General features: G+C 38.4%; 3 protein-coding genes across 6 annotated transcripts; 1 reads left to right on the top strand and 2 right to left on the bottom strand.

Moving 5' to 3' along the window:
• Positions 1-35,692: 35,692 nt before the first annotated feature.
• On the bottom strand, positions 35,693-56,322 carry TMEM19 (transmembrane protein 19). 2 transcript variants are annotated; one of them, XM_019960181.2, is made up of 6 exons: positions 55,644-56,318; positions 53,369-53,482; positions 44,235-44,372; positions 43,591-43,845; positions 41,806-42,015; positions 35,693-39,991 (listed from the first exon to the last, which is right to left on the bottom strand). In XM_019960181.2, exons 1-6 carry the CDS (start codon positions 55,771-55,773, stop codon positions 39,828-39,830), a joined length of 1,011 nt encoding a protein of 336 aa, XP_019815740.1. In that variant the 5' UTR covers positions 55,774-56,318; the 3' UTR covers positions 35,693-39,827. The 2 variants fall into 2 exon arrangements, with proteins under 2 accessions (XP_019815740.1, XP_070644919.1); XM_070788818.1 differs by lacking the exon at positions 53,369-53,482 and having other exon boundaries at positions 55,644-56,322.
• Positions 56,323-64,519: 8,197 nt separating this feature from the next.
• Positions 64,520-80,706, bottom strand: THAP2 (THAP domain containing 2). The gene is made up of 3 exons (XM_019960178.2): positions 80,570-80,706; positions 73,108-73,303; positions 64,520-68,494 (listed from the first exon to the last, which is right to left on the bottom strand). Exons 1-3 carry the CDS (start codon positions 80,638-80,640, stop codon positions 68,111-68,113), a joined length of 651 nt encoding a protein of 216 aa, XP_019815737.2. The 5' UTR covers positions 80,641-80,706; the 3' UTR covers positions 64,520-68,110.
• An 837-nt stretch (positions 80,707-81,543) lies between these two features.
• ZFC3H1 (zinc finger C3H1-type containing) lies at positions 81,544-131,782 on the top strand. Of its 3 annotated transcripts, none has more exons than XM_070788816.1 (35): positions 81,544-82,138; positions 86,896-87,312; positions 96,982-97,046; positions 99,486-99,681; positions 99,906-100,129; positions 101,478-101,601; positions 103,411-103,508; positions 104,846-105,055; positions 105,247-105,411; positions 106,608-106,745; positions 107,348-107,469; positions 107,861-108,010; positions 109,386-109,560; positions 109,795-109,926; positions 110,288-110,830; positions 110,916-111,025; positions 111,920-112,051; positions 112,158-112,279; positions 113,175-113,276; positions 113,472-113,591; positions 114,410-114,593; positions 115,883-116,069; positions 117,349-117,537; positions 118,113-118,350; positions 121,036-121,141; positions 121,223-121,421; positions 121,976-122,070; positions 126,224-126,334; positions 126,596-126,700; positions 126,817-126,982; positions 128,105-128,205; positions 129,769-129,870; positions 130,410-130,449; positions 130,711-130,773; positions 130,903-131,782. In XM_070788816.1, the coding sequence occupies exons 1-35, from the start codon at positions 81,544-81,546 to the stop codon at positions 131,038-131,040; spliced, it is 5,964 nt and encodes a 1,987-aa protein (XP_070644917.1). In that variant the 3' UTR covers positions 131,041-131,782. The 3 variants fall into 3 exon arrangements, with proteins under 3 accessions (XP_070644917.1, XP_070644916.1, XP_070644918.1); XM_070788815.1 differs by having other exon boundaries at positions 99,483-99,681; XM_070788817.1 differs by lacking the exon at positions 126,596-126,700 and having other exon boundaries at positions 99,483-99,681.
• Positions 131,783-138,379: the final 6,597 nt, after the last annotated feature.

Below are 138,379 nucleotides of genomic sequence, written 5' to 3'. Positions count from 1 at the left end.
TGTATCTAATCTGTATTCTCTGTGAAACATCTTTATATTAATACATGTGAAGAAAGCTGTATGATCTTCCTTTAAGCCTTCTCTTTTCAGTATAGCCAATCATTTCAACCACTGTTCAAATAATATGGATCCTAGATCATTTAATAGCTTAACCATCTTGGAATCTAAACACAGTAGTATTCATCACTGAAAAACAATGAAAACTTTATTGTGAAATAATCTGTCTAAAATTAAAATAATTTTCCAGTTTTAGCTTACAGTGGGGTTTAAGGAATGTTCACAGATTTCAATAAGTCAGTTTGGCACAATTTTGAGCACAGAGTAGGGAAATATAGATGTAAATTGTGGCAGGTTGGTCATGGCCCTTCAAAGATATCAGGTTTGAATACCTTGTGCCTGAAAATGTTACCTTGTTTGGACAACAGATATTGTGCTGCAAATGTAATCCAGTAAGACATGGATTACATGTTTACATGTAATCCTCATCAAGTTTACAGTCTAATGGAACCACAAATAACTGAAACAGTTACAGTAAACTTTGGTAAGTGCTCTATAGGACATGTACATGGAGCTATGGAACCGTAGGAACATCAACTAACCCAGCTGTTCCACAAGATAAGTCAGATCAAATGGGCACATCCTTTATCCTCAATTTTATCAATATTTTGGTAGGTTTGACTCAGCTGGCCATTCTCTTTTTTGTGGCATTTGTGCCCCCTGTGTCTTCCAGGCTATCACAGTCTTCCAGTCTCCCCCTACTTTATTAGCCACATCTTTTCTATCCTTTTGCTTGCTTCTCCACCTATGCACGAGGGCATGCTCTGTCACTTCAGTGTGGCCGACTCTCTGTGCCAGTCTCTAAATGTTAGTGGGCTTCCAGACTCAGTTCTCTCCAATAAAACCCTCTCTCTAGTGACCTCACCCAGTCCTTTGGCTTGAAATATCTACTACATATTCATTACTCTTCCATGTACATCTATCACTCCTGATCACTCCCTTGTGCGCTTGACATGTATATAGGCAACTCCCATTTAACATCATCACTCAAATGTCAAATAGACATATCAAACACCATATGTTTAAAAGAGATCCCTTAATTTCTCTCCAAAAGTTGTTTCTTCCCTGGTTTTTCCTGTCTTGGTAAATAATTTTATTATGCGTCTATTTACTACAGCTAAAAGCTAGCTAATATCTTTCTGTTTTCTCTTAATCTTCACATCCATCCACTATAGCTCAAAAAACAGATTTTTTGCTTCTTTTTTTTTAATTGGAGGATAATTTCTTTATAATGTTGTATTGGTTTCTGCCATACAACAACATGAATCAGCCTATATGTATATAGGCTTCCTCTAGAGCCTCCCTCCCCATCCCACCCCTCTAGGTCATCACAGAGCATCTGCTTGGCTCCCTGTATGAAACAGATCTTGTATTCATCAGTTCTCCATCTCTACCACCCTAGTGAAACCAACAATCAACTTTTTGTGTGTGTGTGTGACTACTACAATAGCCCTCTAACATGTCTCCCTGCTTCTTCTTGTTGTTTAGTGTGTTCGACCTCATGGACTATAGCACACCAGCCTCCTCTGTCCATGAGATTTCCCAAGCAGGAATACTGGAGCGGGTTGACATTTCCTTCTTCAGGGGATCTTCCCACCATAGGGATCGAACCCTCAGCTCCTGCGTTGGCAGGTGGTTTCTTTACCACTGAGCCACCAAGGAAGCCCCTCCCTGCCTCTGCTTTTTGCCCTGTTACCCACTGCAATATATTCTTCAAACAGCTGCCAGAGTAATCTAAAAAATAAACTCAGACTTCCCTAATGGCACAGTGGATAAGAGTCCGCCTGACAATTCAGGGGACAAGGGTTCAGTGCCTGGTCTGGGAAGACTCCATAGCCCTGTGCAACTAAGCCTGTGTGCCACACTACAGAGTCTGTGCTCTAGAGCCCACGTGTTGCAACTACTAAACCCCATGCCCTTAGAGCCCGTGCTCCACAAGAGAAGCCACTGCGATGAGAAGTCCTCATACTGCAACTAGCGTGTAGCCCCACTCGCCACAACTGGAGAGAGCCTGCGTGCAGCAATAGAGACCCGGTGCAGCAAAAATACGTACACAAAAATAAAAACTGCCCTTGACCAAAAAATAAAACTTACAAAACTTAAAAATAAACAGACTCAAATTCTTTACCATGACCTATAAAGTCCTCACGTGATCAGGATGTTGCCTGACTTTCCACCCTCATCTCATACCATCTTCTCTTCCTATCATTATGGTAGGAGGGTCTCATGTGCTTCCATTCTGATCTTCTTACAGGCCTAGTCCTCATCTGCCTCCATGTTCTTGTTTGGAGCAGAGAAAGATTTATTGCAGGGCTGAGCAAGGAGAATGGTTGGCTCATGCTCAAAACCCCCCAAACTCCCCACTGGTTTTCAGGGAAGTGTTTATAGGCAAATTTGGGGTAAGAGCTGCAGGATGTGTGACTTTCTTCTGATTGGTTGACGAGGTAACAGGGCACTACTCTAGGAATCTTGTCCTAAGCCGAAAGTTGCCATCCTCCACCTGGGTGGGAGCCTTAGTTCCTGGTTCTTTACCAGTAGCGCCACCTGGGAGGCACTTAGTTCTGGCAGAAGAACTCAGAAATATTATATACATGCATGGCACCCCACTCCATTACTCTTGCCTGGAAAATCCCATGGATGGAGGAGCCTGGTAGGCTGCAGTCCATGGGGTCGCTAAGAGTCGGACACGACTGAGTGACTTCACTTTCCCTTTTCACTTTCATGCATTGGAAAAGGAAATGGCAACCCACTCCAGTGTTCTTGCCTGGAGAATCCCAGGGACGGGGGAGCCTGGTGGCCTGCCGTCTATGGGGTTCGCACAGAGTCAGACACAACTGAAGTGACTTAGCAGTATGTGTGTGTGTGTGTGTGTGTGTGTGTGTGTATACCTTGATGAGGAACCAGGACCCTGATCATCCTGCATTTTTTTTTTTTTTTTGGTTGACTGCTTCTTTTTTGCTTCTGCGTTCCCACACTTCTCTGATCAGTAACTGTTTGAATCTGCTTTGGAACTCAAGGAAGTTCTAGGAGGCTGAAGCCTTTTTTCCTGCAAACAAGAAACAGGGGACACAGAAAGGATTTGTACCCAAGAGGACCACACTGCTCAGCTTCAGTACTTTTGTCACACTCCTAACATTTATTTGTGTCCATGTGTATAAGCTCCATGAGAACAGATACCTTGATGATTGGCACACCACTGAGTCTCTAGGGCCTAGCACTGTGCCCAGGACATAACGGTCACTCAATAAACATTCGCTGCATGAATTGAGGTAGGATAAAGTTGTGATACTTTGTGGGTATTTCCCCCTAGTATTTCCATGAGCCATGAGGCATCCTATGTACCAAGGAAAGATAGGGACAGCAGAACATAGTACAACAAAGATTTTAATTTTAAAAATCATTTATTTATTTGATTATTTTTGGCTGTGTTGAGTCTTCATTGCTGCATGCAGGCTTTCTCTAGTTGCGGTGGGTGGGGGCTACTCTTCTTTGTGTGTGAGGGCTTCTCATTGTAGTGGCCTCTCTTGCTGTAAAGCATAGACATGTGTGCCCTGCATTACGGGTGGATTCTTATCTACCATATAATCAGGGAAGACTGATTTTCATTTTTAGATTTTGATTTTCAGAAGACTAAGCCACTGTTATGTAAAGAGGTTTTTTTTAGTAGAATATATAAGCAACTAGAGTAACTGCTTGCGTTTGTTGCTCAGTTGTGTCCAACTATTTGTAACCCCACGGATTCCAGCCCACCAGCTCCTCTGTCCATGGGGATTGTCCAGGCAAGAATACTGGAATGGGGAAAAAAAAGAATACTAGAATGGGTCACCATGTCTTCCTCCAGGGGATCTTCCCAACCCAGGGACTGAACCCCGGTCTCCCACACTGCAGGCAGATTCTTTACTATCCAAGCCACCAGTGAAAGCCAGGAATATTGGAGAGGATAGCCTATCCCTTCTCCAGGAGATCAACCCAGGAATCAAACCGGAGTCTCCTGCATTGCAGGTGGATTCTTTACTAGCTGAGCCACCAGGGAAGCCCAGAGTTGTTATAATCCCCAGGGACAAGCCATTGTGGAAAGAGCACATCAAACATTAAAGCTTCAAATTCAAAAATTAAAAGAAGGGGAGTTTAAGTATAGCTCTCCCCATCACTCTTGCAACATGCTCTTTTTGTAATAAGTATTTTAAATGCCGATTCCGCCGGAACTACTGCAATGCTTCGCCATCGGTACCCGGAGCAATTGAATGCAAAGCCATTAGTCAAATGGAAGGACCTCCTCTCCGAACAATGGAAAGGTCCCAACCCGTTGTTAACCAGCGGTCTAGGATATGCTTGTGTTTTTCCACAGGACGCAGATTCTCCAATTTGGGTTCCGGACAGATTGATTCGTCATGTCTCAGCCCCTCCGATACCGGATTCCACGGCTGCCGCGACCCCGAAAGAGGAAGGGGCCTCCTCTACCTCCGCTTCCCCCACCAGCCCGGGAGATGCCACCGACATCGAGACAACTGACTTCAGAGAGCTCGGATGAGCAAGGAACGGATCTGCCCACCAAACAGGTGTCTCAGCTTCACATACGGGACACTACTCCCCCTGATTCCCTGCGCCGCAGAAACATCCCAGGCAGCCTAACTCAGGCGACCTGGAATGCCCCCATACCCACTTGGGGACAAATAAAAACACTCTGCCACCAGGCACGGGAAATGACTTCCTTGCAGGGATCTCCAGCTTCTCTTGAGAAAATGTTTATTGCCATGCTTGCTTTGCTTTTCTGCCAGGTAAGCGCCTCCCCTATTCCAGCTAAATATTGGGCATATCTCCCAGATCCTCCAACTTTCCAGGTTGTTTCCTGGAATAATGAGCCTATATGGGTCAACACAGACCAACCTCAGCTTTTGGGAGGATTCTATACTTCTTACACTAAAGATAAATATCCTATTAATTTTAATTATACCTTCAGGGGATTAATAGACGATCTTCCTGTTTGCTTTAACTTCCCCAGTAATCCAAAGAGTTTTATTACACCCACTAAAGAAGGGTGTATTGGGGCCTCTACAAAAAATAAATATAATAGATTCCTCAAAAATAGATTCCCAGTCTTTACATCATTGGGTAGTTTGGGTATTAGTGGCCCACTTGCCCGGGATCCTTGACCCTTATGTTACCCTGCGTTTTACACCCCCTCCTGGTTATTCAAAGTGCTATAATGTTGCTCCTTCAGATGAAGTGTGGAAGACCATAGATGGTCATACTGGGTATCCGACTTGGACAACTTGTACTTATAGTTCAAGGATTGATTATAGGATACCAGGCGGTGGGAATTATACTATTCAGGACTGGAGCAACCTGAATACGGGTGAGGATCCATTGATCAAGAAAACATTTGAAGGCAGATTTGAGAATTGGAATAGGATCCCTCTTCCTTGGACTACATAAGCCACTAGATGGCATACTAACCAATTTGTTCCTCCTGTGCTGTCTTATACAGCTAAAAGCAAAACCTATTGGCAACCTGAGATTTGGAGAGCCCTTGCTGCTACTGCCCCCGTTTCTTTATCTCGCCCAGATAACGATTCCACTTATTCTGTTTTAGCTTGTTTACTCTCGCCTTGTTTTCCTTTTTACTAATGACTCCAACAAACTTAATGTATGCATGAATTATTCAGGTGGACCTAACGTGGTAACTTGTGAACAATGTATGCTTTCATCCTGTTTGACCCCTCAATATAATGTTTGCTCTTTTGTGGTGTTACAATGCCCACCCTATCTCATGATACCCATGACTGTGACCTCCCACTGGTATGACAATTACGGTCTCACCGTGTTACAACAACTGCAAGATTTAATGAGACAACGGCAGTTTGTGGGTCTACTTATTTTGGGAATATCAGCTTTAATAGCAGCAATTACTTCTGTTACTATGGCAACATTATCATTGATGCAACAGGTGCATACTGCCCAATATGTTGATGCCATGTCTAAAAATGTTTCTTTAACTCTAGCAACACAGGAAGCTATAGACAGAAAGTTGGAGATGAGGACTGACGCCTTGGAAGAGGCAATTATGCATATTGGAACTGAGTTACAGGCTTTAAAGGTGAAGATGGCTTTGACATGCCACGCTGATTACAGGTGGATATGCATGACATCTTTGAAGGTAAATGAGACAGATTATGAATGGGAAAAGATTAAAAATCATGTCTCAGGTGTTTGGAATAGTTCTGATATTGGCCTGGACTTAGGGAAACTTCATAATCAAATACAGACCTTGGAACACTCTTGACTGGATTTTACCGCCACTGGAGCAGCTAATGACTTTTTTTCACACCTTCTGTAACTTTATTTCTGGAAAAAATATTCTGTCTAATATCCTTAGTTATGCTGCCATTGGTGCTCTAATCCTACATCTCATAATCATTCTCCCTTGTATTGTCAGGATTCTTCGGCAGAGCATTCAGAAGCTCGCGACTGAGCTGCATCTGGCTGTTTTAAGAAATAAAAAAGGGGGAGATGTTGGGGGCCAGTGTGAGGCGCTCCACCTGTGGCAAAGGTCATGAGGAAGGAGGCTCGACATACGCAAAGGTGGGATCGAGCCTCAGGAGTCCCCCTGGAAATTCTCGAGCATCTACCCCCATAACCAGAGCCTGCCTACTTTACTACTTTGTGCTCTCACCTACACCTCTGACTTTACAGGGGGCTGTCCCCCACCACCTCTTTCAGAGAAGGAGTTAACTTAGAGCTCCAGTTAATAATAATTCCTGGGCGTGACAGGAGTATTTTAACCTACAAACTCCTCTGAAGGTTCTCTAGCCTGCCTGACAGGCTTGTCTGGCCACATGTGATTGCTCACAGCCTCCCAACCGTGAGAGGCACGAGATGCTTTAAACCTTCTAAAAACAGGTTCCTTAGAGAAGTTAGAAAACTACTAGTATAAGTATAGTGGGCTGATTAGAAATTGTATTGGTGAAGGATTTCTCATGTGTTGAGCCAATGTTTGCTGCTAAGTCTCCACATCCCCTGCCCTTATACACATTAATGAATATATAGAAGAAATAAGTATTAACCTTTGATATTAATCATGTTAGACCTTAGGCTAAGCAAATTCTTTCCTTAATTAAAACCCACTACACCCTCACCCTATAGGAATGTAACTTTATCTGGTACCTTCGGAAGGTGGCGTCTGTTTTAAGAATAGTCACCCCTGGAGAAATAAGTGTTCTGGTTGACTGACCACTGTCACAAGAAGAGGGTCATAAATTGTCAGCAGGCAGCCTGGCCAGAAAGATGATGTAACACCCCTAAGACCTCTGTATACATCTGTATGAAGCACATGACTTTAATAAAAGTCAGGACTGCTGACCCCGCGTGACTTTTGTATAACATCTCAGTGTATAAAAACAGACCCTGGAAAAATAAAAAATGGGATCAGTTCCTCGAAATACTGGTCTCCCCATGTCGTTCTCTCTCTCAAACTCTGGCTGAGTTTCCATCTGGAGCGCGGAGCCCGCCAAGCTTTCTAATTTTGCCTGGGCTTCTAAGATCCGACTGGGGCGGCCTCAGTGTCTCCTCTCCTTTGGGAGAATGGAAGGACGCCTGCAGCCTACGTAAGTGGCGCAAGCTTCTTGTCTTGAAGTTTTATTGGTTTCCCACGTAAACCAAGCTACTCAGCCTCTTTTCTCCACTGAATTTTCCTGCTGAGCTATCCTCATTCTATTACTCTTTATATCTCTAATTAATATCTAATTAAAGCCAGTGTATTCACCGACGCCATCTCTCCTTCGAATTTCCCTGAATCAACCGGGGCTGGACCCCGGCACAGAGTAACAGCTTGATTAGTAATTATTAGTCAAGGAGAATCAGGAAAAGCAAGGGAGTTAGACATTGGTAAGTATTCCTGTGACAGATTCCTATGTTTCTCAAATATCCCAACCCCTTTTGTCTTGCCTTCCTCTACTATAGATATAAAAAGAGAAACACTTGAATGAATAGTCTTTGAGTTATAATAGTTATACTACACCTATGAGACTCAAAATCATATACTAAAAAGTTCACTTTTCACTTTCATGCATTGGAGAAGGAAATGGCACTCCACTCCAGTGTTCTTGCCTGGAGAATCCCAGGGACGGGGGAGCCTGGTGGGCTGCCGTCTATGGGGTCATACAGAGTCAGGCTGCTGTCTATGGGGTCGCACAGAGTTGGACATGACTGAAGCGACTTAGCAGCAGCAGCAGCAGCAAGTTAGAAAGAGTCTTGAATAAGCATTCTGATCCTGAATTTCCTATCTCTGGACTTCTTCTTGAAGAAGACAAATACCTAATTTATATAATCCACTGTAGTATGATTATTATTTGTGGCTCAATATATTCATAAGGATAGCATCCCAAAGAGTTTTGGGAAATCCAAGAGCAAGGAAAACAAATTTCTCCCTTCCTAAAAAAAAGCCAAGAAGGTAACAAGCTTTTTAAAGTTCACCTGTGTCTAGGATGGACCAGGAGCTGTAGAGTAGAGGTGGCTGCATCCAGTGTCTAGACAGAAAGCCTGAAATAGACTTACAGAGTTTCATTAATGCCAGTGTTAAGAGAGTCTTCAAATGTTTCTATGAGCTACAGAGAAAAATTGACAAAGAACTGGACTTGGAGACAGGGCGATTGGTCATCCCAGTTTGCCCCAGATTCTCCTGATTTGAGCACCGAGAGTCCCACATCCTGGGAAACCCCTCATTCCTGGACCAACTGGAATGGTTGGTCACCCTACTAGAAAAGACCCTGTGGCTAAGACAAGGAGGGCACAGCAGCACTTGAGGGCCAAGTGGCTATGAGAATGCGGATGGATGACAAATGGCTGCATGTCTGGCTGATGATAACTGAGACCCTGATGCCCAGCATCTCCAGAGTTCATAGTGTTACCGAAGCTGTTGCCCCAGAACCATACCCTGCCCCTCCCTTGAGTGGAAACCAATTACTCTTACCTAAATTTCAGGAGGAGCCTACAAAAAGAAAAACAAGGATTGGTTACAACCAATGACAGAAGATTTGACTTCCGGTAGGCCTTGATCTTCATTATACACTCACTGTAATAGCATGCTAAATGACACACCCACCAGCACCATGACAGTTGACAATTGTCATAACAATAACCAGAAAAGTCCAAACAAAGACTGAAAAGGAGTGTTGCACCAGTTCCAGATTCAAACCACACCTGTGTTCTCGGATAAGTCATGAATATTCCTCCCTCTCTTTCCAATACACTCCCTTTTACCTCAACTCTCCTGTACAGATGGTGCCTCCACCCACATTGGGTTGAGAAGTTGATTTGCAAACTAAGTTCCTGCTTCTCCATTCTTTGGCTATTGCATAAAGCTTCTGCTGCTCCAGTCTCAGCATCAGTTTTTCTTTTTTTTTGGCTGGACTGGGTCTTTGTTGCTATGCACAGGCTTTCTGTATTTCAGCATCAGTTTCTTTCTTGGCTATGCAAACCTGAGCAGAAAAAAGAAGCCGACAGTGGCTCTCAGCTTGGGCTTGTTGTTGTTCAGTCACTCAGTCGAGTCCAACTCTTTGCGACCCCATGGACTACAGCATGCCAGGCCTCCTCGTCCAGCACGAACTCCCAGAACTTGCTCAAACTCATGTCCATTGAGTCACTGATGCCATCCAACCATCTCATCCTCTGTTGTCCCCTTCTCCCACCTTCAATCTTTCCCAGCATCAGGGTCTTTTCAAATGAGTCTGTTCTTTGCATAAGGTAGCCAAAGTATTGGAGTTTCAGCTTCAGCATTAGTCCTGCCAATGAATATTCAGGACTGATTTCTTTTAGGATGGACTGGTTGGATCTCTTTGCAGTCCAAGGGACTCTCAAGAGTCTTCTCCAACACCTCAGTTCAAAAGCATCAATTCTTTGGCATTCAGCCTTCTTTATGGTCCAACTCTCACATCCATACATGACTACTGGAAAAACCATAGCTTTGACTATATGGACCTTTGTTGGCAAAGTAATGTTTCTGCTTTTTTTTTTGGTTTGTTTGTTTCTGCTTTTTAACATGCTGTCCAGGTTTGTCAAAGATTTTCTTCCAAGGAGCAAGTGCCTTTTAATTTCATGGCTGCAGTCACTATCTGATTTGATTTTGAAGCCCAAGAAAATAAAGTCTGTCACTGTTTCCATTGTTTTCCCAACTATTTGCAATGAAGTGATCAGTGTCATGATCTTCGTTTTCTTAATGTTGAGTTTTAAGCCAGTCTTTTCATTCTACTCTTTCACTTTCATCAAGAGGCCCTTCAGTTCCTCTTTGCTTTCTGCCATGAGGGTGGTGTAATCTGTATATCTTAGGTTATTGATATATATCTCCCTGCAATCTTGATTACAGCTTGTATTTCATTCAGCCTAGAACTTCACATGATGTATTCTGCAAATAAGTTAAATAAACAGGGTGACAATATACAGCCTTGATGCACTCCTTTCCCTATTTGGAACCATCTGTTGCTTCATGTCCAATTCTAACTGCTGCTTCTTGACGTGAATAAAAGTTTCACAGGAGGCAGGTCGAGTGGTCTGGTATTCCCATCTCTAAGAATTTTTCACAGTTTGCTGTGATCTACATGGCCAAAGGCTTTAGTGTAGTCAGTGAAGCAGAAGTAGATGTTTTTCTGGAATTCTCTTGCTTTTTCTATGATCCAACAGATGTTGGCAATTTGAATTCTGGTTCCTCTGCCTTTTCTAAAACCAGCTTGAACATCTGGAAGTTCACAGTTCACATACTGTTGAAGTCTGGCTTGGAGAATTTTGAGCATTACTTTACTAGCGTGTGAGATGAGTGCAGCCATGTGGTAGTTTGAGCATTCTTTGGCATTGCCTTTCTTTGGGATTGGAAAGAAAACTAACCTTTTCCAGTCCTGTGGCCACTGCTGAGTTTTCCAAATTTGCTGGCATATTGAGTGCAGCACTTTCACAGCATCATCTTTTAGGATTTGAAATAACTCAGCTAGAATTCCATTACCTCCACTAGCTTTGTTCGTAGTGATGCTTCCTAAGGCCCCTTGACTTCTCACTCCAGGATGTCTGGCTCTAGGTGAGTGATCACACCATTGTGGTTATCTGGGTTATTCAGATCTTTTTGTACAGTTCTTCTGTGTGTTCTTGCCACCTCTTCTTAATATCTTCTTCTTCTGTTAGGTCCACACCGTTTCAGTCCTTTATTGTGCCCATCTTTGCATGAAATGTTCCTTTGGTATCTCTAATTTTCTTGAAAACATCTCTAATCTTTCCCATCCTATTATTTTCCTCTATTTCTTTGAACTGATCACTTAGGAAGGCTTTCTTATCTCTCCTTTCTATTCTTTGGAACTCTGCATTCAGATGGGTACATCTTTCCTTTTCTTCTTTGCCTTTAGCTTCTCTTCTCAGGTATTTGTAAGGCCTTCTCAGACAACCATTTTATCTTTTTGCATTTCTTTTTCTTGGGGATGGTTTTGATCCACCTCCTATACAGTGTTATGAATTTCTATCCATAGTTCTTCAGGCACTCTATCAAATCTAGTTCTTTGAATGTATTTGTCACTTGAATCTATTTGTCAATCCCTGTATAATTGTAAGGGATTTGATTTAGGCCATACCTTAATAGCCTAGTGATTTTCCCTACTTTCTTCAATTTAAGTCTGAATTTGGCAATAATGAGTTCATGACCTGAGCCACAGTCAAATCTGACTACAAATCTGAGTGGAAAAAGAAGCTGAGACAATGGGTCTCAACCTGGGCCAGGGCCCCAGTGTTGGTCCAATCAATGAATTTGGTAAAAATAGGTCCCCTCAAATACTGATACAATCCAGGCAACCCAGACAGAATGTGAAGGACATTCTGAACTGACTAAGATTACTAACACTGATATTCCATTTCTATTATCTAGAAGTCAAACAAGTAAGTTCAATTTTAGAAAAATAAAATTTCTTGTTTGTGGGCAAAAACTTTGTACCCTCTGTAGAATAAATGAGTAATCTGAATACTGAGAGAGGAGTAAGAATCAGCCAAGGAATGAGATAAATATTCAGATTTCAAGACACAGCATGCCATTAAACAAGCACCAGGAATCAGATGAGCATAGTAAGAAATGAATGTAAAGAACTAAATAAAATCATGTGGAACCTGGAACGTCATGCTAAAAATTTGGGGCTTTATCATAAAAAACAGTGAGAAGTCCTTTAGGACGATGTGACACAAAATGTAGTCTGCAGACCATCAGGGTCATCTGGAAGCCTGTTAGAAATGCAGATTCTCAGATTTTCAGTCCCCACTTTTGTGACCCCATGGACTGTACAGTCCATGGAATCCTCCAGGCCAGAATACTGGAGTGGGTAGCCTTTCCCTTCTCCAGGGGATCTTCCCAACCCAAGGATCAAATCCAGCTCTTCTGCATTGCAGGCGAATTCTTTACCAGCTAAGCCACAAGGGAAGCCCAAGAATACTGGAGTGGGTAGCCTATCCCTTCTCCAAGGGATCTTCCCGACCCAGGAATTGAACCAGGGTCTCCTGCTTTGCAGGCGGATTCTTTACCAACTGAGCTATCAGGGAAGCCCATAGCATGCTAAACCATTGCTCCCTCCCACCCCCAATCCCCATTAAATCAGAATTTCTGGGGGAATCTGAGTTTTAACAAATTCTCCTTGTGATTCTTATTCATACTAAAGTTTATACAGCACTGATTTTAGGAGACAGGGTTAAGCAAAGTGAGAGAGATAAGAAGGGATTGAAGTCTTGTATTTCTGGCTTAGGCAATTGGAAAATGGTGATGCCTTTCACTGGAATAAGGAACATACTAGAAGGAAAAAATGTCATATTCTTTTGGTTTGGGGCATTTTTGTTTTGAAGGCTTGAGAAGTTCCCAAATAGAAATACCCCTACCTGCTAGTATAGGAGAGAGATCTGGGCCTGAGGCAAGGATGAGAGAGTCATCAATACAAACAGAGAAATTGACCACGGAAGTGAATGAGATCCTGCAGGGGGAGTGTGTAAAAATCAGCAGCCCCAGGGCCTAGGACCAAATCCTGAAATCACAGACTTTTTTTTTTTTGGCTGTACTGGCTCTTCATTGCTGCGCACACACTGTCTCTAGTTACAACAAATGGAGGTTACTCTCTAGTTGCAGTGCTCAGGCCTCTCAATGCAGTGGCTTCTCATGGTACAGAGCATGAGCTTTGGGGCACACAGACTTCAGCAGGTGTGGCGCATAGGGCTTAGCTGCATGTGGAATCTTCCTGGACCGGGGGTTGAACCCATGTCCCCTGCATTGGCCGGAAGATTCTGAACCACTGGATCACTGGGAAACTCCTGAAAGTATTGACTTTTAAGGGGTGGGCGAAGGGCTTCCCAGGTGGCTGAGTGGTAATGAATCAGCCTGCAGTTCAGGAGACACAGGTTTGATCCCTGGGTTGGGAAGATCTCCTGGAGAAAGAAATGGCTACCCACTGCAGTATTCTTGCCTGGAGAATCCCATGGACAGAGGAGCCTGACGGGCTACAGACCAGGGGGTCTCAAAGAGTTGGACACGACTGAGCAACTAAACAACAACAAATAGGAGCTTCGAGGGACCAAAGGAGTAAAAGGCAAACTAGGAGTCAACGTGAAGGAGAAGAGAATGTCTTAAGAAAGAAAGAATCTTGAAATGCTTTGGAGAATTCAAGTTAAATAAGGACCTGCGAATGTCTACTGGTTTCTGTGTGTGTGCATGCGTGTGTGTGTGTGTGCTCTCTCAGTCACTAGCTCCAAGGTAGCAATTAGAGATCTTGGTTTAATAGTTTCAGTAGAATGGTAGGGGTTGCATTAAACTTGTAATGCTCAGGAACGAACTAAAAATGGTGGACGTAGATCAGCAGTTCTCAACCAGAGGTAATTATGCTCTCCAGGGGACATTGGCAACATCTGGTGACATTTTCGCTACTGGCATTTAGTGAGAAGAGGCTGGAAATGAGACTAAACTTTCTACAATGCACAGCACAACTCCCCTCCCCTGCCCCAGTGAAGAATTATCCTGCCAAGGTTAATTGGCAAGATAATTAAAATAATGCCAAAGGTCGAAAAACCCTGCTTTAGCCTAATGAAGTCTGTACACTTTTGGGGCCTATCATAATTAGAAATCTCCTGGGTGTATCAGGGACTTCCTAGGTGGCGCTAGTCATAAAGAATCCACCTGCCAATGTAGGAGATGCAGGTTTATTCCCTGGGTCTGGAAGGTCCTCTGGAGTAGGAAATGGCAACCCACTCCAGTATCCTTGCCCAGAAAATACCATGGACAGAGGAGCCTGGTGGGCTACGGTGCTCGGGGTCACAGACAGTCGGACGCAACTGAGCACACACACATCCATGAACGCTGGGTGTATTAATATTATTGAGGCAAACACAGTATTCCTGAACAAGCAGTAAAAGCATGAGAAACTGGGGACGTCCCTAGTGATCCAGTGGTTAAGACTGTGCTTCCAGTGCAGGGGGCAAGGGTTCAATCCCTGGTCAGCAAACAGTTCCCAAATGCCTTGTGGCCGAAAAAAAAAAGAAGAGAGAGAGAGAAACTCAAGAGTTCAGAAAACTCTTTCCAATGTTGCCACTATTATCTATGTATGTCTTTTAAATTGTCATTTAAGTGTTTTCTCAGCTCCATTTCTTCATGTAGAATCATCTTGTATTCCCAAGGTATTTATAATCCTCCATGAACATATTTTCCTTTAAGCAAGTGTTACAGGGAGTACATTCTTATTCTAATGAGGTTTCTCCTTAGGGACAAAAAGGGAATTCAAACACACCTTTGATTCTGGTATAGATGCATGTTTCTGTATAGCTGAATTTCTACAAGTGCAAAAAATCTGAGTTTATTGTGCAATCATTTGACAAAGAATAAGTTCAGTATGAGGAGATAAAGTGGAGACAAAACAGGAATACAATTAGAAAATAAAGGAAATGGAGGAAACAAAGTAGAGATATTATTCCTGCAGCTGCCAGAGCTGAGGGAGGTGAAATTTGGAGCATGGCAGCAAGATAGGGATTTTCAATATAACCGTCTGATGTGCTGTCCTCTAGGGGCTAGAATTGTGTTTGTCATATTTTTTATCTCCAGATCCTGGAATGTAGTGCTCAATTCATATTTGTTAATTAAAACAAGTGAATAAAAAAAGCTAAGCCTATAAAATACTGAGGTTGGGAAATGCTCTTGGACATATGGAGATTTGTTAAATAAAACTGTCAAAAATTTTTTCATTTTAAGAATCTGTTAAGAATAATCAGGGCTTACCTGATGGCTCAGCAATTAAAGAATCTACCTTCCATGCAGGAGATACCAGTTCAATGCCTGGGTCAGGAAGATCCTCTGGAGAAGAAAATGGCAAATCACTCTAGTATTCTTGGCTGGGAAATCCCATGGACAGAGGAGCCTGGCGGGCTACAGTCCATGAGGTCACAAAGAGTCGGACAGGGACTTAGCGACTAAATGAAAACAACAAAGAATAATCATACAAAGAAAAATAGCTATCATCTATTGCGAACTTTCTGTGAATTAAACCCTTTTGTTTCTCTCCTTGCTCAGTCATTAAACAGCCTTCGTTGAATGCCAGGCAAGTATTTTTGCCTTTGTAGCGCTTATATGTGTGGCAGGCAACACAGAAAACAACTACCATAAGGTAAGGGGTAGCGGCCAACTCGGCATTCACACTTCCTTCTCCTTTTCATGAGAGTCTGTTCCTTGCTCTTGTATCCACTCTCTCCTGTGCAGCCCATGTGCCTCTAGCTTCCAGTTGGTCCTCATCTCATTTCTCTATGGTTCTTTCTAGCTGTTAGAGGCCATAGTTCATGCATGTGAAGCAGCAGTTCACATACCTCTTTCTAGCAAACAGAAACTGAGCTGAAATTGTAAGCACTGGGCACCAGGGGGCACTAGCAGCTCAGTGAGGTTTACCAGGTTGGCTGAGTACGGTCAAGTCTGATTTTGAAGTCAATTTTCTCCTGAGTTGTAGAAAACAAGAAAATTCCAAGGGACATACGGGCTAGAGGAGGGAGAAGAAACAGTTTCCAAGCCATTTATCCCTCAGATGCCAATGGTGAGTAAAAGTGTCAAGAAATTTTACATATTCCTGTCAAAGAAGGAATTTAAACCAAAACTTGCAGATTCTCAGAACTTATCAATTTATAGTAAAAATATATAATCTCAAAAGTGAAAAAGGGAGGGCAAACAAAGAAGCCAAACAATTTAAAAGTAATGTCCTTTTTATTTTTCCATTTATAAATTCTACATGTATTTTGAAATAAACAGAGCATGCTGCTGCTAAGTCACTTCAGTCGTGTCCAACTCTGTGCAACCCCATAGACACCAGCCCACCAGCTCCCCGATCCCTGGGATTCTCCAGGCAAGAACACTGGAGTGGGTTGCCATTTCCTCCTCCAATGCATGAAAGTGAAAAGTGAAAGTGAAGTCGCTCAGTTGTGTCTGACTCTTAGCCACCCCACGGACTGCAGCCACCAGGCTCCTCCGTCCATGGGATTTTCCAGGCAAGAGTACTGGAGTGGGGTGCCATTGCCGTCTCCAAACAGAGCATGAGGTTGTATCAAATGGAAATGCATGTTCAACATACTTGGCAATAGAACTGTGTTCTAGCAATGCGTAGGAAGGTATCTAACTGAAAAGGTTCAGTTAGAATGGTTGCAGTTTGAGTCAGTCTCACTTTTTAAAACTAAATATCAGTAGTTAACTGGAACTGGAAATTCTAGAGATTTGTCCACTTGAACTAGGCCTGAATGACTATTCTATCTTGAGAAATAAATCAGTGTAGAGATAGAAAAGCTTCTTAGAAAAATTGTTTTGTCCTGGTGAAATAATTTGGCTGAGAGTTCTTACAGGAGATTTGTGATGTTGAGTTTGGAGAGCTTTTTGATAGCTGTGGACTGTCTAATAGAAAGTTTGTAAGTAGTACAGATGTATGCTGAGGATTATAGCACTCAGTACTACGTGCTTGAGTGTTTTCTCCTCTTGGCCATTCATTTCTGTCTTGTATGGTCTCATTTAAAATTTTATCATTCCTCCATACCATTTCTAGATGCTTCCTAGTGTGTATCATTGAATATCACAATTGCCCATTTACCTATCAGTACTTAAGCTGTAAGCTCTATGGTAGTCAATATCTCTACCTGTCTGCCTTGCTCTCCATTATCTTCTGTGACCATTAATGTCTGGAACATGAGAGATACAAAGAAAACCTGACCAAATCTCCCAAATACCAACTCTCTCAGGCCTTCCTTTTCAATATATATATTTTCTGCATTTGCACAAACCTCTAACTCCTTGAACTTCCGTCTGCTGCCAACCCCCTACCTCCATTTGCATAGAGGTCTCTCACTTAAATCTTTTAGATTAAATTCCAATCGTGTGGGTGAAGGGTGGAATTCCATGAGAGAGTGCAAAGAACAGCTGCTGAGGAGGGAACATTTCCAGAGAAGCTGTACTGTAGAAAACTCACCCTCATCCCCTAGTCCATCTCTCTGTCAGCCTGCTCTTGGCCTCTTCATCCCCCTACTTCTAGCTCCCTCATATCCCCAGACTCCTCCAATACATTTGGACTTCTCGTTGAGCATCTAGATTCTCTCTGACCAGCATTCTTGGTTCTATTATATCCTTATTTTGGGTTGGCAAAGAAATTTGTTCGAGTCTTCCATAACATCTTAAGAAAAACATGAAAGAACTTTTTGGCCAACTCAATATTTCCACTGCATCATCACAGAACACCAACCTTCAAGTTAACTTCTGGAAAAATTTTCTGAGCCACCTAGACTTTGTGCATCAATACAAAATCATAGTCATCAAGTTCATCTTGGGCTACCTGTCAGTTCCTTTACTTTTCTGGCTTCAGCTTCTTCCCATCCTTTTACTACTGTTGCAAACTCTCCTCAGGCTACCTCTGGCTTTAATTTAAATTGTCCATGGTATCTCCTTCATATCTTTTTTAGTATTAATGGATACATAGTGATCCCTCTTCTTTTATTCCTGATACTGGTTATTGTATATTCTGTTTTTTTTTCTTGGTCAGTCTGGCAAGAAATGTATTAATTATTTATCTTTCTAAGAATCAGTTTTGATTTCATTGATTTTCTCAGTTATTTTTCAGTTCTTAATTTTACTGAATTCTAATCTTTGTTATTTCCTGCCTTCTGCTTAATTTGCTCTTTTTCCTCCAGGTTCTCAAGGTAGAAGCTTAGATTACTGATTTAAGATCTTCATTTTTTTCTTTCTTTCTTTTTTAGAATTTTGGTTGCGCTAGGTCTTCTTTGTGGTATACGGACTTCTCTAGTTCAGGAGCTCGTGTTTACTTGTCCCAAAGCATGTGGGAACTTACTAGCTCCCTGACCAGGGATTGAACTCACATCCCCTGCACTGCAAGGTGGATTCTTAACCACTGGACCACCAGAAAAAAATCTCTTTATTGTTTTCTAAGTATTTGTTATAGCCACATTCACAAATTTTAACACCATATATTTTCACTTTCACTTTGTTAAAATACATGCTGTGCTGTGCTTAGTCGCTCAGGTGTGTCTGTCTCTTTTGTGACCTCATGCCCTGTAGCACGCCAGGCTCCTCTGTCCACGGGCATTCTCCAGGCAAGAATACTGGAGTGGGTTGCCATGCCCTCCTCCAGGGGATCTTCCCAACTCAGGGATTGAACCCAGGTCTCCCAAATTGCAGGCAGATTCTTTACCAGCTGAGCTACCAGGGAAGCCACATTAAAAAAAATATATATACACACACACATATATATATATATATATATATTTTTTTTTTTTTTCCTTGTGAGATTTCCTCTTTGACTCATAGGCTATTGTGGAAGGCAGAATAATGTCCCACCTCTCTCTGTCCCCAGCCTCCAAGATGTCTATATCCTAATTCTGGATACTGTGAATATGTTAGGTTACATGACAAAGGGGAATTAAAGTTGCAGATGGAACTAAGGTTGCTAAACATCTGACCTTAAAATAATGTTAAGTTTTAAGAACATCAGGGACTGTTACAAAGAATCTGGTTACTAAGTCAAGGCTGTCTTTCTGCTGTTCTGGGACTCCCCTTCCCCTAACTGAAACAACTAGAAAAAGTAGCGGGGGAAGTAGGGGAAATACGAAACAACTAGACAACAGTCAGCGCAGGACTGTGATCCTTCAGCAAAGGGAAACAAACTAAGTGAGCACAAGGAAGGCCCTGACTTTCTCCCTAAGGACGATTTTCGTCACAGTGCCAGAAAGCCTCATTAAGATGAGAAGACACAGATTAAAGTTCAGGGAGGCCAAGACAGCTAAAATATGTGGGACGGTGACTCAGAGAGGAAGGAACTAGAAAGAGAACCCCAGAAATGTTCACAGATGTCCCTCCCTTGATTCTTTTAGACTGAATTCTAGTCTTGTTGTGTGAAAAGGAAAACTCCATGAGATTGGGCAAAACACTGCTGAGGAGAGAATGTTTACAGAGGATCTAATGCAAGAAAATTCCTAGAGCTCGCCCAAGCCTTGAGATGATTCTAGTGCCCATCAGACAGAATGAAGAGACCTCATTGAATAAATGGGTCGTTAAGTAGAGATCTCAGAGGTTCCGTCTTAGCAGTGGAGCTAAACTGGTTCTAAATAAAGGCTTCAGTTCAGTTCAGTTGCCCAGTCGTGTCCGACTCTGCGACCCCACGAACCGCAGCACGCCAGGCCTCCCTGTCCATCGCCAAGTCCTGGAGTTCACCCAAACTCATGTCCATTGAGTTGGTGATGCCATCCAACCGTCTCATCCTCTGTCACTCCTCCTCCTGCCCTCAATCTTTCCCAGCATCAGGGTCTTTTCTAATGAGTCAGCTCTTCGCATCAGGTGGCCAAAGTATTGGAGAGGATACACATACACATACCTAAAACACACTTAAATTCAAACCTCAAAAAGATGAGGTTGGGGACGTCCCTGGTGGTCCAGTGGCTAAGAGTCCATGCTCCCAATGCAGGGGGCCAGGGTTCGATCCCTGGTCAGAAAACTAGATCCTCCATACGGTAACAAAGACTGCAGATCTTGTGTACGGCAAATAAGACATGGTGCAGCCAAATAAATAAATAAATATTTTTTTAAAAAAAAGATGAAGTTGACCTCAAAGTAACTTAACTTTCTGCCAGAACAAAATCTAATACTCATCAAGAAATACTGTAAAATTTTCAAAGGAATATAATTTTAAAAGTTGGGGAGGCAGATATGGGAGTTCAGGGAGGTGGAAGCTGCTAGAATTTCTGAGACAGAATTTGAGAGAAGGGCATGGCATAAAGACAGATGTCTGGAGAACTGTAGAGGGTTCTCCTCAAGTATCTGAGTACTGATATGCACACGAGTGAGAGGAATCTTAGAAACTGCCACGGAAAAGGAGTAAGCAAAACAATTCCTGGAGTTCACACAGGGCAGAGAATAGTTTGTGTTCACACCGGTCACAGACCTTGTCATATACAGGGCGTTAGGTATAGCCTTCAAGAGAGTCAGGCCTTAGGAGTAAGAATAAAAAGCCCAGAGTAAAGTCTTCTCTGAATCCCCTGTAGCAAAGCTTAATAATAAGCCTCACAAGGATCAAGTTGATCCTCAAGTAGATTGAACAAAATCAGTACTCTAAAAGGATAACTCTTGTGCACTTTTGGTGGGAATGTAAAACGGTGCAAAATCTATCCTCACTCCAGGTAATCTATCATCTTTGTGATTCTTAAATTCAATGTATATAAAGTATTTTCTTTATTTTAGTTCATCAAACTTTTTGTCTTTTCCTATTGCATCACATTGGTTTGACAGCATATTTATATTAAATATTCAAAATGTAATGACTTTATTGTTCTTATTTCTTACAATTTTCTTGGCTCCCCTATAGCATTTACTCTTTCATATAAACGTTAGGAGCATTTTATCCAGTTATATAATAAACATGGTTGGAATGATAATAATATATTAATTTGGGTAGAAATACTATTTTTACGCTAACTTTTGCCATCTACAAATATAGTATATTTTCCAGTTCTTTAGGTCTAATGTTTTTATATTATTTTATAAATTTCTTTTCATATTTTTGACCAACTTATTTCTAAGAATTCTATAGTTTTTCAACTATTATGAATAAAATGTGGAATATTTTTCTCATTCTTCATTCCTACATGCTTGTTACCAGAAATTAAAAACCTAATTAATTTAATATATTGTCTTGATATGTAGCCACCTTACTAATTTCTCTTACTAATAGTATAATTGATTAGTATTTTATTGGTTAACAAAATAAGTATTGTTTTATTACTTAAATAAATTAATTATTACTCAATTTTATTATTATTATTTTTGAATAAAATAAAATAATTTGTTACTTAAGTTAATATTTCACTGGATCTCTTCAGCACTCTTTAATTGTTCTAGGCACTCCTTAATTGTCATAGTAGTGAATTACATTGCTACATTTCCTGATGTTCAGACACATTGCATTCCTGAAACAAATCTTGTTTGAACCTAATTTTTATTTTTTTTATATATATATATGGATTCTATTTACTAAATTTTGGAAGAGAATTATACATTTGTAGTTGTGAGATAGGACTATAGTTTTTGCCTCCATAAAATAATATATTTAAAATTTATTCTCATGTCCTAAAATACATTGGAAAACTTTCTTATATAAACAATAACTTTAAAAAATGGAACAGAATTATCTGTTCTTAAAAGTTGTGAATCTATCTTGTACTGGAGTCTTTTTTAAGTGGCAAATTAAAAAAAAAATCATCTTTAATATCTCTTTTGTAAAGACTGTAATTTTATATAAAATACACATATTTGGTAATTTATATTTTGCTAGGAAATTATCCGTTTCATTCAAGGCTTTCAAATGTTTATTTTCAGATTTATTTAATTTACTTATGTGGCTGCACAAGGTCTCAGTTGCGGCATGTGGGATCTAGTTCCCTGGTCTAATTAACGGTGTCGTGATAGTGTGAACAGTGAAGGGACTCAGCCGTACATATGCACGTATCTTGTCATAGAATTGCTAGTAGTATTCTCATAATGGTTTTAGTCTCTGCTGCATACGTTGTATGCCTTTTTTCTCATACCTAACTGTTGCTCTCTCTCACTTAAGTAGACCTATAACTTTATCTAGTTTATTTTCAAAGAGCCAGCTTATTTGTTTCTTCTATTATTTTTGTTTCCTGTTTCCTCAATTTCAGCATTTTTTAAAAAAATTTTAATGTTATAGTACACTTTGTTAATTTTCTAATTTCTTAAGATAAAGACTTCGTTCCTTTATTTTTGTTTCTTATCTAGTAATAAATTTATTTAGAGAGAATGATTTCTTTCTACGTTCAGCTTTTGAATGTTCCCTACATTTTGGTGTGAAGTCTTCTCCTTTTCATTGCTTCATAGTTTATAAATTATCTTTGATTTACTCTTTGATCCAAAGGTACAGAAATTAGTGTATTTCTTAATTTCAGTGAAGTTACATTTTCTGTCATTTCTATATATTTTCCTCTAATTTTTATCGGGTTATGATTAGAAAAAAAGTAGGCAGTGATATCTCTATTTGTTTTTTTAATTTGTTAAACTTTTCTATGTGGACAAGTATGTGATAAATGTAAAATTTCCAAGGAAACAAAATGAATATTGTGTATTAGAGGAACCTAAGATCCTTTATATGGGCTCTCCAGTGGCTCAGTGGTAAAGAATCTGCTTGCAATGCAGGAGACACAGGAGATGCAGTTTTGATCCCGGGCTCAGGCAGATCCCCTGGAGGAGGAAATGGCAACCTCCTCCAGTATTCTTGCCTGAAAAATCCTGTGTGGACAGAGGAGGCGTGCTACAATCCAAGGGGTCAAAAAGAGTTAGACACTGAGCACTTAAGCATGAAGATCCTATATATAGCTATTTAATTAATTGATTTATTTAGCTTTCCTAGAATTGATTTCTAAGAGAGATATAGTTAAGTCTTTAACTAAATATCACATTTTTTATCATGCATTTCTAATAGTTTTGATTAACATATCTGATCGCTCTGATGCTAGGTGCATAACCATTTTTAATTATATCTTTTTCACAAACTGTGTCTTTAAAAATTACATAACGTCAATACTTTTAACTTCAAATTCCATTTAGTCTTGAGTCTTCCCCCGTGTTCCAGTGGTTAAGACTACACTTTCAACCAGGGGGCTGCAGGTTTGATCTCTGATCTAGGAACTAAGACACCATATGCCACGTAGCCAAAAAAAAAAAAAAAAGAAATTCCAGTCTGCTTTTTTTTTTTGGCCTTGCCACATGTGGGATCTTAATTCCCCACCCGGGGATCCACTTCCTTGGAGTGGAAGTGCTGTTAACCACTGGAACACTGAAGAAGTCTCCTCTGCTTTCTTTTTGTTTGAATTTTCTTGATATCTTTTGCCTATTCCCTTAATTGTCAGTTCTATCGTTTGATTATGCTTCTTTTAAACAGTTTTTTATCTTTTAATGTGAATGTTGTCTTTTTATTTATTTTTATTTGGCTGCACCAATCTTAGTTCCGCCACTCAGGATTTTTAGGTGGATCTAGTTCCCTGACCAGGGATCAAGGCTACCTGCAGTGGGAGTGTGCGGCCTTAGCCGCTGAACCACCAGGGAAGTCCCTGGGTATTGTCTTTTTAAAGTTAGTGTAATGATTGGGCTTCCCGGGTGGTGCTTGTAGTGAAGAACCCACCTGCCAATGTGGTAGGCTTAAGAGAAGAGACTTGGATTTGACCCCTGAGTTGGGAAGATACCCTGGAGAAAGAAAGTGAAATCTCTCAATCGTGTCCAACTCTTCGAGACCCCATGGACTATAACCTATCACGTTCCTCCGTCCATGGAATTTTCCAGGTAAGAATACTAGAGTGCGCTCCCATTTCCTTCTCCAGAGGATCTTCCCAACCCAGGGATCGAAGCCAGGTCTCCCACATTGTAGGCAGACGCTTTACCATCTGAGCCACCAGGGTGGTCACCCTGGAGAAGGCCATGGCAACCCACTCCAGTTTTCTTGCCTGGGAAATCAGAGGAGCCTGGCGGGCTATGGCCCACGGGGTTGCAGAGTTGGACATGATTGAGTTGGCACCTTGGATAATGATCTCTTTATTCCTTCCCTCATACTTTATATGTAACACTTATGTCTTACTTTTCTACATATACTTTTCCATATTTCAGCTGTTTCAATCATGTTAATATTTCACTCTCCCCTCTCTTCAACAGTTCTATTAAAACCTTCCATTACATTTCTTAATCAGACACACATTTTTCTACTATTATTTGAAAACAAAACACAAAAGATTGCCCTATCTAGACACACAATTTCCTCCACTGAGGAACTGTATTTCTCCTCCACTTCTCGTTACCAATATGTTAAGATCTTTAGAATAATTTTGCTTGCCTCCTTCTTCCCTCTATCCATGAGGTCTTAGAAACTTTTAATTCCTCTCTTCTTATACTGTCCCTCTGAGTTTCATACTTTCACTTCTAGACACTTAGATTTTCGTTTCAAGTTTTCCTATTTATATTATACACGTATTCTCCACATGCCCAGTCTATCCTCAGCTATTTATATGGAACTGTGCATTTGCCTAGCAACGTGTATTGCTCATTCTGTTTCTTCCGCTTCTGTTTTGAAGTATTTGTGCATATTAATTTGTTGTCTTTTCTTTAATATTTTTCTAGTCAAGGCATGGGAATGATCTTATCTCTGAATTATTGCACATTCTCAGATTAATTACATCATAGCTAACTTGCTTTCTCTCAAGCTACTAGTGTTACAGAGGTAATGCAAAGGTGCATCTTTTTTTTTTTTCCAGCAGCTTATTCTTTCTAAATGGTAGCGTTAATAATATTTCTTTAGAATTCAAGAATTTTACGAGGTTGTGCGCGTCAGTAATCTTTTAATGTATAACCACGTGTAACTAGCCAAAAAACTCCCATGTATACTGTGTCTTCCCCTACTTCTTTGGAGCAATTTCCTAAAGCTACTGAGAGAACGGGCTTCCCAGGTGCCACTAGTGGTAAAGAAACTGCCCGCCAGTGCAGGGTAGATGTAAGGGTCGATCCCTGGGTCCAGGAGATCCCCTGGAGAAGGGAATGGCAATCCACTCCAGTATTCTTGCCTGGGGAATCCCGTGAACAGAGGAGCCTGGTGGGCTACAGTGTATAATGTTGCACAGAGTCAGACATGACTGAAGTGACTTAGCACAGCACTGAGAGAATGTTTCCTGGGTTATAGTCCTCAGTATGATGTTGAATAAAACTTAACCCACTACTTTTATGTTGCGTGTTTTTCTTTCAGTTGACATTGGCAGTGTAGAAAGCATGCAAGCTGTCTCCTCTCTTCTGAATCCACAGAGGTCTTACAACAAAGCAGATAACAATATGTATTTTGGAGCCAGATGCCTCAGTTCAAATACTAGCTCTGCATTTACCAGTGATGTGGCCTTGGGCAAATCATTCACACTCTATGCTTCAATTTCCTTATTTAGCCAATGGGGAAATGGTGAGTATTATTATGGGTTGATTGTGAGAGTTATGAGTCTACTTTTGTGAAGTACTACTTTTTCAAAGTCTACGTTTGTGAGAATGGTGCCTGGCAAACATATGGGCTGTTTAAAAGAAAAAAAAAAAACTCGTGTTGAAATTAGATGCATATGTGGTGAACACAAATTGCTAAAACTGAGCTTTCTAGCTTTCCCTCCAAATTGTTCTTAATTTTGGCTGCACATTAGAATCACAGAGAATCTTTTAGAAACTCTCTTGCTATGTACTTCAGGCTGCTGCTGCTGCTGCTGCTAAGTCACTTCAGTCATGTTTGACTCTGTGTGATCCCATAGACGGCAGCCCACCAGGCTCCCCTATCCCTGGGATTCTCCAGGCAAGAACACTGAAGTGGGTAGCCATTTCCTTCTCCAATGCATGAAAGTGAAAAGTGAAAGTGAATCTGCTCAGTCATGTCCGACTCTCAGCGACCCCATGACTGCTGCTGCTGCTGCTAAGTTGCTTCAGTCGTGTCTGACTCTGTGTGACCCCATAGACGGCAGCCAACCAGGCTCCCCAGTCCCTGGGATTCTCCAGGCAGGAACACTGGAGTGGGTTGCCATTTCCTTCTCTAATGCAGGAAAGTGAAAAGTGAAAGTGAAGTTGCTCAGTCGTGTCGGACTCTTAGCAACCCCATGGCTAGTTAGATCAAATTTCCCCCAAGGAGAAACAAAGCAATGGAAATTATCAAAACTTCCCAGGTGATTTCATTCTGCAGCCAACACTGAAAACATTGCCTTAACTCCTTCATACACCAAAGAAAATTGAGCATTTGTAGATTGAGTTTCTTTTCTATTATTCTTTTGATTTGTAGAATGCAGATCTTACAGACAGGAATAGAGTGAGGCTAAATCTCAGATTCAAGGAAATTTGGAAAAACTTGGCAGTTGTTCTCTGTGGCACTGAGATAGAACCCGGAGTCTGAGAAGGCAAAGCTCTGTCAGGGGCTCCGTCCACACTCTTTGAATGACTCTCCCCCTTGTTCACTATGCTCCAGCCTGACAGCCACCTTTGCCTTCCTTTAACAGGCCAAGCTCTTTTCTGCTTCAAGGTTTTTCTGCTGACTGTTTCTTATTCCAGGAATGCTCTCTACTCCCTACCCACCCACCCCCCTTTTTAAAAACAAACAAACAAAACCTGGCCATTGCCTACTATTGTTTCCTCAGAAAAAAAATATTTCTTGACTTTCCAACACAATTAGCCCTTCCAGGTCCCACTATTGTAATCATCCACCAACATTATATTTGCCTTCACAAGTCCTATCATGTCCTTCACAATGTGTCATTATGTGTTTAGTCATGGGATCATTGGCTTAATGCCTAACTCTTGGCTAGAGTATAACATTTATGTTTATTTTGTCTGACTCCCAGTGTTTCATGCCTAATAGTGTATACTACAGATACTCCCTACTTATAGTGGTTTGCCTTATGATTTTTTGACTTTACAATGGTGTGAAAGTGAAACGCATTCAGTAGAAATCATACTTCAGATTTTGAGTTTTGATCCTTTCCCAGCCTAGTGATATTTACTGGGATGCTCTTTCATGTCGCCAGGCAGTAGCAGGGAGCTGGATTTCCCAGGGAGCTACGTGACTGTGAGTGTAAATAACTGATACACATCCTGCACCCAGATAACCATTCTGCTTTCACTTTCAGTATAGTATTCAATAAACTACATGAGCTATTCAACATTTTATTATAATATAGGCTTTGTGTTATATGATTTCGCCCAACTATAGGCAATGTTAGTCTTCTGAGACCTTTTAAGCTAGGCTAGGCTAAGCTATGATATTCAGTAGGTGTATTAAATGCATTTTAACTTAGGATATTTTCAGTTTTCAATGGGTTTATCAGGATGAACACCATCATAAGTCAAAGAAGATCTGTATATCCAATAGATCATAAATAAATATTGAAGAAATGAATAAATGAAATTTAGCCCTGAAAGGGGCTTTTGATTGTCTATTTCAAATAGGTTGTGGTTTGGATGAAGAAACTGATACTCAAGTATTACTGTGATTTGCCCAAAATCATTCAGCTAATTAGTGCTAGAATTAGGACTCAGTCTCATTTTTCCCATCTCTCAGTCCAGTGAACTTTCTAGTATAAATGATTTGCTGTACTGATATAAAACAAGAGGATCAAGAAAGTAATTTAGATATATGGAATGAATGAAAGTTTATCACAGTCATTACACACAAAAACAATTTTTACTATACAATAATGTAAAGTGAGTACTAGAAACACAGGAAACTGAACTGAGCTTCAGTTTCCAAGTGAAAGCAGAAGTGAATAAAGGCTTAGTTTAACTTTTTTGAAAGTTAATGTTTAGTTCAGATTGCATTACTATTTGGAACATATCCAGTTCCTTAGAAAGTGTGCCATCAATCAATAATAAACCTACCCGTCATTAAGTTCCCCTACAAGTGATTATTTTGGGCTCCAAAATCACTGCAGATGGTGACTGCAGCCATGAAATTAAAAGACACTTACTCCTTGGAAGGAAAGTTATGACCAACCTAGATAGCATATTCAAAAGCAGAGACATTACTTTGCCAACAAAGGTTTGTCTAGTCAAGGCTATGGTTTTTCCAGAGGTCATATATGGATGTGAGAGTTGGACTGTGAAGAAAGCTGAGCACCAAAGAATTGATGCTTTTGAAGTGTGGTGTTGGAGAAGACTCTTGAGAGTCCCTTGGACTGCAAGGAGATCCAACAAGTCCATTCTAAAGGAGATCAGCCTTGGGTGTTCTTTGGAAGGAATGATGCTAAAGCTGAAACTCCAGTACTTTGGCCACCTCATGCGAAGAGTTGACTCATTGGAAAAGACTTTGATGCTGGGAGGGATTGGGAGCAGGAGGAGAAGGGGATGACAGAGAATGAGATGGCTGGATGGCATCACCGACTCGAGGGACATGAGTTTGAGTGAACTCCGGGAGTTGGTGATGGACAGGGAGGCCTGGCGTGCTGCGATTCATGGGGTCGCAAAGAGTTGGACACGACTGAGCGACTGAACTGAAGTGAACTGACAAGTGATTTGCATACATAAACTCCAAATCTCTGTGCAACTTCACAAAGTATATATGACTATTCACTGATAAGAAAAATAGGCTTATTATTGCACAGTTTGTAATCAGTTAACATAAGGATTAAAATCACATTGGTGAATTCAAGTTTCTCACCTGACAACAAGGCAAAAGCTGAACACACAAAGTCAACGACTCTGCTTTCCCAGAGAACTGAGGTCACAGAGCAAACTGCTTCCCCCCAGACTGGAGAAAGACAGATGGATACAGAGAATCACAGCTATTGTAACAGGGAGCAGAAGCCCAGCAGCAAAATCCAGCAGCTGGAACCAGTATGGAGCCAGTATCAGTAGAAAGACTTTATAATTGAGGAATTGCTGGAAGCTCAGTATAGAACATCTTGAGAGTTAAAAACCACTACAGGACCCCAGATTAGAGAGGTTCCACAATTTCCTGAATTTTACCTCCAAGAGTCATACCACAGAGAAGTCTCCCTCCATGAGAGGAACAAAAATAATCATTTAAAATGTGCCCAGACGGCTTCCCTGTGGGTTCCCTAGGCTCATTGGTAAAGGATCAACCTGCTAATGCAGGAGACACAGGAAACTCGGGCTCAGTCCTTGGATCATGGAGAAAACGGCAACCCAATCTAGTATTCTTGCATGGAAAATTACATGAACAGAGTCCATGGGTTGCAAAAGTCAGACATGACTAAGCATGCACGCATGCATGCACTCAAGGAGAGGTCATCTTAACAACCCTGATCATAAGTGGGGAAACAAAAATCTGGTGGTGGGAGGTGAGGAAATCTTCCAGGAGCACCCACTAACCTGTCACTATGTAAAAATGGGTGAGACTCATTCAGCTCCTAGGGACAGTGGGACAGTGAGCGTGACACAGAGATGCCTCAAAGACATGTCCTCTCAAGCCAGATGATTTTTCTCTTCTTCCACCAGGCAGAAACCCAGTAGGGACCACGGTGATCGGGATATTTAGATAGTGCTTCCTACTTTTTGTAATGTCTCTTGTTTCTTCCCTCAAAGGCTCTAAAGATAGAGGCTTCTGTGGTAGGAATATGGGGTGGAAATTAAGTAAAAGAGTAAAGGAATTTGGAAAGTGGACACAGAAATTATTTTACTATATTCCTACCAGTCTAGGATCTAATCTATTGTGTGCAAGTACATACGTGTTCTCACAGATGCCAGTCAACTTCCTGCCAGAATAGAAGCAAAAGCCTTCTAGTAAGAATGTGTGGAATAACATGGAGATATCTGAAAGCATAGGAGATACCCTGAGAGTATTAATAGTCCAGATGGCCTGGATATGTGCAGCACGAGTAAGGAAATAACTGTTGATGAGTTTAAAGAGCATAGGGAGCCCTGTGATTACTATTCAGTTCAGTTGGTCAGTTGTGTCTGTTTGTGACCGCATGGATTGCAGCACGCCAGGCTTCCCTGTCCATCACCAACTCCCGAAGCTTGCTCAAACTCATGTCCATTGAGTTGGTGATGCCATCCAACCATCTCATCCTCTGCTGTCCCCTTCAAATCAGTGTTGTTTTAAGCCACTAAGTTTGTGATCATTTTTCCCTTTTTCAGCAGCCACAGAAAACTAATAGACCATGTGGGCTTTGAAAGGCAGCCGGATACAGCACAAGTCCTAGAGCTAGACTGCTTGGGTTCCAAGCCTAGCTCTGCCACTCATGAGCTGCATGACCCTGTTTACTTAGCCTCTCTGGCCTCAGGTTCTTCATCTGTAAAATCGGGCTATTAATAGCACCTAGCTCATGATGTTCCTGTGAGCACCACGTGAGTTCACCCTTCTAACCTACCTAGCACAGTCTCTAGTATTATAACATGCAGATAGTTAATGTTATCGTTGGACTTCCCAGGTGGCTCAGTGGTAAAGAATCTGCCTGCCAGTGTGGGAGACACAGGAGACTCAGATTCAATTTGGGTTGGGAAGATGCCCTGGAGAGGAAATGGCAACCCACTCCAGTATTCTTGCCTGGAGAATCCCATGGAGAGAGGAGTCTGGAGGGCTACAATCCATGTGGTCACAAAGAGTCAGACACGACTGAGCAAATGAGCATGCACACATACACATGTTATCATTGCTATTTGACACATCCAAAGTGCCATGCAAAAGCAAGTTATTTCTACTTTTTCTGAATTTTTATTGATTTTCAGCAGTGCAAGTTCTCCGGTGCTGCTCTCAGGCTTTCTCTAGTTTCCGCAAGCAGGGCTACTGCTAGTGCAGGCTCTGACGGCGGTGGCTTCCCGTTGCAGGCACGGGCTCTAGGTGCGCAGGCTTCAGTGGCTGTGGCACCCAGGCTTAGCTGCCCCGCATCATGTGGAATCTTCATGGACCAGAGATGGGACCTCAGGGAAGTCACTGTTATATTTGACATTATTGGTATTATTTTGTGAAAAAGATAACCTCCAATGTTACATGAATTAACTAGGTTCATGTAATTTATTTTTCCAGAGGGAAGAAAAATATATATTTTTTATATCAAACTATATTAACTAAGGCCTTCCCAGGTAATACAGCAGTGGCCACAGGACTGGAAAAGGTTAATTTTCATTCCAATCACAAAGAAAGGCACTGCTGAAGAATGTTCAAACTACCATACAATTGCACTCATCTCACACACTAGCAAAGTAACGCTCAAAATTCTCCAAGCCAGGCTTCAACAGTACATGAACCGAGAACTTCCAGATATTCAAGCTGGATTTAGAAATGGCAGAGGAACCAGAGATCAAATTGCAAACATCCGTTAGATCATCAAAAAAGCAAGAGAATTCCAGAAAAACATCTATTTTTGCTTTATTGACTATGCCAAAGGCCTTTGACTGTGTGGATAACAACAAACTGTGGAAAATTCTTTTTTGTGTGTGGAAAATTCTGAAAGAGATGGGAATACCAGACCACCTGACCTGCCTTCTGAGAAATCTGTATGCAGATCAAGAAGCAACAGTTAGAACTGGACATGGAACAACAAACTGGTTCCAAATAGGAAAAGGAGTACGTCAAGGCTGTATATTTTCACCCTGCTTATTTAACTTATATGCAGAGTACATCATGAGAAATGCTGGGCTGGATGAAGCACAAGCTGGAATCAAGACTGCCAGGAGAAACATCAATAACCTCAGATATGCAGATGACACCACCCTTATGGAGGAAAGCAAAGAGGAACTAAAGAGCCTCTTGATGAAAGTGAGAGACGAGAGTGAAAAAGTTGACTTAAAACTCAACATTCAGAAAACTGAGATCATGGCAGCCAGTCCCATCACTTCATGGCAAATAGATGGGGAAACAGTGGAAGCAGTGACAGACTTTATTTTCTTGGACTCCAAAATCACTGCAATAGCCTTACAGTTCTGCAGGTCAGAAGTCTTGAAGTCAAGGCATCGGTAGGGCTGCATTCTTCTGCAGACCACAGGGAAGAATGCATTTCCTCACTTCACCAGCTTCTAGAAGCTGCCCACATTCCTTGGCTCATGGCCCCCTTCAACCATCTGCAAAACCAGCATCTCTCTGACTCTTCTTCTGTTGTCACATCTCTTTCTTTGATCACAGCCTGGAACAGTTTTCCATTTTAAGGGATGCCTGTGAGGAAGTTGAATTCACCTGGGTAATCCAGGCTAATCTCCCCACCTCAAAGTTCTTAACCTTAATCTTTAAGTCTCCTTTCCCAGGTCTGGTTGTCATGGACTCCAAAGACTGGGACATGGACAGCTTCTGGGGACCATTATTCTGCCTAGAGCACATGGTTTTCCGAGAGGCATTTTACTTATATTGACTGATTTGATACCAACGATATGTTAAACTACGCATATTAACACCATTTTCCTCATAGAAAGACAACGTTTTGCCCCAAGGTCACAGGGTTAGTATTAGGGTCCTTTACAGATTCCAAACTACCAGGGCTTCCCTGATGGCTGAGATGGTAAAGAATCTGTCAGTGTAAGAGACCTGGGTTCCATCCCTGGCTGAGATGGTAAAGAAATCTGTCAATGCAAGAGACCTGGGTTCCATCCCTGGGTCAGAAAGACACCCTGGAGAAGAGAATGGCTACACACTCCAGTATTCTTGTCTGGAGAATCCCAGGGACAGAGGAACATGATAGGCTACACTCCATGGGGTGACAAAGAGTTGGACATGACTGAATGACTAATGCTTTCACTTTCAGTCTTTCGGTTCAGTTCAGCTCAGTTCAGTCGCTCAGTCGTGTCCGACTCTCTGTGATCCCATGAATTGCAGCACGCCAGGCCTCCCTGTCCATAACCAACTCCTAGAGTTCACTCAAATTCATGTCTATCGAGTCAGTGATGCCATTCAGCCATCTCATCCTCTGTCGTCCCCTTCTTCTCATGCCCCCAATCCCTCCCAGCATCAGAGTCTTTTCCAATGAGTCAACTCTTTGCATGAGGTGGCCAAAGTATTGGAGTTTCAGCTTCAGCATCATTCCTTCCAAAGAACACCCAGGACTGATCTCCTTTAGAATGGACTTGTTGGATCTCCTTGCAGTCCAAGGGACTCTCAAGAGTCTTCTCCAACACCACAGTTCAAAAGCATCAATTCTTTGGCGCTCAGGTTTATTCACAGTCCAGCTCTCACATCCATACATGACCACTGGAAAAACCATAGCCTTGACTAGATGGACTTTTGTTGGTAAAGTAATCTCTCTGCTTTTCAATATGCTATCTAGGTTGGTCATAACTTTCCTTCCAAGGAGTAAGTGTCTTTTAATTTCATGGCTGCAGTCACTATCTGCAGTGATTTTGGAGCCCCCCAAAATAAAGTCTGATACTGTTTCCATTGTTTCCTATCTATTTCCCATAAAGTGATGGGACTTTTTCACTCTCCTCTTTTCTTTCATCAAGAGGCTTTTTAGTTCCTCTTCACTTTCTGCCATAAGGGTGGTGTCATCTTCATATCTGAGGTTATTGATATTTCTCCCGGCAATCTTGATTCCAGCTTGTGCTTCTTCCAGCCCAGCGTTTCTCATGATGTACTCTGCATATAACTTAAATTAGCAGAGTGACAATATACAGCCTTGACATACTCCTTTTCCTGTTTGACAGTGAAGCCAGAGACTGCACTGAGACTGGGTACCACTTCCAGAGGAAGTGCTTCCAGGAAACCTCCAAATAGCCCACAAAAGCACCCCGAAAGGTAATACCAAGTCTAACCTCCTATACGAGACTCATCCAGTAACACCAGCTTTTGCCATCAGCCATGCCTCAGTTTAGTCGCTCAGTCCTGTCCAACTTTTTGCGACCCCATGGACTGCAGCACGCCAGGCCTCCCTGTCCATCACCAACTCCCGGAGTTTACTCAGACTCATGTCCATTGAGTCAGTGATGCCATCCAACCATCTCATCCTCTGTGGTCCCCTTCTCCTCCCGCCTTCAATCTTTCCCAGCATCAGGGTCTTTTCAAATGAGTCTGTTCTTTACATCAGGTGGCCAAAGTATTGGAGTTTCAGCTTCAGCATCAGTCCTTCCAATGAATATTCAGGACTGATTTCTTTTAGATGGACTGGTTGGATCTCCTTGCAGTCCAAGGGACTCTCAAGAGTCTTCTCCAACACCACAGTGCAAAAGCATCAATTTTTTGGTGCTCAGCTTTCTTTCTAGTCCAACTCTCACATCCATACATGACCACTGGAAAAACCATAGCCTTGACTAGATGGACCTTTGTTGGCAAAGTAACGTCTCTACTTTTTAATATGCTGTCGAGGTTGGTCTAACTTTTCTCCCAAGGAGTAAGCGTCTTTTAATTTCATGGCTGCAGTCATCATCTGCCATGCCTAGACAACCAAAACTGTCATTGCAGACTTATTTCTTCCTGCCTCTTATCTCCCTTCCCGCTTCTACACCAGTGTCTCAGTCTGTTCCAATGGCTGTAACAAAAGTACCAGAGACTGGGTGACCTACAAGGAACAGAAATTTACTTTTCACAGTTCTAGAGGCTAGAAGTCCAAGGTCAGGGTGGCAGCAAGGTCGGATTCTGTGAGGGCCCCCTTCTGGGTTGCAGATGGCCATTTTCTCAAGTGTTCTCATGTGGTGGAGAGGACAAGAAAGCTCTCTGGCGTCTGTTTTATAAGGCACTGATCCCATTCAGGAGGATCAATGATCCAATCAACTCCCAAAGCCCCACCTCCTACCACCATCACACTGGAGGTTACAATTTCAACATGTGGGGCCATACAAACATTCAGTCAACCAGATTCAGCAAACTTGAGTTCATCAGCAGTCTCAATTCAGGATTTAGAATAGACACACCTGGGTTAAAAAATAAAAGCCAAACATACAAACAAATCTTCCCCCACCAAATCCCCACTCTCAGCTCGAACCTGCTTCAGCTGGAAGCCTGCAGTGGGGAAGGGGAATGTGTTTTTCTGCTCTCTTAGAGTTCACCCATTCTCCCACCTGTTTCTAGGAACAATTAGGAGTGATCACAGCTCGCTATTCATATGGCAAATGTCCACGTTTCTATATATGGTTATGGGAAGTTTGAAGGGCCAATAGAAGACAAAAAGTGGACTGTGATTAACACAGTCCACGTGTCCCATTTATCCAACATGCTAGTTACACGTCTGTCTTCCCCACTCTTATCAGACCCGGAGGGCACCGTCCTTATCCCAGTCATCTCTGATTCACTGGATCCGGAAGACAGTGCCTGAGGCATAAAGACATCAGGTGAACATTGGGCGACTGGATTTATGTTGCTTGAAACCCCATTTTACTTTTCAAATTCATTGCTAATAAGGCTGTTGATAAAAAGAGGGAATACTATTTAAAATAACAATGGGGAAGGGTGGTAGGGAAGAGGGGTTATTCCCAGAGATTATTTTGGTTACTCTGAGCATTTTTTCATTTGCAGAAGAAACTTATTTGATTGCAGACTTTTAGAAAAGTATTTAGGGAATTCCCTGGGGGATTTGGTGCTTTCACTGCTGAGGCCCAGGTTCAATCCCTGGCCAGGGAACTGAAATCCCACAAGAAGCACGGCACAGCCAAAAACAAAAACCTCATAAAGACGTATTTAAAATTATTTTTGTATAAGTATTTTAACAGTAGCTTTATTGGTAAATAATTTATAGATCACAAACTTAAAAATTATCTCAAAAATAAACATAATCTATAACAGACAACACATTAGTATTTTGGTATATATCCTTCTAATCATTTTTCCTAAATAGTTTTTTCTTGGGTTTAAGTACCTGACTTGAAGCAGCAAAATGACAGTGCAAATTATAAGAAAATCTGACTGATTTATATATAATAAAACACATCCAAAACAAGTAATATCTAGAAAATATCTCAAATTTCTAGCAGTTGTTACCTTGAGGAAGGTGGGAGAAAGCTAGATTTGTTGAGGCGATAGTACAGGCAAGGATGTTTTAGTTTGCCTCTAGTGTTACAATTTTTTAAAAAGAAGGATAGATTCAGAGTATCAATTACGCATTAAAAAAATTGAAACATTAAAAAAAGAGTTGCCACATGTGTAAAATAAGTTTTGAAGGATGTGGTTATGATAAATGAATGGGAATTAAAATGTATTCTCAGAAAAAATAAATTCAGGAACTTTGCCCTTTTAACCCACCTCAACCCCACCCTTTCTACAATCACTTCCTGATTCATCAGTTCCAAAGCCATTAGAACTGTGTCACACGATTGAGAAACACTGGCATCACGGCAGTCCTGTAAAGTTCAGGTAACCAAACTGGTATTTTAATTTTCTTCCAGAAATATGTTCCTGATCATCAACTTTTTTTTTCCTGCCTTAAATGGGAAAGCTGATTAGGCTCAAACAACTTAACTAACATATACTGAACACTTATTTTTTATATGTTCAGAACCATTTGAAATTATAGCAATAATGCTCCATGGTGCAGTTGCACATTTGTGCATTCACGCTGAAAGCTCTTCCAAGTCCCCTGGGATCTGCTGGCCAAGCAGTCTCTCTCACTGTGGTGGCATCAGGAACACCAGAGGGTGGGGCTCCAGGACGCCCAGGTGCAGACAGGCAGCAGCTGTCTGCGCTGCAGGCACGTGGCAACGTTTACAACATGTCACCTCACATGATTTTTCTTTATACTAAGTCTATGCCTAATTGGGATGAAGTTGGCATTTCTGGACTCAGCATCCTACAGGTAAAGCAGCTAGAAAAAAGAAAGAGATACTGATTCCTGGGTCAGGAAGATCCCCTGGAGAAGGAAATGGCAACCCGCTCCAGTATTCTTGCCTGGAGAATCCCATGGACAGAGGAGCCTGGCAGGTTACAGTCCATGGGGTCACAAGAGCTGGACATGACTTAGTGACTAAACCACCACCATCCGCACTTGGGCCAAGGCATAGATAAGTTAGTGATGAGAAAAGCTACGAATGGAATGCCTTGTCTTATCAGTTCACTGTTCTCTTGATGGTTCCCTTTGATGAGTCTTCAAATACTCCTCCTTGAAGTCTTCAGATCTCCTTTTGGAGCTGCCCTGAGCCACATACCTTGCTCTTTTCTACTGTATGAGAGTATGGCAAGAAATAGAATGTATGCCTTTAGGCTGCCCAGGTAGGCAGCAGTACACGTATTACTTTAGTAAATGCCTCCATGGAGCTCTTCCCATGAAAGGTATTTTTTACATAAACTATTTATTGTTACAGTAAAATATCTAATACATGGAAAATTTTTTTTAAAAAAGCACATTTTTTAAAAGTCTACAATTATCATATCCAAATATGCTCTGCAAACAGAGAGTTTCTTCCTAAATTCTGTGACAAAAACTGATCTGACCTGATCTGAGGCTCTCGGCGTCTTTAGTTATCACATTTATTAGTGGTATTCATATATCCACCACAGAAATATCAATGTATTTGGTAATGGGTGCTCTTCTAGACTCTTTGCACAGTTTTAAGTAAAATATTTTATATTTACCCTATCACTTGTCTAAAATCTGAAAAATTTTGATTCCAAAACACAACTAGCCCTTGGTTTTCAAATAAAGGACTGTAAAGCATATGTCCCCAAACTGTTACCAATGTGGTGATTCCTCCAAACCACAAAATGGTTCCAATGAGTATGTCTGCCCCAAAGAATGTCATGAAGTTAAATCTCCAGGAGAAGAGAGAAGAGGAATGTTAGAACAGCTGTAGGAAAAACACAAGCTGCATATGAAAAAACAACAGAGAAATGATCTGGGAAGTCATGTAAGACTCCGTATTACCAGAAGCTATCCATCCATAAAGACAGTACCCAGTACTATTGCTAATAGCTGTCTACATAAAAATGAAAAGCCCCATTCTTTTGAGACTTTTAGGTATGGGGTATTTTTTTTTAATTTTTATTGAACTATAATTGATATATAACATTAATTTCAGGTATACAACATAATGATTTGACATTTGTATAAAGATATTCTTAATTCGGGGCTTCCCTAGTGGCTCAGTGGTAAAGAATCAGCCTGCCAATGCAGGAGACACAGAAGTGGGTTCGATCCCTGTGTTGGGAAGATCCTCTGGAGCAGGAAATGGCAACCCACTCCAGTATTCTTGCCTGGAAAAATCCCATGGACAGAGGAGGCTGGCAGGCTACAGTCCATCCACAGGGCTGTAAAGAGTCAAGCACCACTGAGTGACTGAGGACAGCATCTTCTTATTTCATAGTTCTCAAACTGTTTAAACATTGGACTCTCCTAGGGAGTTTTCTAAAAATAACCCATGCATGGATCTCACTTTCAGACATTCTGATTTACTTGGTCTAAAGAGCGGCCTTGACAACAGTGTTTTTAAAAACTCCCTATTAAAATTGTGTTTAAAAACAATTCTAAGGTGCGGCCAGAGCTTTTAAAAGTCCCAATACTCAGTCTGTGTCCCAGACCACATAAATCAGAATTTTGGGGAGAAGCGCAGACGTATTTCTTTAAAAAGATGTTCAGGTGATGTCAATGTATACACAAAGCCGATAGGTTGAGACCCACTGAGTTGCTTGGCTTAAGGCTTAAGTGTGTCAACTGTTTTTTAAAAAATTCTTCCTGAACCAAGTCATTTCTAGATAATTACTGAAGCAGTCACCAATAAAGAATTCTAAGCTTTCTCTACTCTGATAGTGGCTTATTCATGAATCTCTCCTCAATTTTTCTATGAATGCGCAAGCGGCAGGGGAAGAAAAATATTGAAATCACATGAGATATTTCAAAATACTTTTAGCACAACAATCCATACTATATTAAACTCCTTTAGCACTTCCATCAAACTGAAGAACGTAACTGAAAGTGGCATTCACTTTGGTTGAGGCTATAGTAGAGGAGAGCGTACCTTAACAGGAAGTCACAGCATCTTCCAGTGAATTCTAGGACAGCGAATGAAACAATAATTGCACTAATTTTCCAGTGACTCTCACTGGTCAAGATGCTAATGTAAACCACATTCATAGGCAAATTTCAAAGAAAGCTACAAAGTACGTTAAAGGTATTAAATTTAAGATAACTTCTGCTCAGAGACCAACTGAAATATATAGAGAGGTGCACATTTTTTAGATCTCAGGTATCTCTTTTGCTTTTACTTAAAAATAATCTTTTTTGTGTGCCTTCTAATGGTCACATGAAAAAGACATTTACTTTTTTTTTCCATCACTAACTCTGAGGAAGGAAGAACAAATGTGGAGAAGACCTTGCAGCTCACCAGGAACCAAGCTCCACACTTTTTACAGTACTAAGTGGCAGGTAACGGGAGAAGTCCAGGATACTACACTTACGCAGGCTTCCGCACACATTCGTTTAAATACAACATCAGGGTAACTGGCAGGGAGGCATTTCTCCATCACAACTCAACCATTTAAAAATGTTATCACTTTTAGTCCCTTTGCTGATTTAAATAAACAAAACAAAATTTATATCTACCATGCAGGAACTTTCAGTTCAATATATTGGGACACTGTAACTTCACTGTTCAAGTTCTATTCAGCAGAAGAAAAATAGCTAAATTGAGTCTTGTCTTTCACTGGGAAGATATTAGCTATCAGAAATGCATCACAGAGAGGAAAACTGGCATGCCATCATAATGGACTAGAGGAGGAATTGGCACTTCTGCTTTGTCATTACAGTTATTCTTCTTGGGATAAAACTTGGAATTGCAAGTTTAGCTAAATTCATCACAATTTTAACTGTGGTAAATGAAATAAAGTTCACTGTCTAGGCCAAAAACCCCAAGCAGCTGTTGGGAGCAAGAGGGCTACAAGGACAGAAGTAAACAGATTCACGGCATTGTTGTCGAGGATGGGTTTCCCGGCTATGTACTTCACCTCCTTCCCTGGGCTGTTGACCACCATGCCAGTGCTTTCATCCAAACCTGGAATGAAAAAGAAGCGAATGAAGTGGAAAATCCAAATGACTTGATTTAAAAAAAACAACAGCAAAAACCAAATTAGCTTTCTGCTCTAAAGAAGCTACCCTTGCGAAGATTCTTGGCCATTCAAAGAATGACTTTAGTGGATACCTACATGGTGAGCGACACGGAACCCACGGTTACAAAAGGCCTCCTTGAAGAAGTGGGTCTCAGTATGCCTCAATACTGGTCTCTCAACAATGCTGGAGTTCTTTCAGAAGGAGAAGGGAGGCCTTGAACAGCAGAGGTGGCAGGAAGGCTCCTGAAAGCAGGGGTCACCTTTGCAACCTCTACGATAGACACTAAGGCCCAGCAAGGTGCTCACACAAAGGAGGCACACAGAGATGAATCCAATTTGCCCCCCAGCCCACATTTTTTTCCCAACCCACTCAACATGATCAGAAATTTCCGAGTAAGAACTCAGTTTAGAATAAAACCTAGGCGCTTTAAAATAAAAAGTGTAATGCGTTGTGTGTATGGTTACTGACCCTTTAGTATAAATTAAAATCCAACTGCTTCCTCCCAGCATCTAGATAAGACTAATGAAGCTGAGAGAGCAGATGTTTTGTTGGTGGAACCAGATTATACGGGGGTGTGAAGACAGACTGGGAGCACTGTGTTTGGGGAACTGTCTGGAGACTTCCAGCCTCTTCACTGTATGAATCAAAGGAGAAGACGTGGTTGGTCAGAGGCTGGAGCAAAGACACACCAAAGAGAACAAGTCGGTACACTGACATGACAGGAGAGCCTTAGGTGCAAAGCACAGATAATGTTGGAGAAACGCTTATGTATCTTGATGCAGGACTAGCAGACATGACGTCACAGTAGAAAAGTACATCATCCGTGTGGCGTCAGGTTAGCAGAAGAATTATTTCTCAAATGGATTTGGAAAACAAATGGAAAGAGGGGCATAAGACTGGTCTGACTCCCAAATTCTGCTTCCCTGGGATTAAAATCCCATAAGCAAATGCATCTGTCGCCTGCATGGTCATTCCCTGTATAGCTTCTACTCATTGCTCTGCAGGAATAATTCTCTGTCAGTCAGTTTATCACAAAAGAATAAGAAATTCAAAACTGTATTACAGACTTTGCCCTATTATTCTGGCTCCCTGAACAACCTGTGTCTTTGGGATTGTTTTTATTATCTTATCTCTCTTTTTTTCTTTTCCGTATTTCTTCCCCATTTGTTTCTCTCTTTTTTTTAACATATTTATTTTGTTTTTGGCTGCACTGGGTCTCACTGTTTCGCATGGGCTCTCTCTAGCTGTGGAGAGTGGGAGCATCTCTTCGTTTCAGCGTGCGGGCTTCTCATCGTGCCGGCTCCTGTTGCAGAGCTTGGGCTCTAGCTCAGCGGGTTTCATGTGCTGGCACACAGGCCCAGCTGCTCCATGGCATGTGGAATCTTCAGACTCCTATCCACTGCACCACCAAGGAAGCCCCTGTCTCTTTTCTTTTGGTTTTAAGGACACATTTATTCAGTGTCATGATCAGACTACTACCTTTAGCAATCAACCAGCAGCATAGGTGAAAAAAAACCCTTACATTAAATATCTCTGTTGTAATGCTTTCCACTTTCCACAGAAAAGAAACTAAAATAACTTGTTTACAATTAGTCAAAAATACAGTCCTAGAATTTTTTGTCCATAAACATGACATATCTAAGATATGTCTAAAACATATCTTCTCTGAAGTGGCTAGGCACTGCTACCACTGTCTGTGGCTGAGTCCTCATTTCTTTAATACACCAATAAGTTGCAATAATAAGGTTATGTTCTTACCACTAAATTGCATGGTAGCTCCTAAATATGAATCCACAATTGATCCTAGTAATCCAGCCAGACCCCCAAATGCAATAATTGGCCACTGGGGAGCAGAAATGTCTAAATCGTTAACAAAAACCAACTGTGTGAGGAAGTAAGTGATGCCCACAAAGGTTCCACCAAGAAGACTGGAGGCCAGGCCCACCACCGTCACTCCACCGTTGGTCCCTAAAGAGAACGTGACAAAGTCAGCTGGTGAACAATCAGCCAACATATGAAGTCAAAAGAAGCAAAACATCTGGTACCTGTCTAATCAAAACCAACTCAAAGAAAGGGTTCACTCTGGTGCAATCCAAAGACCCTCCTACTTAGAAAGGAGGCTTTTCTCCTCAATAATTCCTGACATTTTCAGCAGTGAGTTTAGGAGAGCCAGGCTGCTTGGTTTCACTTTCAGTTCTGTCATTTCCAAACTTGGTGACTGTGATGAAGTTATGTAACTTCTCTATGCCTTAGTTTACTTGTTTGTGAGATATAAACAATAAAAGGACCAATTCACATGATTATTAAGACTGCTGCTGAGTTGCTTCAGTTGTGTCCGACTCTGCGCGACCCCATTGACGGCAGCCCGCCAGGCTCCCCCGTCCCTGGGATTCTCCAGGCAAGAACACTGGAGTGGGTTGCCATTTCCTTCTCCAATGCATGAAAGTGAAAAGTGAAAGTGAAGTTGCTCAGTGCTGTCCGACTCAGCAACTCCATGGACTGCAGCCCACCAGGCTCCTCCGTCCATGGGATTTTCCAGGCAAGAGTACTGGAGTGGGTCGCCATTGCCTTCTCAGATTATTAAGACTAAACAGTAATAATGGAGAGCAGTCAGAACACTGCTTTGCACATAGCAGGTACTCAAATATATTAATTGTTATGTTGCAGCTGCTGCTGATAATGAAGGGGACAAAAGGAAGGAAAAAGAAGAAGAAAGAGAGGAGGAGATGGTGATAAAGCAGCAGTAGTAGTAGTACTATTAACAGCAGTAGCAATAGTTGATAACAATAATGGGGAAATGAGATACACATTGAAGCACTAACCACGTAACAGGCTCCCAAGAGATACTTTACCATTTCTTTCCTTTTCCCTTCCTACTGATAAGCCTGCAGGTCAATCTCTCTGTTTGCATACAATTTATCTAGGAGTTATTGCTGCTGCTGCTAAGTCACTTCAGTCGTGTCCGACTCTGTGTGATCCCATAGACGGCAGCAACCAGGCTCCCCCATCCCTGGGATTCTCCAGGCAAGAACACAGGAGTGGGTTGCCATTTCCTTCTCCAATCTAGGAGTTACTAACACTTCCTCAAATATTACTTATTATCACCAGTTTAATAGCCTATAGTCATTTTCCAATTAAGGGGGAAAATTGAAATTCTCTCTTTTTAAAAAAATTATTTATTTGGCTTCGCTGGGTTTCAGTTTTGGCATGTGGGGTCCTCACTCTTCCTTGTGGCATGCAGGATCTAATTCCCTGACCAGAAATGGAACTCAGACCTCCTGCACTGGGAGCATGGAGCTTTAGCCACTGGACCACTAGGGGAGACCCCAAACTGAAATTCTTAAGAGGCTTTTAAGTAAGAAATACAATAAATCAAGAGGCTTTTTTTTTGGCCACACTGTGTGTCATGAGGGATCTTACATCCTGATCACGGATGAAACCCGGATCCCCTGCAGTGGAACCTCAGAGTCTTAACTACTGGATTGCCAGGGAAGTCCCTGTTCACTTTTTTTTAAAAAAAAAGAAACTTAAATAAAGACTCACCAACTGGAACTTTCTCCCAGGTTGTTATTAGCCTTGGCGTGCTTTTACTCAGAACAGGGCCAACTTCTGAAGCCCATGTGTCTCCAGCAGAGGAGGCCAGTGCAGCCAAGAGAGACAAACACATCCAGGAAGCAGTGTGCTGTCTGGAAAAATCTATTGGGATTTCCCCAGGGCCACTTTCTATCATGTACAGCAGGGCCAGCTCCGTGGGCACCGCGCCATTACAGAACACCTGAATCCAGTTTCTCTGCCCACCTAGGATCCAACAAGAAAATGAAGAGCACAAGGGTGTTTCCTCCTCAGGAGGAAAATCATGCAGGTACCTGTAACTGCTCCTAATTTACATTGTAGAGTTTAAGAAAAGAAAAATGACTATAATTTTTAAAATGACTACAAGTGGGATGATAACGCTGCCCACATTCTATATTGTTTCAGAATAATTAATGATAGACTTCAGTACTTCTAAAATTCTGCTGTTCTTGCTATCATGGTAAAGTAATAATAAACTATATCAGGCCACTACTTTAAGTAATTCTCATATAAAATTTATGTTTCATGAGTCTAAACAGGTTCTGATTAAAAGCTTATGTTAAGATGAAATAAAAGTTACTAATTTAAGTAACATTAAATATAATTCATTTTACCTTCCTTGTATTCTGAATCTAGATGCTTCTTTGCTTCTCCTTTCCATTTAGTAAGTTTTGAGGAAGAAAGAAAAAACGTCACCAAAGAGGTGAAAAAGCTGAAATTTGCAATGGTTAGGATAAATCCAACCACGAGCCCTGAAAGAAACACATATATACAAAATTACACTTAGTCCATACACTAATACTGTGAAAAAAAAGAATGAATTTTTTCAGTTATTTTCATATTAAAACCGGAAATGTTCATTTCTAATATATTGACATTTTTACCAACTAAGACATTACCAAACAGTATGCAATGGGAACCCACTCCAGTGCTCTTGCCTGGAAAATCCCATGGACAGAGGAGGCTGGTATGCTGCAGTCCATGGGGTAGTTAAGAGTCGGACACGACTGACTTCACTTTCACTTTTCACTCTCATGCATTGGAGAAGGAAATGGCAACCCACTCCAGTGTTCTTGCCTGGAGAATCCCAGGGACGGGGGAGCCTGGTGGGCTGCCATCTACGTGGTCGCCCAGAGTCGGACCTGACTGAAGCAACTTAGCAGCAGCACAGTCTTTCAAGTTTCTATTTTTTACATTTCCCATCCATACCTGGGATTTTTTTTCCACTTTACAAAAAATTCAGTAAATAGACCATCCAAGAGTGAATCTGGGAGAAAGAGGCACATAGAAAACAAATTCCAACATGACAGAAGTCTCTACTTATTAATAATTATTTTAAATGTAAATGCGTTAAGTGATCCACTCAAAAAAACAGAGACGGCAAAATGGATAAAAATACTGGTCCAACTATATGCTGACTACAAGAGACTTGCTTTAAATCTAAAAACACAATGGGTTGAAAGAACTGAAAAAGATAATCCATGCAAATAAGTGACCAAAAGAGAGCAGGGGTGGGTATACCAAAATCAGACAAAACACACAAAATAGACAAGCTCAAAACTGTATTCATATGACATGATCATCTCTTTCTATATATAAAGCATTTCTTTTCTTTCTGGCATAACAGAATACTTGAGGCTCATCTTAAACCTACTTTTGCCCCAACCCTGAAAGCAGCCATTTCTCTGAGGAGCTCTGGTTCATTCCAGTGGGGAATGGATATTAGAGGTCAAAATCTAGGCTCACGGTCTGTCCATGTCTACTGAGATATATTTGCTTTTTGTGGACAAAGCAAGTGAATACACACATAGAAATATACACTCATGCATATATATTCATGCACATACATGAGTACTTCCAGCCTGGCATTTTCCAAGAATGTGACGAGCACATCCAGGCACAGCTATCTTCTATGGCCCTATCCAGGCTACCTGCTAGTATAATATTACTAACTACAACCTCTTCCACCCCTAACTGCATGGTGGACAATCTCTGCTCTCTGTAACTCTTAAGATAAATATATTCAGTTTTGCTATATGAAGATTTTTATTAAATAACACAACAACAAAACACTACTAAGTAACAGAATAGATATTAAACAATTAAGTATGCTACCATGCATTTCATAATTTAAGTATTAAAGAACAGAACAAGGGCCCAGATTCCTATTTCTGAAGTAATTCCTTCCATTGGTTAGCTCAAGCTAGACTGATTCATCAGTCACTGAATTACTTGATTATTGGCATTTTACTTAAGTTCAGTACATTTTAATTGAGAGTGCAAGAAACAGGATAATGCTGTATAAAGTACTAATAAAGTAATAAAGTGCTGTACCTCTGGAGTTGAACATTCTGAAGTTAAAACCTCAACTGCTGCACTTACTATTGAATAACTAGATGTTACCTAACTTTAAGCTTCAGTTTCTCATTAGTGTATTAATAATAATAATAATTCCTACCTCACTGGCTTACTGTGGAAAGTTAAATGAGATAATTTTAATAATATGCTTACTATATAAGTCAGCACATAGGAGGTCCTTAATAAATGTTAACGAGGATCATTGGCAATAACATTAAATAGCAGTTACAGTGGCAAAACCTCAACAATCACATTATTGTTGCAATTATGATTATTATTGTAATAATAATAATAATGATGTTATTATGTTATCCAACCTTTAAGTCTTTTCAATTGTTTTTTTAATATATTACACAAGTAGTACACATGTGGGCCTCCCTGGTGGCTCAGTGATTAAGAATCCACCTGCCAATGTAGGTAACATGGCTTTGATTCCTGAGTCAGGAAGATCCCCTGGAGAAAAGAGAAAGTTGCTCAGTCATGTCCAACCCAGGCTACCCACTCCATGGCATTCTCCAGGCTACAATACTGGAGTGGGTAGTGTTCCCCATCTCCAGGGGATCTCCCCAACCCAGGGATCGAACCCAGGTATCCTGCATTGCAAGTGGATTCTTTACCAATTGAGCTATCAAGGAAGGCCTGCCCACCCCGGAGAAGGAAATAATAACCCACTCCAGTATTCTTGCCTGGAAAATCCCACTGACAGAGAAGCCTGGCGGGCTATAGTCCATGGGGTCGCAAAGAGTTGGGCACAGCTGAGCAAATGTGCACACATGCTCACAGTACACAAGCACTGGAGAGGAAAGCCAAAACATATGGAGGTATATGAAGCAACAGTCAGTGTCTTTCTCCCTCACCACCACCATGCCCCACCCTTCTCCAGGAGGCTGCCCTTTACTTCAGCCACCTCAAAATACCATGTGAAGCAATCAGTGTTTGAGTTGAGGAAAGGTTCAGAATGAGGAATAAATTGAAGGCAATGTGCTTCAAAGGAATGATTTCTTTGATGTAGTCTAAAAATCTTAGAATTTTTTGTATCTCCCAGTTATGTCTGAACTTTTAGATTAGTAACTGCTGTCTCCAGCGCATGTCTATTCCACCTCCTCAACCCACCTCTAACAACTCTAATGGTTCCTCAGTGCTAAGGACTTAATATGTGTAACAGTGGGAGGCTTTCAAAGAATGTGAAGACTCTAAGAATTACGGCTATCTTCTGAGTTTAAAACATGTTAATTCTGTAACTGGTGGATGAGATCTGGGGAAGTGAAACAACGCTGTCTATAAATAGCTCTGATAGAGGGAATCAGTCAGTTCAGTCGCTCAGTTGTGTCCAACTCTTTGCCACCCCATGGACTGCAGCACGCCAGGCCTCCCTGTCCATCACCAACTCCCGGAGTTTACTCAAACCCATGTCCATTGTGTCTGTGATGCCATCCAGCCATCTCATCCTCTGTTGTCCCTTCTCCTCCCACCTTGAATCTTTCCCAGCATCAGGGTCTTTTCAAATGAGTCAGCTCTTCACATCAAGTGGCCAAAGTATTGGAGTTTCAGCTTCAGCATCAGTCCTGCCAATGAATATTCAGGACTGATTTCTTTTAGTATGGACTGGTTGGATCTCCTTGCAGTCCAAGGGACTCTCAAGAGTCTTCTCCAACACCAGAGTTCAAAAGCATCAATTCTTTGGTGCTCAGCTTTCTTTATAGTCCAACTCTCACATCCATACATGACTACTGGAAAAACCATACCTTTGACTAGATGAATCTTTGTTGTCAAAGTAATGTCTCTGCTTTTTAATAAGCTGTCTCAGTTGGGCATAACTTTTCTTCCAAGGAGCAAGCATCTTTTAATTTCATGGCTACAGTCACCATCTGCAATGATTTTGGAGCCCCCCAAAATAAAGTCTGTCACTGTTTCCACTGTTTGTTTCCTTATCTATTTGCCATGAAGTGATGGGACCAGATGCCATGATCTTAGTTTTCCGAATGTTGAGCTTTAAGCCAACTTTTTCACTCTCCACTTTCACTTTCATCAAGAGGCTCTTTAGCTCTTCTTTGCTTTCTGCCATAGGCGTAGTGTCATCTGCATACCTGAGGTTATTGATATTTCTCCCGGCAATCTTGATCCTAGCTTGTGTTTCATCCAGCCCGGCATTTCGAATGATGTACTCTGCATATAAGTTAAATAAGCAGGCTGACAATATACAGCCTTGATGTACTCCTTTCCTAATTTGGAACCAGTCTGCTAGTCCATGTCCAGTTCTAACTGATGCTTCTTGACCTGCATACAGATTTCTCAGAAGGCAGGTCAGGTGGTCTGGTATTCCCATCTCTTGAAGAATTTTCCACAGTTTGTTGTGATGCACACAGTCAAAGGCTTTGGCATAGTATTTAATAAAGCAAAAATAGATGTTTTTCTGGAACTCTCTTGCTTTTTGATGATCCAACGGATGTTGGCAATTTGATTTCTGGTTCCTCTGAGATCTAAATCCAGCTTGAACATCTGGAAGTTTTCGGTTCACAAACTGCTGAAGCCTGGCTTGGAGAATTTTGAGCATTACTTTGCTAGCGTGTGAGATGAATGCAACTGTGTGGTTGTTTGAGCATTCTTTGGCATTGCCTTTCTTTGGGATTGGAATGAAAACTGACCTTTTCCAGTCCTGTGGCCACTGCTGAGTTTTCCAAATTTGCTGGCATATTGAGTGCAGCACTTCCACAGCATCACCTTTTAGGATTTGAAATAGCTCAACTGGAATGCCATCCTCTCCACTAGCATCCTCTCCATTTGTTCATAATGATGCTTCCGAAGGCCCAATTGACATTCCAGGATGTCTCGCTCTAGGTGAGTGATCACACCATCATGATTATCTGGGTCGTGAAGATCTTTTTTGTACAGTTCTTCTGTGTATTCTTGCCACCTCTTCTTAGTATCTTCTGCTTCTGTTAGGTCCATGCCATTTCTGTCCTTCACTGTGCCCATCTTTGCATGAAAAGTTACCTTGGTATCTCCAATTTTCTTGAAGAGATCTCTAGGCTGAAAGTTACCTAGAATTGCAACCAAAGGGGCCTGGGAATAATCTCTGGGAGGCAGAAAAGGGAAAGGTATGATTGTAATTTTTTAATCTAATAAACTTAAATCTAATCAATTATGTCATATATACTATTGCCTAGAGAAACACTGTGAGAATCAAAAGAAGGCTGGTTAGCCCAAAATATAGCATATGAAGGCCAAGAGAACCAGAGGTTGGCAGACTTGAATGCTGTATCAAGGCCAGGACTCTCTGAACTATGCATTCGCATCACTGACTGTTTCTCAGGAAGGTGTGTCTATGCCGTTGTGTCCGACTCTTTCCGACCCACGGACCACAGCCTGCCAGGCTCCTCTGTCGGTGGGATTTTTCCTGACAAGAATACTGGAGTGGGTCGCCATTTCCTCCTCCAGGGGATCTTCCTCATCCAGGGATTGAACCCATGTCTCCCAATTCTCCTGCACTGGCGGGCAGATTCTTATACCACTGAGCCCCCTGAAAAGCAACCTTCTAAATACAAGCTGACTTCTCAGCTGGCCTGACCTGAATAGTGATGTTTGCACCCAGTTGGCCCAGGACTTCTATATTTAATCAGATTAATAAAGTATCACTCTGGCTCACTGATTAGTCCTTTGTGGCAGTAGGCAACATAAACCAGTTTTCCTTGGCTCTGATCAATTCTGGGTACCTGACTGAATGAGATTTCTATTTGAAAAGACTGAAAACCGTACCTGAACTATGATAACCAAAGAGGTAAGGCCACTTTTGTGAGACCACATGAAGCACAACCACTGGCCTTTTCTGACAACACCCCAGTGGCTCTGCACTCCCATCACCTTTACAACATCTTCTTCCTGGGCTTAAATGCCTCAAACACCTCCTGCTTCTCATCTGCTTCCCCTGACTAGAAATGCAAGCTCTTTGACGATGGAATTTTTACCTATTTTCTTCACTTCTTAGTCTTCAGTGCCCCAAACAGTGTCTGGAAAACTAAATATTTATTGCAGGAATGAATTAAAAAAAGCAAAAATCACTAAACCCGAGAGTCTTGACAAGTGAGATTAAATTTAAACTTGTCAAGAGATTGATGACAAATTATTTACACAGACATGTTCAAAGGAACACACTGAATAACTAGACTGGAGCAGATCACTGGCACAGTGCTTTATAAGCCCTATGTGATCCTCTCCTTATTCTAGAAGTATTCTTTCTCTTGAGGGGACAAGAGCACTCCAAATACCCAGATCCTGAGGATGTTCTGAAACCCTTCTCAGTTCAAAGGACACTAAAGACATACTATGGCAAAACTGAGTAAAATCCCTATGACTATAATAGTAATTGTGGAAGGAAAACAATACTAACATTTATAGATACATATTTTAAGTGCCAGGTTCTATGCTAATCATCTTATATGTATGACTCCTCACGATGAGTCAGTGCTATAGACATTATTATTCCTTCTCATTTTACAGGTGGGTAGTCATTAAGACGAAGTTTAAGTGACTTGCAGTCACACGTTAGGACAGATTTCCCAAGTACGATGATATACTTTGAATCAACAGTACAGTTTTTTTATCCTTAAAGGGAAAAGAAGCTCCAAATAAAAAAGATACCAACTTTCTATAGAATGAGTGATTAGGTAGAGAGTGGAGGTTTTAAAATCCATCCACACGTATTTCCTAAGCACTGCTACAACAGTGCCCAGCACCATTCAAACAGCACGGGGCACAGAAGCGTATGGTGCGGTCTGTCTGGGGGGAGTTTACCGTGTAAGACTTCACAGACTAAAGAGATATGGTGTCCCACACATTTTGTTGTTTGAGCCTCACCAAGAAGCCCATAGGGACCTATTTTATGAAGAAAGTGAGGCTCGGAGGAGATAGGTGCCGTGGCCAAGTTCACAGAGAGAGAGGTGGCAATGCCAGGATTCAAATGTTTATCTTCTAATTCTAAATCAAGCCAAGTAGGAGAGGAATAGAGGCCAAAGGGCTAGAAGGCAGAAAAGGAAATGGTAGCAGGAAAGAAAAGAAAGTGGAGATCAGAAAAGTAAGAGGAGAAAACAGGATAATAAACAGCATGGAAGTCAAAGGAAGACAGCACTTCAAGAACTTGATGTTTCTTCCCACAGGTCAAGAATGATAAAACCCAAAGCAAGGCTGCCCAAGAAAAAACATTTTTAGCAAAGCCTAACTCTATATTACTATATTTAATCAGAAATTGTTCAAATTGTTTGGTATAGATGAGTTAGTACTGTCAAAGTGCTAACAATAAATTTCTCAATTTCTCAACAGAACTTGAAGAGTGTATCTCAGTTTTGAAGAACGAGAATGAGCATGATTCCCCGAGGACCTGTGCCTAATAATGGTAATCACCCTATACGTGCCGGCTATGTATCTAGGCACTGAGCCAAAAACTTCACAGAAGTTATTTCATTCCCGCTGCAACTCTAAGAATGAAATGAGGGGTAGATCAGAATTTTGTGGGTCTTGAAGCTTACAAATCGGGAGCCTGCTTTTTTTTTTTTTTTTTTTAAATCTTTTACCTCTGAAAAATTTACAAAACAAGAGGACCATGAGAGCACATTGCTAGGGCCCTTCCTAGGACTTTGAAAGGTACTACTGGAAATGAGGTGCCATGGAGTTTAAGCTGTTACTTTCATGGTGTTCTTCTCTAGATTGGATATTTGTAACTCACAGGAAGCACTTATTCATCTTCTGAGTCCTTAAAAAGTTGAAGTATAGTTGATTTACAAAGGCATGTTAATTTCTAGGTTAGATGTTAAAAACCCTCTTCTCTGAAGAGAAAACTGAGGTACAGGGAGGTTAAGTGACTTTCTCGAAGTCCCACGACTTTCCTAGCCTTATTCAGACCCATCTTGCCTGATTCTACTGCTTGTTCTTTTACCTATCAGACTATCTCGCCTCCGTGAAGGCCCACTCTAATTCATAAAAGTTTATAAAATCTCTGCTGTATGTGAACACAGAGGAGAGCACATTTACAATACATTAGGGCTAATGATGAGCAGCCACTTGAAGGCTGGGTAGGTGGCTTTGAGACCTGCCAGTTGTAAATATCAGCATCGTGTAGTGATCTCAGCCTACAGGACGTATTTGAGGGGAATCCTCATGTCTTGGGGCTTATACCATTGGCAGAATATGAAAATCCCAAAGTCATATCAGATCCCATCACTCCTCTGGTTTGAGACAGGGGGATTCTAGCTTGGGATAAAATCTTTTTTGTGCCCCACAGCCCTGTATTATCTGGCCATTGCATCTTTCTTTAATGTTTATCTCTCATGACTCTTCCAGTCGAATGAGTCTTATTCTCACTCCCAAATAAATCAGGCTTGAACATGTCAGGGCCTTTCTGCTTGTTTTGTCAAGCCTGGAACATGCTTCTTGCAGTTCTTCTCTTATCTGACTTTTTTAGGTCCCAGTTCAAAACTATCTCTTTAACACAAAAGTTAATCCTGAGCCTATTCACAGAAAAATGTCCCACATTCCCCAATATTCACACTTTATTATCTTTTTCTCATAAACTTTATCATTATATGTAAAGGTTTATGTATTTTATTATCTATCTGTACTAAAGAAAAGAAGTTCCATATAATCTGAAACCTGCCCTTGTTCACAGCTATTCCCCCAGTTTCTAGCAGAGTGGCACACAGTAAATGCTTAATAAGTATCTGCCAGAAGAATAAATCAATGGCCTGTCCTCATCGCAATTCTGAAGACTTGAGAATACTCAGCTGGGACTACTCCGCTTGAGGCTGCTAACAGTAATTTCCAAGTGCTATTCTTCCCAAAATGGGCTTCCCAGGTGGCTCAGTGGAAAATAATCTGCCTGCAGTGCAGGAGATGCAAGAGACGTGGGTTCAGTCCCTGCATAGGGAAGATCTCCTGGAGCAGGAAATGGCAACCGGCTCTAGTATGCTTGGCTGGAGAATCCCATGGACAGAGGAGCCTGGCAGGCTACAGTCCCTGGGGTCCCAAAGAGCTGGACATGACTGAGCACATTCTTCCCAATGGCTCTTCCATTTTACCTTGAGGTAAAATGCTCCAATGTGTCTGCCTGCAGAAAATTTAATCCAACTCAGGAGCTGAGTAATCAAGGTACTGAAAAGTCTATCCCACTAATTTACTTGTTATCAACTACAAAGTTCAATTTGTTAGGAAGGACATGTTAGTATCCGAAATTCTGGCAGAATAGGAATGGCAAACAATGCATAACTTTATCATTGTCTAAGTAATCACACTAAGTAACGTTGTGATTTATAGTTTCATATGTTCAGAATTTAGAAACCACATGTTTAAATTACATAAGCAAGCAATTATTATACGCCAAACGTTCAAAAGAAAAACATACCTCCTAACGCCCCACTGTGATCTAGACTTTTCTTCTTAAAGCCATTAGAGACGATCAAAACAGTAACAACAACAGAAAACAGCCAACGCCAGGGAGAAACAGGCTGAAAGTTACCTGGAAAATTATAGAAGTAGAGCATAAATTGTGTCAGGCCTACACAGGTTAGTCTTGGGTGCAAGCTTTGATAACTGTATTCTGGATTAAAATACTGTTGTAAGCAGAGAAACTGAGATGAAGCCACCAAAGTAAAATATTTACGTTGAAACTTGTTTAAGAGAGACAATCCTACTGGTGAGTGACAAAATAAGTCCTAAGTTTTAAGAACCATTTACAACTATTTATAATAATGGGTATTTGATACATATTTGAAGATGTGAAATGCATTTCTGGTTCTTTCTTTGGAAATCAGGCACGTATTCAACCTCAAGAACTGCACAGAACAAACAGGATCCAATTTTTTTTAACACGATCCAATTATTCCTCTCTCTGCCTTTCACAGAGATTTCTTAAAAAGGTAACATTCCCACAGGCTACATACACACCTCAGGATTCAAAGGTTAGCAACTGATTTTTCCAAAGGTGGCATCCTTTGTTTTGTTTCGGCTAGCATAATTTCTTTTCAGATAATTGAGTCAATAAAGATTAGGAGATTTAGTATAAAAAATCCAGACTCTTGTTTTCTGTTTTAAAACCTGGATGTTCAGGCTCACATGGCAGAACTGACTACAGGGGGAAGAGAAACCACCTCCTTTAGACCATTCGTGGCGTTACCATTTAAAGTCCCCCCTTTAATATAAAGTGATTATAAATGTGAACTATTGCTTGTGCCCACATTTCTACCAAAAATTGGAAAATGTTATAGTAACTATAAATAGAGCATAACTTTTAAAAATTATGACTCACTTTATCGCACACCTGTAACATAATATCGTACATCAACTAAAACAACAAAAATTTTAAAAAATGAAAAAAAAAAAAGGAAAATGGAAGACGAAGAGGGTAAAACATTAAAAAAAAAAACTGGGAAAATCCTATTTCTAGAAGTGCAAACTGTTCTCATGTGCTTAACATGCAAAGAAAAGCCTTGGACAGCTTCACTTACCTGCATTAGGTGCCTGGTCCCAAGGGGTCACTTACATTTACAAATCCTGGCTTATTCTATTTCGTTCAAGTCATAGTTAACACTGCCCCAAGAAAGGGCAGTGTTACTTATTTACCTCCCTCCCCAAGCCCTCATTCCCTACTGGGAACCATGAATGAACAGCCAGAAATCTGTATCTTGGAAAACATTCACTAGATTATTCACACATTTCTTTGCAAAACGACTAAGGTCTAAAATGGCAATCACTTATAACCATTTATTGGAGAGGGCAATGGCACCCCACTCCAGTACTCTTGCCTGGAAAATCCCATGGACAGAGGACCCTGGTGGGCCGCAGTCCATGGGGTCGCTAAGAGTCGGGCAGGACCAAGCAACTTCACTTTCACTTTTCACTTTTATGCATTGGAGAAGGAAATGGCAACCCACTCCAGTGTTCTTGCCTGGAGAATCCCAGGACAGGGGAGCCTGATGGGCTGCCGTCTATGGGGTCGCACAGAGTTGGACACGACTGAAGCGACTTAGCAGCAGCAGACTTAGCAGCATAAGCATTTATAAGTTTACTTTCTCTATTTTTCACTTTTCCTTTCAACTGAACAGTATTCTGTTTTTATAAAGGGGTATCAAGGAATCTGTACAAAAGCATACTTGTGCTCTACAGCAGCTTCAAAAACCTTCAAGTTCTGAGTTCAGAGTACCTCATATTTATGCAAATTGGCTTCAGGCTTTAAAACAATTTTGCTCTTCGGCAGTGACCAAACAGCAGGCAAATCTTCCAAATCTCCAAATGTGAACACTGTGTCGTTTATTTTCATTTTTTTTTTAAACAGGACACATGAAACTGATGAACTTTATGCATATTCTTATTAAAAGTATCACTGCAAATGCTTTGCAAAATTATGTTTCACTTCACTTGCTTTTCATCAAGATAGATGTAACAATTACATAAAATATAAAACATATTTTAGAACAGGTATAACTAGTATGACAAGCAATATTAAAGCTTTAAAACGTTCAAGGCACTGTATATTTCCATGTTAGTTAAATCCAAGTCAGGCCACAGAAGTTAAATAAACACAACAGTTTATAACCCTTCATAGGACACGAGTTTTGACCTTCAAAATGGGACATTCTAACTTTCACCAATTAAAGACAAATTAGAACATTCATACTCACCATAATAGGTGCTTGCAGTCATAGACATAATCCAGAAAGCTGAAGAAATGCAAATGATCAGGCTCAATATAACTATATTAGTTATCATCTTTATGTATTTTCTGTACGTACTGTCGTCAAGATCTCGCATGAAAAATAAGGATATAAACACCTGGGGAAGAAACTATCTCGCGTTTCGGAGAAAAATAAAGTCAGTTAAGTGGCCAGCAAAATATTCGTATAGAGGCGAACATAAATGCTAACATTTGTCACCAGTCGAGAAAACAGTATAAACCGACACTGTTTCTAGATACTGGGCTGAGCACTGCCGCGGAAGCTTAGGCGAGGAAATCAAGCCGCAACCGTGATGGGCGCCTGCTCGCAGAGCTCGGATACTTCACACCTGAACTTCACCGCCGCGAACAGGAAAGGGAAGCGGGGGCAGCCAAGCAGAGGCCTGGGGCGGCGAGCTCCGCCTTCCCCGCCCACCCGTGAGAGGGAGGCCGGGCGCCCGCGGCGCGAAGGGGCGGGACGCAGGACTAGGATGCGGGGTGTCCCGGCGGCGAGTCCCGCCAAACCGCGCGTGGTCGCTCCGCACGGCCGCCCCCGCGGTTCTAGAAGCCTGGTCCAGCCGGCCGGGCGCAAGGCCCCCGGCTCTCGGCCCGCGCCTGCCCTCTTCTACGCCCGAGACGTGCCTCCTGCGCGCATGCTCCGTGGCCACCGCGGGCGTGGCTTCGCTCACCAGAGCGTTTAAAGGGCGGCTCCAAGGGCAGGTAGGCCTGGAGAATCCCGCAAGCGAGTGCCGACGTTTGTGTCCTGTGCGTTTGTAGTGCTTCTTAGAATCTAGGCAGTTGGAACACCATATAAAGGTCTTGCGTTTGAGGTCATCCCCAAGCGCGGAAAAGTGAAACTGCCACCATGAGAGTAAGAGAAATGAAGGCAAGTGGATTGAGATCCAGTTAAGTCCATGTCAAGCATCAAATTCGGATGAATTGTTCATGCCATACAGTATTAACGGGCTTTTTAGGGGAAGGGGACATATTGGGCTGTAGAAAGGGAATTTTGACTGAGAACATCGTTTAAAAACAATGTCGTTCTGTAAGGTGCTGGACACTGTTGGCCACTGGAGATACACAGATAGCTCCACATAGCTCATGTTATTGAACTCTCAAACAGTTACTGTCTGGAACTGTGGGAAATCTGTTCCCATACCTCTCCAATTTGAGGTCTGAATTCAGTCAGTTCACTTAGAAAGCAGAACAGCTTGTCATCATTAAAAATCTGAATCTTGTGACTTCACATTTTATTTCAAATTAATTTTTGTTTGCTGAGTTATCAGTAATTGATAATTACATTATATTCTGAACTTTTCCCGCTAATTGCTGACAGTGTAAGCAGCAGCAGCAACTCATTTTCAGACGTAGTACCCAAATGTGTTTTAACCTGTTAAGAGTAATTACTTTTTGAAAACAGTGTTATATGCAAAGACTATTTAAAACGCTTTCCTTTGGAAAGTAAGTGAAAGTCGCTCAGTCCTCTCCTACTCTTGCGACCCCATGGACTATAGAGTCCATGGAATTCTCCAGGTCAGAATACTGGAGTGGGTAACCCTTCCCTTCTCCAGGGGATCTTCCCGACCCAGGTCTCCCGCATTGCAGGAGGGTTCTTTACCAGCTGAGCCATCAGGGAAGCCCAAGAGTATTGGAGTGGGTAGCCTATCCCTTCTCCAGTGGATGTTCCTGACCCAGGAATCCAAGCAGTCTCCTGAATTGTAGGCGGATTATTTGCCAGCTGAGCCACCAGGGAAGCATTTGATTAATTACCTGAGAACCACATTTGTGAAGTAGGACTAAATAGTAATGGACTTCTTTCACTACATGCATATATAGTCTTTATGCAGAGATGATGTTCCCACTTTAGTCTGGGTCTGTTCAGCACAGGTAAACAATTGGATTACTTCAGAAAGGATATTGGCCAATCATAGTGATACTAGACTACCTGGTAGTTATTATTAATAAGTGACCTTGTTTTTGTCTTTGCATAGACAAAGTTATGAACTGGTATTGCTTATGTATCCCCTTCACATCAGTATGGTTGCAGGGTCTTCTTGCCCGATCCTGTTCTATGAGATTTTTATGTGCAGTAGGAAACCTGTGTCTGACCATCTTTATACAACACTGAGTCCAGCTGTGTCAGGCTAGTTCCTGACTGTCAGGGATGATTTTCTCTCTCATGAATATGTTAGCTAAATTTGCAGATTAAATAACAGTATCTGTGATTGACTCTTCAAATGAATAGTGCTCTTCCATTTATTCCAGAAGTCCAATTATTGCTGTTGTTCTTCATAAAATAAGTTATTCTCTCTTAAAGCTGAAACAATTTGGGGGAATTGACATAATTAAAATATTCTTTAAAAAGAAACATCATTTTACAATCTGATAATGTTTATAGACTTTGATAATCTGAAAATATTTCAACAAAGTCTTTTTCTATTTGCTTTAAAAGCCATCTCTAGCAGAATTTCTGGGTAAGCATTTTCTAAATTATGCTCAAGATATTATTACATACGCGACCCCCCCACCTTCCCTCCAAAATATTCTTAGTATTAGTTGCTCAGTTGTGTCTGACTCTTTGTGGGACCCCATGGACTGTAGCCTGCCAGGCTTCTCTGTCCATGGAATTCTCCAGGGAAGAATACTGGAGTGGGTAGTCTTTCCCTTCTCTGAAGGAATCTTCTCGACCCAGGGATCGACTGGTCTCCTGCATTGCAGGCAGATTGTTTACTATCTGAGCCAGGAGGGAAGTCCTCCAAAATACCTCCGATAAAATTTAAGGTTCAGATATGAGGTTTGTTTCCTCAAAGGACTGGGAGAGTGCAGTAAAGGCTCTGAGAAGTTAAGAAACTGAACACTTTTGTTTAAATGTTTCCAACAGAGTTGTTTTACCACAGATTTCCTTCCCTCATAAACCCTCACAGTTTGATAATTGTTATAATAATCAGAGCAACAGCCTGAAAGTTGATTGTTGGACTAATAATCTTTAAATTTCACAATGTAAATACCTACTTATGTGGCTTTTGACATAAACATTTTCTGGGGTAAACATTTGATACATAGTACTCTAGTATTCTTGCCTGGGAAATCCCATGGACTTAGCAACTAAACAGCCACCACCAATTGTAAAAATCATCCTGCTGGCAAAAACCACTCAACTGATGCTAGGAAAATATCAGTGTGTTCTGTGTACAATCACTTTGAATCTAAGCCAAAGGAGTGTTTTAGATTTTGTGAAATCTAAATGTGCTAATGGCTAAAATATACATGTCAGGCCTAAACCATCACACACATACACATTTGACTGCAGTGCAGGAGACCTGGGTTCAATCCCTGGGTCTAGAAGATCCTCTGGTGGAGGGAATGGCTACCCACTCCATTATTCTTGCCTGGACAATCCCACAGACAGAGCAGCCTGGCGACATAGTCCATGAGGTTGCAAAGAGTTGGCCAAGACGGCGCAACTAACACTTTCACTTTCACATATACATGTCAGACCCTGAAGCCTAAAACAAAACACACACAGAGCCTTGAAGAAACACAGAAAATGAAAATAGATGTGTAGACAATAATAATGAGATGATGACTTTATCCAAGTTATGCATAAAACAGGACTTAAGGAGAGAAGTGCTTTATGTCACTTTGATATGTTATAGGAAAGTATCAGAGTGGGAGCATCAGAGCTAATACTTAAAAACATGATATCGAGTTTGCTAAATGACAAAGCTAAAGTACAGGCAATATATAAAGATTTGGTGGTTAAGAGCATGAAAATAAACATTCATGAGAATGGAGGATTTTGAGAACACAAGGTCTGAAATAACTAAAGAGCCTCTTGATGAAAGTGAAAGAGGAGAGTGAAAAATTTGGCTTAAAGCTCAACATTCAAAAAACTAAGATCATGGCATCTGGTCCCATCACTTCATGGCAAATAGATGGGGAAACAGCAGAAACAGTGACAGACTTTATTTTTGGGGGCTCAAGAATCACTGCAGATGGTGACTGCAGCCATGAAATTAAAAGACGCTTACTCCTTGGAACAAAAGTTATGACCAAGCTAGATAGCATATTCAAAAGCAGAGACATTACTTTGCCAACAAAGGTCTTTCTAGTCAAAGCTATGGTTTTTCCAGTAGTCATCTATGGATATGAGAGCTAGACTATAAAGAAAGCTGAGCACCAAAGAATTGGTGCTTTTGAACTGTGGTGTTGGAGAGACTCTTGAGTCCCTTGGACTGCAAGAGGATCCAACCAGTCCATCCTAAAGGAAATCTGTCCTGAATATTCATTGGAAAGACTGATGCTGAAAGTCCAATATTTTGACCACCCGATGCGAAGAGCTGACTCATTTGAAAAGACCCTGATGCTGGGAATGATTGAAAGTGGGAGGAGAAGGGGACAACAGAGGATGAGGTAGTTGGATAGAATCACCGACTCAATGGATATGAGTCTGAGTAAACGCCAGGAGTTGGTGATGGACAGGGAGGCCTGGTGTGCTGTAGTCTATGAGGATGCAAAGAGTCGGACACAACTGAGCGACTGAACTGAACTACTTAAATAAACAGAAAAAGACAGGCACCTATCTGCTTTCTTGAAGTTGAACCCAAATTTGTTTTTTTATTTTTTTTTAACTTTTGGAGCACAAATTTTAAAAGCCTAGGCAGCTAAGACTGATATGTTGTTTTAGATTCAACTTATTGTAAAAGGACAATAGGGAGATGGTAGGGGAGAAATAAAAAAATGGAATATTCTTTTCCCTACAGACTTGAGGACAGGAATCATGTTCATTATCATTTGCTTAATATCTTTTAGTGAATGTTTAAGATAGTGTTTTTAAAATTAAAGTATAAATAATATTTAATAATCAGAAAATTAATAAAATAATCTTATTTCCTTGTTATTCAAATAATGCTGTAGTAAGCATATCAATTGTGATCCACACAGTCAAAGGCTTTGGCACTGTCAATAAAGCAAATACATGTTTTTCTGGAACTCTCTTCCTTTTTGCATGATCCAGCGGATGTTGACAATTTGATCTCTGGTTCCTCTGCCTTTTCTAAAATGAGCTTGAACATCTGGAAGTTCATGTATTGCTGAAGCCTGGCTTGGAGAATTTTGAGCATTACTTTATTAGTGTGTGAGATGAGTGCCAATTGTGCGGTTTGAGCATTCTTTGGCATTGCCTTTCTTTGGGATTGGAATGAAAACTGACCTTTTCCAGTCCTGTGGCCACTGCTGAGTTTTCCAAATTTGCTGGCATATTGAGTGCAGCACTTTCACAGCATCATCTTTCAGGATTTGAAATAGCTCAACTGGAATTCCATCACCTCCACTAGTTTTGTTCGTAGTGATGCTTTCCAAGGCCCACTTGACTTCACTTTCCAGGATGTCTGGCTCTAGGTCAGTGATCACACCATCGTGATTCTCTTGGTCATGAAGACCTTTTTTGTACAGTTCTTCTGTGTATTCTTGCCACCTCTTCTTAATATCTTCTGCTTCTATTAGGTCCATACCATTTCTGTCCTTTATCGAGCCCATCTTTGCGTGAAATGTTCCCTTGGTATCTCTAATTTTCTTGAAGAGATCTCTAGTCTTTCCCATTCTGTTGTTTTCCTCTATTTCTTTGCATTGATCGCTGAGGAACGCTTTCTTATCTCTCCTTGCTATTCTTTGGAACTCTGTATTCAGATGCTTATATCTTTCCTTTTCTCCTTTGCTTTTCTCTTCTCTTCTCTTCTTTTCACAGCTATTTGTAAGGCCTCCCCAGACAGCCATTTTGCTTTTTTGCATTTTTTTCCCATGGGGATGGTCTTGATTCCTGTCTCCTCTACAATGTCATGAACCTCTGTCCATAGTTCATCAACTCTATCTATGAGATCTAGTCCCTTAAATCTATTTCTCACTTCCACTGTATAATCATAAGGGATTTGATTTAGGTCATACCTGAATGGTTTAATGGTTTTCCCTACTTTTTTCACTTTAAGTATGAATTTGGCAATAAGGAGTTCATGATCTGAGCCACAGTCAGCTCCCAGTCTTGTTTTTGTTGACTGTATAGAGCTTCACCATCTTTGGCTGCAAAGAATATAATCGGTCTGATTTTGGTGTTGACCATCTGGTGATGTCCATGTGTAGAGTCTTGTGTTGTTGGAAGAGGGTGTTTGCTATGACCAGTGCGTTCTCTTGGAAAAACTATTAGCCTCTGCCCTGCTTCATTCTGTATTCCAAGGCCAAATTTGCCTGTTATCCCAGGTGTTTCTTGACTTCCTATTTTTGCATTGAAGTCCCCTATAATGAGAAGGACATCTTTTTTGGGCGTTAGTTCTAAAAGGTCTTGTAGGTCTTCATAGAACCGTTCAACTTCAGCTTCTTCAGCATTATTGGTTGGGGCACAGGCTTGGATTACCATGATATTGAATGGTTTGCCTTGGAAACAAATAGAGATCATTCTGTCATTTTTGAGATTGCATCCAAGTACTGCATTTCAGACTCTTGTTGACCACGATGGCTACTCCATTTCTTCGAAGGGATTCCTGCCCACAGTAGTAGATATAATGGCCATCTGAGTTAAATTCACCCATTCCAGTCCATTTTAGTTTGCTGATTCCTAGAATGTCAACATTCACTCTTGCCATCTCCTGTTTGACCACTTCCAACTTGCCTTGAATCATGGACCTAACATTCCAGGTTCCAATGCAATATTGCTCTTTACAGCATCAGACCTTGCTTCTATCACCAGTCACATCCACAACTGGGTATTTTTGCTTTGGCTCCATCCCTTCATTCTTTCTGGAGTTATTTCTTCACTGATCTCCAGTAGCATATTGGGCACCTACCGACCTGGGGAGTTCCTCTTTCAGTACCCTATCATTTTGCCTTTTCATACTGTTCATGGGGTTCTCAAGGCAAGAACACTGAAGTGGTTTGCCATTCCCTTCTCCAGTGGACCACATTCTGTCAGACCTCTCCACTGTGACCCGCCCATTTTGGGTGGCCCCACACGGTATGGCTTAGTTTCATTGACTTAGACAAGGCTGTGGTCCGTGTGATTAGACTGACTAGTTCTCTGTGATTATGGTTTCAGTGTGTCTGCCCTCTGATGCCCTCTCGCAACACCTACTGTCTTACTTGGGTTTCTCTTACCTTGGACGTGGGGTATCTCTTCACGGCTGCTCCAGCAAAGGGCAGCCGCTGCTCCTTACCTTGGACGAGGGGTTATGTCTCCTCACGGCTGCCCCTCCTGACCTTGAACGTGGAGTAGCACCTCTTGACCCTCCTGCACCCTCCTGCACAGTTGCAGCCATCGCTCCTTGGACGTGGGGTAGCTCCTCCTGGCTGCTGCCCCTGACCTTGGGTGAGGGGTAGCTCCTCTCAGCCATGCTTCTGCATGGTCTGTCATAGCCAGCGTGCTTCTGTGGAAAATTCTGAAAGAGATGGGAATACCAGACCACCTGACCTGCCTCTTGAGGAACCTGTATGCAGGTCAGGAAGCAACAGTTAGAACTGGACATGGAACAACAGACTGGTTCCAAATAGGAAAAGGAATACGTCAAGGCTGCATATTGTCACCCTGCTTATTTAACTTATATTCAGAGTACATCATGAGAAACCCTGGGCTGGAAGAAGCACAAGCTGGAATCAAGATTGCTGGGAGAAATATCAATAACCTCAGATATGCAGATGACACCACCCTTATGGCAGAAAGTGAAGAGGAACTCAAAAGCCTCTTGATGAAAGTGAAAGAGGAGAGTGAAAAAGTTGGCTTAAAGCTCAACATTAAAAAAACTGAGATCATGGAATCTGGTCCCATCACTTCATGGGAAATAAATGGGGAAACAGTGGAAACAATGGGTGATTTTATTTTTTTGGGCTCCAGAATCACTGCAGATGGTGACTGCAGCCATGAAAAGATGCTTACTCCTTGGAAGGAAAGGTATGACCAACCTAGATTAACATATTCAAAAGCAGAGGCATTACTTTGCCAACAAAGGTCCATCTACTCAAGGCTATGGTTTTTCCAGTGGTCATGTATGGATGTGAGAGTTGGACTGTGAAGAAAGCTAAGTACCGAAGAACTGATGCTTTTGAACTGTGGTGTTGAAGGACTCTTGAGAGTCCCTTGGACTGCAAGGAGATCCAACCAGTCCATTCTAAAGGAGAGCACCCCTGGGTGTTCTTTGGAAGGACTGATGCTAAAGCTGAAACTCCAGTACTTTGGCCACCTCATGCAAATCGTTGACTCATTGGAAAAGACTCTGATGCTGGGAGGGATTGGGGGGAGGAGGAGAAGGGGACGGCAGAGGATGAGATGGCTGGATGGCATCACTGACTCGATGGACATGAGTTTGAGTGAACTCCGGGAGTTGGTGATGGAGAGGGAGGCCTGGTGTTCTGCAATTCATGGGGTCACAAAGAGTCGGTCACGACAGAGTGACTGAACTGACCTGAAGGATATCTATGGTCTTCCCTGGTTGCTCTGACGGTAAAGAATCTGCCTGCAATGCAGGAGGCTTAGGTTCAATCCCTGGGTTGTGAAGATACCCTGGAGAAGGGAATGGCTACTCACTCCAGTATTCTTGCCTGGAGAATTCCACGGACAGAGGAGCCTGGCAGGCTCCAGTCCATGGGGTCGCAAAGAGTCGGACACGACTGAGCGATTTTCACCTCAAGTGTATCTACAATCTTGAGTGTGTGAGCCTCAAATTATTGTGAGGAGAGACATAAATTTTTATAGCCCTTCATATTTCTGGTGTAGATTGTATAACCAGTATTTAAAACAGTGAAAATAAACTATAATGTATGTTTAGATATAATTTGAGCCATAAAATGAAATGATAATTCCTCTTCTAGGCTTTACATATCTTTATTTTGCTTACAGTTTGCTTCAACTTAAGGAGAGGGACTTCTATTAAAGTATTTCAGGGGTTCAATTTAAGGGAAGGATTTCCACGGAAATGTTTATGTACATATTTTAGAAATAATAGGCATGACAGTAATTTCCTTAGAAAAGTTTTAGAATCAACATACTCAGAATACATTTTTTTGTGTGTGAAAACAATACGCAGCTGTTTAATATATTATAAATTCCTTAATTTTATAGTTTTCAACGTCTAAATGCCAAAAGAATCCCATAATCTGACATAAAGAGGAACCATTTTCTATATTATACCAAAATTACAATTTACCCGTATTCTAAGATTGAGAAGTGAGATTAAAAAAACCCCCAGCATTATAAAGTCTACCTAGAAGAGATCAACAATGATCAGACTGTCTTTACTGTATATCTATGTATCTATATATATTTATACACACAATATTTTTTTAGTTTTTTGAAACACATGACCTGCCCTATTTTAATAATGTAGTTAACAGAGGGTTATAATGTAGAGGTCAGAGAATAGGATTTGGAGGCTGAAGACCAGTGTTCAACCTAGAACTTTCTTGATCACTGCATTTCTTCCCTTTGTGCCAGATACATTATAAATGTCTGAATAATTACATTAACAAAGATTTCTTCATCTATAAATTAGAGATAACACCACCTACCACACAGAATATTTGTAAAGAACAAGAGAACTAATTGTTGCCATAGTGCATTGTTAACTTGAAGACTCTGATTTAAAACTATTTTTTTTTTAAATTTGTGATAGTAGGGCTTGTTGTTTAGTAAAAATATCAAATATCAAATAAACTCCAATTTTGTCTTTGATATAATATTTCACTTAGTTATGTTTCCCTTTTAACAAGATATCATGAACAACAAATTTGTTCAGTGTTCATTTTAATGGGAGGAAAGTTTTACAATTCATTAAATAAACACTATGTAATTCACCTTAACACCCATGTTCTACAAAATCTCCTTTGGTAAGTCATTATAAGAAGAAATCCATTTATTTCAAAAGAAAACTATTATAAAAAGGTCTAAAGTTTACATGTTCTCATTAAATTCCAATTTAATGGCATTTACCAAAGCACTTCACACACACCTCTTTCATAGCATTTATCATATTGTATTATAAATAGTATTTGTGTCTCTCAAAAGACTTTGAGCAACTTAAGGGCAGAAAAATCATGTCATATTCATCTTTATATCAAATTCCTAGCCTTTGGCTGGTTCTCTGTAAAGGTTAGTGCCTACCAGACACAGCATGAATGATGGACATAAAACAGGATATATGTGTACAGCAGAGGACAAAGAGCTACTATAATTTTGATGAGTTTCATGATATACGGGCTAAGTGATAAGTTTATCAACAAACTGAAAACAGGATTTTAAAAGATTCCTTTAATTTTTAAAGTAAAACTAAACTCCTTTGATTTTCTCTATGAATGAAAGTAGTTTTAAGGCAGACAGATACATGTTAACATAACTTGATGCAGACAGAGTTTGTAGCATGTTATCAGAACAGTGACATGAAAATGCCATGGGGAAAAAACAGCAAAAAATGTACTGAGTGGTAGTTTATTCAGTGCTCTCAAATAATAATGAAGTCAAGTTAATGTGCCAAAAGTTTGTTGTATTTTATAATGGTTCATTTTTGTGATTTAAAAAATGTTATATTAAGATATTAAGGTACTATTGTACATGGGAATCAGCCTGCATTGGTGTTTTGTTTTGTACTGGGGAGGGGTGGTGAACCACATGAGAGTTTATGTTTGGAAAACATAGTTTATGTTTAAATGATTATGTACCCAACTTATTTTGAAGTACAGAAATGGTAAGTATTGATGATTATGTTTGAAACCACATAAAGACAGTTGAAAACATGAAAGGACAATTCCAAGAAGTGAAATCCAGTATTAAAGATAACATGACTAACAAGGTTTACACTATACACAAAAGGATTTTCTTAAATATTTACTTCAAGTGCCTGATGTAAACTAAAAGAGATCTTTCCTACCACTGCTTTTGTTAACTCTAGTAGGCACTCCTAACACTCTAGTAGGAGTGCCTCTAGTAGAGTTAAAGGGTGTAAATAATCTAAAAAGACTGTTGCTAGGATTTAAGCAAATGTTATAAAAACTTTTTTATCATCAAGGAGCCATGACCTTATGGGAAAGATTTACAGTAATATGTGATTATATATATGGTACTTTCATATGTTGTTGTCAGAAACTCAAGTTAGGCCTGGTTAACCTGATTGTTCATTAATAAATTTTTATATGATTTGACCAAAGCTGTTTGAAGGGCTCTTACTAAACATTTATCTGGCAAAATAAGGCAAACCCTTTAATTGTTCAAGTGGAAACTATAAGAAGAGTTCTGATAAAATAATTCTGTTGTAAAATAATTAGCACCTGTATAGCTTTATCAGAGACACAAGAATTTTTATAGAGATCTACACTTCATTTCCCTTATGCAGTATGGTTACTCTACTTACTAAAAGAGATAAAAAGCAAACTGATATGTAAGATAAATTAATTCCATTTTAGGTTATAAGCTGTGGAGATACAATCTGGTAAGTACTTTTCCATAATTCAATTCTATTATGGGTTTATAGAAAAAAAAGAAAGCTTAAGAATTTTGGTATCAATACACGTGGTGATAGAGGGAGTATTTCTAACATGAAACTTTATAGCATGTTTGCCTATTAATGCATCAACTTTGAAACTGAAAATGTATTTTTATTTATGAGAAAAATGTGGTATATTTATCTTTGTGTTCAGTTAAAGTAAAAAGCTAGATCTCAATCTCTGTGTTATTTCATAGCATATTTTCTCAGAAGGTGACTATAACCAGCTACCAGTTTTTAGAAGCCTGAGGTACTTGGATAACTCAAAGGTACTTTACATTTGAAAATATTATTTTCAAAATATTTTACCAGATATTGCAAAAGCTAATTTTGTTATGATGGAGGCCATGATTAGCTTATTTTACAGATAAGAAGATATAGAAAGTTTAAATAAAATAATTTGCCCTGTATTTCAGGGGGTTTTTCCCTATAATTTTTCCCAATCACAGTGCCAATAACAATAATTCAATTAATAAAAAACTGAACAATTTTACAGTTATATGTCAGTTAATCCCTACTAGGCAAATTACTTAGAATGTAATATCCCAACTTTGGTACAGGAAAAAATTTTTTTATAATATAAATTAAAAACATTACTTGTAATAGACTGTTCTTTAAAGAGGTTAAAAAAACAAAAACACAAAACATTCTACAAATATTAAGTTTTCTAGCAAAAGTTTTAAGTATGTAATTCTCACAATAAGGCACTTCTATTCTCATTTAAATGTTTCATAGAAAGTTCTCCATTTTTTTGTAATCAAGTCTTCATAAATTATACAGTAATGTTGTTACTTCAAGTAAAACTTTATTAACTACTCAATTTTGGAATAATTTCTTTAATTGTCTTTACTTGTGAATAGAATGGAGTTTAAGTAACAAATCCTAAATGAACGTACTCTTGGTCTGTTTCAGATTTAGAGAACTATGATAATGTTTTACCCTGTTGATCTTGTTCAAGAATCTTGAAATCTTCCAAAGCAAGACTGTTTAAGGCTGCTGGTAAAATGTATTCTGATGTGCCCTTACGTAATACATTATTTGTTTCCAGATTCTTCACCAAGCACGCGGCTTTAATCCATCTTCGAGTTGCTCTGCGTTCTTTCTGTAGGCAAGTTTTCATTTTCCTTCTTAAGCTTGCTATCTCCTTTTCCAGTTTAATTATCCTTTTTTTTGCTTCCATAGGATTCCTGAAGGCATAACTGTGTTCAAGTAGTACTTGCTGACTACTAATGCTTGATTTTAAATTAGATGGTCCAGTTGGTGTACAACTGTTGTTTTTCTTCAAAAGATTCCTTGACTTGAGTTTCTGAGCCAAATAAAATCAGAGGGTTGAATATAAATTATGGAATATCACAAAAAAGCAAATTCTGTCCAATTTTGGATAACAGTACTTAAACTGCTCTTTTTGGAACCAGACAATGCCCTTCCCAGGTTTCTTTCAAATAACTGAATATGATTCTATAGATTTAAAAATTTTATTTGCAATATTCTCACCAAGACCAATATAGAATGCATCTAGACATTTGTGATACTGATTTGATCTCTTTTTAAATACTATTCTCTCAATTTGATTAATATTTCAGACCTGTGATCCTACTTAATAAAGACATACCTAAGAATCAAGCTCCTGAATAGGTTTACTTATTAATTATGCACAGTTATATCATACTATCAAGGATTTAAGATCTGGCTAGAAAACTTCTGTCCAGATAAGAAACCCGAGGACCCTTTTTTCCCTTTAATTTCTTTCATTCAGGTAGTCATCAAGTCCTATTAATTCTACCTAAATATCTCATCAGGATGTTTAGAATCTTCCCATCATTCTTAATGCTACTACCCACATCAGGCCCATATCATTCATGTCTAGCTTGAATATATTAAAAACTTTATTGATCTCTGGGCTCATTTTAATCCTCACTAATCTATTTCCCTGACCAGTAATGCTGAAGAGCTGAAGTTGAACGGTTCTATGAAGACCTACAAGACCTTTTAGAACTAACACTGCAAAAAGATGTCCTTTTCATTATAGGGGGCTGCAATGCAAAAGTAGGAAGTAAAGAAACACCTAGAGTAACAGGCAAATTTGGCCTTGGAGTACAGAATGAAGCAGTGCAAAGGCTAATAGTTTTGCCAAGAGAACACACTGGTCATAGCAAACACCCTCTTCCAACAACACAAGAGAAGACTCTACACATGGACATCACCAGATGGTCAACACCGACATCAGATCTATTATATTCTTTGCAGCCAAAGATGGTGAAGCTCTATACAGTTAGCAAAAACAAGACCAGGAGCTGACTGTGGCTCAGATCATGAACTCCTTATTGCCAAATTCAGACTTAAAGTGACGAAAGTAGGGAAAACCACTAGACCATTCAGGTTATGACCTAAATCAAATCCCTTATGATTATACAGTGAAAATGAGAAATAGATTTAAGGGACTAAATCTCATAGACAGAGTGCCTGATGAACTATGGATGGAGGTTCGTGACATTGTACAGGAGGCAGGGATCAAGACCATCCCCAAGAAATGCAAAAAAGCAAAATGGCTGTCTGAGGAGGCCTTACAAATAGCTGTGAAAAGAAGAGAAGCGAAGAGCTAAGGAGAAAAGGAAAGCTATACCCATTTGAATGAAGAGTTCCAAAGAATAGCAAGGAGAGATAAGAAAGCCTTCCTCAGCAATCAATGCAAAGAAATAGAGGGAAACAGTAGAACGGGAAAGACGAGAGAGCTCTCAAGAAAATTAGAGATACCAAGGGAACATTTCGTGCAAAGATGGGCTTGATAAAGGACAGAAATGGTATGGACCTAACAGAAGCAGAAGATATTAAGAAGAGGTGGCAAGAATACACAGAAGAACTGTACAAAAAAGAGCTTCACAACCAAGATAATCAGGAATATGGTGTGATCACTCACCTAGAGCCAGGTATCCTGGAATGTGAAGTCAAGTGGGCTTTAGGAAGCATCATTACGAACAAAGCTAGTGGAGGTGATGGAATTCCAGTTGAGCTATTTCAAATCCTAAAAGATGATGCTGTGAAAGTGCTGCACTCAGTATGTCAGCAAATTTGGAAAACTCAGCAGTGGCCACAGGACTGGAAAAGGTCAGTTTTCATTCCAATCCCAAAGAAAGGCAATGCCAAAGAATGCTCAAACTACCACACAATTGCATTCATGTCACACGCTAGTAAAGTAATGCTCAAAATTCTCCAAGCCAGGCTTCAGCAATACGTGATCCGTGAACTTCTAGATGTTTAAGCTGGTTTTAGAAAAGTTAGAGGAACCAGAAATCAAATTGCCAACATCTGCTGGATCATTGAAAAAGCAAGAGTTCCAGAAAAACATCTATTTCTGCTTTATTGACTACGCCAAAGCCTTTGACTGTGTGGATCACAACAAACTGTGGAAAATTCTTCAAGAGATGGGAATACCAGACCACCTGACCTGCCTCTTGAGAAACCTGTATGCAGGTCAGGAAGCAACAGTTAGAACTGGACATGGAACAACAGACAGGTTCCAAATAGGAAAAGGAGTTTGTCAAGGCTGTATATTGTCACCCTGCTCATTTAACTTATATGCAGAGTACATCATGAAAAGGCCTGGGCTGGAAGAAGCACAAGTTGGAATCAAGATTACCAGGAGAAATATTAATAACCTCAGGTACGCAGATGACATCACCCTTATGGCACAAAGTGAAGAGGAACTAAAGAGCCTCTTAATGAAAGTGAAAGAGGAGAATGAAAAACTTGACTTAAAGCTCAATATTCAGAAAACTAAGATCACGGCATCCGGTCCCATCACTTCATGGGAAATAGATGGGGAAACTGTGCAAACAGTGGGTGACTTTATTTTTGGGGGCTCCAAAAGCACTGCAGATGGTGACTGCAGCCATGAAATTAAAAGACGCTTACTCTTGGAAGGAAAGTTATGACCAACCTAGACAGCATATTAAAAAGTAAAAACGTTACTTTGTCAACAAAGGTCCGTCTAGGCAAGGCTACGGTTTTTCCAGTAGTCATATATGGATATGAGAGCTAGACTATAAAGAATGCTGAGCGTAGAAGAATTGATGCTTTTGCACTGTGGTGTTGGAGAAGACTCTTGAGAGTCCCTTGGACTGCAAGGAGATCCAACCAGTCCATCATAAGGGATATCAGTTCTGCGTGTTCATTGGAAGGACTGAGGTTGAAGCTGAAACTCCAATACTTTGGCCACCTCATGAGAAGAGCTGACTCATTTGAAAAGACCCTGATGCTGGGAAAGATTGGGGGCAGGAAGAGAAGGGGACGACAGAGGATGAGATGGCTGGATGGCATCACCGACTCGATGGACATGAGTTTGAGTGAACTCTGGGAGTTGGTGATGGACAGGGAGGCCTGGTGTGCTATGGTTCATGGGGTCACAAAGTGTCGGACACGACTAAACTGAACTGAATCTATTTTCTGCCACTAGCATAATTTTGTAACAGATTTGATGTTTTAATACTGGCTACATTCTTCTTTGCCTATTTTCTAAAGAACAAAAAAATCTTTACATGGCATACTATACCATTTAGGATCTCACCCCATTCTGCCATTCACCATCCTAATTTTTATTCCAAAAATATTAAAACACTTTTAGTTCCCACATTATGTCATCAATTTCATAACTTTGTGTCTTTCATTCATTCAACAAACATTTATTGAAACAACACAACAGTGAACAAGTAAGATAAATATGGTTCCTGTCCTCATGAAACCTAAAAACTGGCATTCTTTCTGCCTAAAACAACTGGCAGGAGCTCCATTTTCATCTTTATATTCCCAGCATCTAACTTGGATTTCGACATATGTAAAGCTTAGTAAATATCTGTTGAAAGAATAAATGATCAAAGTGTCAAAACCAAGGTATACTTCAAATTCAACAAACATCTGAGTGTGTACTATGTACCAGGCACTATTTGAGGTTGAGGATTCAGAAGTGAAATGCTTGCCATCCTGGAGCTTTTCTAATATCTGTGATGTTAACATTAATAATTAGTTTACCACAATCTCCTCTCTCTTCTCTCCCATTCAGATATTAACCATGTAGATTTACAAATTTACCCATCAAAAATAACTCAAGAAAAGCAGTTTTTTTTTTTCCTCTTTCAGAGGAAAAGATATCTGTCCTTTTTTTCAAAGCTAAATTTTTTACATTTTTTTTGTTCATTCTACCCCTTAACATTTCAGTGACCCTGTCTTTCGCAGCTAGCTTTTCTCTTTTCTGATCAGATCTTCCTTGAGTAGATAAAACATTGTTTTAATCCATTCATACTATACCTTAAATTTCTCCTTCAAATAAATTTCCCCTTCAAATAAGATACAAATAAGTATCACTTGCTCATACTTATTTTCCACTCATCCCTCAACTCATTAGTTTTTGTTCTGTTTGTACTACTGCAGCTGCCCTGTGCAAGGTCAAGAACTCTCTCCTAAGTTCCAAACTCCAAGCTCAAACCCAATCTAAATGCTGGAGTTCTACAAAGTTTTCTGTTACGCCTCCCTCTGACCTTATATTCTTTGGTCTGACTCTGGTATTCTTTGGGTGTGCTGCCATGAAAGCACTTATCACACATTATTTGTATGTCATCCTAAAACCAGGGCAGAATGATGCTAGAGGTTTCATTAAGATTTTTCAGTTTAACCAATGGGTCAGTTATTGATAAGAATTAACAATAATGTAGAATTCCGATATGATAAAACAGTTTGGATTGGGGAAAGAATAATAGAATCAGGAGATCTGAGCACTAATTCTAGCCTGCATCTTTACTGCAATTTTCCAACTTCCTTGAGCTACAGTATTATATTTGAATTTCAATATATTCTGAATCATTCCATTTTACAAACAAAAAAGGATGGATTCTAAAAATGGAGTTAAAGAAAAGCAGCATTACCTACCATGGACTTTATATGGGTACAAAAATCAAAAATGGTTGGAACAGCATCCATTTTAAGTCGTCTAGTTTGTCCTGTTAGGTCAAAACAGGAAGCTTCAAAGTGCTTTGAACAAAGAAAAGTATGTTTTCCTGGCACAAAATTTTTGCGCCTAACCAGGCGGACCCATTCTTTTCTTCTTTTAGGATCCAAAGGAAACCTTAAAAAAAAAAAAAAAAAGAAAAAAAGGGCAACTCAAATTCCAACTATCACACACTTCTGGTTGCACTAAATAGTCAAAAGAAATTTTGAAAAATGACAATTTAAAATGTCTTCCATTTATATAACAAATTAAAAATTTCTAATATCCAAACACTGGAACAGAAACCAATTCATGTTCATTTTTATAAGTTCTTAAAACTTAATAAAAAACTAACTTAAGTAGATCAGTTTTTCAAGGTCTTAAAAAGAGACATTTCTTCCCAAACTAGTCCTTAACAAGGGAGAAAAAATAAGTAAAACAATTCAAATTTATGTGAAACCATTGTAAGCAGGAATCATTTCACAATGATTTGATCTGCTGTTGATATACATGGTCAAGACAACTCAGATAATCCACAGATTAAATTTTATCAAGACAGATTCTGGTATTCCTCCCTCTGTGTTCATTATGATACTTACCACATGCTTTGTAATTTTTCATTTTAAAAAATTTCCAGTGAAATGAAAGATGATCAGTTTCTTGAGGACACGGATCATTATATCTTTTTATCTATCTTTACCACTTAGGTATTGCCTTGCAAATAGTTGGGACTCAACAAAAATGTGCTTAGTTACTATAAATATAGAATATATAAATTAATACTATACTATACTACTTTCATGAAGTTAAACTGCATATATTTTTGAAAAATGAACTCTTAAGCTATGTAGTACAGTTGAAAGCACAATTACTACAAGAAGTAAAACACTAATGACAAGCCAGTTGGAATGTTTTTCCTATTTATTTCAAACATAAAATACAGTGATATCACCCAGTGTACAGCTGTTAAGGAAGAGAAAAATATAAGGGACTTCTAAAAATTCTGAAGGCAGCTGTGCTGTGAAGTGAAAGTTGCTTGGTTGTGTCCCACTCTTTGTGACCCCATCGACTACAGAGTCCACGGAATTCTCCAGGCCAGAATACTGGAGTGGGTAGCTGTTCCCTTCTCCAGTGGATCTTCCCAACCCAGGGGTTCTGAACCCAGGTCTCCTGCACTGCAGGTGGATTCTTTACCAGCTGAGCCACCAGGGAAGCCCAAAAATACTGGCGTGGGTGGCCTATCCCTTCTCCAACACATCTTCCCAATCCAGGAATTGAACCAGGATCTCCTGCATAGCAGCAGATTCCTTACCAGCTGAGCTATCAGGGAAGCCCCTGTGTTGACGGACTTGGAAATAGAAGAATCAACATTCACATGCAATAAGTTTGAACTGAACCCTTTAGTTTGACTACCTTATCCTTTAAGTATTAATTATGAACTCACTAGTGCCTAAAAAGAACCATTAAATTTATGTTAGAAGATCCTGTGGCTCCAAAGCCCCCAGCTGAAGATTCACTATAACAGCTTTGGCTATATTAGATATACTAGGGTTGCTCAAATTACCAGCAGGGAGGGGCACAGTGATGAAAGCCCAGGTTTACCTATACACCCTGCCATCTCATGTCCCCATTCCCCACAACCTCAAATACACCCTGATCTGAAGGCAGCATTTGTATGTCACTCTACAGTTCCTGTATTGTCGTAAGGTACTTTTATTCTATTTCATTAGACACTTCTGATGGAGAAGTAATCTACTCTGTTAGCTCTCATTTCTTAACAATAATGTATTCTCACTTCAAAGCTCTGTTCCAATATTTAATGATTTGAAAATCCTCCTGAGGACTGAGCTAAAAATTAAGCTATTAATTCATTAGCACACTTCTTGCTGGGACCTCAATAAAGGCTCAGAATAAATAAGTACTATCGGAGAAGGCAATGGCACCCCACTCCAGTACTCTTGCCTGGAAAATCCCGTGGACGGAGGAGCCTGGTAGGCTGCAGTCCATGGGGTCGCTAGGAGTCAGACACAACTGAGCGACTTCACTTTGACTTTTCACTTTCATGCATTGGAGAAGGAAATGGCAACCCACTCCAGTGTTCTTGCCTGGAGAATCCCAGGGACGGGGGAGCCTGGTGGGCTGCCGTCTGTGGGGTTGCACAGAGTCGGACATGACTAAAGCGACTTAGCAGCAGCATCAGTACTATTTTTTTTTTTTTTTAATAGTAAGGGTGTTTACTGTCACTTTTTTATCACCAGTAATATTAAATACTTTACATCTTCATTCTTTTTTTTTTTTTTTATTCCTTTATTTCTCATGTGTTCCCCATCCTGAACCCTCCTCCCTCTAGTACTATTGTATTAGCATTTGTATGAGACTCTTCAGATATATGAAGACTGTCAGATATTATTTTTCATACCCACCTTTAGCTCTTTTTTAAATAATGAAATCAATGCCTCCAACTGGACCTTAACTTCATCAAATTCTACTTCGTTTAATACTCAGTTTAATAGTACTGAGTACTATTAAATAATAGTACTTACATAATAGTATTAAATAATACTCATTTTCCTAACAAGTTTTTCATGATCAGAAGACTTGGTTAGATGTTCCTGTATCATATAGTACAAATATAACTGAATTCCAATTGTTTACTATCTCCACCACTAGATCACAGGTTTCTCCTGGTTAGAAGCTGTTTATTTCACTACTTTATCCTGTTAAGTAAGCATTCAATAAACTTTTCTGAGTGAATCAATGAATACACAAGCTAGTGGAGTTTGGCATTACTAAATAATCTTCAGATTATCTGTGTTGAAATAAAATAAGAATAATCAACAATTTTATATTTTAGTTTGGATAATGTTTTATAAAGATTAACCTGAATTATGTTTTTCACATGTTGTTTGGATTTTTTCCCAGCAAACCCAAAGGGTGAGTGAAACAGCCTGTAAGCTGAATTTAAGTAATAATAAATCCTGTAAATATTAGTTTTAAATAAGTGAAGTAGTGTTAATAGATGGATATATTCTTTGCTACACAAAAATAGAAGCAGGCTTTCAGAAGCATTAGATGTTTTGGAAAATCACTCAGTATTTTAAACAGTGCTACTTTGCTAGGGTCTTTAATAAATAACTGAATGTCTCTAACATTCCAAGCACTGTCCTAGGCACTGAAGACATGGTGCTAAATAAAACTGACCTACCTTTATGATATCCCCCTTTTTTGAGGGTATACTGTAATGAGGAAGGTACAGAATCAAACAGCTTGAGGTAGCAGAAAAGAGTGGCCAAGAACAGTTTCTCTGGAATCAAACCAGGTATCAATCCTGGATCCTTCATATAATAGCTGGGTGACTTTAAGGATGTTGTTTAACCTTTTTAGGCCTCAGTTTTATCACCCATAAAGTTGAGTAATAATGAACCTAGTGGGGTTCTAGGAATTAAATGAGACAATGTGAGTAAATGCTTAGCTCAGTGCGTGTGTGTGTGTTAGTTGCTCAGTCCTACCCGACTCTGTGACCTCATGGACTACAGCTTTCCAGGCTCCTCTGTCCATGGGATTCTCCAGGCAAGAATACGGGAGTAGGTTGCCATTCCCTTCTCCAGGGAATCTTCCTAACCAAGGGATCGAACCCAAGCTTCTTGCACTGCGGGCAGTCTCTTTACCATCTGGGCCACCAGAGAAGCCCAGCCCAGTGTATAGTACATGGTAAATATTAAATAAATAGTTTTTATTATTGGGTTGGCCCAAAAAGTTCATTTGGGCTTTTCCATAGCGTCTTATGGAAAAACCTGAATGAACTTTTTGGCCAACCCAATATTACAAATGTAATTACAAGCGTAATTATATGAACTTAGAAAAGGGTAAGTACAGGATTGCATGGAACCATAATAGGAAGAGCTAATTTCATCAAGAAGCCTTAAGAGAGTATGGGAATTAGCTAGGGAAATGGTAGTAGTGAAAAAAAGAGTATCTTGGGTACAGGGAAGTGTTATGACATGAAATGATGATGGAGGGCCTGCTAAGATAAAGAGTGATTTTGAATTTTATCCAAAATGGTATTGGTAAGTCACCAAGAACCTAATTTAGAGGTGACTGTTAACAGAAAATGTTTTAACTGGTTGTTAAACACAGCCATGATTAAAAATTATGTAAGTTTGCATTTAAGTAGATTAAAAACAAAGGTAATACATATTAAAAACCCAGCACCTAGTTATTTTACTATTATCTACACTCTTAGGTTACTTATATGTATGAAACCTGTATGAAATAAATGATACAGAATAGGGTAATATTGTACATTTCTTCCCAACTCCACTATCAGTGATGTCATGTTGGTAGCTTAAAACCAGTTATGGTTGGGAGTATTTATATCCTGCAAATTGGACAAACACTACAAATCAGGGCTTTTGCCCTTCCCCGGAGATCCTGTTGTTAAACATTTAGCAACACACCATTTACTATAAAAGAGCAGTTAGAAGGACATGAATGGAAGCAGTGAACCACTTAAGAAGTTGTTTTAATACTCAATTGAGAGGGAATGGTAAGAAGTCAAGGGAGGATAACCTCTCAGCTTCTGGGTGGCTGGTGTTTCCTTTTATGAGAAAGGGAATATGGGAAATGTGGTTTTTGGGGAAGGACAAGTTCAAGAGTACAGTTTTAGTGTGCTGAATGTGAGGAACTGAAGAGATGGGGGAAATAATTGAGACACTTCATCTAAAGGTCTAAAACCCATTGGAGATTTGGACTGGAAGTACAAATTTAGGAGGCATTTAGGAGGCATCAACAAGTAAATATTAACCAAGACCATAGGAACAGCTGCAATCCTTTTGATGAGAATGGGCTAGGCGATAGAGTGGTAGAGGAGACTGAACTTAGGCCAAGGAAGTAAGATGAAAATCACAAAATTAGTGTCAAATAATTCAAAGTAGAGAGTATTTCAGGGAGGAAATGATCACATGCCATGAAAAAAGATGTAGGAGTGACAATTCATGTTAGCAAGAACAGTTTCCAAAGATTACTGGGGAGACTCAGTCTGGAATGGGCTGAGGAAGAGAGAAGAAAAATGGGGACAATAAGTTTAGGCAATGTAAGTTGTATACGGGGATAGAGTCTACCAATGGCCTAGGAAAGGAGTGAATTAAATGTTAATTATGAAATAGGAATTAATTTCATTATGAATAATGCTATTTTAAGGCCTAAACTTCTGAGGTGACACATGAATATGTTAATTTCATAGCAAGCAAATGGTCAAACGTGGAAAGGAGGTGTGTTAGTGTACCACATCTCCTAAACATTCCTTGCTGGTGCCGTGACTCCACCCTCTTCCTCATTTTCCAAATCAAATTACCATATACAATAATTTCTCCTCAAACATTTCTCAAATCTGTCCACTTCTTCCCATCCCTACTCTCAGTACTACTCTAGTCTAGGCCACTGAGTCTCCCTTATTTTATTACAGGGTCCTAACTTTTTTCTCTATCAATCTAGGGCTGATTGTGTCAGCATCAGAAGTACATTGTTTAGTTCCACTGAGCTGCATCAGGATTTCCCTGTGAAATAGTAGGTATGCTAACATTCTGTAATAAGCTCCTTTCTCATCAAATTCATCTCATGATGATGCTTAACCAGCACTTTAGGTAACACTGTAATTTGCTACACTGCAGCCTGAGGGCTTTTTAATATGGAAATCTAATCACTCCATTCTTTGTAAGCCTTCCATAGCTACTCAAGAACTCACTGGATAAAACAGAAAATCCTTAAAAGTATTGTACAGGACCAGATATATGTCATCTTTTGCTCTCATTTGAAATTTCACATCCTTTGAGAAGTGTTATTTGACTTTCCAAAGCTAAATTAGGACTCCCTGAAAGTCTCTTCTGTGGCATTTAACCATAATTATTTATGTCTGTCTTTCTTATTCCAAGTCCAGGAAGGTTAAGAATTTTCTGGATCCTTAGCACCGTGTCAGGTGCTAAGAGCTTGGCACATATTCAGTTCAGTTCAGTCACTTAGTTGTGTCCGACTCTTTGCAGCCCCATGATGCCACCATGGACTGCAGCATGCTGGGCTTCCCTGTGCATGACCAACTCCCCAAGCTTGCTCAAACTCATATCCATGAGTTGGTAACGCCATCCAACCATCTCATTCTCTGTCCTCCCCTTCTTCTCCTGCCTTCAGTCTTTCCCAGCATCAGGGTGCTTCGCATCAGGTGACCAAAGTATTGGAGCTTCATCTTCAGGGTTAGTCCTTCCAATGAATATTCAGAACTGATTTCCTTTAGAATTGATTGGTTTGATCTTGCAGTCCAAGGAACTCTCAAGTCTTCTCCAACGCACTGATGCTCCAACAGTTCAAAAGCATCAATTCTTCAGTGCTCAGTTTTCTTTATAGTCCCACTGTCACATCCATACATGACTACTGAAAAAACCATAGCTTTGACTACAGGGACTTTCGTTGGCAAAGTAATATCTTTGCTTTTTAATACATTAGATCAATGAATAAAGCACTACATTTTCATGACATACATGAAAAACATAAACACCACAAGGATTTTGTTTTTTAAGTGGTAACTTTTAATAGGGGGTACATTTAGTCATAATGAGGTGGGAAGAAAGGTCAAGGATATCATTTTCTGAATTCTAAGATCTTATTAAGTTGCAAAGTATATAAATGCAGAACTGTTTGTACTTAACTTTTTGAATGCTTCTTTTCTTCAAGCATATGGCACGCACTTGCAGAGAAGGCAAATGTTCACCGAGTCATTATTTCATGTAGTATTCAACGTGCTTTCCAGTGTTCTGATTTGACAGAATTAAAGAATTTTGACTGCTTTTCAGCAAACGAACGAAGAACGTAACCTGGGTTCTTTGTATACTACTCTGTTCTAGTAAGAATAGAAAGCTTATCTTTTCCATTTTCATTCACATAGCTTAATTCTACTGCTATTAATGACAATTTCTCCGCAGTTACCGTATGTGACTATCAGAAATCTTAAACGCTTCCCATGTCAATATAGCTAGTGAGAACTGACTAATTATAACGGGAACGTAGTCCGCTTTTTAGGTGATTGCTGACTTGAAAAGGAAGATCTCGCTTCCTCTTATGGCGTCATTAACATCAAGACGTGGTCGAATACATAAGAAATAAAAAAGCAGAAAATTAAGATATCCTCCTGTCGCTTTCTAGAGAAGGACTAATCACTGTACAGAACTTGAGTAAACCTTCCCCGAAGGGAGAGAAAAACTGGACAGATTTGAGAAACACAAAAGCCAAAAATGATGCGTCCCTGCTACTTAATAGCTAAGTTAGAACTAGTAGAATCCTCTTGTTCTTCTCACACAAGTGATACCCAGTGTAGGAACTCCCGTTTCCGTCAGCCCCACTCCCTGCCCAGGTTACCTGTGGAAGCTGATGTTAATGTGCTTGTTGTAGGTAGTAGCACAGCCCGCCGCGGCGCAATTGGTCGGCATTTCCCTTTACACCTCATTCGGCGCTGTCTTAAGCCTGATTTGAGGCACGGGATGCTACGCTTCCTTCGGGCGGACCCTAGGCAAAAGAAGCTGGGGAAGGGCCCACCGAGCTGAGTTGCCAGAGATGGCTGGGAAGAAGGGGTATGTGTGTGTATGCGTGTGCGTGTGTGTGTGTAGCTGGTGGGGAGCGGGAGGGGTCAACCTGCCCTTTCTCTTTATTAATATGGCGGACTTGAGCCGGCAAAGCCGACGAGCCTGGCGCTCCAGTCGCTCCCGTTTGCCTTCACCAACATGGCGGACGCAACCCGCCCTCTCCCCGGCTCCCGAAAGGGAGTGGGACTATATAGCGTCTGTTTAGCTGCAGGCCACCGAGCAATTAGACGAGGTGTGCCCCCCTATCACTATGAAACTCTCTCGAGGCCAAGATTAAAAACAGGCCCGCCTACCCCGCCACGCACCCTAAACCCCCAAAGGCCAGTCAATAATAGGTACGAGCCTCAGACTGGAAGGATAACCTCAAAGCGAGCGGCAATAAAAAGAAAGACTACAACTCCCAGGGAGCATCGCGCTGTCCTAATTATTATCGCGTGGACTGGGAGTCTTGTTTCCGGCGTGCGGCAGGAAGTGACGGCCGAGCAGCCCAGAGCCACTTTCTCGCGAGGCGGAAGAGCCCCGATCGCGGAGGAGCAAGGGGGCGCTAGGGTAGGGAAGTGGGTTGCGACGGTCCGGCGAGAAAGAGCTGGGGTGCGGGGAAGTTGGGGAGCAGAGCCCGCTAGGTCTCCAAACAGGATAAGGCCGCACCGACCGGGTCCGTTAGGGAAGAAGGAAACCGAAGAGGAAGGCAGTAGTCGGGCGGATCCCCGGATAGAGGGCTAAGGTTGTGTGGAAAGCGCTGCTCCCGGGATGGCGACCGCAGATACTCCGGCCCTGGCTTCCAGTGGCCTCTCGCCTAAGGAAGAAGGGGAGCTTGAAGATGGGGAAATCAGCGACGACGACAATAACAGTCAGATACGGAGCCGGAGCAGCAGCAGCAGCAGTGGCGGCGGGCTGTTACCGTACCCGCGGCGAAGGCCTCTTCACCCGGCCCGGGGCGGTGGATCCGGCGGAGGCGGTGGCTCCTCCTCGTCGTCGTCCTCTTCTCAGCTGCAGCTGAGGAATTTCTCACGCTCGCGGCACGCGTCAGAGCGGGGCCACCTCAGGGGACACAGCAGCTACCGACCCAAAGAGCCGTTCCGGTCTCACCCGCCCTCTGTGAGGATGCCTTCCAGCTCACTGTCCGAAAGCAGCCCCCGGCCGTCGTTTTGGGAACGGAGCCACATCGCCTTGGACCGTTTCCGTTTTCGAGGCAGGCCTTACCGGGGTGGGAGTCGCTGGAGTCGGGGACGAGGAGGGGGTGATCGAGGAGGCAAGCCGGGGGGCAGACCTCTGGGAGGAGGAGCGGGATCCGGATTCGGCAGCAGTCAGAGCTGGCGAGAGCCCTCTCCACCTCGGAAGAGTTGTATCCTTAACGTGGCGGTCTGCCCTGGGTGTGTCACTAAAGTTCCCTTTAGCGTCATTACTAGGTATGAGATGAGTAACTTTTCTGAACCGTCAGAACCGCTTATTTGTCATTGTGTCAGAATACTTAACGTAGGTGGTTCGTTGGTAAACCTCGTGTGTCAAACTGTCGCGTTGTTTCTTAAAATTGCTTGACTGGGTATATTGCTTTTTTAATAGTAACTTGTTTTGGACGGGGGCCAAACTAGTGGAATCTAAGTGTAAAATCAGATTTGAAATACTACATCACAAGCCCAGGTTTCATTAGCCTTTGTTGTTGTTAGTAAACTTTGTTATGTGAAGTTGCCTTAGATTGTTAGAGGAAGAAAAAAGTATTAGCCATAAAAAGTCTGAGGAATACTGTTGCTTATATCGTATTGCACTGTCACATTGAAGATTATGAAGTTTCGTTACGCCGAATCCTACTGTTTTTATTTGTGATTCTGTTTTTTTTTTGTTTTTTGTTTTTTTAACCTTTCTTGATTTATTCTTATACATTGCTGCGTTTTAAAGTTGGGGGGGAAAAATCCTGGTGTCACCAACTATTAATTCGGAGGTTTGAAATTCATGTATCTTTGGCAGAAGCTTTACCTCCTTAACTTCTCTATTTCTTATGTTCATATTTTGGGCATTTTATAACTCTTGGTGCTGACAGTTGTGGACTAGAGAGAGAATGAAACTTACCAGAATTTTAATGCATTGGAAACCATGGGTTTATGGGGAGGTGGAGCTAATGGAGAGGTTAAGGAGGAAAATAGCAAATATCTGATTCTTGTCCCCTCTAATCTTATTCTTAGTTATCTTAAACATTCCTGAGTTTATTCATCTGAGAATTTGCTATTTTAAGATGTGTTTATAGAACTATCCTTTAAAAAAATTTTTTTTAAGTTATACATATGTGTTTCAAGATACAGCAAAGTGATGCAGATGTATATATTATAGTAATTATATTAATATTCTCTTGCAGATTATTTGTAGAACTATGTCTTGACATACTCCATGATAACTGCCTAAAAATAGTTTATTGAGAATACTTATTGCTGATTGTAATTTCCATGCTGTGATGAGTTTTTAATATATTCATTATATATGAAACCTACATGTAATGACATTTGTTGGGGAGACACTCAACGTTATTTTCACAGAATACTTAAGACCAAATGGTCTTTGCCAGATATCAGGATAGAAAGAGGACCAGAAATGTAGTTTAGATAAGGAGGAGGAGCTTCTGATGCTAGTGCTCTGAAAAAACTTATGCAACCACAAGTTGGGTCAGGAGCACGCAGGACTGTTTCAGAAAAAATATCACTTAGGTGTTTAACTTTTAAAAAGAAAATGTTCTTTGAATAAAGATAGAAAACCTTAGCCCAAGATATTTTTTTTAACCAAGGATTTATTAGTTGTCAGTTCTGAGCCTAAGAACAGAAGGGCTGTTTAATTACAGACACGTAAATTATTTAAGAATACAAAAATGAGGTTTGACAGAAAACAACGAAATTCTGTAAAACAATTATCCTTCAATAAAAAATTTTAAAACATAAAAAAGGAATACAAACATGAATGAAACTTGTGTGTTGAAGAGACAAATGTTAATTATATTCAGTGTAAAAAGTTCAAATTGAGGTATGTAAAAAGTACTATGGGAGCTTAAAGTTTTTTCTTAGTTTATTTTATGTTAGAAAAGGAGGTGATGCCATGGACTTGCCTACTTCCTGCTTTTGCCTTCTTTTTGTCCATGCATTCGATATCAATTTGGCTTCTACCATATATATACCTTTGGAGCCTAGTAGGCTGCAGTCCATGGGGTCGCTGGGAGTCGGACATGACTGAGCGATTTCACTTTCACTTTTCACTTTCAGGCATTGGAGAAGGAAATGGCAACCCACTCCAGTGTTCTTGCCTGGAGAATCCCAGGGACGGGGGAGCCTGGTGGCTGCTGTCTGTGGGGTCGCATAGAGTCGAACATGACTGAAGCGACTTAGCAGCAGCATATACCTTTATAACCTTAGATGTTTTTATTAATGAACAGGCATATGGTGTTGTGAAACAAGTATGGAAAGTATCCAGTCTGATTTCTGTAGTAACTTATCAGAAATGAGCTGTCTTGCTGTTTTTCTTTTCACACATCCTGCACAAGGATGATTGTTTTGATTCTCTGCTCATTGTTTTCTTTGAGGTGTATCAGTAATCCATCCTAGAGGTGGAATTCTTTATAAGAATTTATGAAGAGAAACATAGTTCCCAGCCACTTTTATGTAACGTGAGCAAATAAATTTTGTAATAAAAAAAAAATTGTAATAAAAGATTTTGTTACTTTAAATTCCTTTAATACCATGATTATACTAAGTTTAATTTTTATTTCCACTGTGTGATTGTAACATTTTTATGTACAAGAATTGCATTAAGAAAGAGTAAGAGTTATTCTGTGACTTATTTCCATAATGTAGAAGTGAAGTAGCATGAGTACAGGTAGGTATTTTTTAAAACTTTTTCAGTAATAATTAAAATATGCTAGATGCAGCTTTAAAGAAATAGAATAAACCAGATTCTGTTGGAGGTAGTTATTTTCATTCTTGTTCATTTTTAATTTTCCGTATTGATAGGCACTTTGTCAGTCAGTCTTAGCATATGTCTCCTTTGGATGGCTGCTGCTTAAACTTTCAAATCTGGTCATAGCTAACATAAACCAGGTTTCAGTTAGAAACTCCATGTTGACCAATTTTATATTAAATCATTTAAGTGTTGGTTTCATTCTAACTGTTCTGTGTAGGTAGAAGTAGAACACTTCATTTAGCCTTGAAGGAGATTAATTAGTCATAGTTCAATTGATTTTCCTTTTTTTCTGTCCTTTAGTTATTTTATTTTTTGTTAGTGTATTGAATCTTTTCTCTTTCTGAATATATCCAAGGACTCTAGTCTTATTTTTTTAGTTGTTGTGACTCCTCTGAAAAAGTGAGATTTAAATGTAGATAATTACCCAAGTTTATGTACAAAGAGTATGTAATGGTGGGGTCGGGGAGCAAGTAATTATCTAGCTTCATATAGCGAGGGGGCCTTTGAATTGGGGTAAATTTGAAGACCAGAAAAACCTAGACACAAAGCTATGCATAAATTGTGATAAACCTGGATGAGATGAGATTGGAAGGGAATCATGAAAGCATTATATGCCATTGTAAGGATTTTGGACTCTATTCTTAGTGAGATTAAAACAAGGGATAAGATCTGATTTGTGTTCTAGAAAGATTAACAATAGGATGGAAGATGGCTTGTGGGAGATAGAACCCCAAATATCACCAGGCAGAACTATGGGAGTGCATTAGAATGCTCAAAATGAAAAGAGAGAGACTAAGTAGGACTCACTGGAGAGCACTGTTGTTGCAGCAGTTGGGAGACAGAGGTGTCATTAAAGACCAAAAAAAAAAAAAAAAAACCAAACCCCAAAACCTAGAGAAACAAACGAAGAGTGGAGTTACGGAATGCTGCAGAGAAATCAGATAGAATAAGGTTTGAAAACATGATGGATAAACTCAGCCAGCAGAAGCCAGATTCCATTTGGTTGAGAAACACAGGTAATGAGAAACTAGTAGTATTTCAAGAAACCCAGCTGTAAAAGGAGATCAGAAAACCAAAGACTTGCTAGAACAGTTTTGCTGCAGAACTTTTAAAGATTTTCAGTTGTAGTGATTATTTAGTTTCTAAAATACTTGGTGATAATTCCCATTCTTAAATTGGTCATTAGAGAAGTTTAAAAATCTTTGCAGATTGTCTAGTAAGTTGTTACACAGAAGAAACTATATATAGGGAAATGTGATGTTATATACTAGCCAATTTAATGATCTATTAATGCCTTATTGTGTTAAAACCAAATAAAATACTTGTCTTTTATTAATTTCTAGACTGGAGAAATGAGGTGGAACGGTTTTTACATGTGTGAATTATTTTGAATAAAAATTTTAGTTTGGAACTTTGTAGCCACTTTCAACCATGAAGTTGTTTTATGTAGTACTATGTTAAAGAAAAAGACCAAAAATAACAGGTTTTGATATCCTTATCTTCAAGGAAAAATTAGAAGGTACATCTTGAATACAACTTAAGGTTTTTGTTTTTTTTAAACTGGTTTCATTGTCTTAGTTGTACCTATTTTGGATGTTAGTATACTTGATGAGTTCTAAGATTGCTGTGTTAGGTTTTCAATACAGTGTTTCTTATTCATAACTTAGCCTTAAATATTAATTATCAGTGTTCATTTTTTATCTCTTTTTAAAAATTTGAGACACAAGAAGAAACTAATTAAAAAGAAGGAACATCTTATTATTTGAAGTGTAAATTATCAACATCTGTGACAAACCATTCAGTTTCTCCCCTCTTCCTTCAGAAACAAATCTTTAACAACCAGCTTATGGGCTTTCCTGATACCTGCAGAAACATGCTGTAAACTAACCAGGTGCTGTATCTGTGGATACTGTGGGTAATAAGTGACATTGGTGATCTTGTAAGTAGACTGTTTATATTAATACTTGTTAAATTTGAAATACGGGTACATAATGAAAGTGCTTAACACATAACAGCACATGTATTAAATGGAATTTAGTAATTTTAAAATATCAATTCATCTTTGAAAAACACAAAAAAGGGTGACAATTCATCTATAACTTAATGTGTTTTTGTTAAATTAACTGGAAAATTTTTGGCAACTGGTTTCCTTAATATGCTGTTCAGCCAAAAGTTTTGGAAGATCTCCATCAAGAAAACAGAATTATTCATCAAAAAGTGAAAACTGTGGGGAAGAAACTTTTGAAGATTTACTTTTGAAGTATAAGCAAATACAGTTGGAACTAGAGTGTATCAATAAGGATGAAAAACTGGCTTTGAGTAGCAAAGAGGAGAATGTGCAAGAAGATCCTAAAACGTTGAACTTTGAGGACCAAACAAGCACTGATAATGTCAGTATTATAAAAGACTCAAGTAAAGAAGTAGCTCCTGAGGAGAAAACACAGGTCAAAACTTTTCAGGCATTTGAGTTAAAACCACTCAGGCAAAAATTGACTTTACCAGGAGATAAGAACCGATTGAAAAAAGTTAAAGATGGAACAAAACAGCTTTCCCTGAAATCTGACGCTACTGAATCTAGTCCAGGTAATGGAATTTCACATTTCAGTTAGTGATGAGATTTCCTTTGAAGGGGTAACTGGTTATTTTGGTAGTGTACTTCATTGAAATCATTCTGATATTTTGTCTGAATTCTTTTTGCACTGTCTACGTAGACAGTCATGTTGTTGGATAATGACAAATTCTGTTTCATTTTGGCTTTAAGTGTTGATCAGGGCTAATAATACAATTTTAACATAAGTGGTAATGGGCACTTTTGTTCCCTAACTTACAGGGGATACTTTTGCCATTTACTTTTTTTTTTTATTGGAGTTTAGTTGCTTTACAGTGTTGCATTTCTGCTGTACAGCTGAGTGAGTCCGCCATACATACACGTATATCCCTTCTTTGCTGTTTACTTTTAAACATAGTGTTGGTTAAGTTTATTGTAGGAGTTCAGACCTCACCACCATTCCTTGTTTGAAATTTTCAGCATGAATGGATGTTGAAGTTTATCAGATATTTTTTCTTCATTGTGGAGAAGAGCATCTAATTTTTCTTGTTTATTAATGTAATGGATTATATTAACTGATTTTTTTTAGAGTTAAACCACTCTTGTATGATTGGGATAAACCCAGCTAGTTATGATACATTATTTTTATACATCATGGATTCAGTTTGTTAATTTTTCTTTTTCTTTTATGTGAGTGTATATTTAGATACAGTAAAAATTTATCCATTTAACTGTGTAGTTCTTTGAGTTTTGACAGATGGAAGGAGTTGGTAATCATTGCCAGCCATCACTATTCAGATACAGAACAGTTCCATTAACTCCTGCCTTTAACATGGTGCCCTCATGCCACCAACCCTACTTGGTAACCACTGGTCTGTTTTTCTGACCCTATACTTTTGCCATTTCCAGAATGTCATATAAATAGAGTCATGTAGAACATTGTTTTTTAATCCTAGCTTCTTTGATTAGTGTGTTTGAAATTGATCTATGTGGTTACATGTATCAGTAGTTCATTCTGTTTTACTGCTGAATGTCCCATTATATGGCTTTGCTGCAGTTTTTTAATTAATTTCCCACTTGAGGGACATTTGGTTCTTTCAGTTTTGGGCAGTTATAAAACCTTCATAAATAAAGGTTTGCTAATATTTGTTTAGAAATTTTCATCTATGTTCATAGCCTGTAGCTTTGTTCCTTGTTTTTCCTTACAAGTTTTAGTATAAGGTTGGTAGTGTGTCCAACTCTTTGTGACTCTATGAATTGTAGCCCGCCAGGCTCCTCTGTCTATGGGATTTTTCAGGCAACAATACTGGAGTGGGTTGCCATTTTTTCCTCCCAGGAATCTTTGCAATGCAGGGATTGAACCTGCCCCTCCTTTATTTCCTGCATTGCAGGCTGATTCTCTACTGGGTGGGGGGAGGGGAGCCTAGTATAAAATTATGATGCTCATAATGAGTTAAGGAGTGGTTTTTGCTCTTTCGAATAGGTTTAAGGTTGTACTCATTCCTGGGATATTTGGTAGATCTTGCAGGTAAAATTATCTGGGGCAGGATGGAGTTTTCCTGGGGAGGTTTTAAACTACTGACTGTTCATGTTTTCTATTTCTGGGTAAAGCAGTTTAGGGAAACTATTTTTCTAGTAATGTGTTAATTTCCCGTAAGTTGAACAGTTTATACTAAGTTATTCTTAAATGTCTTACCTTTTTATTAACTGTGGCATTTATAAATTTTATCTCCCCATACCTTTTAAAATTTCCTCAGAAATAAGTTCCCTGCTTGTTAACTCATTAATTCTTAGCCTCTCTACTATTGACATCATTTTGTGATATAAAATTCTATTAACCTTATTTTGGGCTATAAATTTTGCTTCCCTGATAGCTCAGTTGGTAAAGAATCCACCTGCAATGCAGGAGACCCCACTTCCATTCCTGTTTGGGAAGATCCCCTGGAGAAGGGAATGGCTACCCACTCCAGTATTCTGGCCTGGAGAATTCCATGGATTGTACAGTCCATGGGGTTGCAAAGAATCAGACACGACTGAGCAACTTTCACTTGGGCTATAAAATTTCTATTTTAGTTGCATCTCAGCTTATGATATGTAAATTCTTTTCATTCAGTTCTAAGTATTTTCTAATTTTTGTTGTTCTTTGGCCTGTAGGCTATTTGGAACTATTTCTTAACTTCCAAGCATGTAGGTTTTTTTAGCTGTTTTTCTGTTATCCACTTGTAAGGCAGTCACATTATCAGAGACCTATGTGGTACCAATCCTGTGAAATATTTCTAGACACTTACATTATTGTCTAGCATGTGATTTTTGTAACTTGTGTTTTTGAAAGGAATGTTTGGGTTGTTAGATCAGGCTTTTATGTTCACATCTTAGAAGGAAGATGTAAAAAGTTTTTTGACCTGCTTGATCTATCAGTTAGTGAGAGGCTTGCTAAAATCTGCCAGTATGGTGGTGGATTTCTGGTTTTCAGTTTTTACTTTAAATACATTGAGGCTAGGGAATTATTATTATGTGGTGACCTCTATGTCTAGTAGTAATTTTGCCTAAAAGATTATTTTGTTTCATATTAAATAGCCAGCCACACCATCTTTCTCTTCATAGAAGTGTATGTTTTTTGTATGTCAGTACCTATCCTTTTCGGAGAGGGCAGTGGCACCCCACTCCAGTACTCCTGCCTGGAAAGTCCCATGGACGGGGGAGCCTGGTAGGCTGCAGACTGAGCGACTTCACTTTCACTTTTCACTTTCATGCATTGGAGAAGGAAATGACAACCCACTCCAGTGTTCTTGCCTGAAGAATCCCAGGGATGGGGGAGCCTGGTGGGCTGTCGTCTATGGGGTCACACAGAGTCGGACACGACTGAAGTGACTTAGCAGCTTAGCAGCAGCAGCCTATCCTTTTAATCTTTCTGTATCTTCTTGTTCCAAAGGTTATTTGCACATTGTATGGAGCCTATTTCATTTGTAATTTAACCTGATAATCTTTGTCTTTTAACAAGAACATGTAATTTGTTCACACTTTTTCATGATTACTGATCTTTGTATTTCCTTTTTTTCTTTCTTGCCTCTTTTGTTTTTTTTGTTTAAAAAATTTTTTTTTCTTAAAAACAATTTTTTTTTCTTTTACTGGTTTGAAAGTTAGATATTAAGTTTTGAGTCTCATTTTGATTCCTTTAAGAACTGTAACATGAATTCTTACCAATGTTTAAAGCTAATCAAGTTATTTACCCTCTCCCTGATACACAAGGACAGTTTTTTCCTACCTTTGGCCGTGTATTTAACTCTTTCTTGACTTACTCTTCTGTGTCTAGAATCACTTATGCTTAAAATACGTTTTTAAGAATCTCCATGTAGTAGTTAGTGTCTACCATATGAAAAAGTTATTTCTGTTTATCCCCCTTCAAAGACAGTTTTCCCAGGTTTAGAATTCTAGATTAGTAAATTAAGTATCAATATGCTGAAGATATTTTCTGGCTTCCATTGTTAACTTTGAAAAGTCATCTTAACAGTTTTATCCATCTTAACAGTTTCTCATTTGAAGGTAATCTATCATTTTTCTCTAGTTGCTTTAAAGACCCTGTTTTTGTCTTAAAACTCTACAGTTTAACTGTGATAATTATATTTTTTATTTTTATCCAGCTTGGGACCTGTTTTGCTCCTAGTTTTCATTGATTCTGAAACTTGTCATTATCTCTTATATTGTCCCATTCTCTTGTTTTGAACTCTATATTGTATCAGTATGTTTTATTAAATCATCTCACTTTATTTTCATTTCTCTTAAATTTCCATCTGTAACTGTGATACATTCTGGAAAATTTCCTCTGATGTATCTTTCAGTCCACCTAGTTCTCAAATTCTTTATCTCTTGTCTGATTGGCCTTAAGCCCACTTATTGAATTTTAAATTTCAGTTACAGTTTTTGTTTTAGTGTTTCATTTTTATTTTGTTCTTTGGTCATTTTTTAAATTTTTTCTTCTGTTTTTCAAATTTATCTTTATGTCTTTAAACATTTTAATTATGAGCTTGTTTTGATTTTCCTCTTTGCCTGCTAGTTTCTGATATCTGAGTCTAATTTCTAATTTTTACTATCCCTGCTGGTTCTCATTTTTTGGTACCTTCTTTTCTTGCATGTTTAATTTTTTTTTTTTTTTTTTTAAGTAAGGTGTTCATTTTCCTCTGAATTATTTTGGTGGGGAGTTTTGGTAGCCTGTACAAAGGTGAATTTCCTAGAGAGGATTTGCTTTTGCTGCTGCCAAGGAGCTAAGTAGACTTTTGATTTGGGCTATGTTATATTTGACGTCTTCAGGCAACTCATGTGATGTACATTTGATTGCAAACCTGAATGGTGACTGATTCTGGTTATGCGTTTTTAGGGACATGTTTTTTCCTCCTCAGTTTAGCACCATGATTCCAGACAGGCAGTTTCAAAGATTATATATACCCCAGTGGGATAGAGAAGACACATAGATAAATATGGAATATAATGAGTTATGTATGAAAGCCTGCAGTAATGCAAAGTGAAAGTGAAGTTGCTCAGTCGTGTCGGACTCTATGCGACCCTATGGACTGCAGCCTACCAGGCTCCTCCATCCATGGGGTTTTCCAGGCAAGAGTGCTGGAGTGGATTGCCATTTCCTTCTCCAGGGGATCTTCCCAACCCAAGAATCGAACCCGGGTCTCCCGCATTGCAGGCAGATGCTTTACCGTCTGAGCCACCAGGGAAGCCCAGTAATGCAAAGGAAGGATCAAATACCTTCATTTGGATTTAGAAAGTTTTCATTGTGATGGTAATGTGTGATGGCAATGTCTTGGAGAATGTATCTTTTCCACTTGGGAATTCCCATCAGAAGGAACCAAATGAACAGTTGAAAGCATAAAGAACTTTTAAAGGATATTGAGATTGATCTAATACAGGTGCAATGTGAAATATATGTATGTTTGTTGAGTGGTTGGATATAAATTTTTAAAAGTACAGGTTGAGATGAGAATGCAAAGGGCACTGAATATCTTGCTTAAGGAATTTAGATTTTCTTTAAATCTCAGGTAAGCCATCAAATATGTTTAAACAGAAAAATGACGTGATCAGATGTCTGCTTTAGAAAAGTAACAGGCAGCAGTGTAAAAAGAGGGATTGGAAGAAAACCAAAAAAGCTAAAATTTATCTGAATCAAGAAATTCTATTGATTAGTGTTAAAACACATGTACCCCTTCTCAAGTCTTCAGCAAAACTCGGTGCTCTGCCATTAAACCTTTTGACTGCTATGGGTCAGCTTCCTCCCCGCCACCCCCATTTCTCTTTTTTTCAGGCCATTTACTCAACCTTCATCCCTATTGTCAGCCTGTGAGCTTGCCTCCTATTTCAGGTGATCTCACTCAACTTCTAACTTTTCACTTCCTAGTTGTAAGTTTATATGTATATCAATTTTCATTTCAGTTCTCTACTCTGAGAAAGTGGTGACCCTCTTTTTGTTTATGACCATTTTGTTTTAACCTGATTCCTGGCTCTGATTTCTCCCACTTTCTCTGGGATCTTACTCCAAAGGTTTTTTATTCTGTTTCCTCTTTAACCACTTTTCTCTCTTAAAGAGTACTTACTATAAACACACTGGTGTTTTCCATCCCCAGATCTGAACAATCCCTCCTGCCCCTTCTGCCTTGTTCCTTAACTTCTGTCTTTTCACCCAGACTTCCAGAAAGGCCCTGTGTTGACTCTCTTCACTTTACCTCTCATTCCTTCTTACCTCAGTGCGGTTTGCTTTTCTGCCCCTACCAGAGTACTGAAACTACTCAGGGCAAGATTACTTTAACCTAGTTGCAGATTTTACTGTCCATTTTCTTTCATTTTTTATTTCATTTATTTCATTTTTATTCCATTTATTCAAAAGTTAGTTGAGCTTTGTTCCAGGTTCTTGGGAGTACATCAATGAACAAAATAGTCATTTATTCCTTCATGGGCTTGCATTTTAAGAAGAGGAAACAATAATTATGATGACTAAATAACAGTTGTAGAGAGAGGAAAAGCATAGCAGTAAGTAAGTTAGAATGGAGGCAGTGGGTACGGGCTGCAGTATTAATGAGTGATCAGGAGAGGCCTGAATTTGAAGGTGAGATTTAAACAAAGGCTTTGAAGATGGTGGGGGAATAGCCAAATGTATACCTGTGGGAAAGAGGTTTCCAAGCAAAGAGAATAGATAGCTTAGAGTATTGGTTTTTTAAACTGTGGTTTTTAGACCTTCTTTACTTGGAAACTTAATAGAAATGCAAATTCTCAGGCCCTCCGCCAGATCTCATTGGAAAAGACCCTGCTGGGAAAGACTGAAGGCAGGAGGAGAAGGGGACGACAAAAGATGAGGTGGCTGGATGGCATTATTGACTCAATGGGCATGAGTTTGAGCAAACTCTGGGAGATAGTGAAGGACAGAGAAGCCTGATACACTGCAGTCCATGGTGTCGCAAAGAGTTGGACACAACTGAGTGACTGAACAACAGCAACCCTAGATCTACTAAAGAGGAAACTCTGCAAATGGGGCCCAGCAGTCTGTATTTAACAAACCCTCCTGTTGATTCTGATACCTGCTAAACTTTGAGACTCACTGAACTAGAGTAATGACCCTTAGGCAGAGGGGTACTGGCACATTTGAGGAATAACAGGGAAGCCAGTTATTCTTTATTCTAAAGAAGAGGGAGTGAGGGGGATAAATAGTGGGAGAGAAGAGGTCAGAAATAAAGGGTGGGACAGATCATGCAGTATCTTACAAGAACGTTAGTTTTTATTCTGAGTGAAACAGGATTTTGAGCAAAAGATTGGCATAATTTGTTTTGTATTCTCTAAGGCTCACCCTGGCTGCAATTTTGAGAGTATTCTATAGGGAGTAGATACATCTGTTACATTCAATGATACTTTTCTCATTAATCTTGAAATTTCAGTGTTTCAATGATACCATACACATCAGTAATTTCTTACAACTTCCTTCTGATTTTCCGGTTTGTTTTTTTATAATACTTTTCCTTTGTAACTCCTTATCTGTTGATATCTTTGGTGTTCTATTCTCCGTGGTGGTTCTCAGTTGTTACAGTTTTTTTTTATTTATTCATTTTTGGCTGTGCAGGCTTTCTCTGGTTGTGGCGAGCAGGGGCTAAGTTTCCAGTTGGCGTGTGGGCTTCTCATTGTGGTGGCTTCTCTTGTCGCGTGCTGTAGGGCATGCGGGCTTCAGCAGTTGTGGCTCATAGACTCTAGAGCTCAGCTCAGTAGTTGTGACGCATGGGTTTAGTTGCTCCCTTGCATGAGGAATCTTCTGGGACCAGGGATCAAACTCGTGTCCTCTGCATTGGCGGGTGGATTTGTAACCACTGAACCACCAGGAAAGTCCAGTTATTGTGGTTTCAGCTACCCCCAAATCCTGATTATCTCTTGCTCAGTTTAAAATTTCAGGTGGTAATTTTAAAAATTCTACATGGCTGCACAAGACCCATTTTCATTTTGGAAGTTTTGAGTAAGAATTGATATAATGATGTTGTAAAGACCGATGACAGTGGTAGGACAAAAGGGCCAACCACGTATTTGGTCAGTTACACCGTACCCTGCTTTTATTATTCTCTGTGTGAAGCTGGGTTTATGGTCTGAAGTTTATGGTCTGTGCTTGTTTTTCAGGTGACGTGCTCGTTAGGTATCCGCCAGCTTCATAGATGGTTGCTTTTACTTCCCTGACAGGGAGGTGCTGCCAGCTTTTTATAGAGAGCCTCATCAACTAATAGACTTCGCCTAACTTAATGATTTCCTCTCATGTATGAGGAAAGTTCAGTTCTTTTTACATTTATTATGGAAACTCTGTCTTTTTTTTTTTTTAATTTTCCTTGTTAATTTTTATGTAATGGTTATTACTCTTCTGGTATTCTTTAAAGTACAGTCGGTTTTGCTATAAGGTGACATGCATTCCTGAAAATCACTACACTGTGGAATTACACAATAAAAACCATAGGGTTTATGGGCAGATCATGTTAGGGGAAAAAACACTCAAAAACCGTGTCAGTGGCACATAAAAAAAAAGATTGGAGTCTAATAAAAATGGTGGTTCAAGTTTACACATTAAATGGGTAAAAATGCCTGAAATACTATAATGTCACTTTACCTTGAAAAAGACCTAAAATGTGCTTGTGGAAGCAGCCTACAAGTTACAAGTGGAAGCAGCTCCACTTACGAGTTACTGTGAGTAGAGCAAGGGAGGTTATTTGAAACTGGAGAGTAAATTGTAACACCAGATGGGGATGGGTGTACAGTGAACTGAAGAGCTGGTAGATGGCTCAGAGTCTGTGGGGTTTGTACGTTCCTACATGGCTCCTACTAGGATCAGCTGGGTGTGGCTTTCTGCATTCTTGTAGTGTTTCTTGGACGAAAATTGTACGTAAGCAAATGGGAAATTTGTATTGTCCTCAAATTATTTTCTAATATGGCAATCATGTTGCAACAAATTCGTATTTCCAAAACAAGCAATGTGGCAGAACTGACATAACTCAAAGTTTGGTGGTTGCCTTCCATTTACGTTTTTAGGGTAGTTGATTAATTCTATGTATTGAATAAGTTGCCTATTCTTTTACCAGTAGATCTTGAGCAATCAAGTTAAGATATTTGGAATACTGGCAGTGGTATTATGGAAAAAAACCTAGGCTTGGCGTTTAGACTTAGTTTGAATCCTAGCTTTGCAAATCCAGTTGTGTCATCTTGAGAGATATTTTTAGTTTTTAACTTAATCTGTTTTAGTTATGAAAGAGTCTCATAACCGTTGCATAGGTACTATAACTTTATTGTGTGATTTGTAGAGCTGTCATAGAGGAGATATCGTTATTTAGTTGCTAAGTCATGTCTGACTCTTTGCAACCCCAGACTGTAGCCCCCAAGGCTCCTCTGTCTATGGGTTTTCCCAAGTAAGAATAGTGGAGTGGTTTGCCATTTCCTTCTCCAGGGGATCTTCCCAAGCCCTGCGAAGTCAAACCCACATCTCCTGCATTGGCAGGTGGATTCTTTACCACTGAGCCACCAGGGAAGCCTGGGTTAGATAATATTTAGGTAAGATTTTGTAATAACTTAATCAGAAATATGGGTCCAAGGCTAGAATTCTGGAAAATGTGTGGATGGACTTAATTTTGTTGTCATTTAATCTACTTCTGCAAATACTTTTCTGGATAAGTAGAGAACATTTCTTCTCCTTTTTTTTTTTTTTTAAGTACATTTTTGCCAGCAGGGAAGTCCTGAGGACATTTCTTTAATAAATCAATACTATCTCTAAATGTTTGAATTCATTTCAGCTTCAAAGGTTTGAATTAATCATCACATATTCTTTTTTATGTGTTATCTATTTAGTAAGGAAGCTTTGTTTTTTGCCTGTCTACTCTAAATTCTGTTCTTATTTGAAATAATTGTTTTTAATTCAGAAGTCATTTTTATCATAGTGCAGTTTTAATTTGTATTTTAATGTTTTGAATTATTTTTGCCTTTCTGACTTTCAGAAATGAAGCTGATATGGAAAGTTTTTTCAGATTTTCATCTGGCAACATTCTTTCCTTTTGGTTGAGAGATTGAGAAAATGAAACCCTTTATTGAGACCTTTAAAAATAATTACTAGTATAAATATCACATAGCATTTTATTTTAAATTGATTGTAGCAGTCTTTTAAAGCATTCAAAGTATGCTGTTTTATTTTAAAGGATTAGAAGATAAGGAACAAAATTTAACCAGAAGAATTAGTGCCTCAGATATTCTATCTGAAAAGGTAAGATAATGCTTTGTGGGATTGGATATCTCTGTAAGACTGATTCTTGTTTTGCTTTACTCTGTTCTCTTGAATGGAAAGTTCTGTCTTGTTTTTTACTTTTTTTTTTTTTTATTCATTGCTATACCTCCATTTTGATATAAGCCTTAAAGATAAAATCTGGAGAGAGATCTTGGAATATCAATATCTCCACTGGATTCAATTAACATATGTAATTGAAATGCTATATGTATCGATAGATGAACTTTCTGCTTGTTTTTTGAAACTTTTAATTTTCTTCCAGACATTTTCTTTTCTTAATTTTGAAGGATTATGCTGTGTGAGGAAGCTTTGAAGTTACACCTTGACCTGGTGTCCACTTCTAGTTCCTCTTAATAGCTGGGTGATCTTGTGTTAGCTGCTTAGGCTTTACTTGCCTCTGTTTTCTTTTCTACAAAATGAGTTTAATGTCATCTGTTCTCTGGATTGTTGTGAGGTTCAGCAGGGTAAAGTGCAAGAGCATCAAGCACTGTGTTTGACGTTTAATAGGTATTCACTGGGCCAAGCCTTTGTTTGCTGAATTAGACAGCTGAAATATCTTCAGTTTCTTCTTTCTATGAGTAAATTGAAATGAAAACAGCTTAGAAGTTTTAGGAAAGAGATGATCTTGAATTTAAGGGTGATAAAATAACAGATATACCCACAGGCATGCATGTATATATGTATATATAGTTTTGAATATCCTAACAATAACTCTATAAGGTAGGTTGACATTATCTCTTACAGAAGAACTAAAGTTCACATGTGTAGATAAACTGACTTGCTTAAAGTTTTATAAGAATTAGATATCAGAGCACGGAGTCTGAATGAGCTTCAGTACTCTTACTGATCAAGTAGCTGCTTTGAGTGACAGAATCAGTGGTCTCTTTCATTCCACAAGGGCAAGTAGCAAAAGATAGTCAAAGACTTTTAAGTCTCTGTGGAACAGTAATGATAGCTTTATTTTAGTTAAACTCTGGATCAGCACTGCCCAATAGAATTTTCTATAATAATGGAACTGTTCTATATCTACACTCCAGTATGGTAGCTTTAACCACATGTGCCTATTAAATATTTGGAATGTGACTACTGTGGCTGTGAAACTAAAGTTTTCATTGAATTTTAGTTAAATAGCCACACATGACTTACTGGTTCCATTTTTTGGATAGCATGACTCTAGATCTTCAGTACCAAGCAGTAGAATTTGATGTTTAAATGATTAAATGCCTTAGAGTAAAAAAGACTAATGATAATTTTTCAGCTCATTTTTTACATATATTTCCCAAGAAAGCAAAGAGTAACTATATCCTGGTTTGGGTAAACTGAACTACCGAAATATGTGATGGTAGTTCAGTTAGGGATTTGTAATAGCCTGTAGAAGGTTAAACCACTAGATAGACTCTACTGTTTTCTCTATGTTTAAGAATTAATTTAATTTGATTTTAAAAGTATAATTACAGTTCACTTACTAAATAAGTGAGCCTTCACTTTTTTGAGTCTTAGCCTCTTTTTAGTTTCCTCTCCTTTTCTATTTATACACATAAGGGACAAACATGCACAACTTTGTGTTGAACTTCAAGGAGTGGGGATGCCAAAGGACCCCCTTATTGCCCTCCCTCCAAAGTCTCATGGACTTCTGTCTAACACTTTTGCTTAGGTTGCCTGACATTTTCTGTTACATTTTAGCTAAAATATACAGAATAGATAATTTTTAAAATTAACCTAAAAAAAAAATACAGTGAAAAAATAAAGGTTATTTCAATTGGAAAAAAGTTCTCAAACATTTATTCCTAACCTGTTTCCCTGTTTTAGCTTCTCTGAAGAAGTCTTGGGTGTTAAAAATATTGTCCGTATCAGATAAATATCTACCTTTAGAACATGGAATGCTCAAATATAAGCAAATCTTGACGTATTTTTTCCTTCAAAACTGATTTGAAGAATTATAAAATATATTTTAAAAGTTTGCAAATTTGAATCTTGACATTTCACTGTACCTGTTCTGTGTAGTACTTGTAAGGCTAGTAAACGCCCATGATTAAGGAACCACTTTGTTCTTTGGTCATTACCCGCCCTGGGTTGATTTCTTCTTGCATTCACTGCCGTCAGATTTCTTCTCTTGTTTGGGAAGCAGTTAAATGCCAGTCTCAAACTTTTTTTTCGTCAGTTGTACCCTCCCCCTCTAACCCTTCTCATGTGTACATAAACCTTCTACAGATTGATCTTCAGTTTGTATTATAGGGCCTGAATTAGAGTATAGGGCTATGGTAACTTATTCAGTTTCCTTATTTTATTTGTATTTACTATTTAAGTATTTGTCTTAAAATTAACTTTAAATTCTGATCTTATAGCAGCTTTGACTTGGTAATATGTCTAAAGTCAAATAGAATTTTTAAATGGCAACTGTTTCTTTTGTTAAAGAAGCTTGGTGAAGATGAAGAGGAGTTATCTGAACTGCAACTTCGTCTTTTGGCTCTTCAGTCAGCCAGTAAAAAATGGCAACAGAAAGAACAGCAGGTGATGAAAGAAAGTAAAGAAAAGTTGACTAAGACGAAAACTGTACAGCAAAAAGTTAAAACCAGTACAAAAACACATTCGGCCAAAAAAGTTAGCACTACAGGTGATCATTTCTATTAAACTCTTTTAATTGATTTCCTATATCAATATAGTTTCTAGATTTTAATTCAGAAAGTTTTGAGTTGGGGAATTATATAGGGCCCTGAATAAAGGACAGTCCTGTATAAATAGAACTTAATAATTAAAATAATTATTAAAGCTTTGTTTTCTCTATCTTCTTGAAAATTCTAACTCTAATAGATGCTGATGTTTCTATATTTTTTAAAGCTAAACAAGCATTGAGGAAGCAGCAGACAAAGGCGTGGAAGAAACTACAACAGCAAAAAGAACAGGAAAGACAGAAAGAAGAGGATCAGCGTAAGCAAGCTGAAGAAGAAGAGAGAAGGAAAAGAGAAGAAGAAATCAGAAAAATTCGAGATCTCTCAAATCAGGAAGAACAGTACAATCGATTTATGAAATTGGTTGGTGGAAAGAGGAGATCAAGGAGTAAAGTAAGGAGTTCAAAAATACAAAATCAAAATATTACTCAAATTTGAGTATCCTTGTATTAGCTGATAAATTCAGTCAACTAGGAAACAGTATTAAGTTCTTTTGTTTGATAGAGCTCATTATATATAAAAAATTTCTTTGGGAAGAAGGGAAGGTAGGTTATAATTGAGAATGAATTGTTTTTATAGTTATAGATGCTAGAAATAGAAGAAATAGACTAAAATTATGATTAGAAAAGCCTCCCTTTGGCTTTTGTGTCCATTTCTATTTAGAAGAAAGAAGCATTCCTGAGTTGCAGTGAGAACTTATTTTTAAAATTACTATTCCCTTTTAATTTTCCATTGTTTAGTAATGTAGAATTAGAAATGTATCATAATTAGTCGATATGGACTATTTATAAGAAAGTTAAATCATCATATCATACTAGCCTTAGTGCATGTGGCTACTTTAGTTATCAAGCATTTGTGACCTTTATTATGTAAGTCATTGATAATGGCTGGACGAGTCATTGCCTTTTATGGCTGGTGTCAGGAAGTAAACTGGAGATTTAATATTGATCTGGTGCTATTAGCAGTGACAAATTTCAGAATTCTGAGCTTTGAGACTATACTTACAAGTGTATTATTGATATTAAAGAATAGAGGGATGTTAAAGAGTAAGAGCTCTTTAATTGTAGGGAGTCAAGGGTTAGATTTGTTTAAGTAAGGAATTTATTAACTATTCATACTTTGAGCTTCCGAAAAGTACTTTGATGAAATCTCTTTATAGAAAAGTATTGTGCATTATTTGTATCCATTTGGATAGGTTTTGCTAATTTTTAAATTCTTATAAACTGTCTCCAAGTGGAGATTGTAAGAAGTGAAAAAAAAGAAAACAACATACAAGCATATGACCAAGAGTTTCTAGTTTTCAGTTATCATTAATTTATTCGTAACTGAAATGTTAATGGATTATTTGGGCAATATTCTAAATAAAGCTTGATTACATAAAACATGAATTCATTTATCTGATTTCTTAATTTGCAGAGAGGGGCCATTAGTATTTCTGATCTTGGTGTCATCTTACTTTCTAGAGGAATAGCTGATTATTTAGTGGCTCAGCTCACTGGGGGATTTTATCTGTACATGTATTTTCTAGCTTCATTTTCTGTCTGACAGTTATAAAATGTCAGCCACAATGTACCTATCATGTATATTGAGTTTCCCAAATCAGATGTGATAGTTCTAACTGGATCATCATGATTTTTGATACTATTCTATGTAAAAGATAACTATTAATTGTTTTATAATTTCGAGCCTAAGAATAGACTAAGAAAATGTTGTGAAACTAAAAATAAATCTTGTATATTAGTCTTCAGATCCTGACCTGAGACGATCCTTAGATAAGCAAGCTACTGATAGTGGAGGAGGCATTTATCAATATGATAACTATGAAGAAGTTGCTATGGATACAGATAGTGAAACCAATTCTCCAGGTATGAGCTAAAACTTAAAACATTTGTACATTCACAATTATTAAGTAGAAAATGGTCAAGAAGCTACCCAAAACATTGAAAGAAATGTAGAATGAATTTGCTGGTAGGTTGTACAACCAAAGACATTATTTGGTGGTTAAATACTTCAAAAGCAAACCTCAGACTGTAGTATTAACCTTTATTTTCTAGTATTTCTTCCTGTATAGTATTTTAATAAAAAAGGCAGTATTCTGCTGTTAACTGTTTGATCTAAGAAGTGAATATTGTGGGAAAGGTGAGAACGCTGCTTTAAAAAACAAACGAACAAATAAATCTTTCTTTATTTTTAAGTATCTTTATGTCTAAGGCATTCTTCATTTTAGTCAAAAAAAGAAATCTTTCTTTTGTTCAGGCTTCTTTTCTCCTTCTGATGATACTTTGTAGGAATAGGGAGATGGAAAGTGATCCTAGTGGTGCCTTAGGATCAGCTGATACAACTGTTATGGCTATACCTCAGTTAGAGTGCGCAGTTTAGGATGTGGCCATCCTTGAGAGTTAGAGACTTGCTTTAGTTGATTTTCAGGAGTAATGGACTGTGAGGGACCTATCCTCTTACTAATTGAAGCACATAAGAATGGGGCAGACAACAAAATGCCGTTAGCGTTCTAGAAACTAGAATACTTACTTGCAAGGTCATATGATACGTGTTTTTCTTCCAGTGGTTGTATTGTGAGACCAAATGAAACTAGAATTCCACTTTAGTGTGTCTAGAGAGAAGGCAGAATCTATATGATTTGGTAATGTTTAGCAAAAGCTCATTTTCAGGTTATAATGTTTAGCTTCATATTTAATAATCTTGTATTTTCATGTCATAATTCTCTTTGGTCAGCCTTTAATTATTTCTAAGTTCTTGAAAATGATTCTTTGTGGTTCTCAAATATTGACATTATTATTACTCTATAATAATTTTATGATTTACCCTTTAGAAGAATTTTGTAAAAAAAAAATATAAAAAAATATAATCAAATGGCATCATTTGGGTCACAAATCAGCTCCATATAAGTCATGTGGTTAATACTCATATTGACTTGAAAGACAACTGGGGCAAAGAAGAAATATTAAGTTTCCCTAAAGGTTACATGGTTTAGAGGTAGCAAGAGTAATCTTCAAGTCTGTCAGATTTCAGTGAGTCTAAAGAAACCACTGAAGGTAAAATAAGCAGCTATTTTTATCTGCTACCAAGGAAAAAATGCTAACAATTTAACTGAGATGAATCAGTAACTATTTCAGAATTACTAAATTTGAAAAAAAATGTATACGTTAATGATTAAATGTAATAGGTAATTCTTTTCATTCTAGTCCTCTTTGCTTTCTCTTCAATTTAAATAGTCCATTTCTTCACTTTTCTTCACATTAAGGGAGGAATGGAGTCACCACATCACTGTTTTCCTTTGGTTATGATACTTTGAGAGATTCAGGGGAATTTTTTGTTTTATTATTTCTTAAAAAGTATGTTTTTTTCCAAAAAGCAATAAAAGCCTTTCCTGCTTTATTCCCTTTTACCACAAGTAGGTGAAAAGTAGAACAAGGTAGAAAAGTTTTCGAGGGACTAAATATTAGCTTAAGTGGATGGCTAACTTTATAGTGATATAAGAGCAATTATAAATAGGCAGAGGTAGTCTCATGGAGGTTAAGTATTTTATTGGAGATTAATACAATCTCACTTGTACTTTACTTAGATTTAGTTGTATGTCTTCAAAAATACTATAAATTTAATTTATTCCTGTTGAATATATGTTATTAAATTCCTATAAAAATTTTTTTTAACAGCTCCTTCACCAGTGCAACCACCATTCTTCTCTGAATGTTCATTGGGGTATTTTTCTCCAGCACCATCTATTTCTTTGCCTCCACCACCTCAGGTTTCTGTAAGTGAGGATTGGTATGATTTCTAAGAAAGTTTTGTTGCCTTGTGTCTTCTCTAATTTGTTTTGAAAAGCTGGCATGTAGTTAATAGTTAGGTTTGAGAGCATAAAGTCTGCTTGCCAGAATTAATAGCTATGAAATCTATGGTATATTAGTTACTGGCAGGCTATCGATCTGGTAGATTTTTTCATAGCTAATTTTTAGTCTCATGTTAGACTTTCTTTCAATATTTAGCATGTTTCCTTCTTTATTTTTGCTCCTCAGAAAATATATTCTTAAGCAGAATAAGAATTATCTGTTTGGATTTTTTTAGAGGGTAATTGGGATTTAAGTGTGAGTTTGAGTGAACTCCGGGAGTTGGTGATGGACAGGGAGGCCTGGCGTGCTGCAATTCATGGGGTCGCAAAGAGTCGGACACGACTGAGCGACTGAACTGAACTGAAGCTTCTTCTAGAAGCTTTTTCCTTTTTCGTCTTTTGATTATATAGTTGTTTTTAATTTGAAAATTCAGTAAAGGAAAAACATTGACTAGTTAAAGAAAAGTTCATTTCTTTTCAACCTACTTTTGAAAGAACTGCCAGTCCCCTGTTAAAAAAATAAAAAAGGAAGTGGGGGAATCACTAAGTGATTTGTAAGTTTTCTCTAGATTGAGAGAACCTGGAGCTCACACTGGTTCTCTCTTAATGGGTTAGTAGGAACTTTGCTATTTCACAGGTGCTAGGCAGACACCTGGTGTCCTCCTGGGAAGTTTAAGATGAGGGGAATATTGGAGTAGAGAGTGAGAGAGAAACATTTTTTCTTTCTTCCTTGAATCATTTTAAGTGCCAAGAGAAATATTGGAAGGTCTTTGAAGCAAAAATGTGTGCAAATGCAGGGATTTGGGTAAAATTAACTATCTTTACAGATGCTCTCTAAGAAGCCATTTCACAAGGATTTTATGAGGGTAGTGGTGGTGATTTCTCACATTTAATTCTTATACTCTAGACTGTTCCCATCCAGAATCCCTTTGGTTCCTAATTTTTAATTTTTACTTAAATATCTGTTTTCAGGTAGTCACCTAGAGAGATAGATCCTGTAAAATTTGATTTCTCTATCATGAAGTTCATAAATTAAATTACAGATGATTTTAACTTTTTGTAAAAATTATACTTTTTATTGGCTGAATATTGAATTTGGGTTAGTTTTAAGATTTCCAGTATACTTAGTTCACTTATTCTTACAGTAAAGTAATAACCTGATATTTGCCTTTTTCTAATTTGATATTGCTGTAGCAGTAAACGCTTGGAATGAGTAAAATTTGCATGGTAATTATTATTTCTTCTTTTTTTAAATTAACTAGTCTGTACCACCTTTGAGCCAGCCTTATGTGGAAGGCTTGTGTGTTTCTCTTGAACCTCTACCTCCTCTACCACCTTTACCACCTCTTCCACCTGAAGATCCAGAACAACCTCCAAAACCACCTTTTGCAGATGAGGAAGAAGAGGAGGAAATGCTGCTTCGAGAAGAGCTACTTAAATCTCTAGCGAATAAAAGAGCTTTCAAGCCAGAGGTAATTTAGGTACCTGAACCTCTAGGTGGTGCTGTTGAGCTTAGTTTTAGGTAGGACTACTCTGCTAGTTTGGGATTTATTGGGCTTTTCAGTAAAGTAGGGATAAGTCAGTTAACTAATTTGCTCAGTACCTTTAAAGATGACAGGAATTTCATTTAAAATGGCTTCATATCTGTCTCTTCCTTCTTTAGGAAACATCCAGTAATAGTGACCCACCTTCACCTCCAGTTCTAAACAATTCACAGCCTATGCCAAGAAGCAATCTGTCCATAGTCAGTATTAATACAGTGTCTCAGCCTAGGATACAAAACCCAAAGTTTCACAGAGGACCTCGTCTTCCACGAACTGTGATCTCGGTAAAAACAAAATAATTAGTCCCTACTCTTACTTAAATATCTTGTGAGAAAGTTTATGCAGTTTTGCTGTCCTGTTCCCTGCCTCTAGTTTATTATATACAAACATCAGTTCAGTTCAGTTCAGTTCCGTAGCTCAGTTGTGTCCGACTCTTTGCGACCACATGAATTGCAGCACGCCAGGCCTCCCTGTCCACTTATTTTTATTTATTAATAGTGAAATGGGAGCAGCTTTTTCTCTTGTAAACTGGTGGAATTTATGATAATATTTTGGGGAAGCATTATTTTCATCTGAGGGGTATTCTTTCCCCTGCCATTTCCTCAACTTTTGTCTTATATAAATTGGTCCTTTTAGATTTTTCATCTATTCTAAAGTCAGTTTTAGCAAATTATATACATATATATAGTTTTTTCTATCTTTGCTCATATTTTTTCAGTTAATGACTGTACTATAATGGAAGAATTTATGATTTTTTTCACTGTTTGTTAAGGAGATTGAAATGACAGTTTCTTTCTCCTTTGTTTTCCAATTACTTTGAAATAAATGTGGAGAAGCAAATGTCAACCCACTCCAGTAGTCTTGCCTAGAGAATCCCGTGGACAGAGGAGCCTGGTGGGCTACTGTCCATGGGGTCGCACAGAGTCAGACACGACTGAAACGACTTAGTATGCATGCATGTGTAAAATAAATGAAGCAAAGCCAAGTTGAAATCTTGCCTCTGTTAGGTAAACATATCCTCTGTATATCCTCTGTATACACATGAAAGCCATAAAGTTTTATTAGTAATAATGTGGAATTACTATATTTTCTCTGACTTTAAAAGGTTAGTCTAGATTGCATTATGTTTCTTTATAGAAAGTTGGTTAAAATAAAATTTAATGAAAAAGATGATGATAGTAGTATCTAGAATATTTCATTTTAGTATATAGAATATTTTAAGTTTTTGGTGTATCAGGTAAAATATAGAATCTTTTATGTTTTTGTGTATCTGTGGAGTGGGACAAAGTTGGTCAGTTAATGCAATATAAGCAGAAGGAACCATAGACTGTCTACTTGAAACCTATTATTTTTATGAATTTAAATTCATACAGATAAAGTGACTTGTTCATTGTCATGAAGCTAATTGTGTGTGGTAGAGCTAAGAAAAGGATAGTGATACATTTGTTGTCAAGAATAACAAGTATAATTGGCTTTGCAGCTTCCAAAGCATAAATCAGTGGTCGTAACACTAAATGATTCTGATGATAGTGAATCTGATGGAGAGGCGTCCAAGTCAACTAATAGTGTTTTTGGTGGATTGGAGTCTATGATTAAAGAAGCAAGACGAACTGCTGAGGTAATTAAGTGCAGTAATGAAATATCGAAAGATTTATTGACAACTACTAAAATTTGCTTGTTTTTCCTAAAAACTAGACTTTGGAGGTTTAGATTTTTTAATATATTGAATTTTTGGAAATATTTTTTGTACTTGTATGATTGAGTTTATATAATGAAGTGTGTGTAAGTTTAGATAGATTTAACTATTTAAAAACCCCCCTTTGTCTCCAGACTAATCCTTCTTCCAAAATAGTAAAATAGTGTGGATAATTGTCCTCTGTACTAAGGAAATTTATTGGTTTGCAATTGTGTTATATTACCAGAAAATAGTTTTACTCAAGTGTGTGATCTAAGTACAGCTTTTGTCCCTATTTGTAATTGCAGTGTTTGTTTAGATATGAAATAGTTCAGTTATTTTTAAACCATAGGTCTTGACTGCTTAGTGGATTGTACAGTTAATTGGTGGTTGAAGGCCAGCATTGTTTTTTTTTTAAAGTAATAGAAAATAATGATGAAGATATTTATTTCTAAATATACAGATGTATACTGGATAATATAAAATTTAGATCTAAGTTGGAGTTATGAAAGTTTTTGATCTGGTTGACTTCAAACGTTTTCTAGCAAGCTTCAAAACCTAAAGTACCTCCAAAATCTGAAAAAGAGAATGATCCCATGCGAACACCTGAAGCTCTGCCTGAAGAAAAGAAGATTGAGTATCGATTGTTAAAGGAAGAGATTGCCAAGTAAGTAGCATTTTATGTAGTTTGCTTTAAAGGTGTGTGCTGTTTGCAACACTTAATCTGGATAGAGTTTATTGGCATTGGGAAATGAAAATGATGCTTTTATCCAAGATGAAGAATTAATGTTTTTATAAGTTGAACAGAAGGTGGAGCCAGATGATCATCTATAAACTTGAATGCAGTCACTAATGTGCTGAGATACAGACAGCCTAGAAATAGATAAATGCTGTTATAAGGAGAACTACACCATTAGCTTTGCATGCATATTGGTCATCATTGTTATTAGTCAGTGTTAGTCACTTAATATTTTTACATTATTTTATGAAAAAGAATACATCTTTAAAAAATAATTTCAGTTCTTCAGGGAATAATTTATCAACCTTTATTATTTTAGTCGTGAGAAACAGCGTTTAATTAAATCAGATCAACTGAAGACAAGCTCATCATCCCCAGCAAACTCTGATGTAGAAATTGATGGGATTGGCAGGATAGCATTGGTTACTAAGCAGGTTACAGATGCAGAAGCAAAGCTTAAAAAACATAGGTAAGTCTCATTATCTGGTTATACTGCATGTATCAAAATGTTCTATATCAGAAGGATGTATTTTTGTGCTGTGTGTCAATAATAAGTACACTGTATGATTACTAATCCTTTCATACTTGGTAGACCTAGAGAGGCTATCATTTTGTGGAATTGTCCATTTACAGTACATAAAGTAATAGTATTAATATTTAAACAAAAATACCAAGACTTCAAAAGAGTTTTCTTTAGATTTATGTATGGCCTATTCATTGCTAAAATGAAACTCTTTGTTTTGTAATTTTCTTTAAAACCTCTGGCATGTTTTTAGAAACACCTTTATTGGAAGCATATTTTTGTTGTTAAAGGTAGACTTAATTGTTTGGAATAAGTCATTACTTAATGTGTTCAGTAAGACACATGGTCAAATATTGTATTATTATAAAGACTATGATATGCAATAACCTTAAGATGTATCCAGAGTGTTATATGCAGTAACATTAAGACGTATTAAGACTCATAGATGAAATACTGTGGTGACCATGAATCTTTAAGGAAATGGTATGGTATGTATATTTTAAAGGAAATTAAAATAAATTCATTTAGATTCTGTTTCTTTAATAACTTTCATAAATGAAAAGATTTTTTAAAATTGTCTTTCTAGTCATCCTCTTTATCACATATTTATCACATATCCTCTGTCTTTATGATTCATTCTAGATGTCAGTTGTTGTGACTATTTGAAATATGGTGTCTTTCTGGGAAAGATGCTTTTTTTTTTTTTTAGCATAATATTCAGTAGTTGAAAAGATGGAAATCTGTATCCATAAATTTGTCTTTCTGTCCTGATTTATACTGCTTAAGTTCACACTTGTAAGTTAAAATTAAATGTGCTTATTTATGTTTATTAGATGTTTATTTGTGTGTTTATTAGGAACATTATAAATGAAACCAACATAAGGATTTTCTGTCTTAAGTCCTGGTTTTTCAGGAGTTATTTAGGGCTATGTTGAAATTTACTGTTGATAGCTTTTCAGCTATAATTCACATTACTCAGACTTGTAAATTCCCTGGTGGTCCAGTGGTTAGAACTCTGTGCTTTCATTCCTGAGGGTCCAGGTTCAATACCTGCTGTGGATGTGGAACTAAGATCCCATAAACCAAATGGTGGAGCCAGGAAAAGAGTAACCCTTAGTTGCTTTCATAAAATTTAGCAGTGTGTATCTGAATACTTTTGTGATTGATGAATATGAAAATATTTATCCTTTTAAATATTTACCTCTGTATCATGAACATAATTTTAAAAATGAGCTGTTACTTTGTAAATTTTTTATTCTGATGATTAACGTTAGTCCACTAGTTTAGAAAAACATTAATAATTTTGTTATTTCCCAATTAGGATTCTCTTGATGAAAGATGAATCTGTTTTAAAGAATCTAGTACAGCAAGAAGCTAAGAAGAAAGAATCTGTTCGAAATGCTGAAACAAAAATTACAAAACTTACAGAGCAGCTTCAGGCAACAGAGAAAATTCTCAGTGTCAACAGAATGTTTTTGAAGAAGCTTCAGGAACAGGTAGTGTTCTTTTTTAATTCAAATATTGTAGTCTTGTGTTTACTACACATTTTTATGGGCCAAATTTTTAGTAAAACCATAAAGCCATCAAAATATATAACCTATATATTGTTCTTCATTGAGACATAATGTTAACACATTTTAAATTTTCAGTTGAATACCCTAAAGCTATTATGTTTAAGAAGGTATTGCCTCTCCTAAGATTTACATTTTCAGAATTACCCTTTATTTCAGATTCACAGAGTTCAACAACGCATTACAATTAAGAAAGCTTTGACTCTGAAGTATGGAGAAGAACTTGCTCGGGCAAAGGCAGTGGCTAGTAAAGAAATAGGAAAACGTAAACTGGAACAAGATCGCCTTGGAGTAAGTTGTTGGTAGAAATATTTTATGTTTGAAAAGGAGAAGGTTTTAATAATTCTTTTGGGGGTAAAAGATGGATGAAAAATTCAAGGTTTTCCCCTGCGTATTCAAAGAGAGTAAGATTAAAGCTTTGTTTTTAAATGACAGCCACACTTTTGGAAGCTTATTTTTTTATTTTTATTGTTTGTTTTTTATACACCACAAATTAACTAGCAAATCTGTTGGAGGCTTTTGTTAAACTGTTTTATTCTTGTTATTGACTTAGTTTTATAATGTTGGCATTGTTGGGATAGCACAATTATCTTAAGAAAAATTGTTTATAAAATCATAGCAATATAAAATATTGATATCATTTTCCCCCCAGCCAAACAAAATGATGAGACTGGACAATTCTCCAATATCAAGTCCAAGAAGGCATTCAGCAGAACTAATTGCTATGGAAAAAAGACGGTTACAAAAGCTAGAATATGAATATGCCCTGAAAATTCAGAAACTAAAAGAAGCCAGGGCCCTAAAAGCAAAGGAACAACAAAACATTGCTCCACTTGTGGAAGAAGAACCTGAATTTTCTTTACCTCAACCCTCACTTCATGATCTGACTCAAGATAAATTAAGTCTGGACACTGAAGAAAATGATGTTGATGATGAGATTCTGTCTGGTTCAAACAGAGAAAGAAGAAGATCTTTCTTAGAATCCAATTCTTTTACTAAACCTAACCTTAAGCACACTGATACACCTAACAAAGAATGTATAAACAAACCTACTAAGAATACAGTAGAAAAACCAGAACTTTTTCTAGGGTTAAAAATCGGTGAATTGCAGAAATTATATTCAAAAGCTGACAGCTTAAAACAACTGATTTTAAAAACCACCACAGGCATTTCAGACAAGGTTTTGCATGGTCAGGTAACTGAACATTTCATATTCTTAATGAAATCTAGAATTCAGCCTAGCCCTATTTGCCTTTTGAAATTGCTGTTTTCTTTTGCAGGAGATTTCTGTGGATGTGGATTTTGTGACAGCACAGAGTAAAACAACAGAAGTGAAGCCATGTCCATTCAGACCCTACCACAGTCCCCTTCTAGTTTTTAAATCTTACAGGTATAGAAGAAAGATTCAGTAAGCTTGAGTTTCAGGATTGCTCCTTGTTCTTAATAATATCTTAATCTTTAATGTTTGATGACAATGAAAAAAATTGAGTCACAATCACTCAAAAAACAAGCTCGTCATTTTAGGAGATAAAAAATTTAGGTGCTTTGTTGTAGGACTTGAACCAAACAGGAACTAAGAGTTAACTCACACTTGGGTTTATTAATTCTTATCAAATACTAATTTCTGGTTACTGATGGAATTGTGAAGAATTCTGAATTACTATCTGTTAAGGATTTTAAGAAAAGTAACTGAGAGAGATTCTTATGTGAATTTTTAATTTTGCTTTTTAATTATACTATTTAAGGAATACATTAGCTAGCTTTCATAAAATTGATTTGACATTTTCAGATGATTAACTTGGCCAGGTTGTGTGTGTGTGTGTGTTTTTTTTTTGAGACTCTTTAGAAGCTGTGTAACCGTTAAATTGATATGATTTTATTAGAATCTGTGAAACTGTTAAATTGGTATGATTTAATCATAAAATTGCAAAGCACCTACCAGGTAGTATAGACTTTTTCTTTGGTTTTTTGGGTGGCTGGTAATATGTAGAAGAAATACCAGTGTTATATAGCATTTTATTATGTGGTAAGAAAACATTACTTTAAAAACACTAGGATATTTTTGTTTTTTGTTTTCTATTTCAGATATTTTATGTCCTGAGTGTAGAAGTAGTTTGTCCTTATGACTTGATATTCTGGTTGTTTTCTAGAGTTAATTTTAGTATTAAGTAATTAAATAGTAAACTCAAAGTATAGACACTTTAATTGAGAAAGAAAAAAATGAAAAAATTTAAAATTTGCTGAGGACTGTTTATGGAGCATCATAATGTGCCTCTCTTCTTAGATTTAGTCCATACTATCGAACCAAGGAAAAACTTCCCCTAAGCTCAGTATCATACAGTAATATGATCGAACCGGATCAGTGTTTCTGCCGTTTTGATTTAACAGGAACATGTAATGATGATGATTGTCAGTGGTGAGTAGTTTTTATTTGTGAATATTTTATAGTTTAAAAGCCAGTCTTGGTCATTTAGCTTTGATATATACATGATTATCTTTTCTGTGTTGTTATTTTATTTTAGGCAGCATACACAAGACTATACACTTAGCCGAAAACAGCTATTCCAGGATGTTCTCTCATATAATCTGTCTTTGATTGGTTGTTCAGAAGGAAGCACTGATGAAGAAATTGCTGCTGCAGCAGGTTTTAAAGACCTCTTGTTTCCCAAATGAAAATTGAATTTAGGCAATTTAAATGTTTTATATTCAGTTGTTGATATCTTTAAATAGCTATAAAAATTCAGTACAGTTATCTGTGACACCTTATCTAGATCTGCTCTGTCGAGTACAGTAGTCACTAAAATAAAAATTCACTTCCTCAGTCACTCTAACCACATTTCAAGTGCTTAGTAGCCACTCTTGAGCTTAGTCGTGGTCAGTAGCTTACCAGTAAGACAGTGCAGATGTGGCACATTTCCATTATTGTAGGAAATTCTTCACAGAGCTCATCTAACTATTTCAGTTTAAAAAGAGTATGTTAACATGGTTGTTAGAACTTTTACTGAGATTTAAAAATAGACTCTTTTTACTCCTTTTAGAAATAGAGGGGATTGGAAGTTGAGATGACTGTAGGTTCAAATTCTACAATGAAGTAAAAAAGAAGTTTATACAGTTTGACATTGTAGAAAACGTAGATTACTGCCAGACATTGTGTGTAAATATTGTTAAGCTTTTCCCCAGATTTAGCGCCAAATAAGTCTTTTGGAAGTAAGGAAATTGATCTTTGTTAAATTCAGTATAATCACAATTCTTAGTGATTGTAACAAAACAATCTGTTTAGTCATTCCTAATTAATGACCTTAATTTTCACTTGTTTAGGTTGCTTACTTTTTTTTCAACCCAAATTGGGGTGCATGATATGGTAGGGTTTGCTGTATTAGTTGAGATAATGTAGGCCTTGCCCTTTAGAAGCCATAGATGTTTTTGACTAGTACCTTTAATTTTTAAACTATTCTTTTGTTCATACTCTTTAATTAGCCTCATCTCCGTAATCTGTGTTTTTTATACTTTTTATGAAGATAACATTGTTCTAATTTCAGAAAAATATGTTGAGAAACTTTTTGGAGTAAACAAAGATCGAATGTCAATGGACCAGATGGCTGTTCTCCTTGTGAGCAATATCAATGAAAGTAAAGGCCATAGTAAGTATACGTATCTGTGTCTCACACAAAAGGACCTTATAGTTTATGAGAACAAATTTTTGGCATTATATAAAAAATATATTTATCGTTTCTGAGTAACATGATAGAATAAATTTAGCTCTTATTGAGCACTGTTTAGTTATTTTTCAGAACTATAAAAGACTAGTTCTGTTAACAGTCTTCTATCTACTTTAGCACCTCCATTTACAACCTACAAAGATAAAAGAAAGTGGAAGCCAAAGTTTTGGAGAAAACCTATTTCAGAGAACAATTTCAGTAGTGATGAGGAACAGTCTACAGGACCAATTAAGTATGGTAAGAAGTAATGTAAGATCCAGAATCATGAAATTGTGGTGTCATTTCTTTGTCTAACACTTTGCTAATCTTTTGATATAATCTGTGAATGCATGCTCAGTTGTTCAGTTGTGTCTCGCTCTTTGCGACCCCATGGACATGGTCCCCATGGACAGAGCCCCTGCCAGGCTTTTCTGTCCATGGAATTCTCCAGGCAAGAATACTGGAGTGGGATGCCATTTCCTCTTCCAGGGGATCTTTCCGACTCAGAGATCGAACCTGTGTTTCCTGCATCTCCTGCATTGGCAGGCGGGTTCTTTACCACTAGCTCCACCTGGGAAGCCCCTTGGTATAATCTACTAGCCTTTAAAATTTTTTCATTTTTAAAAAGCAGTGATGCTGCTTGGTGTTTAAGGCAATTAGTTCTTCCTTATGCAAGACTACCCCTTATATTGCAGGAATGTTGTTCCATGACCCATGTTCAGTAAATGCAAGGATCACCCTTTGGTAAATGTGAAGGCTTTAAATATTGCTAAACCTACTTGAGTGGGGAGACTGCTCCCATTTGAGAACTACTGCCTGGCCTATGTCCTTGAGAACAGGCATCCTATTTTGTTTAATCTTTGATGAGTCTGTGTTTTCTGACATACAGTAGGCTCACAGAATGAATTAATTAAATGAGTGAACAAAGTAATGTATGAATGAGTGCTTTACTGTCAAGCACATCTTACATTATAACCTCAGATTTTCATAATTATGTACTATTTGTAGATTAGAAGATGTGCTCCTTAGATCTGTGGATTAGAGAAATTGTGAGGCTAACTTACTTTTCCTTATAGCCTTCCAGCCAGAGAACCGAATAAATGTTCCAGCTCTGGATACAGTTGTCACTCCGGATGATGTCAGATACTTTACAAATGAGACTGATGACATTGCTAATTTAGAAGCAAGTGTGCTAGAAAATCCTTCTCATGTACAACTTTGGCTCAAGCTTGCATACAAGTACTTGAACCAAAATGAGGGGTAGGTCTCCTTCTAATCTTTGTGTAAGCTGTTGCACTTTTATATTCTTATGTTTGAGGTTTATTTCCTCTCTGGTAATCAGGTTTCCCTCCTAGTATCAGTGGAGCCTTTGTTTTTTGACAAAGCGTAAAGTACTTAATTGTTTAAAAGCTGTTAGAAAAAGTTTAAGATTACATCTTGAGTTATGTGCATGGCTCAGTGTATGGATAATAATTTAGCTACAATCTTTAACTTAAGTAGGCTACTTCAAAGTAGTATCAGTTAAAACAGTAAATTCTGAGCAGTCCAAGAATTAATCATTGCATTTTTTAATAAGTCAGGTAGTCGTGGTCTCTTAATAAAATTTTGGTAAAGTCACAGTGTAACAGGTTAAATTTTAGGTTAATTATCATTTAGAGATTTAAAGGTTGTCTAAGAACCTCTAAATTCTGGTGGACTGACTTTCTGTGTCAGTGTTACATTATGTATATTCACATAAGATAAATATTAATTTATCTCAAAAATGACAACTCCTATTACATAATTATGTTTTCTGACTCCTACTTATTGATAGGATTGCAGAAATAATCTTTTATGACCAGGAGTAATATTTATTGCTATACTTTTGAAATAGGTGTATTTTTTTTAAAGGCTGCTTTATCTAAAAACTTTTTTAAGGTAGCAGTACAAAATGCTAGTATATCACACATACCTGAATATGGTGCTTTTTAACTTGCTTTGTGTGTCATTTTCATGTTAATGGTATAAGTTAAAGTGTTTTCTTTTCTGACTCATTTATTAAATGAAGGTCCAAAAACTGTACATTATTTTATGAATAGGATCATGAGAGACAATTTTCTTCTCCAAGAGACAGCAAGCCCTTGACTGTTGAAAAGAACTATTATATTGAAAGCCTTGATTATTTTGTGCTGGTAGTAGCTGGCCTTGAGAATTGTTTAACTTTTCCCATTCCCAGACCACTGTAAATCATGACATATTGCTAAATATGGACAGAAAGCACATTTGAAGTTGATGATCTAATGGCTTTACACCACCATATTTTTATCTGGTAAATGCACATTGAATATGCACTTAAAAAGAAATTGTTGGCTTTATGGGAAAATTAGGACATTTTTGGACAAATGTGATACAAAATTTTAATCTACTTCTCTTTATCATAGGTAATTCTAGCTTCTTGGTAGGTTCTAATAGAAAATGGAATTTAAAAGTTGACTTATTAGACTAGACTGATTTAAAAAGTATTTTCAGGCATTAAAAAAGATGCTCCTCCTTTTCTTTCAAATATGTAGGCTGTGTTCAGAGTCCTTGGATTCTGCTTTAAATGTTCTGGCTCGAGCTTTGGAAAACAACAAAGACAATCCAGAAATTTGGTGCCATTATCTCAGATTGTTCTCAAAAAGAGGAACCAAGGAGGAGGTACAGGAAATGTGTGAAACAGCTGTTGAATATGCTCCTGATTATCAAAGTTTTTGGACTGTGAGTAGAAACAATAAAGTTGTGTGTGTGTGTGCATTATCATATAATTCTTCAGGCCATCTTAAATATTGATGTGTAACTTCATAGATTATTTGTTTTGTCAGCATACAGATATAATAATAAGCTTACTTTCACTGTCTAGTAACCTTAAAACCACTTCTCTGGGTCCAGATTAATTTAAACTTAAAAAAAGTCAGTATTTAGTGAAGAGGTGTTTTTTTATTGTTGTTGTTTACTTTATTGGTAATGAAAAAAGATAAACATTTTAAAGCATTTCACACTTACCTATTCATAAGCAATTTTATTTGGGACAAATTAAGTAAATTTTTGCTAAGTACCTGAAAATAATTAAAAAAAACTTTTTATGCTTATGTAACATTTTCATGAAGGCCAGAAAACATTTTGGTCTTTTTATTATGTTCTCATTACTTATGAAAATAATCTGTAAATCATACTAATATCGAACCTTGCCAAATTAAAAAGATTTGGTGACAAAGTTTTTCATTCTCTGAGAAAATGGGATGTTGCCTACCTATGCTTAAAATCATAATTAATCCACTTGTAAATATTCATTGATACGTGAAGTTTTACTAGCTGAACTCAGGAATTATTAGACTCAGATAAGCCTTCATATAAGCCTATGGCTGTCAGATCTGTTATTTGCTTGCTAACTGAAGTTCAGAACAGACAGACTTGGATGACATGACACCCTTAGTGAATGAACATGCCACTTTCTTATTCCCCCAACTCAGTGAACGGATTCAGACAGTGAGAAATGCTTGAGTTTAACCTGAAGCTTTATATAAAAATTAATGCTGTTGATCAACTCAGGTTACAGTGTGTAATGTTTTTCCTGAAGTTGTTTGGTCTTTAAAGGACTTCTTAATTCTTGCAGTTATTTTGTCACGTATTTCTTATATGAATGTTATTCTCGAAATTTTTATACAGTCACACACCTGAGCAGTGCAAATTGTATGTGGTCATAAACACATGAGCTTTTGAAGATCCACTGTGGTCTTGCTGCCATCTATTTATTGATTCAATCAAAGGTGAAATGGCTTCAGTGATAATTCTAACAGTATATCTCTGTTGTTTTAGTTGTCATCCGATTCCAGTATCCAACTTAGTACTGGAAGATGGGTTTATACATATTTGTAATTATCCTTTTTGCAGAAATTGAATTTTTAATATATGACAATTTCTTAGTGAAATGTGAAAAATATGTAGTATTAGATATTCTTGTGAAGCAGGACTAATCATATGAAATCCCTTTGGACAGTTTCTGCACCTGGAAAGCACCTTTGAAGAAAAAGATTACGTATGTGAGAGAATGGTGGAGTTTCTCATGGGAGCAGCCAAGAGGGAAGCATCAGATACTCTGTCCTTTCAACTTTTAGAGGCTCTTTTGTTTAGAGTTCAGCTGCACATATTTACTGGAAGATGCCAAAGTGCACTTGCAATTTTACAGGTAAGCATTTATTACAGCATTTAATGACATTCTAAATCTTTGCCACTTTTTAGTAAGTTGTGTGAATTTGGGCAAGTTTGTGACTGTTTCCTCCTTTGCTTATTTAGTAGGGATAAAATCTTTAGAACAGTCTTTAGAATATTTATGAGGTTTAAATGAAAATAATAATTGTTGAGTACCCCCCAGAATAAACTTCAATATTCTGGAGATTCACACCATTAAGGGGATTAGTCCATAATGAAAATCTTCTATATGGGTGTGGTGGGGTTTTTTTGTTTGTCATTTTTATTCTTACTAGATTTTGAATATTAAGACACTTTAAATATATAAATAAATTTAACCTTTTCATTAATTATGTCATAAACCTTAGTATAGTGAAACCTATGTTAATCTGTTACTGATCTCTCTAAAGAGTTTTTTCATTTAAAAAATTGGTGACTATCAAAAATTGGACTTAGCTGTTTAAGAATCATGCCAAAGAAATAAAACACTTCTAATCTTCTTTGCCTTTGCAGTTGAATCTTATTAGGAATATTTTAAAAAACACCTTCAGATTATTTTTCCATTTTACCTAGAATGCATTGAAATTGGCTACTGATGGAAGAGTAGCTGAATACCTTAAAACAAGTGATCGATGTTTGGCATGGCTGGCCTACATACATCTTATTGAATTCAACATCCTTCCTTCAAAATTTTACGATCCATCTAATGCCAATCCTTCAAGAATTGTTAACATAGAACCATTTGTAATGCCGTGGCAAGCAGTTCAAGATGTAAAGACTAATCCTGACATGTTGTTTGCAGTATTTGAAGGTAAGTATAAATGTTTATAAATTATTTAGAACATCAGCTTATTGCTTATTATGATTCTTCATAATAAAGTGAAACAAATTTATGTATTGCAAATTGTAGTTTTATTTCTTTTTTTAAAATATTTACTTTATTTTTGGCTGTGGCAGGTCTTTGTTGCTGCACGCAGGCTTTCTCTAGTCGCAGTGAGTGGGGGCTACTCTTGGTTGAGGTGTGCGGCCTTCAGCAGTTGTGGCACATGGGCTTAGTTACTCCTGCTGCATGTGGCATCTTCCTGAACCAGGGGTCAAACTGGTGTCCCTTGCATTGCCAGGTAGATTCTTAACTGCAGGACCACCAGCGAAGCCCCTGTAGTTTAATTATATAAATGCTTTAAAGATTAAATCAGATAAGGTGAGCATGGTCATGGGTGAAAACCAGAAACTGTACGACATTACATAGGTTTTCTGATTACGGCAAAGGGTTTCAGCTAAGCATGTAAATAATACAGCATGTTTACATAGGTTTAGTGAGTTGATTGAGTCACAGAACCAGGTAAATTTTGTAAAGCAATCTATCAATGTGAAAGTTAAAAGATAATACCTTATTTTTTCAAGTAGTTAGTATTTTCTCCCTCAATCAGTTGAGTTTGATTCCTCTCTGTACTAACCAAAGTATCTGCTTTGAAATAATAAGATACAAAGTCTGTTCCCTTCTAATAAGAAGTATATAGCCTAGTCAGAAGATAAAATCTATACATATAACATCAATCAACATATGAGAAGTATGACAGTCTCAGCATATAGTCTAAATTCTGTGCTTAGAAAAGAGGCTGAGATCTGTGATTTAGAGAATTACATGGTACAGGCCATAAACCTAAAGGGAAGAGGTTATTGCAGGTTGGCACGATCAAGTATGTCTTCATAGAACAGTTAGGACTTGGACCTGCACTTTGGAGCTTGATTATGATGTGACTGACATAATGAACCTCATTCTCGAAGCTGGGATTCTGTTTTATTTCTGTTTCTCAAGGGCCTGTAATGTCTGGCAGCATATTGAGTGCTTAGTAAATGTTCATTGAATAAACCAGGGAAGAAAAAAGTAAAAGAAGGACATTCCTATTAGGGGAAGTAAGTAAACAAAAAGCAACAAGTAGATAAGAATTGGTGCAATGTATTTAAAGAGAAATTAGAAGATGGAAGAGTCCTTATCAAAATGAGTTGTGATGTTTAATTGCTAAGTCGTGTCTGACTCTTTTGCAATCCCATGGACTTCAGCCTGCCAGGGTCCCTCTGTCCATGGTATTTCCCAGGCAAGAACACTGGAGTGGCTTGCCATTTCCTTCTCCAATCAAAGGGAGACTTTTGTGATAAAGAATAGTAGGAATTAAACTAGATAAGTGGAATGATACTAGGTTTCCAAGAACTTTGTGTGGTAGGTTTGATGGCAATAGAGAATCTTAAAGAAAGAATGTGCTGGAGAGAAATGATACCAAAGGTAGGAAAACCAACCAGAAGCCAATCTCCATAACTGAGGTGTTAAAAGAAAGTAACCTGGAAAAGAGTATTTATTGGAGATATCTAAGAGACAGATTAAATATCAGGGAAGAAGAGAAAAAATAGTCAAAGATGATTTCAGGGTTTTGAGACCAGGAAAAGGAAAGTATGCTGATAGAAAACCGGTGAATTGGAAAGACTGCTAGTAAGAGTGTGAATGATAATCGGTGTCACTGATAATTGGTCACCCAAGTAGAAAGTCTTGTTGCTAGAAGGAGACAAGGAAGTATACCTTACATGGACAGTTATGGAGAGAAATGGATTTAAAAGTTATCAACATAGAAATTATTGTATTATGTAGTATTTTGCAATTTTTAATGTGCTCCCACAGTAAGTTATTCAGTAGTTGAATGAGACCAAGAGAAAATACAATCTTTTAGAAGCAGAAGCAAGCAGAAATTAAGAAGAAGAACATTATCATATACTAATATAAAGATAGATTTGTTTAGATAGGATACTTACAAGCTAACTTCATAAGTGCTATTTCAGAGTGGCTTTCACTTAGCAAATCTGAGTAGTTTAGCTTAGCAAATCTGCTAAGTTTAACCTAGCAAATCTGAGAAGTCATATCACTATTGGGCAAGAAGGAAATGGTGACAGTGGTGCACAGTGAAACAATGGAGGACTATTCTCTAAGAAGCAGATCAAGTAAAGGATTCTTTATAAAGGGAAAAGTGTTCTGAAAGAATAAAGAAGAATTGTATAAATCTTAATTATGCTGAATTGGTTCATAGTGCTTTTCAGGTCTTAAAAAAAAGATAAGGAAAGGGTTAACCATGATAGAAAACTGGGGGGAAAATATCAAGTTTAGGGGGATATATTTAAATGACTGTAGATTATCAGAGCAAGGCCTCTTGAAGCAGGTGAGAGAAAGATGAGAAGATAATTGATTCTTTAATTTTCTTGATATAGTTTTTCGAGACTCTAATATAAATGCAAAGATATATATTTAGATGCAAGAGCTAACAATGGATGTTTTATTCTTAACAGGAAAGTGAGGATAAGAGATCAGTTTTAGGAGTCTGGAGATAATCTGAAATATCTCCTTCAGGTGAAAGCCAGGAGCTTAATAAAGGTGAATAAGATATGGTCAAACAAAAGAAGAAAAATTGATTTTGTATTTGATTCATGTTTTTGTGATGTTTTTGGGTAGATGCGGTGAAAGCTTGCACAGATGAGAGCCTTACTGTTGAGGAAAGAGTAGAGACCTGTGTCCCACTTTACACTAACATGATTGTTCTGCACCAGCTTCTTGAGAGGTAAAACTTAATTGACAAGCAGTTAACCTCATATTAAAAATCAGTTTTTCATGTGTTAATATGTGTGTTTTTCTTGTGAAGGTATGAGGCTGCAGTGGAGCTTTGTAAATGTTTATTGGAATCATGTCCCATGAACTGCCAGTTGTTGGAATCCCTTGCTGCTTTATATTTGAAAATGAATCAGCAGGACAAAGCCAGGGCAGTGTGGGTTACTGCATTTGAAAAAAGTCCTCAGAATGCAGAGGTTTTTTATCATACATGCAAATTCTTCATCTTACAGGTAAAGAAAAAAGAAAAAATTCTTTGTTTTTCATAATTCTTAAATATGATGTTTTTGTTTCACATTCATTTGTCCTTTAAGATGTTTCAGGCATCAGGCTCTCCGGGATGTTTTACTGATTGTCTGCTCTTTGCAAACTGTGTTAGGTATTCCTTCTCTTTCTTCCAGTATACTCCATCCATAGTTCAGCCATTGTATCACATTGTGAATTTGCTTACGGCTACTTTATATACTATACTAAGAACTCCTAGAGGGGAAAGAGCTCCCCTACTCCTCACCTAGCACAGAGCCAAACATGTAATAGAGCTTAGTGGGTAATTGGTGAAATTGGTGAATGAAATTTGCTTGTGGTATATTGGATGTTAAGCTGTTTATTGGTTAGTTCAGTTTGGAAATCAAAATACAAAAGTCATCTCTACCTCCACCTACTCAAAAAACTTAATCTACTCATTATTTTGGGGGTGATGTTGATGGTGGGGCTTTTTCTCCCTTGAAAAATTTTAATTAGACATTGTAAGCCTAATGTATATCTCTCCTCCCTCTTTTAAAAATAGAATCGAGGAGATAATCTTCTTCCATTTTTGCGGAAGTTTATTGCATCCTTCTTTAAACCTGGGTTTGAGAAGTATAGTAACTTGGATCTGTTTCGGTAAGTTTGTAGAAGACTGAGAAATGGTGTAGCTTAGTGGAAAGACTACCAGTTTTTGGTGGATTGATTATATTTTAGATTAGATTTTTTTTTTAAGATACTTGAATACCCTCTTATAGATCTGTTACAAGAGCAATAAAACTTAGTAAAAATGGACACAAAATGTAAAATGCTTTATTCTCTGTATTAAGAACACTTACAAAGGAAGTTTTGTATTAACACTATGGTGATCCATTCTGCTTTTAATTATTGTCATTGTTAACTTTAGCACTTAATACTATATCAACAAACTATCCTGAGATAATCTCAGTGATTTATGGAAAAATAAATTTCAAATTATTGGATTGGTGACTTAAAGTGAATCTAAATAATATGCCTTTTTGAAAAAAAATTCTGAAGACGACTACTTCAACTTCTGAAAGGTTGTTGAGTTAGAGCCTTTAGTGAAGTTTCTTTTCAACCATCACTCTCTCAGTAGCTTATCGAGAATTCTGTATTTACTGCCTTTATTTGCTTCCCTGTGAATTCTTGTTCTAACAACAATAAGAGGCCACAGCACATCATATGGGGTGGGTTTTTTGGAGGCTTTTAAAAAGTTCTCTTTTATTCTTCCTCCTCATCTCTCAGTAGGATCAGCAGACTTTTTTCCTTAAGGGCCAGATACTAAATATTTTAGACTTGCAAGCCATATGGCCTGTCACTACTAGTCAGCCTTGCTTTTATAACAGGAAAGCAGCCATCGACAGTATATAAATGAATGGGCATTGCTATGTTCCAGTAAAAGTTTATTTATGAAAATGGATGTAGTTTGCTGAGCATAAGTAAAATAGCATTGAAAGGAAAATATCATGATACAACTTTATTATTTTACGTTAGGAAGAGCTGAGAGAAGGAAGGTCTAAGCTGAGTATCTCCTAAAAAGTATTCCTATAGAAAATACTGAGTAAAGGTAAAGTCTTGGATTTATATGTGCAAGTCTAATGCTTGCATGCAGTTTTCTTTTCTTAGGTACCCCCTTCCCTGCATCCTACCCCTCAGTATCGTAATGTTATATGAAAACATATTTTCAAAAATAACCCACATTTTGTTAAGTCAGTGGTTTATCTGCCGTAGATTTTGAAATTTGACAAAAAAAGTTTGGGGTCACTATTCTTTACCAGACTTGAGTCTTTTCTTCTGTCCTCTGAGAGTTGCCAGTTTATTGACATCATGATTTTAGTACTCTTCCTAAAGGTCTTTCTGCTTTGCTATACCTAGATTGCAATGGCACCCCACTCCAGTACTCTTGCCTGGAAAGTCCCATGAACAGAGGAACCTAGTGGGCTGCAGTCCATGGGGTCGCAAAGAGTCGGACACGACTGAGCGACTTCCCTTTCACTTTTCACTTTCATGCATTGGAGAAGGCAATGGAAACCCACTCCAGTGTTCTTGCCTGTAGAATCCCAGGGACGGGGGAGCCTGGCGGGCTGCCGTCTATGGGGTCACACAGAGTCGGACACAACTGAAGCGACTTAGCAGCAGTAGCAGCGGCATACCTAGATTAACATCTTACAGTTAATTACAAAAGAATAATTTTGTAATAGAGATTACAAAATTACAAAATAGAGATTATTCGGCTTCCCCATGCTGACTTTCTCCCTATTGGAGTTAGATTGCTTTAACATCTCAGAGAATAGGTTAACTTCAAGGCTGAACAAGACTTTTTTAAAACTTGACAATTCTGATTTTCCTTTTGGCATGAAGGTAATTATTTTAGTTTTGAAGAAAATGCTGCCAGTTTGTGCCATGGTCAAAAATGTTGATATCTTCTTGATGTCAGCTTAATAAAGCAGAAATTTATTCTGGGTCAATAAAAATTTGAAAGTGGGCTACCTCCAGATAATCTTCTCATTGTTTACTAAGTCATTTTGCTTAATTAATTTGCTACTGTAAAGGCATAATTCACAGTTCACCAAGAATTATGAGGAAAAAATATCCTGTGCTTAGTTTATGTAGACAATTTGGAGTCCTTCTTTATAGAGTGCATTTCCGTTAACTGAGGAAATCTTTTTTGAGTCAAATATTAAGAGAATGGCAGTAAGTTAGAGAGTGTTCAGCATTGCCATATTTACTGCTGCTGCTAAGTCGGGTCAGTCATGTCTGACTCTGTGTGACCCCATAGACCGCAGCCCAGCAGGCTCCCCCATCCCTGGGATTCTCCAGGCAAGAACACTGGAGTGGGGTGCCATTGCCTTCTCCGGCCATACTTACTAGTATTGATAAAACAAGTTTTTTTGACCACACCACTCGGTATGTGGGAACTTAGCCCCGGACCAGGGATTGAACCCATGCATGCCCTCTGCATTGGAAGCTCAGAGTCTTAACCACTGAACCACCAGGATAGTCCCTGATACAAATATTTTTAATTATTGTAAAAGAGCCAAAGCTTATTAATAGTTGTCAGTGCTCTTAATAGGTTTAAAATATTTTTATTTCATGAGTAGAAATTGTAAAGTACTTAGAACTGTAATATTAGAATTGGAGTCTCATTTCTCTGTGTAACATTTAGTATAAATTTTATGCTGTAAAATGTTGCGTGTCAAATTTAGTATAAAAACAGAGCTAGAAGGAGTAATTTTCATGTGTTTCAAATCATTTTGAAGGTTAGTAGATAACCATAAAAATTAACCTGGGGGTTTCATTCACCTTACTGAAGTTAGTAGGGATTATATTACATACATGAGAGTTGAAGTTATCTTCTCTTACCTCAGTTTTGATGAAAGCTGATACCCTTAGAAGTTAAGTGATTAGCTCATGGTGATACAGGTAGTTATGGCCAAGCTGGGATGATAACTTCTAGATTTACCATTTCTTCCGTGTCTTATGGCTCCCTACTCAATCTTCCCCACCCCAGACCCCATACAGCCTCTCTAATACATTAAAACGTAGCCCCTTGAAATAATTTTTTAAATCCAGTTGGTTGTCCTTGTTGAAATCAGTGTATTTCCTTTAAAAACATTGTTCCTGAAGATGTTGGTAGTGTTATACACACAGATTCAAATATATTGGGGAAAATCTGAATTAGCAAAGTCAAAAAGATAGTTTTTAGTATCCTTTAGTATTGTGGCTTTTTAAGAGCAGACTTTATTTTTCAGTATTTCTCAGTCTTATCTGCAGAAGGCAATGGCAACCCACTCCAGTACTCTTGCCTGGAAAATCCCATGGACAGAGGAGCCTGGTAGGCTGCAGTCCATGGGGTCGAGAAGAGTCGGACACGACTGAGCGACTTTACTTTCACTTTTCACTTTCCTGCATTGGAGAAGGAAATGGCAACCCACTCCAGTGTTCTTGCCTGGAGAATCCCAGGGACAGGAGAGCCTGGCGGGCTGCCGTCTATGGGGTCGCCCAGAGTCGGACACAACTGAAGTGATTTAGCAGCAGCAGCAGCAGCAGTCTGCAGATCATAGACCTCTTTTTGACAAGTGCCTTATAGGCCAATATGTTACAGAAATCACTTTGATATGTCTAAAATTAAGTATAGTGGTATTTGTCTGTATGTATGTTATTTGAGGGAGAAACAGTTTTCAGATAGCAAGTTTTATAACTCGAATTTTGTCTTTACAAGAATGTATAGATTTTGTGGGTAGTCTCATTTGTTCTCTGTTTTTAATTAGATTTCATTAGATGATTATGGTGGTTGTTTAATTTGAGCTAAAGATTTTTAAAAATTTGTTTTAGAAGAGTTAATTAAGTAGGTGGTGGTGGTGGTTTAGTCACTGAGTCATGTTCAACTCTTATTAACCCCATGGACTGTAGCCCACCAGACTCCTCTGTCCATGGGATTTCCCAGGCAAAAATACTGGACCGGGTTGCCATTTTCTTCTCCAGAGAGGTTCTTCCCGACCCAGGAATTGAATTTGGGTCTCCTGCATTGCAGGGAGATTCTTTACCGACTGAGCTACAAGGGAATCCCATTTAAATAGGTAGAAGATAATAAATACATGATGCTAGAGATGTGATCAAAATGATATGATATACACCCCAAAATAAAGTCTCATTACCTTATAAAAATTTTTCAAGGAAATTTTACTTGAAACTGAGGACTTTTTAAAAAGTATTAATAATCCATATATACATAGGCATAATTTTAAAGAGTATGATTTTTTCCCCTCAGATATCTCCTGAATATCCCAGGACCACTTGACATTCCAGCCTGTTTATGTAAAGGAAATTTTGATGATGAAATGTTTAACCACCAAGTTCCTTATTTGTGGCTGATATACTGGTGAGACATCTACTGTGGAGAGAAATGTTGCATACGAGGCTTGCACTTGTTATTTACTACTGAATTACACTATATTAAAATTAACCTGTTGTTAAAATCACTGAAGCAGAATTGAAGGGATGCTAAGGTTTATTCATTATTAAAGAAGATCAAAAGAAGGATTCCATTGTAATAATATCTGTAGTGCTTATACTTTGTCATTCCTTTATCTAATTGAATTGAGCTGTAGACATACAATGTTTTCCTTCATTTTTTAAACAGCCTTTGTCATCCTCTTCAATCAAGTATTAAAGAGACAGTGGAGGCATATGAGGCAGCATTAGGGGTGGCCATGAGATCTGATATAGTGCAGAAGATTTGGATGGAGTAAGTTTAGTTCCTCTTAATAAGAATGGGATTTGAAATAAGGGAAATTGGTTGGGTTTCTTCTTAGAGAATTGCTGACTTAATTATTCTAAATTATAATATTTTTCTTTTGGCAGTTATCTTGTCTTTGCCAATAATAGAGCCGCTGGATCCAGAAACAAAGTCCAAGAATTCAAATTTTTTACTGATTTAGTGAATAGATGTTTGGTTACAGTCCCTGCCCGATACCCCATTCCTTTTAGCAGTGCTGATTACTGGTCCAACTATGAATTTCATAATAGGGTAAGAGCTTAAAACTTTTTTTCTTTAGATATTTGTACAAAAGAAGGGAACTTAAATGATAGCAAAACTCCTGTTTAATATCAGAAGAGCTTTTCTTAGGACCACTTTGCTAGCATTTACTATTATTCTTGACCTTGTTTTCTATTTATCTCTTCAAAGTCTCAAAACAGAGCCCTTTAAAGTTCAGTTAAGATAAATGTGCATATTAATTATGTTCTACTTAAGCAAATTTAACATTGAAGCACAAGTGAAGCAATATTAAGGTTTAATACATATTAAAAAAGAGAGATCAAAAGAAGTAACTAATAATATCAGTAATATTTTTCTTGAGTAATTGGAAATTTTACTGAATGAAAAATTCTGTAACTTTAAAATGAATAGTAATGTCCTTACATGTTGTAGCTGCCCTTTGTATCAGTATTTTGTCAAGCAAATATAGGCATACATGGGACATAAGAAAACTGAAATCAGATGACGTTTGGAATTTTTAAAATAGAATCTGAATATTGATATATTTATAAGGTCATCATCTTACAGGCAGTGAAGCAAAGTGTTCTTTTAAAATTGTTTTATTTTCAGAGACCCCTATCATTCGGTGCAGTGTAAGCTAAAAGCTCCTGCCTAAAGCTCAGTGTAGACTAAAACATCTCTGTGTTTTATTTATTTTTTTGGTGGGTTGGTTTTGTTGCTAATCAGGATAACCAATTACTATGCTTTGTACTTCTATGCCATTCTTTATCCCAGGATCTCAAACCACTTTATGGACATTAAGTCATTTATACACGGGCATTCCATGAGCAAGATGTGGCAGGTATTATTAGCCCTATGACTTGCCCAGCTATACAGCAAGTAAAGGTAGACTCAGGGATAAAAACCCAGACTCCTGGCTTCTTGTCAGTGTTCTCAGTCCATGGCTGTCATCACTGGATCATATTTCCTAATTCATACTTGGAAAGTCACTAATATAGTTAATGATAGGAACTATAACTCACAGCATCATACATTATTATAATTTATACATTCATGTCTTAAAGACCATTTTATTTTAGTTTTCTCGTTAGAACACATAGGTAATTGGATTTCACATTTTGTCGCATTCCTTTCCCCCCTCAACCTTTACAGGTTATTTTCTTTTATTTGAGCTGTGTTCCAAAGACCCAGCATTCCAAAACCTTGGAACGGTTTTGCTCAATTATGCCAACTAATTCTGGACTTGCACTGAGGTAAGGAAAAATAAAGTTCTCAGTTCAGTTGTATCGGCTCTTCAAAAAAAATGATTCTTGAAGACTTACTAAGAATAGTCTGTTCTTTCACTATTTCCTCATTCCACTTTAATTTCAGAGCTGTTAGCAATAGTTATTCACGTAAAAGTGATTGTAAAAATCTAGTCACTTCAGAAAACTGCAAATTATAAGGGGACAAGAGTGAAAGAGAAAAGCAACCATCCATGTATATTTTAGTTACTATGACTTCATTTAGGTCAGTCATTCTCAAATATTAGCATGTTATCAGAATCTCCTGGGATACTCATTTAAAATGCAGTTTCCTGAGTTAGAGCTCTCTAATGACGTTGGAGAAACACTCATCCAGTGATTTCATACATTCAGTTAGATTTTTTTTTTAGAGCATTTGTTTGTAGTTTTTCTGCTCTGATAGAATAAAATCCATTTTAACTGTGAAGAATTGTGCTTTTTGATTCAAAAAGGTACCCTGTGTACTACTGCTCTGGCTTCTACTTGTGCCATCATTTCCACTGCATCAGTTGTGTCTTATGCTTCTAAGCTTGTTTTACGGATTATAAGGTGCCTAAGGACTTCTCAGGTGGCTCAGTGGTAAAGAATCCATCTGCTGATGCAGGAGACACAGGAGAAGCGGGTTCTATCCCTGGGTTGGGAAGTTCCCCTGGAGGAGGAAATGGCAACTCACTCCAGTATTCTTGCCTGGAAAATCCCATGGACAGAGGAGCCTGGCAGGCTGCATTCCATGGGGTCACAAAGAGTCGGGCACGACTCAGCGACTGAACACGCACTTGCACAAGGTGCCTAAAGTAGTTGGCAGATATTCCTCTATGTTTATACTCCACTTAGTGTGCATGTGGGAAACGGTGTAAGAGACTGAAAACTCAAAAGCCTCAGACTATGCCAAAAATAACAAAGTAGCACTACAGTGTTTTATAATAAAAATTCTCAGTCAGCATGCTAATCTACCGAAGTTAATTACAGAAATTTGTATTATAAATCATCACTTTTGGTAAAACATGTGAAATAGAAAATGTAGTGGTATTTGACTAGTTTCTGTAATGGTGGGTATTTTGGAATATAGGTAGTTTAATTGTTGGTTTTGTTGGTAAAGCTCCACTTTTGATCATTCTTATTTCCTTACAGTCATTCCTGTCGTATTTTTTTTAGAGTAGAGAACTTAATAATTAGTCAATGTACTTATTACATTTTAGCTTAAGGAAATTAAGTATACTCTGTTTAGTAAAGAAAGAAAAATACTAAGAAATCATATTAATATATCAGTTCATTATTTTAGAAGACTTGGGGCTTAAAGGAGGGGCATGTAGAGTGTTAATTTGGAGAGGTGCTTTGCTACCTTTTGCTAGTTTGCATGTTTCTTTCCCAGGGTAATTTTAATAAGAGGCTTTCTACAAATACTTGCTGAATAGCCTTGATGGAATTTAATGGATCAAAAATTATAACTAATCAAACATTCTGCTCATAGAGCACATTTGAGTTCCTCATACTTGGAATGCTTTTGTTCATTTCCCTGAATGTACTTTACAGGCTACTTCAACATGAATGGGAAGAAAGCAATGTTCAGATTCTGAAACTTCAAGCCAAGATGTTTACATATAATATCCCAACATGCCTGGCCACCTGGAAAATGTAATGCAACAATCTTGTACATGTTCTTATAGCAATTGCTTTTATTTATAAGGTTTGCTCCAGACAGGTAAATCTGAAATGATATCTATTTCTCCACGCGGAGAGATCTCTAATTTAGATTAATTTTCCTTGAAGGAGAACATGTGGATAACACTACTGTTATCAAACAGATCTGTTATACACATTTTAAGAGTGTCTCTTTTGAAATGCAGGGTTTTCCCCCTGTTACAATTGGATGTCTTCTTTCTTTTGTAGGTGTTAGTGCTAATTTTTTTTTTATTAGCAATTATGAATATTTTTCATGAACCTTAATTTATGTTCAGAACACTGGTCTGCTTTATTATTGTAAAGTTGATAAAAATTGTTGAATTTTTCTTTTCACTATAGGTTACCCTCCTTGGAAGTTTAGCCTGTTACTTTCAGGAAGTTTTGTTCTCAGATTCCCACAGTCAGTATTCTGCGAGTGGTAGTATTTCATTTTGTTCAAAGATATATAAATGTTTTTTTTTCCTTTTCTATATTCCTTTTTTTTTTCTTAGAGCCATTGCTGCTGAGATTGTTCTAAAGGGACAAAGAGAGGTAAGCCATGATTATCAGATGAGTTTCTTTTTTTTTTTTAAGTAGTTATTCTACCCTTTTTGTTGACTTCTCAATTTAAAAGGATTAAAATATAGAGGTTAACATCCTAAGAACTCTACATGTTTGGAAACTCCAAAACCCAATATAACCATTTTGTCTTGAATGTTATTATATTATGAAGTTACCATTCGGATGGTTAGGATTATGAAGGGGCTTTTCACCACACTTCCTGATGCAGTTGTATATATATCTATCTTATAGGTCCACCGTTTATATCAGAGAGCCTTACAGAAGTTACCTCTTTGTGCATCACTGTGGAAAGATGTAATGCTTTTTATCTTTTATTTCATCTTGAAGTTTTCCTATAAATTTTCTGCATGTGCCATATCCATTGATGTGGTAATGCTTAAAATCTAGCTAAGTCTTACTTCTATGCTTCCCTATCTTTTACAGCAACTCTTGTTTGAAGCATCAGAAGGAGGTAAAACTGATAACCTGAGAAAACTAGTTTCCAAGTGCCAAGAGATTGGAGTCAGCCTAAATGAGCTCTTAAATTTAAACAGTTACAAAACAGAAAGCAAGAATCACTGAACACTGGGTGCAGTCAGTTCTCAGTCCTTATAATAATTGCCAAAATTATTTGAATGGTCCTTCAAGATTAGGCTGATCCCTGGCTAAGGTCTGTGTAAGGCAGACAAGCATTACTGATCATATCAAGTCCCCTACAATATCCTATCCTCAAAACCGGAAGCAATGAACATGACCCTCTTCGGTTGGATAAATGAACTTCCTGTTTGGCCTGCTTCTGGGCCCTGCCAGATTCTCATAACATCATGTACGTAAGTATAGTTCCTCAAAGTGACTGACATTTATTTTCATTTTGCTTTGTTTTTGTTTTTATTTTTTACTTTTCCCCCTTCCTTTATGTTGTGCTATTCCTGATTCACTTGACACTCTCTGATGCCTGAGAGATTCTTGTTTGGGATTTAATTTCCAGGGCTGTGTTTACAGTAAAAAGCCGGCAGTCCCTTTTAGTTTTTCCTCTTTAAACCTTTTGAGATTCTTCATTTCAGGATTTAAAACTTAAGCAGTCCATCTTAAGGAAAGTGTAACTGCCATGGCCACAAGTCTGCTAGTTGCACTTGAATGCTCTAACAGGGTTGTTTATTGCCCTTTCTACGTTCTGGACTCCTTGCCGAGACTGTTTAACTTGAAGATTAAAGAAACTATTGCAAATGCCAGTGCATCAGAACCTAAGAGTGGTCAAATATTATGTGCAATTTTTTTGTAAAGAAATTTTAATTTATAATAAAGTTTAACAGTTTAAAGAACAGTTAATATTTGAACTGCTTTGTATGGCAATACTACTTTGTAGTATTAAAATTGTTTATAAAATATTTTTAATATAAGTTAACTTTTTGAAAAATGTTGCTGTCTTTATTCACTTTTCACATTCTGGTGGGAAAGGGTTGAAATAGGAGATTATGGATATTCACTGTGACTATATCAGTACCGTCTTATCCTGAACATGCTTTCCCGTAAAAACATTCCAGCGTCTTTTCACATTCATGAGAAGGGTGGGTCCTTTTCTGTTTTGAGGACCGTGAACATACAGGCTTGCACTACTGTTACATTCCTTGTTCTTAAGCCCGTAGTATTTGGAAAGTTTTTCCAACTATAGTGTCAATGCCTTACTAAATGACTGCTGTCTTATGTTGAATATCAATAGGACTCCATGCAAAGGAGACTTTTTGCTTTGTTATCAGTCTATAGTGGATTGTTTGCACTTGATAAAAAATTGTTAATGACACACACACACTGCCGCAAATGTGGTCTTACAAGTGCAATCTTATTATTGAAGGCAGAGCAGCAGTCCCGTGAAATACTGGGGAAATTTATACATCTGTACATTTTTATAATGCTTAGTTAAAATAAAGCCATGTTTGAGGCTCTACTAATGTGCCAACCTGGCAGTGCAGATTTCCCTAGTAAGTTCTGTTTGGTGAGGTCAGGAACAGAATCCATTTGACCAGTACGTTTCATTAAACCAAAAAGAGGCTATATGGTTTTTATCTAAAACCAAAGAAACTTGAGTTTAGTATCTCTGAGGGGTGTTCCTCCAATGTATTCACTTAACTGTTTAAGCTTGGAAGTTTTTCCTGCCTGATTATTTGAAAAGCAGTTAGGTGCTTGGAAAAATACGGTTTTTTCCCCCCATAGTATAATATTTTTGGTATTAATTGAATATCTCAGTTTTGAACTTTGGTTCAAAACCTATCATTTGTTGCATTAACAATTCCATCAGCAATGACTTTTGCCTCCTTTTTTTTTTTCCTTAAAAAAGAATATTTTGCATTGGTGCATGCAACTGTAACATCCAGCCATGCAGACTGTCCATTGTACCAACTCCGGAGGTCCCAGTTCACATGTGCACAGTCATGCAGGCTGTGACTTAGCATGAGGTCTTAGCATATGTTAAGCAGCTGTTTAATTTTTAATCACTTGTCATATGGCCTCTTAAAATCATGAAGCTGTTTTATAGAAATTATGTTGCCTTAAAGATAATACCACGTTTTTTCTCTACCATTTTATAAACTCACTTTGCTGCTGCTGCTAAGTCGCTTCAGTCGTGTCCGACTCTGTGCAACCCCAGAGATGGCAGCCCACCAGGCTCCCCCGTCCCCGGGATTCTCCAGGCAAGAACACTGGAGTGGGTTGCCATTTCCTTCTCCAATGCATGAAAGTGAAAAGTGAAAGGGAAGTCGCTCAGTCGTGTCTGACTCCTAGCGACCCCACGGACTGCAGCCCACCAGCCTCCTCCATCCATGGGATTTTCCAGGCAAGAGTACTGGAGTGGGGTTGCCATTGCCTTCTCCAAACTCACTTTAACCTTCCCAAAAAAATAGTAAACATTGCTTACAGGTGTGGTGTATGTTCCTGTCATCCTTCCATATTCTTTTATTGTTTGATGAAGTGTTTTCAACAAGTAATAATTAGAACATTAAACAAAACTTAGGGTTAAAGTTGGTAGAGTTATTGTAGTAACATGAATATAATATTTAACATACTGTATGACTGAAGTCTTTTCTTGGGCAAAGAATATTATACAGGGTGAAGAGATTAGTCATTGAGAACTGCAGTTCCTTACACTCTCCCACTCCTGTCATGGGGGAAAAACACAAAAGGGATTTTTTTAGGCTATGGGGTTTTATCTCTGATAAAGGAAGTGGTGTGGTAGATTGCAATGTATTTTTATGTGTTTTTCTTCATTTTAGAGAACAGCCTAATATTTCTATTTACCTTTTAACGGAAAGTGGACCTTGTAACATTGTTGTCACTGGATTATCTAAGGCGGTTTGCTTTCAATTAAAGGGCATATAAACCTACATCATAAAGCAGGCAAGAATCCAGGTGCAACATCTAAGAGCTAAAGGCACTAAGCAGACAGCAGAAGGTGATTAAGACTGACAACAAATGTAGAGGGGCTTTATTGAAGGTTGTGGTTCAAATATTTATTTTTCAAGGTTGTTGAAAAAGCAGGAGCACGTGGCTATAATACAAAGCAGGGGCGGTACCCTCACTTGAGGCTGTCGTGCACTCACAGACGAGTTATAACTGCCTTAAGTCACTTGCTTTCATATCTCTGTTAACATTAGTGCAAGGGAAGAATGGGGAATACAACTTACGTGACCTTGCAGTTTGAGGATATTGCCTGCCCATATATCATTGCCCCTTAGTACAAATTAACAGTAATTATACAGAGCATTTTGGAACAAGAGCTTTTCAAGAGAAGGTAGGCTTCTAAGGGACATTTTTTATATTCTTTTTTGTCCTTCACAGTTTTAACAATTGGGTCTCTGTCTTTCTAAGCTATGGTACTTCTTAATGCAGGTGGTATTGCTGAGCTGAAAAGGGAGGACTTCTTAATATTTTAAAAAACTTTAGGACTATATTCCACATACCACCAAACAAAAGCCACTCGCTTTCTGAGGTATCCTTCAGATGTGTGCTCGCTGTTCAGGGGCCAGTGAACAGCCACCTGAGCATGTGTGGCCCCATCCTGTGTTTCATCCCCATCTTCCACCAGCACTCACGTAGCCTTCCTCAGTAACACAGTGATGGGATGCTTCCTGAGTACTGCTTGCTGGAGGTACGTGCAATAATTGTGAAAAGAGTTTTTCATTTTTTTCTCTTGACATATTTGAGGTAGATAATAGAAAGTGGTGTCTGTCTTTTGTAGGATGGTACAATGGCTATTGAATTTGTCTCCACTTTCCTTTAGTGATCTTCACAAGAGGGACCCAACAGCATGTTTTCAGAGGACCCACAGTAAAGAGTCAGGCATTTTTTCATTTCAGAATCAATTTGAGCACTCTGCTAGACACTTGCAATACAAGGAGAAATAAAGAGGTCCTTGAGTTTTAGCAGAAGAGTATATGCCAAGAAAGCATTTCCAAAAAGCCTCCAAATTTGGGGAAGGAGATTGGGAAAGTGTTCCCAGATGGAAGTGGATTATGGGCTGAGTCACAAAACAGGAGGAGGAAAAGTTGAGGCCAGTAATACTATTTTCAAAAAGTATGTACTACTATATACCTGAGTATTGTAAGACAGTTTGCAGTGTTTAGAAAGCTGTTTTTAAAAACTTCCTAAAAAACCTCTCTGGCTTTGTGCTGATTCATGCACAGCTGACAATTTGTTAGACACGATGCAGGTAAGACATGAAACTCCATAACAACCATGTTGATCTAGAAGAGAGACCTCTTGAGACATACTGTGCTTCTAAATCCCGATGAGCAAGACTGAGTGGGAGTCAGCCATATCAAGCTCAATTTAAACAGCCTTGACATAGAAAGTTAGATTGGGATTACAGCTGCCTCTGCTGGGTTTTTTTTTTTCGTTTTTTCCCCTAACTTTGGGTAATACATGAAAAAAAAAAGCTACATTGGACATTTGTTAGTATTAAAACTTGTAGAGCCCTGTTTCATTCCTACTCAAGGCTATGAGATATATTTTGTGACTCTGTTACGAATCATTTGTATAGAAAAACTACCCGGAGATGGCCCAGCCTTCAGTGCTTTAAAGTGATTTTTCCAAATGATGTATTTTAACCCAATAACAAATAATTCTGTTGATAGGAACTCAGTAATGCCAGGAGAAAATTAATACAGTTGGGGAGCAAAAAATTTTGCATGATCTTAAAAGGAATAGGTGCTGCTTGGTTTTTTCAACAAGAAAGCAGAAGATCTGAAATACTTGAGGCCAATTCAACTGGCCTTAAGTGATATGACTACAGTGAGTGCTGGTGGGTCTCAGTGCTTTCCTCCAGTTTAAAGACACAACTGTGTGTAGGAAACACTGAATAGAATGTTAACATGAGTCAGTCGTGTCACATGTACCATGTAGAATAATGAGTATTTTGCTTCTATGTAAGGCTCTTGAGTAAATTTTGGAGCCCACCCAAAGATAGAAACAAATATGACTCTTAAAGGCCATCTTCAATAAAGTAAAAGCCTAACTCCAAACATGAAGGCTATTTGCACAGCTGTTCTAAAAGAGAATATACTGCATTTGCCCTTTACCGGGTAATTTGAAAGCTTCAAGATTGATTATCATTTCAGCCAAAATCAAAGGTGGGTTTACAATATAGTTTGATCTTCCAAGCAAATTAAATCTTGCAAATGTTCTTACCTAGTGATGTAAGCCTTATGAAATGGAGTGATAGCCAACAGCCTAAGGGAGCTGAACCAATTAGGAAGGGTGATAGAAGAGTTGGTGAGCTGTCTGCGTTAATGGAGATAATCAGGACATCTACAGCCAAGGCCAAAACAAACACTCAACTTGGCACAACTTACAGTCCAAATTAGGAGACTGCTTGTGGATTTATTTGGCACTTCATGCTGATTGAAATGGAGCTACAGAAAGATAGTTTTAGGAAATAGAGAAGTGTGAACCAATGTAATGAAAAAAGCACGTATCTAAAAGATCTGGATATTAGATGTAGCTCCACCACAAAGTAGCTATGCAGTCATGACAGGCCATTTCACTGCTGCCTGTCTGTTCCTACATACACAACATATGGAAATACGCGTACTTAGCTCAGGGGTGTTGAGAGATCATACAGTAGAAATTATCTTAAAAATTTTCCAAAATTTTTTTTTTTTCTTCTCTAATTTTATTTTATTTTTAAACTTTACATAATTGTATTAGTTTTGCCAAATATCAAAATGAATCCGCCACAGGTATACATGTGTTCCCCATCCCGAACCCTCCTCCCTCCTCCCTCCCCATACCATCCCTCTGGGCCGTCCCAGTGCACCAGCCCCAAGCATCCAGCATCATGCATTGAACCTTTCCAAAATTTTGAGAGCAAAGGGCCACTATAAGAGTTTGCTTCTTTTGGACATAATTTTATGAGTGTGTAACAATGAGTTAATCGTTGACTTTAATTGAAAAGCACAAGAGATCACTGCTGTCTAAATTCAGTGGCTCATTATGGGCTTAAATAACAGATAAGAATCCATGAGAAATAAGTCAGGGGTAAACACGAAGATTCTAATTCTGAGGATTCTCAGCACATTTGTTCTTTGATGTAATGGAGGATAAAGACCACTTCTTAACTTAGTACTTGTTCACTTGATGTGTCTAGACCGAGCAATCATTGCTAGTTTTTAAGTGCAAAGAGTAGTCAGTAATCCAAACACTTTGCACACTTTTATTGGAATTGCTTATGAAGGGTGTGGCAATATTGACCAAATTATGCTTCCAGGCAGGAGTAGTAAAATGACCTAATCAGGCAAGAGAACTTGCATAAAGTTTGCATGATGCGCAGCCTGAATACAGCCCTGCAGGAACATGCTTTTAAGAAAATTGCCTTGTTTTCTTTTTAACTATGATTTTACTTTTTACTGTAATAAGGCCAAATCTGGCGGGAGCTCAGGTCTCAGTGGTGGAAAGAGATAAAAATTACAGAGCACAGACAGGAGATAATTGGTAACATTTGCTTTTGGTGATTGATTAATGCAGTAGTGAGTAACAGTGTGATCTGGTGAGGGGCAGAGGAAGGAGAGTCTGAGTACAAATCGCCAAGAGTAAAACTCAGGACTTCCAGTGTGTTGTAAACGAGATGCCTGTGGTAGAACTGGCAGATGAAAATACTATCGGCTTAGATAACTAACAAGGACCTACTGTATAACTCAGAGAACTATACTTAATATTTTGTAGTAACTTTAAAAGAATCTGAAAAAGAATGTACATGTGTACATATTTAATTGAATCATTGCTATACACCTGAAACGAACACAACATCAACTTAAAAAATTACATAAGTTAAAAATTTATAAATTTTAAAAAGGAGAAGAAAGAAAATAGCAGTGGCTTAAACAAGATAGAAGTTTCTTAAGTAAAGACCCTGGTAGGTGGATTGAGGCTGACCAGTGTGGCACTGCATGTCTTGTTACTCTGTCCTCTGTGATCTCCTTTCCCAAGAGAGTTGCCACGTGTGGTTCTGCTGGTAATGTCATGTATCTGGTGGAAAGACTTGAATAGGGGCTGAAATTAAGCCAATGATCAGCTAGCTTATCAAGCATCCTAGTGCACTGGTTGAGTCGGTCTGGAGGAAGAAGGGCCTTTTTCTAATTCATACACAAGGACCCCCTGGACACCTGATTCTGTAGGGAGAAGGGGCCTTTTTCTGAATCACACGCAGTTTGGTGGTCCTGTTGATTCAAGATGGCTTTTCCAGTCCCAGGTCTTCTGTTCACATTCCAATTAGCAGGAAAGAACAAGGAGAAACAAATTTCCTCTGTTTTTTAAAAAATTTGTTAATTGGAGGAAAGTTGCTTTACAGTGTTGTTAGTTTCTGCCATACAATGTAATTCAGATATAATGATACATTTCCTGCCTCCCTCTGGCGCCTCCCCTGCCCTGACCC

This window comes from Bos indicus, chromosome 5 (assembly GCF_029378745.1).
Source record: "Bos indicus isolate NIAB-ARS_2022 breed Sahiwal x Tharparkar chromosome 5, NIAB-ARS_B.indTharparkar_mat_pri_1.0, whole genome shotgun sequence".
Classification (NCBI taxonomy): domain Eukaryota; kingdom Metazoa; phylum Chordata; class Mammalia; order Artiodactyla; family Bovidae; genus Bos; species Bos indicus.
Note: the sequence above shows the minus strand (reverse complement) of the source record. Positions and strands in the feature narration are given on the sequence as shown.

Excerpts from the sequence above, each read along its gene's own strand:
- TMEM19 (XM_019960181.2), bottom strand. The coding sequence starts at position 55,773 with ATGCGAGATCTTGACGACAGTACGTACAGAAAATACATAAAGATGATA. Across the intron at positions 53,483-55,643 it reads GACTGCAAGCACCTATTATG|GTAACTTTCAGCCTGTTTCT; the intron begins GTGAGTATGAAT and ends ATAATTTTCCAG. Across the intron at positions 44,373-53,368 it reads TCACAGTGGGGCGTTAGGAG|GGCTCGTGGTTGGATTTATC; the intron begins GTATGTTTTTCT and ends TGTTTCTTTCAG.
- THAP2 (XM_019960178.2), bottom strand. The coding sequence starts at position 80,640 with ATGCCGACCAATTGCGCCGCGGCGGGCTGTGCTACTACCTACAACAAG. Across the intron at positions 73,304-80,569 it reads ATTAACATCAGCTTCCACAG|GTTTCCTTTGGATCCTAAAA; the intron begins GTAACCTGGGCA and ends TTTTTTTTTAAG. Across the intron at positions 68,495-73,107 it reads GTACCCATATAAAGTCCATG|AAACTCAAGTCAAGGAATCT; the intron begins GTAGGTAATGCT and ends TATTTGGCTCAG.
- ZFC3H1 (XM_070788815.1), top strand. The coding sequence starts at position 81,544 with ATGGCGACCGCAGATACTCCGGCCCTGGCTTCCAGTGGCCTCTCGCCT. Across the intron at positions 118,351-121,035 it reads GTTGTTTGCAGTATTTGAAG|ATGCGGTGAAAGCTTGCACA; the intron begins GTAAGTATAAAT and ends GTTTTTGGGTAG. Across the intron at positions 121,142-121,222 it reads CTGCACCAGCTTCTTGAGAG|GTATGAGGCTGCAGTGGAGC; the intron begins GTAAAACTTAAT and ends TTTCTTGTGAAG.